Source organism: Gallinula chloropus, assembly GCF_964237585.1.
Source record: "Gallinula chloropus genome assembly, chromosome: 4".
In the NCBI taxonomy this organism is placed as follows: Eukaryota; Metazoa; Chordata; class Aves; order Gruiformes; family Rallidae; genus Gallinula; species Gallinula chloropus.
The window spans coordinates 13635417-13756688 of NC_140088.1; the positions used below are offsets into that span (position 1 = coordinate 13635417).

The 121272-nt window shown below is 39.1% G+C and overlaps 2 protein-coding genes across 2 annotated transcripts; one reads left to right on the forward strand and one right to left on the reverse strand.

Moving 5' to 3' along the window:
• Positions 1-27274: 27274 nt before the first annotated feature.
• FAM98B (family with sequence similarity 98 member B) lies at positions 27275-42685 on the forward strand. Its single transcript, XM_084263818.1, has 8 exons — positions 27275-27347; positions 28196-28344; positions 29227-29361; positions 30039-30217; positions 37471-37551; positions 37937-38053; positions 40340-40507; positions 41924-42685. The coding sequence occupies exons 1-8, from the start codon at positions 27283-27285 to the stop codon at positions 42272-42274; spliced, it is 1245 nt and encodes a 414-aa protein (XP_084119944.1). The 5' UTR covers positions 27275-27282; the 3' UTR covers positions 42275-42685.
• Positions 42686-49074: 6389 nt separating this feature from the next.
• Positions 49075-88518, reverse strand: RASGRP1 (RAS guanyl releasing protein 1; the record flags this gene model as incomplete). Its single annotated transcript, XM_084262762.1, has 17 exons — positions 49075-49209; positions 50620-50993; positions 52764-52910; positions 53501-53537; positions 54247-54391; positions 55023-55132; positions 56157-56261; positions 56830-56910; positions 58875-59150; positions 60801-60917; positions 61647-61820; positions 64961-65114; positions 66165-66296; positions 68083-68153; positions 69580-69677; positions 85901-86070; positions 88487-88518. 17 exons carry the CDS (start codon positions 88516-88518, stop codon positions 49075-49077), a joined length of 2358 nt encoding a protein of 785 aa, XP_084118888.1.
• Positions 88519-121272: the final 32754 nt, after the last annotated feature.

Sequence of the window (121272 nt, forward strand, 5' to 3'; positions counted from 1 at the left end):
ATCCATACATTCTGATAATCTAAAAACCTTTAAAATATTAATTATTCTAGTCTTGAGTGACCAATATTTTTTGTTAAGCACAGATGTAATTGTCTAAAATGTTCTTGTTAGAACATAACATTTATTTTTATATATAAATGACTGATTTCAACATAATAGCAAAAAGGAAGTTGTTTCTGTTGCTCAACCAGCAAGTTGTTTTCTTTTGGGGTATCCTCCAAAAATACTTTATTGCATATTCGAATGTTCATTAAGCAAAAGGTACATTAAGGCAGTTGTAACAAATTGTCATCAGTGTTCTTGTTTATCCTTCTGTTAAACTAGGATCCTGTTCAGCTGTTTATCAAGTACTATGATTAAAACAAAAGATTAATAACAAAAGTGAAATTGTTTTCATTATTTTGAACTGCAACTTTTCCTTATTTGAATGGGCAAGAACAAAAGTACTGTGTGTTTCCTTGGAAAACAACAACAAAAGACTTAGCTTGAGAAATAAATTGCAGCTCAGGCAAAAATGGAGTGAACTTCTTAATTGAGGAAATTTGGAGGGAGGATTGGAGGGACGGGGGGTGAGAGAGAGAGAGAGAGAGAGTGTCTCTGTGTGTGTGTGTGTGTGTGTGTGTGTGTGTGTGTGTGTGTATGCACGGCGGTATATTGGCTATGATATTTTTTATGCCTTTGTACTTAGTGTTTAACTTTCAGATAAGGATTAACCGATAGAGAATGAAGAAGTAAGAAACATTTACTGCTCATCAAAGATAAATAAAACACAAAACCCAGTCCTGATTCATTAGCAAAGGTGCCTGTTTGATACCCCAGCTGGAATGGGACAGACTGTCCTCAGCATATCCTTGCTTTTAAATGAACAAAAAAAAAAATTGATTTTAAAAGATGCACATGACTGACTTCTCTCACTTCCTATGCATTTCAGTATATTAGAGTAATTTTTCTGTCTGCATGTATTGGTGCCCTTAATTTTCCTTTTGAGGCCCAGAAGTAAAAACGAGCAAATGTATATAACATCTGTCTGTAAAATACTTTTTAAAAGAAAACATTTATATTTATATAACAGCTTGAATTGACCACCTTGTGTACATAGATCATCTCAAAGTATTATTTCACATTGAAAAGAAGATAAATATATTGATAACTGTAGAAGTTACGGAAGAGCTTCTAGTTTTGTATTAAGAGTTGATTGGATGAATTCAGTCCAAGAATATGACATGGGAGCAGCAGTCTTGATTTTTACTGTTTATATATTTGAAAGCTGCTACTCTGGTTGATTTTCATGCTTCATTCATTTTCACCTAAACTTGGTTGCCTAGAATAGACTGTTAACTTTAAAAACACAACTTTGGTAAAATACCTGGTCATGTTTTTCTAGTAGGCAAGAAGAATTGGATATTTGTAAGTACTAGGTTCCTAATTTGAGGTGAAGAGAGGTATAAACAACCGAAGAAAAGAACTTGCTGGCTGTATAGGAAAATGATGTAGAATCATATTGTGTATATAATCCAGAAAGAAATGAGTTTAACGATTTTCTCTGAGCACTATATGACATAGTGAAATCCTGTTCTGTACTGTATTTTATATGAGACATATATATGCTTTAACATTTTTACCGAATGTGCACATTAATATTTTCACCCTGCATTTAACCACTTTGCTGCTAAAATGTTTTCACCTTTTGCTCTCCTCCTTGAAGCCTCAATCTGTCAAAAAATGGTTACTGAACCGATACGGGTCCACTTTCTCTTCTTGGGCTGGAAGCATCAGCCTGTGTGCCCAGTTTGGGAGCGACTAAAAGAACTGCAAAGATCCGTGGTTACGTAAGGGCTGGGTTTAGTAGGATGCACACGTACATCGTCTTCTGGTGTGACCCACTGTCGCGGTTAGATGAGTCCAGGAAGGTTGGAGGTACAGCGAAACCCGTTCCACAACAGGCTCTTGTATCTTTGCAGCTTTTGGTTTTGACAGCATGTTAACATTTCTTCTGTCTCTTCTGAAATACTTTCTTAAGCATTTGGGAAAAGAGAAATTTCTTCCCTGACCCTTACTACTCCCCTCACCCCTCACATCAGAACCGTAGTTTGTCAGGCATATAGTAGCAGAGCTTTGTGTTGCTTGGAGGGGAGTCCTGAGCCTTGGGAAGCCGTCATTGAATATTAAGTCCCTCTCTTGTTGAAAGCCTCCGTTGCTGTGAAAATTAAGTACTTTTTCCCTTGAAAGTGGGGGAAGAAGTTAAATGACAGCAGAGCTCGCACACCATCTACTGGGGGAAGAACATGCAGCTGCTTTCAGGCGCAGTATGGGACTGTGCAGCAATTCAGCTGGCTATCAGGGCTCTGCTTAAGCTATGAAAATACATGAAGCTTTAGTTGTGAACTCACAAAATAGTGATTTGGACTCTTACTGTGATTTTTTTAATCTCATTTGGCTTCTTATTAATAATGATTGAAAGTAAAAATGCTTAAACCATGTATTTTGTTGGGTTTAAAACAGTTGTGATGGCCTATTACATGAGAGCGTAAGCATCAGGACTGAAAGGAAAACTCTTTTGATTTCTCTTCCTAAGAGTTCTCCATATCCCCCACCCAAAGTCCCTTCCTGCAGCGAAGTTACGGAGCTCTGATGTTGGTGCAGAGGGGATCTGGCCTTGTGGTTTGCGACAGCAAATGAAGTTTTGGGATGGCACAGGTGGGTCTGTGTGCTCACACATGCGATGCGGTAGCCGTGAAGGGGATGCCTACAGCTGCACGCAAGATTAAAGCGATGTTCTGATGACAATCTGCAATCACTATGGTAACTGTTTAGTAAACAGCAAACGATGGCATAAAACTCAGGATGCCTTCCCAGAGCTTATGTAAGGGATATTCCAGACAGTCTTAACAAATGCAGTGTCCTCTAGAGAGACAAGGGGATTTTGAAGAACGTCTTAGTTTTGCGTGTTGGAATATAACATTCCCATTTCAGATGTGTTCTCTCTGCTCATGTGTACCTGGAGGGTAATTCTGAGCTCCCATGTAAATAAATGCATGGGCTTAAGTTTATGGCACAATATGCAGCCAGTACATTGATACAATCATATTAATAAAATTAAGATCAAGAGTGGCAACTGACAACAAAACACTTAACTCTAAAAAGATGCCTTACGGGACTGCTAGTGCAGCAAAGGCTGGATAAAGCTTCTGTTCCCTTTGGTGTAACAGGAGGGGTTGGGGGATGTTTGGGGTTGGTTTTGGTTTGGTTTATTTTTTTTCCCTGAAAGCTTCTCTTTCTTAATTGCAAAAATTGAGGATTGTTTAAGAAATCAAAGCATTTGGTGAAGAAGAGGCCTCCATGTTCAAAGCTGCAGTATGAGCTGTACAGTTTTCCTTCTTTTGCTTGCTGACACTTGCTTTCTGCCCCAATGACCTCAAAGTGCCTCGTATATTGTTTCCATTAAACCCCAACTGCTATTTCTTTTTCTACTAAATGATGTATAATTTAGTTAACTCATCCCATAGGTGTTGCCTCTATGAATATGAATATAGCGTGTTACTTTGAGTATATAATGTAAATATGCCTTTAAGTTTGTAACTGGTTTGTTACATAACCTTGTAAGTTGACATAGCAGATAACATAATTAAAAAAAAATAAATGTTTAAATGGTTTTTTTCCTTGTAATTACCTGATTAAAACTCTCTTGAAATGAAACCACTGACATGTTTTTTTCCATTCTGTGTTGGGAATGTATTTGGAACAGCACATATGAAACTGAATGGTTTGGCTCAAGAACAGAATAAAAACCTGTAAATACAGTTAATTATTTTGCCATAGTATGTTAGGGCATAAATCAGATCTTTTTATGATTTTAAGACTGGTCAGACAAACATTGTACCTTCAAGCTCCAGCATCTTTCATTGTAAGAGGCATTTTTAAGAGCTGCTATAATGTTTTAAAGGAAAACATGCCTGTACCAGCTTGCTGTGTATCTACATCAGCATGTGTCTTTGACATTGTGCTATGGATGTCAGGATTCCTTCATATAAATCATGTTTATTTGTTCCCATTCAACCACAACAATGCATATCTCTGAATATTATTCCAGCTTTGTGCAAGTTAATAAGATGCACATGAGAAAAGGAAGCCGAACTTATCTGTCCATGAAGATGGACATGAAGGTCTCTAAGACTGAAATTTGTGGGTCAGGGCTTAGGGTAGGTTATTCTAAATTGAATTTTATTTGGCCCTAGTTTTTCAAATGTTTTGCTCTGGATTCCCACCAGCTTAAAATTGTTCTTGCTGTTCATCTGATGGGTTTCTAACTTGAAGAATTTAATTATTGTTGGGTGCAGTCATTACATGGACTATTAATTGTTGATGCTTGAGCTTTTACCTGGTGATTTGAAAATGCTGCTCTACCAGAGAAAGGAGGGAGGCAAGTGACTTAAAAGGTGAGGGGCTAATGAGGAATGTTACAGGACTATATGAAGACTACATATGAGAAAGTCACTCAGCATTAAGCGTAGTTTCATAAAAATTAAAAAGCTAGTGTTAGATCTCAGACCCTCCTTGCATCATGGATAACACAGAGTCTTCCGGTTTTGAACATGAAGAGATAGGTAAGAGCCTCCTGGGTTTTTTGGTGGGGTTATCCTTGGTTGGTTGGTTTGGGTTGGGTTTTTTTGGTTTGGCATGGGTTTTGGTTGGTTTGGGATTGATTTGAGTGTTGGGGTTTTTTTTGACAGGTGAGTCAAAACTCAATTGCTGAGGTTTGTCAACTAAATTGAAAACAAGTCAATCCACAGTCAGTAGTGGCAAGTTTCTAAATAGAATTTATACAAATATCCTGATTAGTCCTTGCCATATAGCAGTTAATAGTATTTTGTATCACCTGTTCTTGACCCTTTTGGCTTACTGTCACAGATCTCTGTAGCCTCCTGTACAAGAATGAAAAAACATTTGTTATCAGTTCTGTCATGAAGGAACACTGAGCTATGTAATGTCATGCCTAATAGCTTGGAAACAGGCATAAGAGTAAACAGATGAGAATAAAAAATAATCCTGTGTCCCATACAATTAACTTCAGGTTGGAGAGTGTGCACACACACACACACACACACACAATGGGATCTAAGCTGTGCTTTGAGTATGGCATGACCTGAATGACTGGCAACATTTGGTTTTACCTGGAAGGAAAAGAAATACATGCCACTGCTTGAAGCAGCTTGTAGCTCTACATACCCATGCCTTGGCTGGAGAAGTTTGGCAATATTTAAGACAATGACTTTACTGACAGACTAAGATGCTCGTATGAACTGTGATTTCAGCAGTAAGGTGTTTTGGCAGACTCCAGGCACATCTCAGTACCCACCACATCACATCCAATATGCTTTTAGCAAGGCATGGTTATTTATATCAGTTTGAAGTGAAGTACAGAACAATTATTTCATGTTTGGCATTTACTAACCTTTTATTTATTTTAAATGACCAGCAAAAAACATCATCTGCATTCTGAATGTGGAGTAATACATCATGGGGCAAAGCAAGATGACCGAAAGTCTCAGTGTTTGATGGCAGGATGGGTGGAAAGGAAAAACAAACCACCACCATGGCCAGGAAAGCTCTTTTTAGTTCCTACCCAAGCCTACGTGGTAGGTAATGAAACGTACCCTAAGTGAAAGCTGTTTGCAGTACAACCTGATCTCTAAACACAGAGACTTTATAGAAGGTGCTTGCCATAATAACAAGCAACCTTGCTAAGAGAGAATTCTGATCTAACAATGAAGGACAACATCCAGATATTAATGAACTTGCTAAAAATGAAAAATAGTACTTTTTGTGATGGTAGAACCATACTCAGTGCGACCAACAAGAAATTTTTGAAAGAGAAGCAATTGTCCTCTTAAACATAGATCCAGTATTGATCAATGAAGTCTGGGTCTGCAGTCAGTGCTACAATTAGCTGTACGAAAGCCAGTTAATGATGATTAAGATTCCTGTTGCATGCAAAACTGACCTTGAGATATGGGCTAATCTCCCTCGCTCCTACTTTGCAACCTGCCTAACCATTCCTGACCCACAATGTAGGTAATTTGCCGATTTAGAGCCCATGTAATCAGTGAGTAGTGCAGTCAGTCGTTTCTTTCAAACTGAGGGTATGAGATTCTTGTCATTATTTCTGAAGTAAAAGGGGGTTGTGGACCATATTGCTGCTGTTACTGTCCCTTTGCCAGGGCTGTCAGTGCCAAGGTGTTTTTTTGTTGTTGCTTTATATTGCCTATAAGGGAAGCATTACAGCAACTTGATCTTCGCTGTGTTTTTTCCATAATTGATTCCTTTTTCCTCTTATGTTGTCCGAAGATTTTTTTCAGCTTTCTCTGCCAGCATGTTGAGGTTTTACAGGCTCTGTGTGCCTCTGATGACTATAGCTGCTGATTACCAAGGGCCCATTAGAAATAGTATTTAAAAGTTCTATTGTAAGAGCCAAAAGATTGTGAAAAGTTGCATCTCTCTTGACTGTGGTAATGCCGAGAAGTTCTCTGTTATGCAGGCATCCAGCCACAGGCTGACCAATCAAAAGAACTGGATTCTGAGTCTGATACAGTTCTACCTAAATTTTCATCTGTCTCATGCCTATTTGCATATCACTGCCTGTTATATAGGTAATGGGATGAACTCTCCAGCACGTTATTGGGCACCTCTTTCCAAGGGGAGGGGGCAAACCAAACCCTGAAGTTCTAAACAACCCTCGATTTGCTCTCTTGCCCTAACAATCACATCAGTAACAGGTGTTGAAACTATGTGGAAACCAACATGGTGGAACAAATTAGTTAGGGAGGGTTGTCACTGTTGGCCATCAACAGTACAAGAACGGCTGCTGAGTCACCAGCTGTGCAGGATCCACTGTCCTTATTTTCTATGACGTTACAAGTATGTGTTAAAAATGCTGCTCCATTTTCTTTCAGGGGTGCCTCTGTCGGGGGAACGATGAAATGACTATTCCTTCTCCCTTGGGCTTGGTGGTCTTCAATGAGTTCTTAGAAGCCTGGTAATTGGTGGAGGCATGAGATGTGAGGATGGTGATCCCCAAGCTTGAAGAGGTACAATGTGGGATGGAGGTTAATTTTGTGTGTGTGGAATAATGGGAATGGAGGGGAGCAAGAACAGACGAAGAGGAGCATCGTCTGGGCCTTGCTCAAAAAATTATCTTCTTCAGAATGAGTTGACAAGTAATGCAGGTTTCACAAAAGATTTCAAGATTTCCAATTACAGCTATGCAGCTTCTGACCTCCCCGGCGCCTCTGAGCCACACTGTGCACATGAGTAGATGTATAAGTCTGTTACAGTCCAGGTCCTGGCTCATCCATAATAGTCACTGCCTCTGAAATCTACCAAGTCATAGTACGGAACACTCCTCTTTGTAAACAGTGCTTGTCTGGGATTTGCACAATGAATGATTGATATTGAAGGCCAGGGTCACTAAAATTAACACCAGACATTTCAACTAACACCCTGTTCTAAAGGGGTGGTGGTATTCAGACTTGTGAGTAATTTTATCTTGTGGCAGACTTGCGTAGACATCTCTGTGTTAGCTATGTCAGTAAAAGAAACTTGTATTTCTAAGTCATGGTTGTGAAAGAGTACCCAGAAGGCTTTACTGCATTTGGAGCTGGTTGCCCAGAGAGGTGGATTAGTCTCTTCCTTGGAGATATTCAAAACTCAACTAGGCATATCCTCAAGTAACCTGCTCAAACTGTTTCTGCTTTGAGCAGGTGTGTTTGGACCAGGCGATCTCCAGAAGTCAGCCAGTCACAGCACCAGCACTTCTGTGGCTTGTTTTTCAAGAAAATGCAGATTTTGGAGAAGCAAGAGAGCAATCTCAGAAAAATTACTTGATTTTGTGCCTGCAAAATTTGGTCTCTGATTTGGAAGAAAATCCTAGTGTTAATGCTTGAATATCTCAAGTACCGTAGAAGGACTGTCTTTTTAGTCATGCCATCGTTATACCTCAATATTTTTCATGGACAAACTTATTAAAAAGTGAATACATTTAATGAACAAACCTTCTGTATAAGTAATAGGTATTAGCATAGTATTGAGGTGATGGGGGAAGCTATTCCAACTGTTTGTAAGCTTAAAAATATGCACAGGTGTTTGCATAAGTGCTGAACAGCTGCTTCACATGCTCTTTTGGCACAGAAAATGTTTACCCAGAGTTGCTAACTAACTTTAAGGTAGTTTAATATAAAATAAAATAAAAAAAAATCAGGCCCTCCAAACGTTTTCCAGATTATCAATCTAGTTTAAAATCATCTCTAAAACCTGGCTGGACTTTGAGGCATGTTTCCTGAGAGAAGCCAGGCAAAAATGCCTGAGCAGAGTGTACTTGGAAGGCACACGTGCATCCTCAGACTGAAGCATTAGTGTCAGGGTGAGACTGTGTCCTGATGCATGCAGAGCTAGCAGCCAGTAATGGCTGTGGCTCTAGGACCCTCTGCCTACTACGGAATTTATACTGTGCTCAGTAGCCAGAACCAAGGATGGGTGGGGAGTCGAGAAGACTGAGTCATTCGCTTTCATGCCTCTCCTAAAAAAAAATCAAAGTGATTCTGCCGCACACAAACATCCATCCTGGTTTTAGACAGACATATGTCTCAAGTGGTTACTAGTACAGATTTTAACTATGTCATTGCCAGTTCGCACTTCATAGTCTTGTTTCTCTCTTACAAAGCTCAGAATAACAATATATTCTTACAAACCTTGGCCCTTTTTGTGTTTCTAGATAATCTGAAAGTACCTGAACTGCGTTGTTTGCTTGTCAGGTATCTTGTTGTCTACAGGCACCTGCTGGCTTACATCCAGCCAGTTCTGACATCACAGCTTTGGAACATCAGCTTACTCAGTAACATGCTGATCACTGCTAAAGTCCTTCCTGCACTATCCTTGATGACTTTATGCTCTCTGTAGCTTTTCTCTCCATTGATCTACCAGTCTAAAAAAAACCCGCTTAATTATTTCCTGAAGTCTCTCTTCCCTTCAGACCTGTCACCCCTTTGCTTTCCTCTCTGTCCTTGTTCGCTCAGCCTGATACCTCTAAACCAACTTAAAGGCTCCTGGGTGTGGTGGCAGTTCTGACCACTGACAGTATTGTCTTCCTATATTTATTAATTGCAGATCTCATTTTTTGGTAAATGCTTCCTTGAGGTTTAAGTAAAGTAGAAGGTTTTTTAGCCCCAAGATCAATCAAAAAAACCAAACCTGTAAAGCAACTCAGTCTCTCCTTCCAGCAAGGTAGGAAGTAGCTGGGGGGAAGTGGGAGGGGGTATATCAGTTGTACTTTTCCATGCTAACACTACCCAGTTTTGGAGCAATATACCTTTGGGCAGGAGAAACGGTCACACCGCCACCAGAGCCATGACTGTCAGGCCATGGAGCTGGAAGATTCCCTCTGACTTCAAACCCTGGATGCGTGGCCCATATGTATCTACCAAAACTCCTTCACTGCAACAGTTATTTCCCTTCTCCCTTCAGCTTCTCCCGTTCTGCTTTTCAGTTTCTTTAATATATACATTTAGAGGAAAAAGTAGGGTGAGAATACTAGCAGATTTGTGTTGTAAAAGTATGTTAGGACAGTTACTATTGTTTAGAAAAATTTAGGAAATGGGTTCAACCAGTTAGGCTTTAAATTTCTTGATGACATTGAGTAGTTTCAGATCTTCCAAAATAACCTGTACAATGGGATTTGTCCAGTACAGTTATTTCGAATTGGCTGTATATCTGGAAGTCACCTGTAACATAACCCTTTGGTTATGCCTCAAGGGCAAAGCTATCTGCACTTGGCAACTGCTTTTTTTTCAAGTCCCTGATCCCTTCATTTATATTTTTTCCACTTTCATAAGCACCTTTTATTCTCTTGAGGATGATAAAGAAGCCTTCCTCTTGATGGAGCAAGCAATCTTCAGATAATACAGTGGAGCCTTTTTGTAGACCTGGACAGAACACCATAGGGGCTTGGTCTTCAATTCACAAGTAGCATGTACTAAACCAGTGATGTCTTCTGTTGCCATCATTTATCTACAGGGGAACTTTTAATGAATATAGGCTTCCATATCGGTCTGTTGGTTAAAGAACTGCCCTGTGCAAGATACTGGAGTGATACCGACTTGTAAATGGTCAAACTAAGTTCTTCTGTGTGTGTGGACCTCTTCTGGGATTATGTGCCCTCTGAAAATTTTGCATGTGTGAGAAATCTCACTTTGCATAAATAATGATTATATTGTAGAAAAGAACATTAAGCATGCCCAGTTCAAAACTGTGTGTGGTAGCTGGACATAAGAACATTTAAATGAAACTGCTCCCATGTGTTGCAAAGGTCATTTAGGAAAGGTTGACATCATAAGTGATTCATGTCTGCAAAAACAGAGTGACTGACATACTATCACAACATCACTTGAGATGAAAGTCTTGGCTGTCAGAGCGTTTGGTGAACACGCTGCCAGGACTTGGTGGTACTTTGACATCTGTGATGCAGCCCAAGGGGAATTTCAGTTTGCATATTTAAATGGATGATCAGATGGCACCTCATCAGCCACAGTCTATCTTGCAATGAATTTTTTTTCCCACTATATGGTGTAGTTAGGGCTTACCCTATATCTCTGACTGGGAAGATTAGCTTTACTTGTAGTAATCTCACCAACTGCTGACATGTTTGGATAGTCACCACACTTTAAACAACTTCTGAAAAGTGGCTCATTGAACATACTAATAGAATTTCTCAGTGAGCTCTTTGCTTCCTTTTTTGGACAGTAAGTAGCTTGTCAATAACACAATTACAACAGCAGTTTGAAGATCATGAAAGATTGTCAGTTTGCTCTTGATTTGTTACAAAAGTGGAGAAAGCTAATCAGCAGGTAGTTCTTAGTGTCAGTGGACATAGCTGGAATGCAGAAGTATTCGAAAAGCACATGTCATCCTGTCTCATCACAATACCTGAAAAATTAGCATCTTGCCCTTCTCTGTTTATGACACTGTTTATGGTTGCTGACAGTCGGCAGTAATTTGTGATGTCAAATCAGCACTGAAGCAAAGATTCTCCCCAAATCCCCTTTTTTTGGTAGCATCCTCCAAGTGAATTACGTATTGGAGTATAGCAACTTATAGCGGTCACAGATATTAAGCCTTCAGTATGTAATATTGCCTAAAAAGTTATCTTGGCTCATATGCAATGCAGTGAACACACAGAACTACTGAGTACATAGTATTGGTTTCTTCCAAAAACTTAAATTTGCTGAAGCCATTCGCGTCCCGTAGCTCTGTCAGGGAGCAAGGAGCAGTTTATCGGGCAGCTAAATAACACTGTAGACATCACAGAATGAATGATTGGCAGTCTTCTTCAGGTGAAGCAGCTTCTGATGATTCATTGAGGGCTAATGCTAAGATTCAACTGTGTAAGGTTGCTTCCATTTTTTCAAGCTAGTAACGGACCAGAAGGAGAAAGTTCAGATGGGGTTTACCTTGGCAGCTTGGTATTCAACCTTGCTCAACCCTCGCACTAGTTCTGCTCTTGCGTTCAACTCAACCACAGCCATTCCAGCTCCTGTCCCGACACGTGTATCTCCCTCAGCACTCTACAGACATGGGACAGAGAGTTTCTTCTCACTGGGGCAGGCCTGCTGTGAATCATAGGGTGTCCCCAGGAACAGCACAAATATCCATTCTCATGTGGAAACAGAATGTGGTATCTCAAGCAAAACCTCCAGAGCCAGGTGACTCTGCTCCTCTGCCATCAAGTACATCCCCAAAAGAGTTGGGATTTTTCTCTTGTTCTCAGACACTTGTTTGCTCTCATACAGTGTTGCCTGAGCAGCAAACATATGTGATTAGGCTCTTATGCTATTTGTCCCCCATAGCATTAGCTTTGAGATCAACTTTGAGAACATTTGTGGACGTGCCTCCTCTGTATGCATGCTGCTTTGGAGTCCTTTGGCAGGGTCATCAGCCAGCTCTTTGGGAGATCTGTTATAAGCTTGAATCTTTGACAACAAACATCAGACAAGAACATGATCGATATCACTTGCAGTCTTGCAGGTTCCTGGGGTGTGATTTGACACTTCCTGATGTTTTTTTGTTAGTCTAGCATTGACAGCATTACATTTCATCAGGCTCCCCAATAATGAAACCACGATTTTGTGCTAAGATGTACAGACCGTGACGGAGTTTTCCACCAATCATCCCCCAAGAACAAAGAGAAAAAAACCTTGCAGAAAAAGCATCTCCTAAACAACATTTCAGAAAAGAGAAAGCGTACATCAAAATTTCCAAGAATAATATTACAAAATTCTTTACTTATCAGGTTAGAGGGCAGTGTACCTTCAGATTGACGTCCCGGCAGAGGAAACTGATCCATTCCTTTCGAAATTACAAGGTCTGATTAGATGAGCTCCCTGATCTCATATTCTTGTTTTACACCAGCTTTTCTTCTTGCCTCAGAACTTCCATTGTGACCCCACTCTATTGCCATTTAGCATTATCATTATTTAAATATGTTATTAAGCATTTCAAATACTGTGAGATTAATCTATCCTTCTAGTGCTCCCCTACAAGTCCTGATAGGCCAGATGGGAACACCTCATCTGCTTCCTTTGCCACCAAAACACCCAAATGCCTAGTTTAATCTTTATAGATTGGATGACTACAGCATAACCTGGAAAGCGATGCCATCAATGTGTAACCCTCCCGTGTGTTGCGTTCCAATGGCTTTATTGTGCTCTATTTTTAGCTGACTTTTAGATGGAGGATGTCCCAATTTTACTTTCCCTTTTTCTTTGGTCCAGTACACCCATTCCAGCTGGTAATGGGCCTCTGAGTTTGTCACTGCTCACTGAATGAACAGCATTGATAATGTTTTAGTAAGTTGCATGGAGAAACCTTGTTGTGCTTTTCCTTCTTTACTCCCTTTGCTGTGAGAAGCTTGCATAAATTTTAGTGTCACTTAGTCACACATGAATAAGACTCTTTCAGTGCCACGCAAAAAAAATGTTACTGAAAGGCCAGTTATGAAAACAACTTTAATTTCCCCTAAATCCAGTAGAAGCTGTATATATTAATTTTATCCGTGGATCAGCCCTTAGCTAGTAGAACTTCTTATTTAGGTGCTATCATGGTGCTATACATTTTTGAGTGAATACTTTCTTCAAGCAAAACTGCGTGGATTTCAGTGTACGGATCGAGGAACATCAACAGTGAAGAGCACTGAATATTTCCAAAAATTGTTTTAAGCCATAAGTGGTTAATGTTAACATTTGTTTAGTGCCAATAAAGTTAAATTTATGTGGCACATAATTTAGGAAATTGAGTAGGCAGAGAGCTGATGGATGCCTTCTTAGCTAAAAAAAAAAAAAAACGTTCACTTTCCGTTCAACACTCACACAGGTTTGTCATAGCAACCTTGAAGGTGGCCATAACGCTAAGCAAAATAAACAGTGCTAGCATAATGTTCACTGTAATAACATGTCTCATGAGCTAGTTCAGTACTCCTTTTTATTACCTTATTTTCATTGCTCATTCACTGTGTTGGAGTTCTGTTTTGTGGTTTAATCATTATTACATCATTTTCCTTTCTTAATTTAAAGCTGCTGCCCTTTTCCTGTCATTCCATGCCACCTCTTCACTATGTGCACGTATCCCTCTTAACTTGCTTTATTTCTTAATAGTGAGTTCTCTATTAGTTCCTAATAAAGACTAATAGTTGGATACACTTTGTATAAATCTAACTAGGCAATACCTTGGCATTAGCAGAATAAAAAGGGAGGACTAACAGGAAAAGAGCAACACAGTTAACAAAGTATGACAATACAATATGCACAGAAAGGCCAATCAAAGTCCATCAGTCACATGTGTCAAAATAAAATAAAATTCTAAATTTTCGAGCTAATGCTCCATTTCATAAATCACACCCAATGTTTTGCACAGATCCTGAGTTTAAATTAGAAAACCTGTTCTCCATTCCAGTATTCTCCTACCATCCTCTTCCTTTTGTAGACAAAGAAACCTAGATAAAATTGAGTGTTTACGAAACAACATGCCAGAGATTTCCAGCAGACGGAAACTGCTACTACATGTGCCTTCCCAGTCACTCTGAATACACACAGCAGAGTCCCTGCTGACTCTCCCTGGGAAAGGCCACCTGCCAGGTCAGGACAGAAGAGGGACAAGGATTCAGTGCTGGCACCCTATGTTACTCCTTCTACCTTCTCCTAATTGACCTAATAAAATAGCTGAACTTCTTATTCTTAAGCAGTATATATATATACACTACCGTATGAACCAAACCCCCACCCCCCCGACCGCCAAACTCTATTATCCTTTTCCCTAGGAAAAACATGCTAGTTTATCATACTGGTAGGTATTGGTAGCTCAGATGGTGAGGTGAACATGAGATGTAGAAGAACAGAAATATTCACTTTTCAAAAACCCTTCTGAGTCCCATTCAACTCAATTCTATGTCAATTTGGGATTTTAAAAAGGTCTTGCACTGTCCATCCTCTGCTATTCTGTCCAAGTCTCTCTGTATAAATGTACAAAGAAATGACCCTTGTCGCATCTGGAGTACATCTCGTAATGTTTATCCACAGTGCTATATTCACAGAAAGACCATCTACAAGTGACATGGAGTTCTCCAGGTTTTAAGGAACAGCAGAAGGGATGTACACGATGACAACAAATCAAATTTAATGATACGTTATGTATATTTACTTTACAAAAGGCCAAAGAAAATGTCACAAATCCTTCCCCCCAACCAAAAATGCAATCCACAGAAAATACACTAGTTTTCAGGAGCTTTTCCCAGGTGCTGATGCTTCACCTTCAATGATTGCTGATGCAAATGGTGAAATGCACCTAAAGCAGCAAAGTTGCTCTCATTTAACTCTCTGCACTGAAATGTGGTATCATCATTATTGCAGTGGCTGTTCAGTTTCTTCTCCTCCTCTCCCTGTGCAATACCAGAATATTGGGAAGGAAATGCCATTAGGGAAAACTCATTACCAAAAGTCCATCTGCATGAGTAAGGACTTGATTCCAAGTGGGCTCATTGCTAGTCTGGGTCAAATTTGGCTAAAGCATGATAGCCAAATTTCATTCATTTAAATGAAAAAAACAAACTTCATTTAAAACCAAAACAAATGAACCTCCCCCCCCCTTTCTTACTCCAAATAAAAAGGGAATCCCTACCAGCGCTGTTCTATAAATGGAACAAAAGGCTTTTACTGATATTTTTTCAGCAGTACAATGTGACAATTCATTTATGGAATTGGGTTTATTTGAGTATATGTGCCCTCACGATTTCATGCAATGGTATTCTGAAGAAAATAATAGATTAGCCAAGAGATGGTGGGCTAATGCTGTTTGTCTTTGTTTTATGATGTTAATTAGGTTTACTTGATTGTCTGTACCTCAGACCACAGGATTAACTGAATGCCCTTCATATTAACTCTCTCATCAGATAATTATCATTGCTTTTTCCACGCAGTATTATTACATGCAACATCTACTTTAATTATCCTCCAAATATTGAATAAAAAGTGTTTTCATTATATAACGTATTTACTCTTAGAGCCATGAAGTCATGAACTCGTTTTAAGGTCTGAGGAAGAGAAGCAAATACAAAATGATTATGGGCAAGACATGCTGTCTGCCTCAGCAGTCAGCTTAACGTCTATCATGGAGAAATGTATTTTCCAAGGCCAATTGTGGCACAAGTATTTTTAACTTGCCCTTGCTTACACTGGTTTAAATCTGGAGTAACTCACTAAAGTTAGAGAGTAGAAGCCTGGATGAATTCCACAGAGTGAGAAAAGAATTTGGCTGCTAGCATATAAAAGTAAAGCTGTTAATCTTCCTTTTGATTCTAGAGTTGGTCATTTCTTCATAAATGTTTACTACAGCTGTAATATCTAGGAAAAATGCTTATTTAACATTTTTGGCTGAAAATATGTTTTCTTCTGAATCTGTATCTCAAGAAAGTGTTTAATTGTATCAAATATATCAACCTCCCTCTCTTTTTGTACAGCTATACTGCTTCTACACTTAATCTCACCAAGCAGCTTCCTTCGCAGTACTCCAAGGAAGTAAGGATGTGACAGTATTCCTGCTTCATGGACAGCCAGCAGAGTATCACAGAGATGGTGGACTAAATTCAGAGAAAGGATTTTATCCTGAACTGTCTCTGTAGACACTTACAGGCACATTCAGTTGCCTTATCTACTCAACATGGAAAGGCACTTAAAGTCAACCAGTACCTAATATTTAATGTTTGAAGTTATATTACCTGTTGGACAGACATACAGGTGCATCAAGTTGGCTGCTAGCATGTAAAATAAAGCTGTTAATCAAACAGCCAGGATTCACAAACACAGAGGTTCCTCATACTTATTTATTCATGATAATTAATTTTCTACCTAAATCTGGAGTATAAATTCTCCAGGAGTACAAGGTGGTCCCAATAGTTCAGTCTGACTGAGTAACCCACTGGGCTGTGGGTCCCAGGCTTGGTCCCCATCGGTGCTGGGGCGATTGATCCTAGGTGACTGCTCCATCCAGCAAGTGCTCTAACAAATTTCCTTAGTAGAGTTTGCTTTCTGAAAAGCACATACTTGCTGTGCCAAAAAGGTGCATTTTCAAAGGTATGCAGCTGGGCAGGGAAGAACTGGATTCTAGAAATTTCTCTGTGAAACCAATTGATTCATAACTGATCCTTAAGAAGAGATCTTGCCTGAGAAAGCCTCATACCTTTATTTTATTTTTATTTTTAGAAAGACAGCAAGGAGCACCAACCCTGTGTGAGAATGGAGTGGTCCTTGGGTGCCCATATGATATACTCAATTTGCTTAAAGGTGTTTTTCCATCAACATTGTGGAGCTGGAGTGGGCCATTGACAACTTGCATACTTAGCACACTCCATGGTTTGTAACTGTTCCCAGACAAAGAGCTTCCTGTCTTGCAAGAAGCTAAACTCTTCATTGTAGTAAAGCCAGTAGGAAAGACAATACCTCAAGGTTCGGTCATGTCTCATCACTGTTTTTTTTTTTTATTTGTATTTGTGATTAGAAATTTTCCAGACAGTCTGGTGTCTGAATGGACACTGCAAGAAATAAAACAAGGGTGAGCAAAAGCTCCCACAAGAGAACTTGTAAATAAAACTTACGTTTGTATAGGTTTTACCTAATCACAGGAACAAGTAAGGGGTATATTGATTTGTGGATGTGAGCATTAAGGGCTAACATAAAATGTATTCAAAGTAAGTCTATTGCTAAAATAACCAGTTGGTTTGTATTTACTATCTTACATGGTGATGCAGGAGCCAGAAGATCTACTGAAGCAAAACCCCTCTAAGAACACAAAGAGGAGTCAAAAAGAAAATAAGGGCGGAAAAGTATATTTTAAAATTAACATTACTAAAATTATAAATAACTTTAATTTAATATACTTTTTTCCCCAGAAGTCCTTTACGTACCACTAAAGGAAGGCTGCATAATAATCATTGCCTATAAAACCACTCCCTGCACATATGTCGAGTATCTATACAGCATACAGAGCACCACCTACTGACATGCAAAGAGCAGGACATAGTCTTCCCTCCTAAATCAGCTTCTTACTGTTCAGTGATTTCAGTTTTGTTAAAACCCCTTCTGTCCTTCATGTGGCCATGTCTTCCAACTCTAATTCACACAATGAACTGTAAAAGGACTATGAGGCAAATAAAAATATCTTGGGAAGTGATCAAGTTAAGGACTTGCTGTTCCTGTGTTCCTGAATGTGATGACTTCTGAGAGCATTCACATTGTGTATATAGTAACAAAAATGTGAATTTAAACAACAACAAAAAAAACCAAATCACAACCCCCACCCCCCCAAAACAAAACAAAACAAAAATCATCTTGCACTGGCAGGGAGTAAATCATGCATTTTCAGAGGACATCATCTCTTATTTTCTCAGTCAGCATAATTTACATCAAATTCATCTTTCACAAGATTAGTCTTTGCTTGCTCTTGGACAGAAACAATAGGAAGTAATATATTACAAGGACTGCTGTATCTCCCTCTCCTCTTAAGCTGAGTTTAAATGCTTTAGTAGACTACATGAGAGTTTTTGATTAAGTACCGTTGTCCTTACTTCCCTAAACAGTTCCTATTCCTCTGGCTTCCACCAGACACGCTGAAGTTGAAATTTCAAGTTTTACTGCTGTCATCCTCCAGATATGAGTTTATATCCCATAACCCTAACACACGCACACCACACCACCACCCCCAATTTACACAGACATGAAATGCAGCTCCACACAAAGAAGGTATGAATGACAAGAGATGTCCTGGAAATAAAAAGGAAGTTGAATCTTCCTTACTTCTCTGTTCCATGGTATTTATTTTTTTTAACCAATAAAAAATGCAATAAAGGGAGCAAGAAATACAGATACTTTTCCGTATCTGTGTAGTTTAGCCACTAGTTATTTGACGTATGAATTAGCAATGCAAATAGTGAGAGGGAGAAGAGTATTTACAGAGTAGCTGGAGGATTTGTGGAAGCCGTCACGCACACATGATGACAGTGTCTTGGTTTCACCCACATTACTCCCTCTTCTCAGTTACAGAGCCCCCAACTCTTTGAGGAGCAGCCATATGGTTAGGGAGGGGGGAACTGATGCTGCACAGACAGGATCTGGGTTTTTTTTTTTCCTGTGCTCTCAGACAGAGAGCTCCTTAGGGACAAGCTGGGCTTAGGTGGTTGCATAATTTTGCTATATTTCTTAAGCAATTTTTTGCAAGATCCATTTCAAAGGCTTGCACAATTCTACTTTTCTTAGTTTGTGTTCTTATCTTTTGGTTTCTGCCTTAAAAACTCCTGTGAAGGTATGCCATTGGCATTTAACAAAGGCAGTCCTTCGCAGCACAGCCAGTATTTTAAAGGATTATACTGATACTAGGAAGATACACAAAAATCCTGCCAGAATCTTTCTGAAAGAACTGAAAAATTTCTGAGCTTCCTGAGTATTCCCCAAAGGCATTAAAAAAAAAAATTGTGGATGACCCTTCTGATTTCATCTCACCAAGAGTATGTTGATGTCATCTGAGATTTATGCAGCACAGACATTTGGGAAAAGGGAGAGTAGACTTTAATTCTTAAAGAGCATTAAGGGTGCTAACAGTTATTGTCATGTTACCAGTCAGCTCAGAAATATATTAGAAGCCTGGAAGAGCATCAGCCATTGTATTATCATTTGGAATTGGACCCCCAAAAAGAAAAGCATAAGCAATAAATACGCTGAAAGCTCAGAAAAAGAATTTGGCACTGTTAGAATGGACTGGATCTAAGCACTTTTCCTGATGGGGAAAAATAGCCATTAGAAAAATGATTGTTGCTATTTATGAACATTAGGTTGCTAAGTGACATCATGTGATGTTCACTGCTTCATCGGCCACCCACAGTTCTCAAGGAATAGCAACAGAGGGGGTGAAAGGGGTGAAAGAAAACCAAGAGGCTGAGTTACTATTTAAAAAAAAAAAAAAAGCCTACAGTTCAAGGCCAAGCAAATAAGCTTTCTAAAAATACCTTCTTTCTTTCTTTTTCTAGGAGAATCCGAGAGGTTACGAACTTTTTACAAATGCAATACACAGGTGAATCTTTTCAAATGAGAGCCTAAGGAGCCAAACCTGCCCCTAACCTCAAATATAAGTTGGTGACCTACTTTTATATAAACATACTCATACGGATGTGTGCACATACATGTGTTGGTATGAAACTTTCCATGACCAGAGGACTGTATGCATTAAAGGCCATGTCACACATTTTTTAATTGCTTCTAATGTTGTCAGACTTCAGTCATTTGGCCTCAAATTCTTCATGCTTCTTTAATTTACTCATTTTTTTATGACTTCTGCCATGTTGGCTCAGCTGCCTTACATAGATTAGATTACTTAAGCAACCATTTCACTGAACATTTAGCACTTCCCCTGCTTTGCAGTCTCTTGAAATTCATGAGGGGACCTGGGACAAAGACAACCTGGGACAAAGACAGCACTGAGTTGGAGAAGAGAAAAAGTCTGGATTAAACCCCTCAGGAAAGCATGCAAGAGAAACTGATGAGCTTGGATGTAAGAACAGAGAAGATGATAGACAACAGACTGGATAATTCATTTTTTTCTGTTGTCTTGTAAGAAAAGCTCTAACAGTATGAGTTGGAAGCCAGCATTCAAATCCTCAACCTATTTCGGACAGTCCTTGCACTCAGGACTGGGCATGGGGAGGCATAAGGCAAAAAGCTTGTGTGCTCAGCCTTTCTAAACTGTGTATCTTTTTAGCTGTTAATATTTAGTAATTTTTTACTCCTCTTTTTTTTTAATCACCTCTCCTGTTATGATTTCTCTTTGATGACTTTTTGAGTGGTTTTCTCTGGACCACGAGCACTTATCTTAACTTTATTGATACTTTGCTTTAATCTTTAATACAAATATATAAAATGATAAAAATTAGCTATTTACCCTAAATGTCCCTTCCCCCAGCCTCTCACAGCCTCCAGTTGTCACTCTCTTCAGATTCTTTCAGTCGCACTATCAACAAACTCTGGCAGTTTTCATTTTTAATTTTAATGTTGTACTTAGGCACAACAGGTTATTAATCTGATGTCTGTTTTCCAGAGAAAACCATTTAGGATATTGAATTCATTTTCTCTATTCTCACATTCAGTGATTAGAAAGGAAAGGCAAATTGGCAGTACTGAGTGCTGGGATAAATGTGTTAGACAGTAAGGCCTGGGGAATGCTTGTTGGGTTTTCTTTCACTACACGATTATCAATAAGCACCTGCAATTGATACATCATTATTAACTTTCCAAGTTGGCACGCACAGGGGTGAGTAGCGTGTCAGAGTCACAAGTTTATGCTGATTCGCATTCAGGTCACACTTTGATATGGAGCTTAATTCCTGACCTAGAAGGGAATTTCTGACAGAGAATGCAAAACATCGGGTTCTAATCTTGCTTATTGAAACCTTTCCACTACCAGGATCCTTGAAAACTGCTTGTGCAGCACTACGGAAGCCTTTACATTAGAAGTGTGTCTTCTTTTAGAGAGGGAAAAGCAAGAATCTCATTTCATGCACACTTCTTTGTTGACATTTTCATTTGTGCTGTGGGGGAAAAAAAAAACAACCAAAAAACCCACAAAGAAGACAAATACACCCTCAGTTCATTTTCCCGTGCTAACAGAGTAGCTTTTTTTTCTGTGGCAAACACACCTTCCAGACAGGGAGTTGCTTTTGGACTTCAGTGGTTCACTCCCTTCCTGTTTAAGACCAATTACGTCTCATTTGCAATACCATTAGTCAAGGAAGTGGCTATCCTGAGGTCACTTCTCAGCCCACCCTTCCTAAACGGCACTGGTCTGCCTTTCTTCCAAGCCACCAGGCCCTGAGGTTGGGCCCTCTTTGTGGTGAAGGCTCCTCCAAATGTACAAGCAACGTCAACCTTTCAGGACTGGCCACAACTAGTGCAAATTGAAATCCTCCACACTACTCTGAAAGCAGTGGTTTGAAAAATGACGCTGGCTATTTATTAAAACAGCAAGCATGATCAGACCAAGCCAATTTGCTGGTTTAACAGATGGAAGCTTGTTAAAAATCTTTATTCCAATATGTTAAGAATCCAGTTTTGCTACAAATTGTGAAGTATGACTTGTGAGTCAAGCCCCAGTGGAATGGATGTCTCATACTTTGAAAATCTCCGCTTCACATTCAAGACCCTACATTTGCCGCTTTATGATGTTTTGATTTGGGTGAGTTTTTTGAAGTAAACTATTCTCATCATTTAATAGTACCCCATGTTTCCTGTCTTTTAACTAGGACAGATACTCCGATACTTCACATTTTATCAGTTGAGGAGAGTATTATGAAGACAATGGTAATTTTCTAAATTTATTAAGTTCTGATCTACTATCTTCACTATGCAGATAACACTGTTTTATACACCTGAAGCACAAAGAGCATTAAGTGATTTCCCAGGGTCACACTGTGTACATGACTAGCATAGAAATCATTTTGTTTTACTGCATGCAAGAGATCTTGTCTCTGATTTCTGTTCTCAGAAAAAAAAAAAGTTAATAAGGAAAAAAACACAGAAAATTCACTAAATTGTGGGAAACCCACAAAATAAAGAAACACTGATTAAAAAAAAAAAAAGAAAGAGAGTTGTGAGCTGAAAGAGGGAGCTTTTGCAAATCTATATGCCTGGCTTCCCTGTGGATGCAGCATAGTGCCTGTGGTGCCCTTGCACACTTGCTTTCACGGAGAATTCTGCAGCCTTCCAGCATTACTGACATAGGCTGGAGAGACTCAGTAGCAGGTTTCCGAACTCAGAGAATCCCTCTCAGGCAACTCGACATAGCTGCTCTCATACCTTTTTCACTATTTAAATTTTAATTTTAATTTTAATTACGTTGGTATTTGCATAAGAACACCCATAAGACTTTCCTCCGTTGTACCTTTAAAAAATGGAAACAGACTTAAGTATCAAACAGGCACCTATGGCTACATCATACATGAGAATAAAAGCTTAAAATAAAAAGTTTGTGTACATGTATGAGGAAACTAATTTTCAACCAGAAAACCAAAATGTGAGAGCACTTTGTGCTTCATTTTTTCACTCCTGTAACTCTGGTTTTGAGGCAAGATGAATAAAGTTACCTTTCAGTGAAAGGGAAAGAGAACGGAGAGAGGCTGCGATACACGCAGCTCCTCGCAGCGAAGCCCCGCCACTTAACTTCTAAGAAATAATGTCAGTGTAAATCATGATGTGATGAATGCTTCACCGAAATGATTCATGCCATATGGTCTGAAGAGCAAAACGGGCACAGTTTATTTTTAAAAGAATGAGAAATACGAACTTGGAATATTCATCGCTTTGTCCTGCCAGGCTGAACATTTGCTGTAGCAGGGGACAGACTTACTGCAGGTCTGTCTTTTTTTGCTCACTTAATATGTTGCACCAGTTTGAGGCTTCAGTCTCATTCATAATGGAATAACGTCCACAAAATTATCACTAGCGCTCAGCAGCCACTTCCGAAAACAAATGTTCACTGGGCACCTGCAGACTAAAACATCTTCTCACTTTCCCTTAAAAAAAGCCACGAGGAACTTCAGGAGTAAGTAGTCCTCATGGTGTAATGACTGTCTTGGTAATGAGAAGACAATTACATTGAGTCCCTGGACAGAGGTGAAACGTGCTGGCGATTCCGAGTCACGCAGCTTTCCCTTTTGTAAAGCTGCTTATGGTCAACACCTTTCTGGCTATATTGTGTCTGAGCATATTCAACATGAGACTAAACTTAAGCAAAAAAAGAAATCTAGGTTCTTTCAACAGCCATAATGCTTCTCTTGTAATGCACCACTAGGAAAAATACAGAAGCAAATAAATGTAGACGCCTGGTCTTCAAGGGATCATTTATTTTTATCAGTGATGCTAAAACGCATGAGCACATCTCACTGAAACATTTAGGCCTCACACCTACTCCTTCTAAAGTAAATGACAAAAACCTCAGCAACTTACACTACGTGCAATTAAGCCTATACCATTACAGAGTTACACTGCGCCTTATCCTTTTTATTCCAACTCAAGGACGAGGAGCCACTGTCTCCTTAGGCAAGTACTGGAAAAAGGGGAGCAGTTGGTAAGCAGCAGTCATTGTGCAGGGTGCTGACTGCTGCCTGGTTCTGCCCTCTCCCCCACCAAAAAAAGCAGTTTGAGAGCAGTCTGCTTTCAAGAAATTGAAAATTTCACTCTGCAGAATTTATCGCTCTGTGCAATTTCTCAAAATAATTCATTTTGGGTTGAAAACTTCCATGTAACTGCTTCAGGTGGCTTGGTTTGGTCTGGGAGATGTTACAAGGGTGATCTCTTCAATTTCAATAGAGTAGCCCTTAAATTGACGGGCAGGATTCTTGTAGCTAGTATAAATCCATGCAGGATCAGTGAAGTTAATATATCCATCATTCACATCTACTTTGTTTGCAAGATTAATGTAACTAATATGGAGATCAATTTTAACTTGCAGTCTGGTTCCACAGTGACATAATTAAGGTAATACAACCTGGGGTGGGTGGTCCCTGATCATCCTTAAAGATAAGATAAGTGTTTATAGACGGATTGAAAGCAATTTAACATTAGATTTTAAACAAGCAATTTACACTTGTTTAAATGTCAGTAAGCCTAACGAGCAGTGCCTATTTTATAATATGTTAAAAGGATGGTGAGTACATTTTTTACAGATGGAAGTTGAACAGGTTTAACATGGATCATCTTAAACGGATGAAAAAAAATATCTGTGTGAAGAAGTTATTTCATTTTGACAATTAAACCCGTTATTGGTCTGTTTTAAACTCAATTAATATAAGCTTCTTATATCAAGTTAAGCATGCATAAAGTGCTGTCCTTTTTCAACCATTTTTAAACTGTGCACATACAGTACAACATCACAGGCAGGCAAACTTGTGTTAGAGGAAAGCATTTATTATGCAGCATATTGAATTGCTTCTCCATGCCTATGATCCCCTCTAGTGGTCAGTAACTGTCTCCTAAACGGTTCTTGATACTACAAATTGTTTATACCTCTTCTGCATTAAAACAGTCTGTCTCCTCATTTGCATTCAAGAGGTCGGGTTCTTTTTATTCCTGTGCTGCATATAAGCAGGGCAAAGCAACCGACTCCTTCCACACATGCAGCCAGCTTACCCCGTGGGCAGTTTTACTTTCCTGTCTAGGAGAAGACTGTATGCACAATGTACAACCCCAAGCCTGCTCTGTTGGCAGCACAGTCCGGGAGGTGACAGCGGGACCCCTCCACCCACCCTTGCTACTCATCTGTATGATAACTTTTCTACAGAAAAGTTAGGATTAAAAAAAAATAATAAAATCTTGTGGAATTAAAACAGTGTTTGATGGGTGTGCTTGGCTGTCATATATATGCAACGTGATCAGAAGACAGAAGGAGAAATTATTGTTTTATGTAATGTTCTGTAACACACACTAGCAAAATAAATTTACATCACGCAGCAAGATTTAGAGACCCTGAGAATACTGCTGCCACCTAGTTGTACCACACAGTACCTCTTCAATTCCCAGACGACTGTAGTTTTAGATTAGAATATGTTATGATGGTTTCACTTCCAGTTTCACTTACTGTTGTTCCCAGTTCTTTTTCTTAGCATACACTTTTGAGTGGTATGAAAACTACTCAGTTTCTCAGAACCACTGTGCAGTGGTGACTCGCTATGGGTAGCATAAAGCTACAACTTTAGAAAAGAAAGCGAAAGAAAACTGCCTATTTCTGAGTATCTTCTCTCTATCAATTGGACATTATTGTTGTTTAAACGGGAGTAAGAGTTCTTATTTTCAAAATATCCACCCTCAGATGTGTGCTCCTTCACTTACAGAAATTATAATAACACACTTGGAACACAAGTACTCATAAAGCTCAGTCATACAGACCAAGGCACAGGTGAGAGCTGTGAAAGAGACCACTGAGCTCCTAGCACTGATGTACCTCACATGGTCAACATAAGCCTATCAGACTTTAAAATGTTTTTCTTTCCACTGACTGCCATAAATAATGTTTTTAATTTCTAGATTTCTGTCTCTGTGTGTGGGAGGATGTCATGGCTGTCCCAATTCCCTCAATTCCCAAAGCTTAGTACTCAGTAAAGCCACGTCTTACTCTAAGTGGAAATAATTTAACATAGATACTTCCAAAAACTGTGGAGATTTCACTTATTAAGAAATCCATGTTGTAATTACTTCCACTCAATTGCACACCTTCCCATGTGTTCCTCACAGAACACAATGCTAGATTTTCTGAAGGTCCATTAAAGACAATGCTGATTTAAAAAAAAAATAAAAAAGCAGAATTTTCCTTTTAGTGAATAGGAAAGAGAAGAGTCTATGGCTGAGCTAGGTGAAATTAAAAAAAATCCCTCCAAGGAGCTAAAGTAGCAATATTGTTTTTGAGAGAATTGGGGGGATGCTTCACCAAAAGTAGCTGTGTGTGAGGGATAAAACAGGGATAGTTTGGGACAAAACATACATAAAAAGTTGGAACTAGCTTATGTCTCTCTCTCAACATTGCTGTTGCTATGAAAAGCTTGGAAATAAGAGGACCCAGACATCTCAAAATACAAGACAAAAGAAAACCAAAGATCAGACAAAGTCATGAGTTTTGGAAGACCTGACTTCTAGTTTTCCAATTAATAGGTCTAATAGTACTGAAACTGGAAAACCCTGCAGGTCACAGGTCTGAAAAGTGACATGCTCAGTGACACGCTCAGGAGGTCATCCCGCTCCATCACATGCGGCCGCAGTCCCACATGGGCTACAAAGCCATGTGCCGCTTCAGAGGTGTGCACCCCAATGGCCACATCCAGAGAGCAAGCCTGCATTCCTCGGGCAGGAGCAGTCAGCCCTGGTACCCTCATGCCTGTGAGTACAATACAGTCCACCTATCCCAGACTCCCTCCATAGTTTATTAAAAATGTCATAAACAAGCTGGACTTTAAGCTCAACCAAGCTCCCAGGCCAGGTCTGAGCACCCCACTGTGGAAAACCGAGGCTAAAGGAGGTCTGCAGTCATGGTCTGCACCACCTCAGGCAGTCTCACAGGTCAAAATCCAGAGACGTTCCAGAAATGCTGCGGAGGCCTGGGCCTGAAAGCTGGCTTTCATTCACTGCATCCCAGGCGAGGCATAGGGCATGGGCACGAGTCTGCGGGTGGCAAAGCCGGATTCCTTCAGCATGTCACATCTGGTGGCAGAAAGGGCTGCCCTGGCATCTCCATGTCTTGTATTTCTCCAGGTTGCTGGTACCTGATGGAGCACACGGTAGGCAATGGGTGAACCGACTGCAGTGGGCAGTGATTTGGGGCCAAATCCGGAGTGCAGCAGCGGGGACTGCTATAAAGCCAGGAGACGAAGCCCACCAGGGAAAGGGCCAGGCAGCTCCTGTGCTCCTCAGTAAATGAGGAAAGCGAGGGCCGGCCAATACAAAGGTCATCTGCATGCGTGACTCGGTGGTACAGTGCACTCTTGCAGTCCCTCCGAGCTGGGGAGGCAACCGCCGGGGGAGGGGCGCGGGCGGAGGCAGCCTGGGCCTCCCGGCGGGCCCGGGGCCTGCGGCGGCAGCGGAACGCAGTGGCGGGCGCGGGTTGCGGAGGGCCGGTTTGAGGAGGGCACAGCGCGGAGCGGCGGGGAGCCGCAGCGCCGGCATGAAGGAGCTGGCGCCAGACCTGAAGATGGAGTGCGACATCTTGGACGCGCTGGAGGCCTTGGGGTAATCGGGGAGCAGCAGCAGCTCCCCCTTCGCGGGGCAAGGGGCCGAGGGAAGCCCGCCGCCGCGCCGGCCGGCCGTGCGCGGAGGGGGTGCTCCATCGCTGCGCAGGGAGGTCGGGCCGGAGGCGGGGTGCGGAGGGGAGCGGGACGGAGCGTGGCGCCGGTCGCGGCGAAGAGGCGGGAGGCGGCGGAGGGACGGGCCCCACGTACCGGCGGGTACCCCGGGAGGCCCGGCGGCGGCCAGGGCTGGGCCTCCGGCCTCTCCCGATAGCGGGGTCGCCTTGGGCTTGCCCCGGTTGCGGTGTGGGGAAGACGAAGGGAGCGTGGCTGTGTGTGCGTTTCTCCGGGAGCGGGGGGGGGGGGGAAGGTTAAAAGCGCGGGGAGGCCGGGGACTGTCCGGGCAGCGCCTCTGCGGGGCGGCCCGCCCGGTTCGTGCCCGCAGACCTCCCGCCGAGGCGCTCCGGGTGCAACCGGGCGCTTAGCGTCGTTTTCAGTGCTCCTGCTGCCAGTGCTGTGGGGCAGCGGGCTGTTGGTGGGAGAAGGAAGTTTGTTTCACTAAACGCTTGAATTAATACTGGAATTCTTGCGTGTTTAATGTGTTTTGAGACACAAAACTCTCCACACGCGCATGGGAAATGCCTGCCTCCTGTTTTCTGGCAAGCCATTTTATTTATGAATTCCCAGTCATTTTTTTGAGTTTGGAAAGGAAAAATCTGGATTATTCCGTGATGAAAATAACTTTAAAGTTATTTCAGCATGTCTATTTCAGCGTAGTTACTGACCAACTTGTATTAAGAAGATTTTACGTTAAGCTTGCTTCTTATTGCTGATGCTTCTGTCCCTGCGCAGGTACACGGGTCCCCTGTTGGAGGAGGAAGCCCTGAAAAAAGCAGCAGAAAATGGATTGTCGTCACCAGAATTTTCTGAGCTTTGCATTTGGTTAGGCTCCCAAATTAAGTCACTTTGTAATATGGAAGAAAGCATCACTTCAACAGATGGTATATGAATGTTTAATTTATTGATGCAGTGTATTTGTTCGGTGGATTCAGACCCGTATTGTTCAGCTAACAGTGAAGTTAGCGTTGAAGTTTAGGAGATAGCTGAAAGGTAGCCAGACTGAGGCTGATCTGTTCATGTACTTGGCTCTTAGATTAGGCCTTGTCTTACGAAGAGTCTTTCACAAGGAAAAAAAAAGTGTTTTTTTTCTACATCTACGTAAATCTAAAAGGTACCTTCATACATCCTGTGAATGCAGTTGTTACATGTAATAATATTTTGATGGTTTAAATTCAGTACCTGGTGTTTTCAGCTGGATTGTCCAATGCAGTGTTCCATTTGACACTGTAGATAAGCAAGGTGCTTGTTAGCGTGATGTGAGTGTTTCTGTTGAGTGCTGGAACTTGGATGAGATTTTATACTGCTCGTTTTTTCACAAAAAATCAGTAAACCTAAACACAGCCATTGGAAGTAATGGGCTTATGACTTCTGTGACTTGTTAATCAGAAAATTAATTACTTTGGTGTGCTCTTTTGTGACATAAGCTGTTCACTTCATGTTCTTGTGGTCTGAAGAAGAAACAAGCACTGGCTGCTGTTCTGATAGGCATGAATTCCTTGTTCTTTCCAGTCATTTGTATTCATGTCTTCAAAGATTGCTGTAGCATCACCACTTTTTTTAAAGCATGAGTACAGTATTGCTGTAGTTACTAAAAGGCTTGTCCACTTGTATGCAAGGCTTCTTTAAGAACAAAGAAAATGTTACTATGGTAGTAGGGGGCAAATCTTTGTGTATTGAAACCTGAAATTTAAATGTATAAATTGAAATTAGATTACAGTTTGATGTTTCTGTAAAAAGCCACTGGCTTTTATTTATTCCAATAGGTGATAAAGATATAGAGAGCTTCCAGCTTGAGATTAGCGGCTTTCTGAGAGAAATGGCTTGTCCGTATTCATCACTTGTATCCGGAGACATCAAGGACAGACTAAGAGAGAAAGAAGATTGTCTTAAACTCCTCTGTAAGTTATAACCATTTTTCCCATTAATTGCAGTATTTTGCAGACATGCTTGGTCATTATTCTACAATTTACATTAAATAGTTCTTTATGTGTATTTAAGTATATGTGTACAACCATTATAACCTAACTGAGCATGCATCAGCTCACACATGCAAAAGTATTAAAAAACTACTTCAGTAGAAACTAAAATTTCTTTGTGAAGTGTGGCTCAACCTACTGAGGCCTCCTGATCTCTCTCTTGATCCACTTCCAGCTCAATCAAAACAGAGACTTTGCTTCCCATGCTTCTGAGAGGTTTCTGGGCAGCTTAAAAGAAACTACTCTGTGATTCAAAGGTGCTGAAAGCAGGGTTGAGAGAAGCGAAGTCTAGGTTTAAGCTGGACATGTACAAAGGAATAGCAGGAGGAACCAGTGTGGTAGTAGGAAACTAGTCAAGGAGCATAGGGTCTGGTGGCAGAAGTGGGTTAAGCAGTTAAATACAATGTGGAGTCTGAAGGTAGATAGTTGGGCAGCAGTTAGTTCGGACCTGTCCGAGAGAGAACTGAGGAAGTGTCTCCTTTTATCATAGGAGACTTATATTTCATTGTAAATGTATATATTGTATTGGTATATGAGAACATGAATGCAGAATTATTCAAGTGTCTCTAAATCTGCTGTTATGACCCTTTTCTCTCTAGTATTTCTAAGTACAGAGCTTCAGGCTTTAAAGATACTGCACAGCAAGAAAGTTAAAGGCTCTCATTTGGAAAAGCACAATGACGTTTATCAGGAAGTGCAAGCTATTTGTGATGCACTGGGCTTGCCAAACTCCCCGTCTTCTGATATTCCTCCCTTGTTAACCAGTGTGGAGCAAAAGGTATGGGCTTTTACTTGCTCTCTCTATCCTCACACTATTACCTCTGTAAATGTTCATCTTGGAGATAAGGGCTCAACAGTCTAACCTCGTGCTAGCTGATAAGCAATAAGGAATTTTTATTCTGGAAGCCAGCTTAGTGTTTTAGGTTAAACTTTTAGTTACGGGGCAAAGTATTTCAGCGTTTCCCTGGGAGGCCATGTACCTGATGAGGCACGCAAATTTAGGGTATGAATTGGAAGTAACGTGGTTTTCCTGTTACCCATTGAAATCTACTACAGCAGGCAGAAGACTTTGGGTAATAAGTGATTGTGCATTTGTGTACCTGTAGTTGTTTTGGGGATGTATTTCCTTTTTAACCTAGAAATTTCTTAATTGCAAGTATTGATTTGTTAGTGCTGTTTCCTTAGTTACAGGAGAGGATGAAAATGCCTGAATTGCCAAGTTAGCCAGGCAGTAAGTCAACTTAAACCTTCTTCAAAAGGACAGTTCTTTCAATTGCGTCCCACCAGTTTCTAATTTGTTTCACTGATGTGATCCTTAAATTCACTTCCTCACTGCAGAACACAGGGGTGGAATCTTCCACACTTGGTGGGGATTTTATCTTCTTTGTCAGGCAGCTAAAACTCTGCCTGACACTCTTTACTTCTCCCTTGTATTTGGGGATAGAGCAGGTGACAGTTGCCTTTGAGAATTATGAGAGATACGTGGAATGAATCTCCTGCTGCTCCTGAGTCTTTGAGATTTTAATAATTTTGCACAATTATGCTCCTCTTCTTTTTTTCTTTTTTTTTTCTTTTCTTCCTCCTCCTCCTCATTACCCAGTGGGCAGTTGAACATTCAGAGGTTTTGGGTAGAGGGCCTGCTAATTGCTTGGGTTTCTTATCTCTTTTAGCCTTTAATGTGATAAGACAAAACCTGTAAGAGATTTGTATATAAAAAGCAGCATCTGGGTGATGGTGAAAATGACTTTTCCTGCACTATTATTCTCCTTGATCTTTTTCATTCTAATGAAATCTTTATATCCAGTCTATTAAATATTTTTGAAAGAGTGAAGAAAAAAACGAATTTAGCACTGTTTCCTGATGATTAATAACTGATTGAAACTTGCCTAGTGCTTTTATCTCCCAATATGGGTGTTAGCCTTGCTGACGTCCGTGTGGATTTGTAGGCTGCAGCTATGGGCAGTGGCCTTCCTTGCTCGCTTCCTTGCTTCCCTTTCTGGGGAAGTTCCAAGGGGTACCTACAAGACTGTAGGTACGCAGTTGGAAGGACAGCAAGACCAGACCTGGTCTCACACAGAAAGTTTTCTTTGAATTATTGTGCTCCTGGTATCTGCCACGTTTTGCAAGGTCCAAGATTTCCTTTCATATAGGATCAGAGGCTTGAATTGGTGGGTTGGTGTTACTCTTAGAGTTTCACAAATACTAAAATGAGTAGAGTCTGTAAAGCATGTTATCTTTTATACTTTAATTTTTATTGTTACATTTTTTTAAATATTACTACCGCAGCTATTTTGCGATGGTTTCCAGGTCTGTCAGTTCCAGAGGGGTTATACCATTTGTATTCACTTCAGAGTGTAGAAAAGGGGGCAAAAGCAGCTCGTTCATCTTCTGTGACTCCAAATTAATAGTGTAATTTGTTCTCTGGATGTTTCATCCCTTAAAAGAAAGGTTTCTTTTTGTACATCTCAAGATGTTTTGTAAAATTTCCTTTACATGTTTCCTTGTCCTTCATTCCTAACTTTAATGTGGGGCAGGTTCAGAGCTACTTTGATACAGTACAGAGTTAGACACCCACATTTGTGGATTCAGCTGCGTTAGAACGGTGATACCACCAATTGGAATTCATTAGCTTTGTTACATTTTTTTCGGTGATGTTTGTTACTTTTATCTAGATTCTCATAAAAATTCACTTGGAATTAATCAATTTCATTTTCCAAATACTTTGTTTCCACTGATGTAATTAGCTTCTGTGTAACTTGCACCACTGTAGATTTTTAGTATCATTTGTAATAGAATCTTGCATACTAATTTAGCATTTCTTAATGATTTTGCAAATGTGTCTGCAGCATTTCAACGTGTCTACTCTTTGTTTCTGTTTAGCATCTTCAGCAATGTCAGTAGCTGTGGGAATAGTTCTGAGACTAGTTTGGCTGTGCAGCAGCAGTCTACCACAGGCACAGATCACACACTGTATTTTGGTATGGAATGTTAGAATGTTGATTTGTTTTTAATAATTTGTCAGTTTATTTAAAAAATAAGTGTAAAACCAGGATGGCTTACTTCATCCAAGCTGTGAGATTTACAGTAGCTCAGACTTTGAATGTGCAGTCACGGGAAGTACCTTTTACATTTGCATTTCATGTAACAAACTGGGGTAGTGATTATCAACATAGGTAAGAAAATGTGGGAGATGAATTGACAGAATTACAGCCTCCTACCACTATGTATATTTGCCTTTATTCAATATCACTGAAAAACTAATGGTAATTTTTAGTTCTTTATAAAGATGCTGTTCCCTTGCGAAGTGTATTTACAGAGGCTAAGTGGTGGTGGGGGGGGTGTATTCTGACATGTAGTACCAAAACTACAAATGAACCATTGATCAAAGATTCAGAATAGTTTATGCCAGTGTTGTGCTTTGTAACTCATGCTCACATTTGGCTTTTTTCCAGCCAAGGTAGTGTGAATTTCACATCTGATTACAAAGTGACATTCCAGCACTGTTAATTTGAAAAAAATCTTAAAATTATATTATTTAAAAGAGTTCTGAATTGATTTTGCCCACACTGTGGGTTTTCTAATATGGAAAAAGTAGTCCTCTAATAGTAGAGAATGAAAAGAAACTATAAAGAGTTACCAAAGAAATTTAAACTAAACTAAACTAAACTAAGATTGAACTCTAATATGAGAAGAATATCTTCAAAATATTTGGGAATTATTCTTAGAACTTAATTATTTTTAAGGTAAGCTCTTGCTTTTAATAGTCAGCGTTTAACAGCTTTACAGGCATAATGGTGCCTGTATATTAGGTAGCAATGTAGTTGCAGGGATCAAGATGAAAAAGTTGTCTGATTCACCAGACACAATGGTTAAACTAAAATGTCTTTCAGTGTTAGATATCTGCAGGTAAATGGAAGAGAAGCAGAGGATGGGTCAAAAGTATTTTGTGCTTAGGATTTTAGGTGGTCTTTATGCAGTTGTGCAGTACAGCTTATTGCTAATGAAGGCAATGTTCCTTCCTTGAAGCGCTGACAGTTTAACTTAAATCAATAAAATGACACCCCTCTCCATCTCACAATATTAGAAACACCAGAGGTACATGCATGTATGATATTTATCTGTGAAAATGATGCTCAGCATAAGTCTGGTGTATTTTGACAGAGGGTAAAGGTAATTAATAAGTGTACAGAGCATGGTAGTGAAATGTGAGCTAAACGTTTGTTTTAAAAAAAGTATAGTCTTGTAAAATAGATGAAAAATTTCATGTTCAATGCATGCAGATGTGCTTTATGTGGTAACAATAGAATAATTGCATATTTTTATGCAGCAAATTTTGAAGTTAGTATTTTTGTCTCAAAACCACATGCAATAACTGATGTGTTTTGAAACTATTTTTAGAGAGTGTATGGTCTTCCAAAACAATTCCATAAATATTTTATGTTATTGAGGTCATTGACTACTCAGTATGTGAAATAGTCAAGTATATTTGTCTAGCAAACCATTAATGGATTTGCTTTTTACAGCTAGGTGTGTGAGAACTTTAGGATGATTTGGCTGTCACAGTTTGTTTTGGGTTTCTGTAAGTATGTCTTCAGTTCTGTGCTGTCTCTGCACTGCTTCTGGTATTGTTCCTACTTACACATGCAAACTTCTTTCTGGGTTTGGGACTGGGGGTGGGAGTGTTAAACTTCTGCTTATCCTTATTAATGTAGGGCAGTTGTCATGTCTCAGAATGTGTGTTATAACATAGATTCTCACATCAGTTGTGCTCTTGCCCTCTGACAGGGTGTATGTTGAAGCTCTTGTGGTTACAGCCTTGTCATCACTCAAGGCCAGATGATGTATTCTGCGACTGAAAGGCAGCTCAGCTCGTTTCACCATTGTAGTTGTAGGATATGCCCTCAGAGCCCTGCTTATGGGAGTGAGGGAGTAAAGTGGAGATTCAGTAATCTGTGTGTGACGTGTCACAAACATGAAGGTACACCTGTTAGTCATTGGAAAGGTTCTTCCTTAAACATTACTTGATTAATAGACCTGCCACTGGATAAAATTATATGGGTATTCTCATTAACCCAGAAAGAAAAGGTTGCAGAAATTTTGGGGCAGTTTGCCAGCTAATCAAGGGTTATTTAATTTAGTTGCTTGAGTTTCTTCTAGATATGGTTTTCACTGGTTCTCTTCCTAAACTGTTGTCTCTAAACTTCGTTTCATTTTTCAGTTTAGGAAAATTAGGAGTACGCAGTGCTGACGGAATGTATGCTCTGTCTGTGGAGACCAGTGTTGTACTTAGCTCTTAACTGCCTTTGCAGCTGTAAACTTGCAATAATTCTAATCTCTAGATAGTATTCAGCATCACTGATTTCCAGATTTCCTTTCACTCTGTAGCTATACATTACATTGAGGATTTGGTTTGGTTTTGTTGTGCTGGTTTCTTCAAGCAGACAGTCTCATTTTGACAGACTTTCTTCCTTTGAACTCATTTGAGCTTTTGGGATTTATTTTTTACCTTAATAGTAGACAGCTCTTTCCTATTAGAATTTTCAGTTCTAAACAGTTAACTCGCTGTTTATTCCTCCTTCTTTACTAATTACCAATTTCTGTATTAATTACCGATTTCTTCATCTCTTGCTGTCACACTGATCTTACAATATTGTTGATTATTAACTTTAGGTTTTGATTCATCAGATATTTGTTTAAATACAAGTACAGTTTGCACTTAGATGCATTGGAATTTTGAAGTAGATCGAGAGGCATTATGTACATGTTTCATTGAAGTCAAAGCCAGCTGCTTTATTTAGAAGACAGGCAAATTGGATAACCCTGGATGGCTCTTTATGAAGACAATGGAGGTTGCAAAGAAGCAATTAGAGAACAAGGAGTGTAGGGATCAGCAGGGTACATGGAACTGAACTTCACTCCTTATTGTACTGTTTTGATATGTGTGGAGTACAATGGAGCAGGGAATGTTACAGTAGTAGGTGGCAACTCTTCAGACACCACTAAGCTGTCTTTTCTGCTGGAGTCAAAACTGTTTTTCATAACTGGCTTGCTGCACAGCACTTTTTACATCAGACTTTTTCTGGAGGTATTGTGTTTGTAACTTGCCACAGTACTGCCTAAAGATGATGTGAAGTGAACAAAATATGCAGCTCAGTTTACACACAAAACGAGATTAGATGCTTTCCTTTGTATATGCAGAAAAAAAGGAAAAGGAGATAATTACAAAAACCCTGAAAGAGAAGAATTGATTTATCACTTATTCCTTTTCAAGTAGCTTTCTTTACTCAATTAACAAGGTGCTCTAGAATTTGATTTTTGTCTCCTGGAGGGTTTTCTTTTCTTTCATAGTGATATTGGAGGTGATACCTCTGTAATATGTAGCGCTCAAAACTCTTGGTAAGATGAGCTAACGTAATACTGGAAGAATGAGCTTTGAACCATACCTTTATGATAAATTTAATGTTAGTGCACACGTGCCTTATGTGAAGCCTTATGGGCCTTGCAGGCGTATGTAATGGCTGTCCTCAGCCACAGGTTTTATTGTAAATTATGCAACTGCCTTAACCCTCCATGGTGACATGTAAAAATTAACTCTAGTTGTAGACTTGTTTGTCTTAGTGTAAACATGGGTTTACAAAAGGTAGATCCTGTCAAGCCAACCTGATCACCTTCTGTGACAAGGGGACTTGCTTAATGGACGAAAGGAAGGCTGTGGATATGGTCTACCTGGACTTCAGTAAAGCCTTTGACACCATTTCTAACAGCATTCTGATTGAGAAACTGGCTGCCACTGGCCTGGACAGGTGGACCCTCAGCTGGGTTAAAAACTGGCTGGATGGCCGGGCCCAAAGGGTGGTGGTGAATGGAACCAAACCCAGCTGGAGGCCGGTCACGAGTGGCATCCCCCAGGGCTCAGTCCTGGGTCCAGTTTTGTTCAACGTCTTTATCAATGACCTCGATGAAGGGATTGAATTCTCCCTCAGTAAGTTTGCAGATGACACTGAACTGGGAGGAAGTGCTGATCTGCCTGAGGGTTGGGAGGCTCTTCAGAGGGATCTGGACAGACTGGACCAATGGGCTGGGACCAATGGGATGAAGTTCAATAAGGCCAAGTGTAGAGTGCTGCACATGGGACATAACAACCCCATGTAGTGATACAGGCTTGGGGGAGACTTTCTGGAGAGCTGTCAGGCAGAGAAGGACCTGGGGGTGTTGGTTGACTGCAGGCTGAATATGATCCAGCGGTGTGCTCGGGCAGCCAGGAAAGCCAAAGGCATCCTGGCTTGTATCAAAAACAGTGTGGCCAGTAGGTCTGGGGAGGTGATTGTGCCTCTGTACTCGGCATTGGTGAGGCCACACCTTGAGTACTGTTTCCAGTTCTGGGCTTCTCACCACAAGGAGGACATTGAGGTCCTGGAATGAGTCCAGAGAAGGGCAACCAGGCTGGTGAAGGGGCTGGCGGGAAAATCATAATGAGGAGTTACTGATGGAGCTGGGGCTGTTTAGCCTGGAGAAGAGGAGGCTGAGGGGAGACCTTATCACCACCTACAACTACCTGAAAGGAGGTAGTAGAGAGGTGGGCGATGGTCTCTTCAGCTGAGTAACAGGAGATAGGACAAGGGGAAACGGCACAAAGATGTGCCAGGGCAGGTTCAGATTAGATGTTAGGAAAAAAATGTTTACTGAAAGAGTTGTTGGAGCCTGGAACAGGCTGCCCAGGGAGGTGGTTGAGTCACTTTCCCTGGATGCGTTTAAAAAAAGGGTAGATGAGGTACTTAGGGATATGGTTTAGCATAGGATGAGAACAGTTGGACTTGATCTTAAAGGTCTTTTCCAACCTTGTGATTCTGTATTCAGGAAATCTTTCTGTAATTGATGATAAGCCAGAAGATGCATATCTATTTATGACTCTGCTAATACAAATATGCTGTATTTCATCTTATAAGTAGCAAATTGTGATTGAAGTAAATTGTGCTGAAATAAATTATATTTAGATTTAAGTTCTGAGAAAAAGTATGTGTTTTGTTTCAGATAAAGGACATTCTCTCAAAAGTTCAAAATAACCATGTGGGGAAATCGCTGCTAACGAAACCTCTGAATTCTGACCAAGTGGTAAAAAAAAGTCTCTCTGTTTCTTTTCTGTATCTAAAAGGATGATCAGAGTTAATGCACATCTAGCTGTCCGTTTTACAGTCACTGTTCTATTGTTAAATATTAACATTAAATTCAGTCGCTAAATATTAACAGTGCTGACCAGACACTTAATATTATCAACCAGACTTCGTGTTCATTGATCCACTTCTTAACTTCCAGAATGTTTAATATATACGTACTACTGTAGCACCACACAGGCACACACCTGATTTCTGCAGTCTGTAGAGGTCACCCTGGGATAGACATCTTGGTTGCTGAATGGGGTTAACATCAAATTGGCCTCTGTAACTTCATGTATTTGAATGTTTAGATTTTTTTAAATTTATTTATTGTAACACTGCAGGAAAGATTAGAAAAAATCAACGAGGCCCTTCGCAGTGAGTACGAATGTCGCCGACGTATGTTAATGAAGAGGCTGGATGTGACAGTACAGTCTTTTGGCTGGTCTGATAGAGCAAAGGTAAGCCTGCTGTATTTTTTGCTTCCTGTAGGTGGGAGCCTGCTACAGTTTCCCGGGTCTGCCTACCAAATATACTTACCAAGTAAATACACTTCTATTACTGTTGTCTTCTTTCCAACCAGTTCTTCATCCAGGGTTGTAAAATCTAGGTCCTAGGTTTTGAGGAAGGGGATGGATGTGATGAGATGCTGCAGTCTGTCCTTGTGACTATTTATAGCTTCACAGTTACAAATTCTAGTGTCCTCTGTTGGGGCTTCTCACTTCAGTAAGTTCACATCTCCCCTTTTTCTTTCCTATATGAACTAGGAGGGAAGCTCAGCGTTTCTCACGCAGATGCAGAGAAGACAAACACTGGGCCTTAACATAGACTGGGTACCCATAAAGGCAGTGAGATTACTGTGACTGCCACCTATCTGGGATTCAGAGCGACTAAATAAACAGATTGTCAGTTGAACAGGTTATTTGAATAGCAACTTGCATAAGAAAAGAAAAGCACACAATTACATGTAATCCTTTGATGGCTAAAACTTCTAAACTACTCTGGGGATTTTCTCTGCTAGTGTAATTCTAATTGTTATTGTTAATTTGTACTAGTTCCAAGCATTCTGCATATTAAGAAATAGTCATGGTTTAATCAGCCTGGTATTTCTGAACTAGAAGTATCAGTTGTCTCTATCAAAGAGAGTAGGAGGATAAGATACAAAAAGGTTTTGGTTTGATGAATGTCATGTGGAAAGCTGGATGCAGATGTGTTTGCTCTTGAGCTCCAGGACCAACTTTCCTTCCAAATGAAAGCTTTACAGGAAAGCTTTTGTGTCAAAAGATTAAAATTGATAAGTCTTAAAACTTGGAAGGCTTGCTGGAAGTATCTGTTGTTACAAGTCTTTCTGGTGTCATGGTTTACCATTGACACATGCAGACAGAAACAGTTTTGTGAAGGTCAGTATCACTGGAAGATATGAGGCTAGGTGCAGCTGAGATGTGTTGGAACAGCTCACTGTTTAATTTCTGCAGGGGTTGTGAATGCTCTTTTTGGTGCAGGAAAGGAAAAGGAGGGCATTTAGCTGTCAGAAGCCAGGAAATGTCCCTACATGTACAACTTCCTTATAACTGTGCAAATACAACTATATATTTTCAAATTTAAAGTATGCTTCTGGAATGTGGTTGTTTATAACAGATAACTAATTTAATGAGACTAAAATTTTAAGTCACTTGACATTATTCCGTTCAAGCAACAAGAAAAGCAATGAAAACACTTTTACAATAGAACAGTATTTTAAAGAGATTTTTAATGATGATAAAGTAGTAAGATGATTCATTTTCCTGTCTTGCAAAGCCTGTTGGTGAAATCGTGTGCAGCTACAGAAATAACCAGATTATGTATTAAAGTATATAATATTATATGATTTTGGGTTTTTTCCTTATTTCTACTGTGAAAATACATGTTCATAATTTCTTCAAGAAGGTTTGGGGAATTAAAAATGGTTTTGCATTGATTATAATTTAGAATTTTTTTGTTTTGTTAAGCCAAGAGGCAAATTATTATCTTTTTTTTCCCTCCTCCATTCATTAGGTATCAACACCTTTCTCTGCTTTTGATGATGTGTCATTTTTTGTGTTTGGTTGTTTTGATTTGGTCTTTTTAACTTGTTCAGACCCCAAGAGGGGTAAATTCGCAGACCAAAATGGATCCATAAATGGTGACATGATTGTACATGTTGTCTGGTCCATCCAGGTTTTTTTACTGTGATGGTGATTCTTGAAGTTCCCAGAAAGTATATTTATTTTTCTTGTTTGTTGAACAAATGAAACTTCAAAGTGTGTTTGGAAAAAAAGCTTGGATAACTGTGTTGTTGCATTGATACATGATTTTTTTCCCCCCCATAAATGGAACTTTGAAGCTGCCCTCTTAAAAAAATTAGAAATACCCTGTTAAACATGAGTATGTAAAGCTCCTTGAGGGAGCAGATTGGGCTCTTAAATTTTAGTTCTTAGAGATACTGGAAAACATGAAGGAATCTGACTGATGCCAGTGGATAGGAGAGTTTATTCTGTAATAGTGTGAACTTTCAGCCTCATTTAAACATGCAGCTTTTGCACAATAGCTCCACCAGTACGAAGAGAATTGGCAACAACTGGCACTGTATTTCTCAAGATAACCTAGATTTTCAGACATTACCCACTGTGTTCAAATTGAAACTTCCTGAGACCAATACATGGTTTACGGGAAGAGTGTTTGTGTGCTTTATGCCTAGCAAGTGAGTGGTGTTTGATTTTATCATCTAGGTAAAAACAGATGACATAGCACGAATCTATCAGCCCAAGCGCTACGCGCTGTCTCCAAAGTCAACGGTCACACTAGCTCACCTCCTTGCTGCCCGGGAGGATTTATCCAAGATCATGAGAACAAGCAGTGGATCAACGCGGGAAAACACAGTCTGTGCAATCAACAAGGTAGACTTTTTTTCCTTTCTGGGATGTGATGGAAGGGGTGTACAGCCTGGAATTACGCTCTTTCCTTTAATATTTTCATTTCTTTTTGCAAGATACTTTGTGCTGTAAGAAAGGAAGCTTTGCAGCATTCCAGTGAACATTGCAGCAGCTGCTTTTTTCATCTTATTGCACAGTCAGGCAGGTAGCTGGATGAAACAGTAGTCTGGATGAGAAGGAATAGTGGTGGTAGGGCGTGTATGTGTGCACATGTACGCGTAAATGACCTCCTGAGTTCAGTGGAACTGCACACATCAAGTTAAAGGACCTGCGTAAGCCTTTCTAGTGGCAGTTCCTGGCCTGCCTGTTGCCAGGATTATGTTGTTCAGTTTGTAGACCAGCATCTTTAGTTTATCAGTCTGTTAAATATCACAGAAGTTTCTGTGGAAATGTCCCTTTGCTGAGAAGTTACTTGGTTTGTAGCGTTGTGCTTCTTTCTTTTGTCTGATAAAAGCTGAAGCTTGCAAGTAATGACCTCAGTTTCACCATTCAAATGGTGACTAAGCCTGTGTTTATGAATTCTTTACTTACAGATTTTTCTAATGTTTTGTGCCTCACTTAAATACCCTTCAATATGTTTTGAACCCAAAGATTTGGAAACTTAATTATTTTTGTATATCAGAGAAAGGTGGATATTTTTATCTTGAGAGGACTTTAGTTAGAGTGCTATCTCACAGAAAGTTTAGGAAATATGAGAACAACAGAGACCTACTTGGATACATCTTCAACTTAATCTTTTGTGTAACTTTGTCCAGTACAGTCTCCATTTTTGCACACGACTAATACCCATCAAAGAAAGCCCCCTTTTATTTTTCCCTTGAAAATATTGCTGCAGCATGTGATGTATTTTGGTGGTCCAGCTCTCCACCATGTGTCAATAGTTCCTAATCTAAGGTATGTTCCTTTTAGAGCTGTACATCAGCTTTGCCTGTTTATGGTCTTTTGCAAGTTGATTGGGTTTGAACTTCAGCTTTGAAGTATAAATAGACAATCAGCATCATAAGGAGTCTTATTCATATAGAAAAAACTATATATATATAATATATATAAACACATGTATATATTTGAGTTTTTTCTATGAATTACTGTAATAGTAATGTTTTGTACACGTGTAGTTTTCTCAATAAAGATTTCACAACAGTAATAGGAGCCAGCTGGCTGCAGGTAGTTCAGTTTTACGGCTGGCAAACGGGATCACTTTCAGAGTTTATGTTGTGGCAAGTTAGAAGGACAGGAAACGGGTCCTGTAGAGGACCATATTTCCTGTACAAAGCAGGCAGCATGTCCTTGTCCATAGGAGAAGACCCCTGTGTCCCTTCCAGTTATTATTACTCTTTTTCTTTTTTTTTTTAACTAAAAACGAGCTCTTTTTCCACATAGGTTCTGATGGGGAGAGTCCCTGACCGCGGAGGCAGACCAACAGAGATTGAACCACCTCCTCCTGAAATGCCTCCTTGGCAAAAAAGACAAGAAGGTGGTGGAAGAGGTGGCTGGGGAGGTGGGGGTGGGGGTGGAAGGGGCAACTGGGGGGGCGGAGGGGGTAGAGGAGGAGGAGGTGGATTTGGAGGTGGGGGTTTCAGAGGTGGTGGAAGAGGCGGAGGTGGCTTCCAGGGTGGCAGGGGAGATTATGGTGGCAGAGGAGATTATGGTGGCAGGGGAGGTTATGGAGGGAGGGGAGGCTATGGTGATCCGTATGGCGGAAGAGGAGGGGGAGGATACCGACGATACTGAAATACTGTAAATATTAAGAGTAACTGGCAAAATATGGTGGTGGTGTTTACTGGTACCAGGAACTTAGATTTGTTGACTTGGGTTTAGGTTAGAATTAAGTATGACCATATGAACCATTGCATTAGACCAACTGATGTTGTCACTGAATTCTTTTAGTTACTGAGAAGAATTTTTATATTGAAACGTGCTAAAGTCCTTGTTTTTTCGTACTGCTCATATAGTGTTTTTAAATATGTCTTTTTATTTAAAATAAGCCTCAGAAAACTGAATAAACCCCTTTCTAAACAAACAAAAATATATTATTTAATGTTTAGGCCTCTCAAATGATTGCATGGTGCATGTCCACTCCTCTGCTCCAAAATGGTCTGTAGAAAAAACAAAATAGGCTTAAGTACTGGATGGAAACACTTTGAGAAGACTCTAGAATGCTGCTTTCAGGCATTTTTGTCTTCAGCCTGTGGGACGTGTAAATGGATTTTAAGGTCAGGTGTTGAAATCCTTAAGGCATTGGTCAAAATTACTCAGTTAGGTTTCTTATTCTTCCAGAACTTCACATAAAAGTAAAATCTTGAATTAATACTCTACAAAAAGTAGTAAAATCAGTTTGGTTTTTGTGTTCATAAATACATCAAAGTCAATTTGAAGGTCAGAGCATGAACTGTAAGCTCAGAGTCATGGTGAGTTTTGATAATGTCTATTTTCATTTTACCTGGTTTACGTTTTATTGATGTTTCATAAAAATATTTTAAGATCAGATTGAGCAGGAAACTTCTGCAGCCATCATATCTGGTAAGAGTTCATTTTAGGTTTTCTGAATCAGCCTTGAGACATAAAGGTTTAGCAAGCTGAGAAAGGACACACCATTTCTTTTCCCCCCCCTCCCCTTGTTTTCTTCATTGCCTGCTTTGTTTGGGAATCACCATCTGCCCAGCTAAGATGACATCATACAGCAGTTGCCCTTCCTCTGTGACTCCTCTCTCTCTCTTACTCTGCAGCCAATTGGTCTGATACTCCAAAGAAACTCTGTCTTGATATGGTATGGGTGCCTTCTCCTTCACAGACACTGTCACTCTAGAAGGAGTTCACTTTCATACAGTTGTTGTGGTAAGCACATATAGGCAGGAATTAAATTTACATGTATCAGTTAAAGAAAGGAGTTTCTGTTGTCCAGCTTCTACTGTATCTCCTGCCCTGCTCTGAGGCCACTTCTCAGTACAGGGGCAGAACAGGGAGGTGATGCCCAACTACATACTCAAGACCAGACTTACCAGGGTCAGGTTACTTCAGCGAGGTTTGGGAAGGCGTCTGATAAACCTGGGCATGTCTGTAGATTGCATAGCACAGAAACCTTGAAGCCCTTTGAGTGTGTGGCTGTAGGTTTAACTGCAGGTTTTGATTCTGGTTTTGTGTTCCACAGGTTAGGAGATCTTTCTGCACTGATTTTCTCCTGGTGTCCCTATTTGATACAGGTGTTCTTTTACCTTCAGGAACATGTGCATCATGTCCCATTTCATAGGCAGCTTTGTGCATGAATGTGAAGCTGTGTTCAAAATCAAATTCTCTCTTTCAAAACCCTGTATCAAATTTTATTAATTAGCCATCACCACCATTTAATTTGAAATCTTAACCCAGATAAACTTCAGAAGTTTCTTTGGCTTCTGTCGCTTCCTTTCTGACCGTAGTGTGTTGAGAATGCTGCTTGTGATGCAATAGCTCCAGCCTTACCCTTACTTCAGGGTCCCAGCAGGTGCCTAACAAAAAAGGGGCTGGAGTTTTCCTTGACTGCACGTGTTAGCTGGGATGTGAACTCTGACATAGTGCTTAACTTCACCTCACTACTGGCAATACAGTCCCTTTGCCTGTTTCTTTCAGCGCTCCTTCCTGGCCTAAGTTGGTGTCGGTCTCTGCAGCCATTGCGGAGTGACCCTCATGGGAGTATCGTACTGCTTGACTTGCTCTCGAGCTTGGGTTTTGCCCAGTGTCCTAGATCAGGTCACAGATGGATGTCATAGCAAGTGAGGCCACTGGCCTTGAGGGAGCAGCTGGCCAGTAAGGAGAGAGTAGCTCTTACCAACCAAAGCCTTAATGGCAAATTCTCTTTGTTCATTCCATTGTTACTTTTTGTGACATGGGATTTCTGACCAGCAGTCAAGTGTTGGGCTGCACCAAGGAGCTATGCTGGGAAAATCAAACAGCTTGTCTATGCATAAAGATTTCATCAGTCTTAAGATGTGACTTGCACTGGCTCAGTGACACTGTTGCCCCCATGGATGTGACTGGGTGCTTTCGCAACCATGGGTTTATCCTGTCAGTAGCCGGGAGGACAGCTCCACAAGGACTGAACCACACAGTGGTCTTGGATGTGTGTCCACATGGAATAATTTAACTGTTAGAATTACAAAGTTACATTTCAGTTATATTTGTGTAGGCCTTATAAAAGACTGACATTTAAATAGGGTGGAGATTTTGTTTCTTAATCTGGCCAGATCAGTGTTCCTTAATTCCAAACCGTAGTTGAAAACTAAAGTAAGCACCACCACGTGTCATAGGGGTATCCTTTTCTGTCCTCTCCTGCCAGAACATAAGCTTTTAATTTATCAAAAGATGCAATAATACCATGAAATAAGTGATTTAAGCCTCTTCTCAATTTTTTTGTTTGTTTTGAAAAAAAAAAGGATATTTTCAAAAATTCTGTTGTAAGTTAAGGATTTTCCTACATATGTTTGTGAACATTTTTGTGTTTAGTCACACTCAGTGAATAACTACCTGAACATTGTTTTGTTAGATCAAGGACTGAAAAATAGATTGGGTGTGTTGAGTTCCTTTTCAGAATTTGAGACAGACTTTTGTTAATGGCTGTAAGCACTGAGGAATAAAGTACTGTATTTGAAGTTATTTGCATCACTTGTGTAGTGTCATTTGGAGCCACTATCATACAGTTCTCCTGCGTTTGGAGGGAAAACACCTGCTGGTGATAGAACTTCCTTTTTAAGGTAATGAAAAGGAATAGGTAAATTTAGACCAAAATGGTGAGTAGGCTGTAGATAACAATATAGGAAAATTCCAGCACAGGGCATGTCACAAATATATCCCTTCTATAGTGGCTGGGATTACAAAGGAATTTTAGTTAAATTTAATCTTGGTAGTAAAAAAATTGCATAGGTCTCTATGATCAGTACTTTGGTCTGCTTGTAAGCTGAGGAAATATCCTCTAGTTATTCCTGAAGTTTTTGGGGTTTTTTTTAATTTCTGTAATTATGAAGTAAAACACAACTTCATTCTATGTGCAAGACCATGGGGCACATTTGCCCATATAAATGGGAATTGTGTTTGCAGGAGGTAGTCCGCGCACCTCGTCTTCTCTCACCTCCCTTGGCTGATGGAAGATGACCACTGAGTGTTCATTGCCCCACACAAAACAAACATACTTGAGGGTAAAATACTTTACCTTATAGTAAACCTCTGCAGGGTGCTGTCTAAGAGCAGCAGCCCCTACCAAAGCCTTTGTTTAAACTTTGCTATCGTGCTGTGAAATCTTTTCAGAGTCAGCTTTCTCAACAAAGCTGAGAGGTCGCACTGATGGAGAACTGTGCTCTGTAATACTCAGCACATCAGTGTCTCCTGTGGCAACCGCTAAAACACCCAAAGAGTAATCCGCAAAGTTGGAGCTTCCCAGGTCTTCTCAGGTGGTAAAGCCAGGACTGGGACTCGGGGCCTGGTGTCTCTCTTAAGGAAACCAAGGAAGACCAATTCAGGCTGTTTATATTTGCTTGAGATACAAACTCAGAGGCATGAAGTGCAATTTTAATATTTTTTCTGTTATAAATATTAAACTGAAATCTTACAATTTATATAAAATCTTTACAGTCTGTACACTTTTTCAATTTTCTCAAACACCATTAAACCAACAAGTTTTCAAGTTGCCATGGAGAGCCATCACAACAAAGTAACAGAGCACTACTGTAACAAAAACGCATTTCCCAAAACACACTTGGCAGGCAGTGGTGGTTAATCTGAGTACAGCCAGTAGCCCTGCCTTGCTCATTGTGATATTACTCAGTCTATTTACTTTTATCTTTAAACAATCAGAATTCACACTTAAAAAATAAACAGTAGTTGGGGGTGGGGAGGGACGACGACACGTGTCTGTTCTTCCTTCCTGTATGTACATGAAACACGGCTGAGCCCGGAGAAGTGAAAAAAGGTGAGTGCTTTTCACTTGTATTAGCTATGACAAGACAAACTTCACTACCAGTGTTTGGTAACGTGGCTTTTCAACAGCACTTTGTACGTTAATTGTATCTTTGCCTGGCATAAAGCAGCTTGAAGATTAATACGGATGCGAATGATTTCTGTTCAGTCGCTTTGTCAGTTTATCACTATCCCTGTAGTCAGTTTCTGCTATTAATCTCTCATGCAGCAGAAAGGAAGTCCCAAAAGAAATGAGAAGGGACCACTGCTGTTAAAAAAAGAACCAAAAAAACCCAAAAGAAACCCCAACAAAAAAACCAAAAAAAAACCCCCAAGAAACAAAACAACAGCACGGGGCCTTGGGCAAACAGAGAACCTGGAGGTACTCAGAGCTCTCAGCTTCTCCAGGTCTCAACTGACTTCAGCATACATGAAGCACCACATACTTGTTCTGTAAGATATTCCTGCAAACAAATCCTTTTGAAGTCATTCATGGTGTTTTTGGGAACAAGCTGACAACACAGAGAAACATTAAGTTAGCATTTAATCTAGTACAAATCCATGGTCATAACTCAGTTATGTGTATTAAGTACTCAACCTAGCCACACGGTGCCTTTGGGCCGGCTGCTGCTGATGTTAAGTAAGAGTTTGTTCACAATCTCCAGCCCCCAGTGCAGGCAAAGGATGTGCCTACAACCCTGTTCAATTAGAAACCAGAGTTCAGACCACAAGTGAGCAGTTACCTGAGCTGCACAATGAGACTTACAAGTCTTGGCCCCTCTACTGGGGTATTGATATCCCTGAAAATACATTCAACTTCTATCCTGTTTAACTGCTGCAAAACCAGGCTTTGCTAAATGCCTATTAAAATACACCTTGCTGTAGTTTCATGAACAGAGGACAAAAAAATCAAGAAGCTTCCAGAAAAAGGGCAAAGTAAGTTTGCAGCCATAACCTGAAAGCCATTCTGATTGCTTCACTGATCAAAGTGCAATGCCATGGTAATTGGTAATAACTGAGGTTTAGTGTATAAGGAAAAGAAGCTGCACAACCTTCACAGGGGCTGGTTTTTGTCCTGTGCATTTCAGTTATTTACAGTAAGGTTACAGAAAATCTACTGCTATTTCCCTCCACTTGTTTTTACTTACACACGGAGATGCAAGCACAACTCAAGTTCAGAATAAGAATTTAGAATCACTAAACTAGCAAGTAGTTTCAAATGGACTTCTTACATAAATAAAGCATTCATATACTCAATAATGACTGCAAACTGTGGATGGAATGTACACTTACACCACTGAACACAAAGCACGTGCTGTTGTAACAGGTTAACTAAATTTCAACTTGTAACTTACAAGTTTTGAGAATGATTAAGTGGATTTAGTAGATAATTATGTCGAAGTTGGAATCTTCTGATGTTTAAATGTGTGATGACCAATCCCTGTTTGGTAAAAGCAAGCAAGTTTTATACAACTGTAAGCGTTCAGATTGCCTAGGAGTGCAAATGTAATTTTAAAACTGGCTATTCTGATGAGTAGATTTATCAGTAACTTGAAAGACTGTTTTGTTTTAACAATATATACATTTTGTAGCTTTAAGAAAACTAAGTTACTTCCCTAACACCTTATATTATACAAAATTTACATACATAAGAGCACACTCATCTTGACTCTTTACCTAAAGTGCATGTGAAAACTGGGAGAGAGAAAATGGAGAAGCTTGGTTAGAACCAGAAGACGTCAGGAGCTCTGGGCTACAGTAACTTGCGCTGGGACCACTGTGCAGTTTCCCTCAGAGTATCGCCCTTGAGTTCTACTCAGCGGTGGCTCTGACATGACAGAAAAGTACTCGACCTCGTATCTACTGTAGGTGGACAACAGGTTATCCCTTAAGCCAAGGAATTTGGGCTGTCTTCCAAGCTGTGGCATGGATCACAAAAATGGAAGCAACTGCTGTAGACTTATCTATCTATGTTACATCAACAAAGGTAAGTGCTTGAGCAGCAGCTCTGAAAGAGGCTGAAAAACACTGTCAGTTTATCTTATCAAATAATCAAGTATCATTAGCTCCTTATTTTAATACTCATGTTAAACTTTGGAAGCGAAGATGACAGTTCACTTCATGATTCTGATTGGTTTCAGCCACGACAAGAAGCAACTGTTTCTCTTAATGGAACTTAAATACTGAGCTTTATCCAACGTTTGTTTCTACAAACTGAATTTGGGCCAAACCTGAGTTGACAAGAGCCTTACGAGTAGCTACTTGGTCAGAACACATATAGAGTGAGGGAGTGGTGCTGGCAGCCAGGTCACTGGGGAATCCACAAGGACTTTATCATGAACAGAAACTTCAGCAACAATGTCACTCCTTTTAAAAGCAAACCCAGAAGATACTATTTTCATTCCACAGAAAACTAAATTACCCTAAAAAGGCAAATGGATGGATTTATACATTTGGGAGTGTACGTATAATATGGAAACGTGTTGAATAAAGAGGATATTTCTGTCCAACAGCCTTCAGACTCTCTCCAGTTTACTTGATACAGCAGCTTTATCACAACCCCTCCTTCAGTCTTACGTTCTTCTGTAGGAGATTTCCTCTTTTGTCTGCTAGGAGCAGTCTCTGTGTTGTAGGTTGTCAACTACATGGTTTTTTCTCTGGATCGTGAGAGATTCAATTTTTCTATGTGCCTGTTCCAGCTGGATCTTTAAACCTTCATTGTGTGCCTTTAGGAAAGAAATATTCTAAACAAAACCAAAAAAAAATAAGGAATGTTATTTTTCATTTGTTTCAGGACTGTCTGGGTGTATGTTTAGGCTGACTGACATAAACAAAAGTTGATGTAGCTCTTAGCAGGGGAACAGAACCAGTAACTTATGTGAACATTTCCACAGTCACTGGTCTGTCCTTTGCGGATACTCTTAAAACTTCCCAGCACCCGCTATGTGACAGTCACATTCACAACCTGCATTTATTCACCCTCGACTGCTCCTTGTAGCAGCAGCAACCTGGGGAAACAGGCACACAGCTCACACTGTACTGCTTCACTAATGTAGAAATCGACGTACACTAATCTGAGATGTTTATAACATTGGCTCCTGGATGGTAATTGAGGTCAGGATGTGCTGAGGGAGCAAGGACAAGTGTCAATTGTGGGACTGGCACGAATGGGACATGTTAAAGAACCAGTTCTCACAAGTCCATCCACACTTCACATCCTTGTTAGGCTGAACGTATTGCTGACTGAGAAGTGCTCTGCACTGAAACATTCTTGCTAATTGTCTTAATCTCTGTTGTAATAAACAATCTTTCATGAAAGATGAGCTCATTTTCTCAACAGTAAAGGATACTCTGAAAGGTACACTGATCATTCAGTAATCAGGCTGTGGTCCTGTTGTTGGACTGTTGGTCCATCTCAGAATAGTGATGGTAGTGAGTAAAGTATGAAGGTAAGTCTGGCTTTGTTATTTGTAATCATGTCTGGATCCATCTGTCAGCTGTTGATATTGCAATAGTCTCTTTATTCTGTCTGGAAAAGTATTGTTTCTACAAACCTGAATTTAGGCTACTCTGTCAGAACATGTGTAAAGTAAGGTGACACACAACAGGGCTGATGCAGGTGAAATCTAGCAAGAGGCATCATGTCTGTTCACACTGCAAGATTTCTTGGTGACTTAAATTTATCAAGAAAAAAAGAAAAAGAAGGGATCCATGGCGAGTTGAAAAAAAGCAGAGCTCCTTGCCCTCCTTGCCCTGTGTAACTTAGGAGAACAGAGGCCACCAAAACCAGGAAGAAATTCGGGGCTGTGTTACTCATTTTATGGAGCAACATCCTGTCCTGAGCAATGGGATTATGATCACATGCTTGACTGTCACCTTTAAGACCAGCATAATCATAACAAAGGCTTAAAAGTTTATTCCCTAAGCCTTGTACTAAAATTATGCTCTTGTTTACTTGTACTAAAATTTATGCTCTAAGTGAAGCATTGCTGGGGTTACAGTGGCTAAGAATTTGTGATGCCACTCGTGGATTGTTCTGGCAATTACTGACACTGGAATAAGGTGACACCTTCCCACCCAGCCACTCCCCCTCACCCTCCAACCACTTTACTGTACTGTTGTGTAAAACAAAACTTCTTTCAGCATGTATGTACCTGCTCAAGTTCCTGGTATGAAGGTTTACAGCTGTAACGCTCCTCCTTCATTTTCTGGCTGGACTCCTTGTTTTCCCATTTAACATACGCCTTTTTGCGGCCTAGAATTGGGCTTGGACGTGGGGATGGTGGAGCTGCCTGGAGATAAAGATTTTCTGGCATCCTGTGTTCTTTCTTCTCTGTCTGCCTACGAGACGCATCTCCAGCCAGCAGGAGGGAATCAGTCTGCGTGCCTTTATGAACCACAGCTGGTTTCAGTCTCACCGAGATTTTCTGAGCTGAGGATCCCATGAGCATAATGGTTCTGTCCTTGCTGTCTTCATTGTGTTCCACCACTTCTCCATTAGGGAATGCAAAGGATCCTTCTTCTTGTCCTGTAGAATATGCACGGGGAATCGAGTGAAGATTTTATCCCAGGAAAGGAGAAACAGGAGGCACAGTAAGGAAACATTATTTTAATAATTAAAACATCATCTATTTTTTACACTCATTGCTCTCCAAAAACTAGGTGTCACTGCAAGTTTCTCAATGCTATGTCTCTTGCAACAACTCTTTGCTCTGTCTCAGTAACGTAAGTGTGGGTCAGTAAGAGGAGAACAGGTGCACCACTGAGGGCAGCGGGAGAAAAACCTCTGGGTGGCCAAGAGGTTTTATATAGACCATCAATCTTAATGACCTGACTGGGCTGGAAGATCAAACCTTGTGCATTATCACAGCTTGCAGTAGTAGGATACAGCTTACCTACTTTATAAAGCTTAAATATTGACATTTTAAATTTTACACTGTTCTGGTATAGATATTCCTAAAATACCTCAACTTAGGCCCCCTTACAAATAAAAAGGGGTGGAAGGAGAGATCTGCAGTGTTAGCAGCAGTGGGCAAAAGATGTGATTAAAGGATTTAAAGACAATCTGTTTCAGATAAAGTAATTTCTGTTGTTGAGAAGAAAACAAAATGAGACTACACGTTTCAGCACATGAGGGGAAAGAACAAAGTCAGTCCAGTAGCTGCTGCAGGCTCTGGAGAATTAAATGAGAATGGAGGAAAAGATGAGGTTTATATCTTCAACCTGATTCTTTGGCATGATGTAGCACTGAGAGCTACCACATTCTGGTGCCCTGGCTGATGATGGGGCAACACGCTACAGAGTTCAATCTCTCTGTAAGTGTGACTTCCCCCGAGGTGGTTATTACATAGTGCTGCAGCCCTTGCAGGTGCAAGCAGAGAGATGCACATGGTCAGTTACCAGGAGAAACTGCTCTGCTGTGCTCCACATAAGTGCTCGTAGGAAGCCTAAGGTGCAATCCAGCAGCCTGAATCTTAAATCCAACACAAAAGACTGATATCCAAGTGACCAAAAGTAAATTTTAAAAACTTCATAGAGGAAAAGAGCAGGAGAGAAATTGAAGAAAGTGAGTATGGAGAGACTTGGAACATCAAAATCAAAACCAAAAGTAGCCTGAGATCTTACTCAAGGCCTCCTTTGGAGGCCCATGTGGCAACACAAAAAAATGTGAAAGATTTATACAGCTTGTTTGTACAAGGAGAAAAGAACAGAGAGGTGTAGGTTTTTCATTTCTTATTGAATGAAAGATTGACAAAGAGGAGTTGTATATTCAGCTACAGAAGTGGAAAAAATACATACAATTAGCTCTCAGGTCTCCTAGCACACAGATCCATATGTAAACTGACTTTATAAACTCCAAGTTGAAATCTGAGTCAGAATTGTAACAGTGTGGTAGTTCTTAATGTGGCAACAGTAGTAAAAACTGGAGTGTACCATGTACCAAGACCTGCTCACTAGAAGGTGAGTTAAAGGTACCTGTCAGCTGTTCAGGTCATGGCATCTAGTTCTTATGACAGTCCAGCAGAAGATTTACTCATTTTTAGTGGAATTTGTGCACCACACATTGTGCAGTGTGATGAGAGGTCTCCCAGAAATCATGTCCTTATTCAGACTTGAGCTGGAACAGCGTTACTTGGCACAGGATCATTTGTACCTTGTTCTAGTTTATATGTTGAAGAAACACTGCAGTTAACTAATGAAACCTAAACTGATGCTGTACATCTCAGCTTTAAAAGAAAAAGGAGCAAAGGAAAGACAATCCAGATATTTTGATTTTTTTAACGTGATCTTTTCTCACCATGGAATTGCTCTTTGACTCCTACTGGGCAGAGGCTTGAAGCAAGAGCAGATGTCGGGCTGCTGTCTGCAACTGAAGTCTTGGGTCTTCTCTTGCACTCTATCACAACCAGGTCTTTGCATTGCTTGTGACAGTTCATTCCACAGTCTGTAAACAAAACAAAGGTTCTACAATTCAGTGGCTCTGCTGTAGCATGTAAGATCAGTTCTCACACTCTGCTCCTGCCCCGGGAAGAAAACAAGCTTCTCTGGTGTTCTCTACCTATAACAACATACATCTGGTAAACAGACCAACAACATCCCTTTGCTATGTATGCTTAAAACTCCTTTTCATTGTGAAAACACAGAATAACAGCATTCACTCCCAACAGTGTTCTAGCTGTAGGAGTCACAGAGAAAGCAGATACCTGTATGAGGAAGAAAACACTGCAATACATGTTATGAATGTGCTGCCCAGTTTTCACAGAGTGTCAACATTTGCACCCATTGGAATAGATGGGTCTGTTCCCAATTCAGTTCTGAATTCATGTTTTGCAAAGGGTTAGAGCTATCAGTTCTGAGTTCCTTCATCTTTGCATTTCTTCTGGACCATCCGTCTGTCATACTATTCTTGAATCAGGTTTCTACCTGAGAGGTCAGGCTAAATAGGTCCATAGCAACAGATCTCAGGATGACCAGGTTTTTTTGTCTTTCACCATCAATTATGGATTAAATTCAAGAAGGTATAAAGTCCTTTACCTTTGCATCTGTATCCTTGCTTAATGACTCCCCATAGCTGAAATTCAAACAAATAGAAATACTATGTATAAATATATTTCTCTGCACATTTCATACCTCCAGATACAAAAATCCCTTAGATGCTCCCCTCATTTCTAAGATCTGAGCACCTGCAGATTAACTTGTTTTTCTACCCTTTTAATGATAAGGACAAAATATGAACAATTTACCTCTTCAGCATAAGGTAAATAGAATATTTTAGGAGTGTTCCTCAATCTCAAACAAAATAGTCTCCAATGAATAGATCAGCGGATCTGATGGCCACCAGAGAAGTTGTGGAGCCAGAGTAGATGAAGAATTCTTTCTCAGCACCCTTGTTTGATCCCAGCTACACTAGGGATTGGTAGGACAGTCAGTTTTACTGCATCTTTTCATGCCATGGGCAGGAAGCATGTCATGTCTGTGCCAGGACATGAGTTCTAACAGCCCTATGGAGTGGAAGGCTCCAGATTTGGAAGTCTTGCCTGAGACTATTTGGTGACACAACCAAACACCACAAGGTAGAAGCCATGCTTAAACCTAACAGTACTGCCAAGAGTTGTAAAGGTTACCTTAAACAGCTACACAGGCAGCAGCCTAGTGTTTGATATAGCTTCACTGGTGTTTAATATAGATCCATTTCTGAATATGACACACAGTGAGGATGAGATGAAAAAATCTCATTACTCCAAACAATGCTAACAGAATTTACTGAAAAGCAAGCTTACAAATCCAGCACAGTTGTCGCAGAAAGTAGGCCTCAAGTAAGTGGTCTCTTGGAAGTTGTGAGCAAAGCCAAGTCCTAATTTGGAATAGATTGAGCTAGCCCTCATAAAATAAGCTGTTATCTCATCCCTGCTGATCAGACCTTCCCTGCAAATAAACAAGAAAAGTTGTTTGACACACACAGGTTTTCTTAAAAGCACAAAGAGAGTTAAACATATATTTCTTCACCATTTATAATGGCAATATTTTTGTGGGCCAAAAACATCAGTAACCTTGTCAACTGCTCCCAGAGTTTACAGTAGCTTATCTATGCATTTAAAATGCAGCCTGCAAGGATAAACAAAATACCTCTAACTGTGACACAACCTCAAAATTACTTCACAGAAAACCTCTGACTGATCAATATTGTATTTTTCCATGTTTTGATATGTTAAGAAATGTTCTTAATTTGACCAAAATATACATTTGCCAATTCTTTATTTTTGAGGGGCAGGTTCACTTTAGCAAAGTTCTTTAGTGGTATATACTAAATATAATTTAATTTCTTATTTCTACTATCTGTTCTCCCTCCTGTATCAGCTTGATTACCACTGCTATAAGCTCATGAAAGTGTAATTTACAACACATTTAGAAGATGCTTTTGTCCATTATGTTTTCACTTCTTTTCCCAGGTAAGAGGAGGATTTTACCACCTTAATGAAAGAAATGAAATTTAAAAACATAAAATCACCTCCCCAAACAGATGCTACAAAGTTGATAGGCAAAACTAGGTACTCACCAATCCTTAGCCATAACACAAAATGAGAACGGGAAACTGGCGGCTATCTTTTCAAATTCTTCCTGGGAAATGTATCCATCCTGATCATGGTCATAATTTTTGAAGACAGACTGTCCAAGATAATAGTAGAGTAGTTAATAATGAGGATGGGCTGAATTACCACTTCAGAAAGTCTCCACAGTATTTATGGATTTCCCATCCACATTCTCCCAATATTTATTAGACAGTGCAATAGTCTAACTGCTTTTTTTCACACAAGACTATAGAAGCATTGTGATTTCTTGAATTGTAGAAAATATAGATTAGTCAACACAGGGTGCACTAAATGCTTCACACAATGAGATCTCTTGTTTTGTTTTGTTTTACTTTAAGATCAGTTTGTCCAGGCCTACAGACAACTTGTACTGATTCTCTGGTGCTCTGAGTGACGATCTCCATAGCCAAATCATCAGATCTGATTTCATCAGATCAATGTTATGTGAAAAGTGGTTATATTGTCATGTAGACACCTATTCCAATTGTGGAATGACGTTACTGTTTGTCTCTGGCCCTAAGGCAAGGAGCACACCTAGGACAAATTTAGGAATATATTCCAAAACAGCGTGTATCAGAGGGTATCTAGCAATGTTAGAAGTGCTTAGGAGGAAAAGAGATGAAGCAGGGATGCAAAGACAAACTCTTTCCCTCTTTCTGCCAGTTTTGGAGTCAATCACCTGAGCTTTCTTGATGGTTTCCAGTAAAGCAGGTGACCTAAAAGAGAGAGAAAAAGCAGTGGCTGCTAGTAACAAAGCTGTTGAGAGGACCGCTTTCAGACTCCACCAATAACATGATGTTGGAGTCCCTGGCAGAAACAGACTCCCTGGCTCCTTGGAAGAATGACTCTGGAAGGATACAAACCAGAGTTCACACTCTCCACTGGCTTCTTAGCCATTTAAGGAATTTCCTTCCAAGCCTCACTGGCCACTACTGCTATTTACAGCTAGGCAGAAATATCTGTTCATGAGGACTGAAGTGCTTACAAACTCAGCACAGCTTCAGATATGTCCAGTACTTTTTTCCCTTCTTTGCATCTTCTCATACTTAGAGATTCAAGCTACGACTGACAGCAACAGTAAGAGGGCCAACCATACTCACATCTACCATCCTCTGAACATGTTTGCTGATGGTTTTTGGATCAGGTTTTGGGGCTACCCCTGAGGCCCAGTCTGCAACTACTGGTGGTCTGGAAGGTGTCAAAGGCTAGAATAAATTAAATGAAACTTCATTAGTACCACATGAAAGGAGAGGTTTTCAGTATTACTCTTTCTTTGATCTGTGACAATGAACTACAGAAATGGCCTTTTGGACCCATTTTGATAATTATGTGGCACTTCAGAGAAAGTTCTTCCCTGAACTGTCCAAATCAGCACTTGTTCTTAAAGTTGTCACAGTTCACCAACAGCGCTGTAATTTCCAAGTTTATAAAACAGGAACAGAACTACAACACTCGTGAGTTTCACAATTTCAATCACATAAGAATTCTTCATTTAAAAGAAGCGATATCAATTGCCAAGATTGAGACTGATGTCATGTCTCTACACGAGTAACTTCATTTGTGATTGTGTCCATAATATAAAATCTGAGATGGTATTAACTTTCTCATATAGTCTAGCTTAGACCTCATCGTCAACCAAACAGTTTATGCTTTAACAGATTTTGTTCAGTCTATAAAGCTCAAACGTTCAGTAAATTGAATGCAAGGGATAAAGGTCACACTCTCTAAAAAAGTTATTTATTTATTTTCTTATGAATCCAGAAAAGCCCTCACAGCAGCTCGGTGACTTCGTGGCTCTCGTGCATATGAAAGCTCATAAATTTCATCTTCTGTGTAGTAAAGATCAAGGGATAGCTGAAAACAAACACAAAACATTAGTTTAATCCCAAAAGAGTCACTACTACTAGATAAACTTGTTTCTGGCATACATTAGTATTTTGGTGGATTAATTTTTAATTTGGGTTACACCTAGAAAAAACACACTTGAGCTGCACAGAGGTTCACAGTGATCTGAAATGGGTATTCTCATAAATTCCAGACTGTTATTGCCATTATCTGGAAATCTGTAACATTACACAGCTGGTAATTAGCACAGCAAGTGTCTGTAGGCATAATTAGCAGTCAGTTAATAAGTAAACTGAATATTATAGGACTAGCAGGTTTTTCTTCCAAGAGGTCTACCGTGCAACTAAGCAGAAAAGGGCCATTCCAATGAAACAGTCCATCAACTCAAATCCTCAGAAAAGTCATGTTTAAACATGTCATACTTATTCAATCCAGCTGTGACCATGTTGAATTAAGAAGCATATGACGAGGATGAAAGATGGACTTGCATATATTTAGTGAGAACCTTTAGCTGTCACCAGCAGTTATGTAAAGCAATAAATATCACACCTGGATGAATAAATAAATTAGAAAAGATTTATCAAAATTATACCTTTGTTTTTGTCTGTGTCCTAGAAAATAGTATAGCAAATATTTTATTGACTGAAACTGAATTCAACTTAAGATTTACTGCAACAACTGGTAACATGGCATTTTTTGAACAGTTACAGTAAAATGTTCACACTAGACGTGTTGAATAGAAAAACCAGACATAAATGTGTTACGAGACTCAATCTATGGCAAGTCCAAAGAAAATATAAACTTGTTCTAGAGAGTCAAGATCGTGGAAGTCATATGTATTAAATAAGAAACCAAAATATGCTATTTTATCCAATAACCTTACTCAAATTGCAGATATGAAAGAACTTTCTTGTGAACAGCTTCAAGAACTACTGTCGTAGTCACAACTGAATAATTTTAGGTTCTTGGGGAAATCTTAAAGTAGTTTCTGACACTCAAAAAACCAAAGTCCAAATGTTATTTCTATGAATTATTGAGTTATGTATGTAATTACTAATACCTCTTCAAACTGACTTGCCTGCTAATGGGAAAGCATCTGATTAAAGGAAACAGAAAAGAGAGAAAGACTGTTGGAAAAAATCAGGGAACAAACAGGAAAATTATGTGCCCTGGAATGTTAGCAGTTTAGAAGCTCCTGCTTTGAAATGAAGTATTTTAATTGATGTCATCTGATATAACTGCATGAAATTGTGGCCAAAGTTCTACATATTTGTAACAGCACATTAAAAAAAAGAAAAGTGGGGAATGCAATACTTAACATTAATTTGAGACGAAACATCTAAAACATTTATCAGGAAGAAATTAACCACTTTTTGTAGCTCTGTTTCAGGCCCAGGGCGTATGTGCTTAATTTCACACACGAGTGCTCCCAGCCAGACCAAATAGCCTCAAGCACATCGGCATTTTCATCTATTAGCTTTTTGCTGAAACAGGGCTTGTAATCACAAAGTGGAAGCAGCCTATCCTAGTTTTTCGAGGCTGAGGTACTTGTTACGGCCAAACAAAACTGAGAAACAAGAAAGGCAGATCTACTGTTTTAATAAAAGCTACTGTTTTAACTTACTAGAAGTTGTAACTACTGCTGTGACATATGTCCTAAGTAGTATCAATTTTAGTAGCAACAAGGCACTGACCAAATATGACAGGAAGAGTAATACTATAATTATATCTGAGTAATAGTTATGTCAGGGTTTTTTAGTAACAGAAGCAGTGTGGTGAGAAATGTTCAACCCTACACATCTTGAGGGACTGAACTTCTACATGAAACTTCTACATGAAGCTTTGTATGGAATTCTTCTGTCTCAGGAGCACCTATGGAAGCTTTCTACCTTTCTCCCTATCTCCTTAATCAGCAGAGGATTCAGAAGGTTTCCTTTTAAAGTGGTGGTATTTCTCTCAGCTCGCAGACTTACTGTAAGCAAATGAACGAGGTCCATATTAGCCTCCAGGGGAAGTGGCATTTCCTGGAGTTGTATCAGCTCGTTTATGTGGTTATACAGCGAATACAGTTTATATATGTTAATTTTTTTGTCCTCTAAGTAGTCAGGCATTCCCTCATGAAGAGATATCAAGTCTTTCAGGTGGACCCCAAGGATTGGGATCTTAAAGTTACTGCACTCGTTATAGGCACGCCGATAACTATCATAATTTCTGTAGGATGAAAGCAGTTCCGTCATTTCATTAAACACCTAAAAAATAATAATAAAAAATAATTAAGTTGGTTACTGTTCTTGTTGTGGTCATACAGCACAAGAATTTCCCATGTTACTGTTCAGGTGTTTACTCACAATGACTCTTGAAACGGATTTTAGAATTGAAGCTTCAAATGAAATCTAGGTATTCGCCTCACCTAATTTAAGTAACCATAATTACATATTCTAAATAGTCAATCTATAGCCTATTCTATAATTCCGGTCCGCCTACATTCCCTGCTTAGTCAATGAAAAGAAATGAGAGCCTCTCAAATCAAGATGTGATTGCAATTAATGCACAAGTACAGCATGAGCTCTCTGACCTTCATAAAAACAACCATTTTTAACTTAAAATGTAGAATGGACTTCTCTGGCTTCCAGGTCACCAGCTGGAATTGCAAGAATTTGAAAGTCCTGGCAGGGAAACCCTACTTTGTGCTGTGGTCCTATCACAGCACGGTCGCAAATACTACTAAAGGAGAAGGTGTCACATCTGTGCTTTTAGAAAACTTTTTTCCCATGGAAATGGGGAAAAAAACCAAGATACTGGACTTGTTTTAAAGGCTAAATGAATCTTCAGTCTAGCAGGATAATTACCTTGTATAAAACTATACAAGTACAATGGTGATTCTTAACATGACAAAATAAATGGACCAATGTTTTCCTATGGAAGTTTCTGTCTGAGCTCTTAATTTTTAACGTTGAAAACCTGTTTGTCATAGTTAAACTTTAAAGTGTGGTTCCCAAGTCACTAATTACCAGCTTTTATTTACCTGCTTTCTATTAGCACTCCTGTACCATTTCTTCATGCAAAAAGTTATTCAAATTACGGACATGTATGCAGTCCTCATAATGACAACAAAGTGTTTCTGAAAAAAGCTTGCTAACTGGTTTTATAGATATTGAGAGCTGCAATGTGGGAGGTCATACTTAGGGTCTATGCTCCGGACATGCACTGTTCATTCAAGCTGACCATACTATGATCAAAACAGGTTCATTAGATATTTACATGAAATCTTTCAGGCCCCCAACAAGATAAAATAATGAAGCATATTAGTCTCTTAGAGAGCCATTTCATTGCTAAAATATACTTTCCTTCACAGTTTTAGTAGCCAGAATCTCAGCAGTATTTCACAAGAATTTAATTGGAAATTACAACTGATTCCTAACATTCCACATTCAAGTCTGAACGAGATAAAGTCTGTCAAACAGAAAGATCAGATGAACAAAACCAGTCTTTTCAGTTTTAAACTCAAAGTGCAGAGCTCTGTGCTTGCATTTCATAGACAGCATTACTATGGATGACAAGAGTTTTGTTGTCAAATGTTCTAGGATCCAATTCTTTTTCATATTTGAATGTTATGCTGCACTACTGCATACAAATGAAAACGCAGATTGTCACATCTGAGTATTGAAAGGCAGACTTTAGAGAACTATACAAATCTTCAAGAAAGTTTGGGTTGGAGGTGTACGAGTAACTGGTGTTGTAGAGATGAAATGACACAGAAAAACCCTCCAAAACCAAAGGAAGTCTTCCTTTATCTTTCTCTCCATCTTGTCCAAAGAAGTAAGGTCGAGTTTTGTATGTGCAATGACAAGAAAGTTAAAGGTTATCTTACATGTAAAACCCAGAGGAGCAATACCAACCTTAATGACATCATGAGGAACACACGAGCTTGTTTCCTTGAGTCTGGAAATGGAACTGTGACAGAGACCTCCTATCACTGCCATTAATGTATTGAAATTCTGCAGCTGATGGAGTTTCTGTGTTGACATCCAAAAAAAAAAAAATCAGTATTTATTATTTAAAGGTTCAAGTTGTTCAATATGCACATCCAAATTCTACATTTCCTCTGTTGTCTTCCTCTAAATTACATATTTTCTGCCATTATCCATTTGGCTTCATTCATTTTGGTAATGAGTTGTGATTTTACTGGGTGTAACATGTACTTATTCCACGGTTAGTAAATCAGACATTAATTCTGCAAATACAGTAATTCTTCAAAGTACTTCCTCAGTACTTCTCCCTCTTCCCACAGTCTACCACAAGTAGGAAAGATTATCTTGGTTATGACTGCAGTTGAATTAGTATGCAGAGAATACTAACAGGACCACAGCTCTGCTTCCATCCAGTAAGGTGTGTCTGGTAGAAATGCTTCTAAATTTCAGCCAAAGTCATGACAGTGGTTGGTGCTTTGGAAAGGTCCATTGTCACAGCTTGGAATCTCACCAGACGATTGAAAAGCAAGTCTAATTTGTCAGTGAACACTATGTCTTCAGAATGGATATGACAATGTCAGTGTCATGACACTGTAATACCTGAATACTTGGTGTGAAACCACTACGTACACAAATGTACATACTGTACATATGAACCACAGGACCAGTACCAAGACCCCCAGCAGATCCTACCTTAGTAGAGTAAGGAAGAGGAACTAAAGGGCTATATGGGAGAAAGAACAAACTAACACCACACATTGAAATTTAACTCACTTGTGCAACATGAATGAACTTGATGAACACTTCAGCCCGAAGCTGTGGTGTTGGTCTGCTGAGAACCATTAGCTGCACCCACTGAGAGATACCATTGCAAAGAGCAATAGACCTTTCCATTGTTGGATTCTCCTTCACACAACTATTCACAATGTAGTTCTGATAATCTGAGAACTTAAAAAAAAAAAAAAGTGAAAATGAAAACTGTGTGCAGATACAGGTCTGCTTTTCAAATGAAAAATACAATGTATGTTTTACACCTTAAATACCCATAAGACTGAAATCTCTCCTTATCAAAGCTTTCTTCAGTTCAAAGCTTAACTGAAGGTTTCAACTAATTCAATTAGATGAAAGCATCTTTTTGCCATAATTTGTATCACGTCATTTGCATCCTGTTTATTTCAAGAACCTTGGGTTTTATAAACCAGTAGATGAGTAGAATTGGGGCTTTCCTCACAGCCTCAGTGGCTCCCACAGATTCACTGAATCTAGGCTCCTACAGAGAAGGATAAACTGAATTTAAAGAAAAATCTAGTAACTCAGTGACAGTTTAAGGAAGTTACATACTCGGTTTTTGTAGCTAAAGCACACTTCTGGATTAAGATAAACTAATGGTAACAGGAAATTAAATGAGATTAGTGTAAAATTGAGATAAGACCATTAAGAATGAGGGCCACAGATTCCTTATTACTGTTAATACAGCTTGTGAGATTCTCTTATTTCAAAGTGATCTAAAATTGTTCAGTAAACATCTGTATGTAACAAATCAATTTTTTTCTTCACATTAAGATCAAAGAGAAGATATAATTTGGTCTTGCTGATGCAATCTTTATCCATTTTCTCAATTTCTCTATTAACAAGAATACACAAGAATAATCAGAAAACATGACACAGGATTAATCCTTTACTACAACCACCAATACTAACATCTTACAAAAAAATTTCACAGCTGCACTAGACGTATGTTCCTTTCTTAAGGCCACAGGAATATGCTGAATGGCACTGATCCTTCAGGAAAGGTCATAAATTGTCAGACTGCTCTTTGTTTCTTGCTCTCCCCGTTTCATTTTCTCTCCACTTTTTTCCCTCCGTTTAATAAGAACTATTAACACTTTAAAAAGCAGGTATGACAGCAGACATTTCTGGATTTGTCCTCTTATTAAATTAAAAATGGAAGCAACATTAACAGTTACAAGTAGAGCTGTCTCTGAGATTACATAGTACTTACAATTACTGTTTGAGTTTTGAATCCCAGCCAGATTTGGCTGGATCTTGAAATTTAAGCAACTACTGTATACAGATAGATAATTTTTCAATATCTGACTACATAATTATGGACTTCATAGTAGTTTCAGTACAATTATGAATCAGTTTGATTGGTTTATATTTTGTTCTCAGCACTTTCTCCTTCAGATTTTTTAATACTGAACAATTTTATATCATACTAAAAGTTTTTAAATAAGTTTGGTGCAAGAGTTTAACAAGGTCAGCTATAACAAGACTGTTAGTGGTAGATATAGTAAAGCAGTCCAGGTTCTTAAATAATGCAAGAGTCTGGTGTTGCAGTGACTAACTTATGAGCCTCAACAGGAAAGCAGAATCCAGATTCTTACAGAAGAGTATAGCCTTCTTATATTTTAGAACTATAAATTAAAATGGTTTCCAAGCATCAGCATACCTGCAGTCATTACTCTGTGAACACCACTGCCTGCCTTTTTTTTCTTTGCTGCAAGATACGTGGTGTCCTGTGGAAGACTTTGATGTATGCTGTATATGTTCAGGGGATCAAGTATTCCTTTCTGACTTTCAAATGACTGAACCTATGAATAGTTATTCCAGTGGCTGTTAACACAGGAGCACATTTGCAGCCTCTCCTCCAGCATACACTGCCATGTTAGAATAACAACAGGATTCTGTGGCTTAGCATATCATGAACACATTCTGCAAAGCATTAATGAATGTAGGCTATTTATTAATTATATATTATTTTCTGCTCCAAGGTCTTAGTAAAGACAGTTCATACCAAAACTTACGCATACAAAATGTATACAAGTATGTAACTGTTAGACCCCTATGACACGTCTGACACACTGACTGCAATCATACCTGTTATGCTCATTTATCATTAACTACTTTATGTCTGCACAGAGCTGGAAAATGTTGAGTTATATAAGCTTTGCATATCATTATTGCCTACAGGCAGCAATCTGTGCATGACTTTGGTTTTACGGCTCTTTGAATTTAACACAAAACATGAAGTCATGCACCGTCAGCTCAAAATAAAATGCAGGAACACATGACTGAAATCTTCCAACACAAATTGAGACCCCCTTTCCTTGCAAGACTTCATCTTCAAATTGCAGCATTCAAAAAACCCAAAAACAAGCAACCCAAACCCACACAAAACAAAGCCATCAAGAACTCCGAATAAGCAAACCAAACAAAAACAAATTCTAAAAACTTTGCTTTCACTGTTATCATCACACTGACTTTGCAGCCATCTCAGATTTTGGTCTCTAATGTTCATTTTTCAATGTGTAAACTGTATCAGCTTGGAACAGAAGTAATACTGTAGCATGCAAGGATGAAAGTGAAGCCAAGGTGCATAGGGAATTTGGCATCTTATCAGCTACCAACATGGCTGAGAAAAGGAAAGAAAACAAATGAGATAAATTCTTAAGAATTGTTTATGTACCTAAAAGTTTGTCCAATAAAATATTTTAATTTACCCTTACATTAAAAACTGGTATTTTCTCAAGTGCTTTCTTATCCCTGGTCTTCATTTTGTTATACACAAAAATGGCAAGCAGAGGCCAATGAGCATCTTCTATACAGGCAGTCCATTAGTCACTGCACAAGAATCCTGCACTGTTTCCTACAGCCACAGGAGGTTAGCATTCTAGGAGAATATTCCAAGTTTCCTTCATCTCATTTCAGCCCGACTACTGATTTGAGTCAAAGTAGGCTGCTTGATCCTCTGCCCAATGACACCACTTGTTCTAACAAAAAGATTATTTGGAATAAGATCAACTGGTTTACTCATCTTCCTTCCAACTGACCTTGGCCCTGATTCTGTTCCACGGTAGCTTAAAAGATTCACTCTCCCCCTCTCAAATGACTGCAGCAAAAGGGTCTGTACTCAGAGTAAATACCACTGACCAATTTCAACAGTAGTAAAACAAGAGTCTGGGTACAAACTCAGTTTGTCCAACTGTTTGCACTGCAGGGTTAATCTTGCAATACTACCCATATCACCTCTTTTCTAAGTTTGTTCCCATCTTCGTTTCAAACAAACAAACAAAAAAATCACTTACTGATATTCTTCTGAAAGACTTAAATTCAAGATAGGTAAGGTGGTCTGACAGCTCCTCTGGCTCAAGGTGATCAAAAAGAAGCGAGACTTTCCGTTTCTTACTGGTGTTGGCCTTTACACGCTGTGTCAACTTTCTGGACCAATCCCTAGAATTTCTTTCACACAAAAGTAAAAACAGAATTACTCTTGACCCATTTTTTGAAGAGAAACTTTTTCCTCTCTTCTTAATACAAAAGTAACATTGTTTTCACGCTATATTGCAATACAAAGTGAATTATTTGAATTTCTAGAGAGCAAGCTCTTTTCATTTATTAAATATTATATGAAAAAACATTGTTAGTCTTTGTTATATTGATGTAGCACATAAGTACAATACAACTGTATTACTAAACAGTACTTCCAGAATCGCTGCCCATAACTTATTCTTCATTGAACACATCCAGTGCTCCTCCATTTAATAATTCTTACAGATTTCCTTGACAGCCTCTGTCCCTTTATGCTATTTGCCCATAGTGAAATTTAGTTGGCTTAAAAAACTAAATATCCTCTTTCATAACCAGATATAAAATGTATGCCAAATTCTGCTCTGCTTTTGCCTGTGCTTTGCCAACCAAAGTATTAATTGACACTGTTACACAGTCCCACATTACTATCTTACTCTCCTATAACAAGGAAGCTTCTCTTCCCAAGAAAGAAATATGTGCTGTATAGCTGCAGGATTTATTTTTGATGTGACAAGTAATTTTATAACTAAAAATCACATAAAGCAGTATCAACAGTTTGAAAACATAATAAACTATATTTTCTCATTTACCTTTGGTCTTAAAAATATAAACACTTTTTTTTACATCACCTGTTAACCAATCAAAATCTCTTCTCCTTTCTCATTGATTTCAAGGGATCTTTCAAAATCATTAGTTATTTGGAAAGAGTAGAATTTATCCAACACAGAGAATCAACAGAAACTCTAAGCAGCAGTTAAATTCCATCTAAGCCATTCTTGAAAGGCATTCTGTTCCTCTACATAATATATTTTTCATCTACAATGATGCATAAACTCTTTTGAGGATAGATAACATATGAATTATTAAAATTAACCCACTATATGACCATTACTCTGCTATATTAGAGAGATATTATATTTGAGTACACAAAATTCAGGGCAAAAGTTTGGGTCTTGAGCATATTGAAACTTTGGCACTCACATTTGTGTTGTGTCAATTAGACGACAGTGTAACTCCTCACCATTAGCTTTTACCAGTTCTTGAAATTCCTCCATAGTTGTGGATAGTTGAGAGTCCATTTTAAACATAACCCAGAACTCTGTAATCCAGTACCTATTGCACATTGAAAATGCACAAGCACAAAAATAAGTGTTTTGCTCTAACATCAGGAAGGCTGAAATCTGTTCCTGTTTATGAGCTGTATTTCGTCTTGATCAACTTCAGGGGATAGACCTTGATTTTAAATTATTTTGCTGGGCTACCCTAACTTTATCAAAAATCTAAATTTCATGATTAAAAATTGATTACAAAACTACCTGGGCTTAATGCTGTATAGAGCAATACTAAATATACATTTGCAATAAATTTAAGACTAAAATTTCTAGTTTCATATTAAAGCCAGGTAATATGCATGCTGTTTTTTTTCTTCATGGACTTCTACATATTCCTTTAAAACTTGAAATTTTTTGGTCTGTACATAAAAATGATGCACTATGCCCATCAGAATTAAAAATTACTAATTAAATATATTTAATAGTTACAGGTGATTTAGTTTTACATGCACAAAATATTTTCAGAAAACTACACTTTTCTTATGTCTGGCATTCAAATTGTTTCAGTCATACATTTTATATTTCAATTCCTGCACGTGACTTGTCATCTATTGCAGTGGGTTGACCCTGGCCAGCAACTAAGTATTGACCCAGGTGCTTGCTCTCTTCCCTGGGGCAGCAGAACAGGGAAACACTAGGAAGGGCAAAAATGAGAAAAACAGCTTAATAGCTGAAAGAAAAAGCCAATCAAACAACCAAGTGATGCAGAGGCAATCACTCACCATCTCTCACATGATGCCCAGCCAGTATCCAAGCAACAGCTGCTTTGGAATTACTACCCCCTGAGTTTTACTGCTGAGCATGCTGGTGTATGGCATGGAACAGGCCACTGGCCAATTCAGGTCTCCTCTCTGTCTGTCTCCTCTCACAACCTCAAACTCACCTGCCAGCTCCACCTCAGAGCAGGGCAGAGTGAGAAACAGAAAGCCTTGACGCTGTGCAATTGCTGTTCAGCAACAGCTAAATTGTTGGTGTTTTATTCAAAGATGCAAAACACAGCATCTTAGAGTCTGCTATGAAGAAAGTTAACTCTATCCTAGCACACCCAGTACACCCATGGATGTAAAAATCTGTGCCTGTTGGAAAAATGGAAGTGAACATTCTTATGGATGCATGTATGTACATGTTTACCTTGAAGCAAAAATGTTCCCATATAACATACAATACTAAAGCATTCTGTCTTGACCAATAATCTGCTTTGAGATAATAAAATCATCATATTTAAAACAAATTTTATTTTTCTAACTGTTATTACTTCTCATTTTGTGGAAAAAAAAAATTCCTATGCTAATCTGTGACTAGAGTTACATCTTTTTTCCTCTCTTGTTTTCTCTAAACTGAGATATCAAACTATATTTATCATAAAAAAAAGTGATCTGGGATCACTGCAACTGACTAAGTAGAACCACTAAGGAGTATGACCTACCCAATACAATAGAGTTTTGCTTAATATAAAAATAGCTGCAATATCCCACTTCATTTGTTTTTTTAAAAGACCTATACTATAATAGTAGACACAATGTTACCAAGTCCTGAGCACTGTCACTTTCCACAGTTGCTTGAGATACTCAGTTCAAAACTGGCCCAGCATTTCATGCACAGACCTCAATGGATCTGCACAAGGCCACTTCGGCCTTTTTGCGTAAAGCTGCTAAAGTGAACTTTGAGAAGCTGAAGCAGTACAGCTGTTTCTCTTTTTAATGCCAGCTGAAGAGAGGCAAAAGCATTTGTATATATGGTACATGGATAGCTGCAGACAAATAGCTAGCAGGCAAGAACACTCTTACCTCACAAAATAACATATCTTTATACACAGCATGGAGGATTTATTTTCTAAAGCATTAAGATAGGTAGAAAACTGTTAAGGAAAACCATATCCACTCACAAATTATATGAGACGTGACATGCTTAATACTTCCATACCTATAACCAATAGGAGTCTTTCTACCAATGGCATATAATATCAAATTAGAGTTTTGCAGAAGTGTGTATAGATTATATCCCAAAATCGTTAGCAAAAGTTTACTGTAAATATGACTACTATGAGTAATACTGATGTATCTGCCTCAGTACTGAGTAATGTTAAGTAGTGAAATGATTCTGCTTTCTACACGTGTTTCACTGCACCATGCCTAACAATTTCTAATAAAACTCATGAACTTGCACACCTCACTAAAATTTGAAACAGTAATACCAGATTTATCAGTTATCCCTTTCAGTTAATTGTAATTCACTGTGGCTTCTACAAAAACAAAGGTATTTTCTTTTAAACATAACCAGATGTATACAATGGTAGAGAAAAATGAGAACTTTTTCTCTCCTTGATAACCTCAACCAAATAACCAACAGTAATCATTTGACTTGCAGTGATAACTGGAAAGAAACACTCCTTTTTTTCAGTCTATTAGCTCTCCAAACCACGTTTTGATATTGTAGCCAACGTCTTCTGAAACTAAATGATACTGCTTTGCAAAGTCAGTAAAATACAGACTTTGGAGGATTACCTAAACTACATTGTACCAAAACTGGCTGGACAGTCTTAGCACATCGGGTCTGCTCCCTTTCCTGTGTTCATTTAATTAGTAGTAAATATTCTGTAAGGCTAAGAAGTCAGGTAATGTATTTCCACAATTAAAAATTTCCAAAAAAGGCTAATATTGCCAAAACAATCTAGTAGCTTCATTGTGAAAAATCTAATGAGGCAGAAACACACGTGTATGAGCCCAGGCACTCAGAAAGGGAACAGATAGAAAGGAAAAGTTTATGATTTATTTCAGTGCATTGCAATTTTGAATGTGTGAGTGACAAATAACATTTGTTGCAAATTTTCATCTCCAGGTGATAAAATTTGAATATTTTCAAAAAATACACTTTTATTCTTTGCTCTTCTAGTGGTATGGAGGACAGAAACAGAGAAAGAGATCTGAAACTTATGCCCAAGCTCTCAGTACAAAACTGAGGTGCCTGCATTCATCAAACACCTGCTAGATTCTCCCCCCATAGCCAGCGGAGGGTGATTTATCCCACTTAAAATCTGGACTGAAGTTTCATCTTTTTCTCTGTGGATGATAAGCTAACCAAACGGATAAACAAAAAACCTCAACCCTAAACCAAACAAAAACACACTATACAACCAAAAACTGTAAAGTACAGGTATATTGTTTAATTAGTGGAACAGTAATACACCCATAGATTAAATATCCTCTACTTACCCATTTCAAAGTTGTCAGGTTATCTAATACTACCTTAATAGCAGGTGAATATTATAAAGGATATAGATCAATGAGTTTCTGGAGCATGTCTGCAGAAGAGATGATAAACTGATGCATGGCCAAAATTATCTTTAGTAGCTGGTTGTTTTGATAAGCATTTCCTTCTAAATCTGAAAAAAAGGAGTATTCATATTGAAATCTTGGTATACCGTGGTAAACAACTTGTTCTTTCAGAATACTAATTCTAATCAGGCCTGTTCACCTACACTATTTCAAAGACAGCAGTAACTTACTAACTTCAGAAGTGCATAATTTTTCTGATGAGAGCTATGTAACAACCACCATATTTCACTATCAGGACCTGGAAGACTTCTACCAAAACAAACAAGCAAACAAACAAAGACAAGCAAAAAAGCAGTTGTGTCTGAAAAGCACTCAAATATCGTATTTGTATCTATTGTATATAATGAAGATATATAATGTAGATAATTGTATGTAATTATTTCAGAGCAGCAATGCACCTAAATGCTTATGATTAAGAAGTCTAGTATCACAGAATCACAAAATTGAAAAAGACCGTTCCCGTCCTATGATAAAACATGTCCCAAATAACCTGGTCTACCTGTCTTTTAAACACATACAGGGATGGTGACTCTGCCACCTCCCTGGGCATCCTGTTCCAGGCTCCAACAACTCTTTCAGTAAAAAATTTTTTCCTAACATCTAATCTGAACCTGCCCTGGTGCAGCTTTGTGCCATTTCCCCTTGTCCTATCTCCTGTTACTTAGCTGAAGAGACCATCGCCCACCTCTCTACAACCTCCCTTCAGGTAGTTGTAGGTGGTGATAAGGTCTCCCCTCAGCCTCCTCTTCTCCAGGCTAAACATCCCCAGCTCCCTCAGCAACTTCTCATTATGATTTTCCCTCCAGCCCCTTCACCAGCCTGGTTGCCCTTCTCTGGACTTGTTCCAGGACCTCAATGTCCTCCTTCTGGTGAGGAGCCCAGAACTGGACACAGTACTCAAGGTGTGGCCTCACCAATGCCGAGTACAGGGGCACAATCACCTCCCCAGACCTACTGGCCACACTGTTTTTGATACAAGCCAGGATGCCATTGGCTTTTCTGGCCACCTGGGCACACTGCTGGCTCATATTCAGCCTGCAGTCAACCAACACCCCCAGGTCCTTCTCTGCCTGACAGCTCTCCAGAAAGTCTCCCCCAAGCCTGTATCACTGCATGGGGTTGCTAAACACAACCTTTGAAAAAAATTAATGAGTTGCAGAATTGAGTTACTGATCCATACCAGTCAGTCAGTAGCATGACTGAACTTATCAAACAGAATAGCAATAATAAGTGTTTGTGAGGGTTTTGGTACAGCTGGCATATGTAACACTAAGGCACGTGCACGTGTTAGGATCTATACCTAGAAGCACATGGAATGAGATATGACTATGGGCAGAAGCCAAGAAGTTAACTCATGGTGGTGGACCTAAATGTCCTAACATATTTCCTTGAACGTTACAAGGATTTCACTTGAAGATGTTTTTTAGGCTACATATATCTTCTGTATCTTGTGGGGTTGGGGTTTTTTTCCATATTCAGAAAAGATCAAGGACATCAAATGTAACAGAACATTTAAAAAAGTTTCCATTTCTGTAACAAATACAGTAGAAAAAGTGTTTGTAAATATTAACAGATGATATTTTTCCTACAGCCTGCCATGAGAGAACCTAAGTAACTTGAATCGGAGTTAGACACTCTTTTAAACACAAGAGAAAATTTACTTTTTGGAATAATTTTAAATATTGTCCTCTATAAAGACAAATTTAGTTATCACTTAGAACAGCGATAACAGGAACAATATAAAGAAGCAATGGACAATAAGGCAAAAGCAAGAGAAAGCTGAAACAGCAGATTTGCAGCATACGAAATGGCATCTATTACTAGAGAAAAAAAAAATATTAAATTGCACAACACCAAAAAGGAACATTACACTTTGCCCACTTGAAAACTGTATAATCCATGGTTGTGATTGTTGAAGAATTTTCATGTCCTTCTGCAGGAAGGACAAGAGCCCCAGGAGAACCCCAGAACCCAGGTCTTTCCTTTTGAACAATACATCAGATTTTTGGGAGAACTAATAAAACCTGATTTCTTCTAGATCTAGCTCCTCTCTTCTTCATTTCACAATAGTCGTATTCATGCCTTCTATCACTATAGTCTCCTGTGAAAGTCTTTTCCTACTCTACAACAAAGCCACAATCCAGGCTGGCTGTCCAGACAGCAAATAAAATCAAACCAATCCTGGGCTCACACAGAGGCCCCTACAACAATGTGGGCACCCATCTAAGTATCTTTCTTCTACACAAGCAATTCTTTGAGACTCCTATCTTTCCATCAAAATTAGTTTAAGCTGGCAGACAGGCTGACTATTTCACACAGAATAGTTCAGTAGGAAAGTGACTCAGAATGGCCTAGATCTGAGAGTGAAGTTACTGTTTTAGCGGACTCTTTGAAGCCCTGAAAGCAGAGAACATGCTGGGTATCATATACCTGGTGTGGGTAACATCATTCTGATAGCAAAAGCATAGTCAGTCTGGAGGAAACTCAATACAGTAAACAGTCTTGACCTGCCTTACTACAGCCAGTCTCTCAGGCAGGATGAGCAGAAAAATCCTGATCAGTAAAATCTGACAGCGCCTAGGCGAACATGCAGCAACCCACTCAGCACCATCAAGCCCAGAATGAGAACTTGATGCGCCAGGTGATCTTCAACACTAAACATGAGAGACCATTTTCTGAATCTGTCTTTTTAGTTACACTTAAATTGTAAGGAGCAATTCTACCTACAGTGACATGAGCAAGGGGAAAGTCCTTTAAACGAGCTCCTTAAATGAGAGCAGTATACACCACAAGTAACCAAAAGGTCTTGAGCTGCCTTTTGACCTATATTACAGATTCTCAGTTTTATAGCCTCAACAAAAGCGTATGCATTCCAATCATTACCTAAATATTCTGGGATATAAGCTGTCTAGGTATTACAGCAGGTGTACTGAGGACAGAAGAGCAAAGTATTTAGCCAGAGAAGTGGGAAATTGGCAGAAGGCTTGGACGTCAGGAATCACTACTTATTCAGCCCTTTAGTATTTGGCATTCTTTACTCTTCCAGAGTCTTCAAGAACAGTAAAATTATTTTAGGCCTTGTACACAGAGGCTTGTATCGATTTTCATCCATTTTATAAAACCTGATGTTCTGCCAGATTCTCTGTCCAATGGCTTTTGTTTAATCACAAAAGCAATTCGATATATGCTTAACTCAGAAGGCAAATGGTTATATGCACACATACTATCAAGAATATGCAGCTGTAATTAAATCACCAGCTTTTCAGAAGCACTCAATATACTCATTATCGTCTCCAGCTGACAAAGACAGCAAGTAATTCACTCTCCTAGAATTTTCACCTCTGCACTCCCAAACCCTTCACCATAAGGTAATACAGGTACCCCTTGGCACCAGATTCCAGATGGAATTTCTCTCCTCTAGAACATCTCTTTTCCATTTTACAAAGATGCAGAGAAAAACTATTATTAGCGATTAGGTCAATAAATTTGTGGTATTTTCTTGTATAATAAAAGTGCATTTATGCTCCACAACATCTAGAGATAATTACCTGACAATAGAGACAGACTTCATTACAATGACATGCAATTATTTTGCAAAGATTAAAACAGTACTAAGTTTTGTGCTATCCATTCTCTCGCCCAACTAAAAAAGGCTTATCTCCACAAAGGAAAATACTGTATTAGTCCTGGCTTAAAACCCAAAATAATTACTTTGCAGTAGAAAAAGCTTAAGATTTCCAGAACAGTTCATCACTGAACAGCAAGCCTGCATGGAAATGTAGCAGCTCTTGTTTTTACAAATACATGTGCTATCAAATATTTAATTATATCTTCCTGCCCAGTTTTAAAAGGAAGCACTTCTCAAGTGCATACACATAATACAGCAAATGTTAATTAAAAAAAATATACACCCATAAAATTGAAGTTGTAAAAATGGGCATTAGATGAGACTAAGTTTTGCTTCCAGACCTGTCTTTGGGTCTTTCACATCTCCAACCACTAGGTCACTTTTTGAAAATCTAACCTGCTAAATGTAACTGCGGGTTAGGAAGTAACAAAAGTTATGGTAAACTATCTTTGTGAAAATCGTAGCACCAATAAGAGGTCTCTCTTAGTTGGGTTGCAACAGTGTCTCTGAGTCTCTGCAGTGTTCTCAAAACCTCCAGCAGTTTGTTTTAAAACTTTTAAGTCTCATTTTCATTTCCGTTTGTATACCTGTTTCTAACCACAGGCCCTGCTGAGCAAAAACCACTAAGTGAATACTAAGTGAATACTAAATAAAGTGGGATGGGTGTGTTTCAATTAGTCAATTTACCCCAAAGTAAGCTGCAAAATATTTCATGAGCCTTATTTTTGTTTCACCACAGCAAAATACAAATAATGCACTGGTTACATGCTTTTCTTCCTATAAAAGCCCTTATTGTACTAAGATGTGTTAATAAATACTCTCTGAAACAAACAAGGATGCAGAAGATGAATGTACTTTTCCAGTATTTAACTACAAGAGTGAAAGCAGAGAGACATTTAGGGTTAAATATTTTATTTTATTGTGTAGCAACACAAAGCCACTAAAAACTACAATTACAAAAGCTCAGTTGCATACTTGAGACTCAGACTACACAAGGGTAAGAATATCCTCATCTGGGCCCATCAGTCACTTCATTTCATGACAAGTTGGTGGCTCCCTGTAATCCATGATTTAGAAATAGCTGAAGTACCACTTGTTCTCAGAACAGTTTAAAGAATCAAAGTACTCAAAAGCCAATACACAAGGTTTTAAGAGTAAACTGACTGCTTTTCACCAGGTCCTGATGGCCACCAAGCCTCTTGTAAATATACTTTAAAGAAAGAATATGTTCAATAGACAATTTTACTGTACTGAGACCTTCCTACTCATGAGTGCAACAATAAGGCAACAGGAAGAATACAAAGGATGTCTTAACTGAACTGAATTTTGCAAGAACAAAATGTTAGTTTTTCTAGGTCTAAGAAGCCTTTATTTCATAAGCATTGTCTTTATTTCATAAGCAGGTTCCAACTCTATCACCTAGTGCACAATTTGAAATGAATCAGAAGTGAATCACAGAGCACTCACATCACGTGATCAGTGACTAAACTATTAAGGACATGAATAACTTCTTGTAAACTCCCTTAAGTCTTCCAAAAGTAGCACCAAAACCAATGCAATGCAAGAAAGCCTCAAGCAATTGCTCGGCAGTCTTACTAAGTGCAAAGCTGAAAGCCAGGACCTGCTATACTGATGTGCTACATAGAATTCTTCAAGATTTCTACAAAAAAACCTGTGCACTAGGTTTTTTTCTGGTAGCTTAAAGAAGATGGTATGGGGATGGTGTTATGAATGTCTACTAAGATTAATAAAGCAGCATGTGATTTGAAAATTGAGTGAACTGATGTTCTTAGGGTGTTAAAGACCGTGATGAAACACACAGAGGTCCCTGTGGGACTACAGTCTAGGGTTTAGTGACTGAACTGAAACAGCTTTAAGTCAATGTCTCTGCCCCATATGAGAGGTGCAGTACTACAAGATAACCTCAGAATGGTTACAAGCAACCAAAATTTCATGAGTATTTCATGGATACTTCCTGGAACTTCCCTTCACAGATAGGAAGCAGTCAGTTCCTCTCATCTTAAAACTTATGCAATACATAAGTCTTATTATTACAGGCTTGTTATTGCCATGTTGGAATACGGTAACCTGTGACTGAGGAAGGTCTAGAGGTAGCTATTTAACTCTCTTCATTCAATTGATGACATTTGGTCAGAATCAGATTCAGAATCTTATTCTGAATTATTCAGAATAAGAAATCACCATTCTGCTCATCAGTTATGACACCATCACTGAGGGTCAGCACGCAGATTCAACTTAAACTAGGGTGGTTCTGAGTTGCAAATAGCCTTTATTTTTTAATGACAGCTGAAAGCTCAATTCACAGCTAAAATCAGAGCTACGAGCTAATATAATCTATTCCTCCACTCCACCAGAGAATCAGCTTTCTTGAAGCCAGTATACTTCAGATTTAAATTAATTTGTTGTTAAAAATTTTACAGTGATGAGGATTTCACAGCCTCCATAGGTGCACTTGAGCATCTCCATCTTTAGAGAGTTCTTACTATCTATTCAAAGGCTTCAGGCAACTTGGGCAACTTAAGCCCATTATGCCTTACCCCCTCAGAGAGAGAAAACATTCCCTTTCTCTTAACAATAATTTTTCTCTATTTGAGAATTGCTTCCCTTGTGTCTTTTCTGAGGTAAAAACCAAGAAATTTGTCATCTTTATTCCTCAGAAGCCAAGTCTTCTAAATCTCTGGTCAATTTTGATATCCTATACTGAAAATTTTGCAGCTTGCACCTTGATGAAGCAAAACTGAATACAGAACTCCAAAGGTCTTAGCATCAGAATTAGAATGATATTGCTAGTATCCTGTAAAAAATACCTTTTAGAAATATACCTTTTAATATGTAAGTGTACATGTATCATGTACATATATATTAAAAAATATAAATAAGCACACACACACCCCTCCGCGCATGCACTTATCTCCTTAAGAGTTTCTGCAGTGCTATAGTATCATTAAACCGTTTTCAGTTTTAAAACCATCTTCATACTGAGATTGTTTTCTGCAGAAATGTTGTTCTGCAGAAACATCAAGGACTTTGCCATACTGGTTTTACAACTGATTACCCTAAGTATAGAACTTCACACATGTCCTTCGTGAGTTTTATTTCAAACCATTACCTTGAAGTGCTAAATATGTTTCAGAAACAACATAAATTAATTACAACATCCTTGCAAAGATAATGCACTAATTAGCTAAAGCATTATTGTTTTAATTTTAGCTGCAGACAAAAGCTGCTGGTGTCTTCAGTGCTCCAGCTTACATTTAATGCTCTACAGAATGGTGGTGGTCCCTCTCATGCAACAAGATTGCTAGAATGTTTAGCAGACAGCACCAAAATACTCAGAGAATTGCACTAAAACTTCTTTTAATTGGCTTATTGTCCATACATGCCTGTAGCTATTAACACATACAAAAATTTATTTATACAAGTAATTGGTCTTAAGAGGAAAATCTCCAAAATTAAAATAAGAAATCTGTATTTCCAAAAGAGGAAAGAATCATACTGCTTTGTGATCAATCCTGCACCAACAGAACCCCAAACAAACCAAGTAAACACAGATGTTGGAAGAAACTCTATAAACTTGACCGTTTCTCCAAGTCTACTTCCCCCTTCAAACTCCCTACAAAATGGGGTGGGGAAAGAACCTAATGCTGTTCTTCCAAATACTCATTAACAATGCAGATCTATCCAAGACAAAAGTGAGACTAATATGCATCCAAAAAGGATAATAAGATTGTTCGGTGTGAGGGTAGGGAACATTAGGGGAGAAAATTCTCAAGGGAAAGCCATTACCCTTTCTCAGAAACAGCTTTTGGAAAGCTACATCTTGCAGAAAGAGCTCTGGGTGGGTAATTCTTTGAAACGAAAACAAGAAGATAAAAGCTCTTGTCAAGAGGAAATGGGATGATTTTGAGAAATTAAACTGTACTTCGAGAGAAACCAAATGAAATGTGGGTGGAAAGCATTCCATTAGCCTTGAAAATTCAGATCAAGTACACAGAACAAGATAAAAAAGTTAACACCCCCCCCCATACATTGTTCTACCACGTTTAAAATATTGATTTTAGCAAATTTAGATGAGAACTTTTTAATCAACTAGTCTTTTTTCTCCAAAGTCTACAAAACATCATTTGAGCGTTCAAGATTTTTTTCAAGGCCTTAAATCATGATATTGGAGCCACGTGCGCTTTTGAGCCACAGGCAACTCTTGAATAATTCAAGTGTAATGCCTGGCAACACAGCTGTGCTGGCAGAAGCACTGATGGACAAGATAAAGGAGACTCACAGAACAGAATCAGAAACTTCTGAGGCGGGTATCACTATATGACCACTGAACCCAGCTGCATGCTTAGCACTCACTCATCCCACACAACCACGGTGTTTTATAATATGTTTCTCTTTAACTGCATAATTGATCCCAGGGCAGCCAGTCATCAGATCCAAGCAGGTGCAAAGTCAGTCAGCCCCATCCAAAGGTTCAAACTGTTATGGACTAGCAAACACCAAGCTGTTTTTCTCTCAGGGACCTTAAGATGTTGCAGAACACTTAGATCCCCGTTCCCAGCCTTTATTTCCATTACTGATTCGTGCTCCAGCTTTACTGCTCTATCATTCCTGACTTACTGCTTCAGATTTCCCTCCCTTACATACCTCAGCTTCCTAGTCTTTGCTCTAACTTCTTGATGTATCTGTGGAATTGGTGTTTACAGACTCTCTGGCAAACTAGCTTCTAACCCAGAAGCTGGGCTGCCCACCAGTGAGGAGACTGGGGTGGGCTAGAAGTGTAAGCGTTATTGGCCTCACTGTTATCAGTTAGTCTATCACAGAGCAAGAACCTTATACCTCCTAAGTACAGTTGCAGGGCATTTCTTAATGTTACTAATAAAGGTTTCTCATAATTTTCTGTTATTAAACCTCAACAAGTACTTTTTTTTAAATGTGTATTTAATGTATATACCACATATGGGAGATCGACATGAAACATTACTGGTTCTCCTGGAGGGAGACACACCCATACCCAAATACAGTTATTCTGAAGGTGAATCTTTTTCCAAGAAACATACAAAAGTTAAAATAGAAAAGAGACTCTTGATATCTCACAGTGCTGATCTCTGCCAGAAGAGTTCCATATTTCAACAGACGCTATGGCATACCTCTAAATGATCTTTAATTACAATTGAGGTGGCATGAGGCACTGAATTTTTCTCGACATGACCTTGTATACATTGGAGCATTAAAACTGCAATGTTTGGGGATTCCTAAAGTCACTTCCAATGCAAGTGTAAGCTTAAAAGCTAACACTATTTGCCAGCTGTTGGACTTTTACTTCAGTAAGGCAGGAAAAATAGTGGTATCGTGTTTAGAAAGTTATCTTAGCTTTTAATCTCTAGTCTGTCCTGTATAACAGAAAGATCTACTAACTATGTAACACTGTAAGGGAAGCTGCTTCTTTTTCAGACTTTTAAAAAAGCAATATAAAAATATGTCTTCACACTTGGTGATACACAGTGGAACACTGAAAAACTTCACACTAAAGCACACACAAAACAGAACAGGTAACACAAGGTAAAACGCATGGGGAAACCCAAGGGAAAAGTGATATTTCATGCTTCAACTTCATACGTAGATTGAAGAGATTTAAAGAATTAAATTCACACAGCATTCTCAGGAGAATTTACTATTTTCTACTGCTAAGCTTTTTGCATTGCTAAATAATTTTTTTTTTCTGAAGTTATATTTAGAGGTATGTAGACTGAATGTTCTGGCATATCCCAGTGGTAAATGTAAATAAATGGGAGACTGCTTTATAAAGCAAGAAGCCCAAGTTTTCTTCATTTTCCTTTATTACTTATTTCTTGACTTTGGAAAATTATATTGAAAAGACTGAAGTCAAGTTTCTTGTCTTTGGGATTTTTTTTTTCCACAGGCATCAGGTTAAAAAAGAAATCTATTTTCATTTTGGTATAATCATAATTAACTTTAATAGTTAGCTAAACAGCACTTAGTATTCTCCAGAGCAGTAACTACTCTTCTGTTCCCACAATGTCATGCATTCTACAGAGCAGTAATGACTCTTCTGTTCCCACAATGTCATTAATTGATCATTAACGTAGTTGCAGTTGCCAAGCAATACTAAAGTTTCTCCATTGTATTTGACCAAATCACATCTAGATTACTTAACACACAATGGTCAATGATATTTTAATACAGAAAAATACCCTGAGCAATTTTTAACTACTGTTGAGGAGCAGGCTGGAGACTCCAACCTTCAGCCTAGGCTTCAGGGGCGAGGGGTGGAACCCTGCAAGCCTGTGAAGCATGGGATAAAAACAGTTGACTGTTGCAAATCAAACAGAAAGTAAGCAACCAAAGTTGCCTTCTGTGGGTGCACATATGCCTTGAAAGACTTGTCAGAATTCTATGTTAGAATTAATATATGGTAAACTTGGTAAAAGGATAAACTCATTACTTGAACTGTGATTGTCTTACTAGCTATTGTATGCTTTAACTAGACTGGCAGAATGTACTTATATTAAGAGTACTGTGGCTTTTTTCCAGATAAGGGGAAAAAAAGGTGAAAACTTTCAAATTTTCAGTATTTTAGAGGAAATGGCTAATGAGTGAACTCCAACTTGCCTGTTTCATTGTTTGTAAAACTGATGCAGTATTTCCCTGGCTCTCAAAGCATTCCTGAGACTCAATATATTTTTGCATTCTACTGATACAAAAGTGAGCTCTAAAAATGTTACCAGTTTACAGAACTAGACAGCTCTGCTAACTCAGTTATTTTTCATTCTAGAAAAATGTTAACTGTGATTAACTTGTACAGTTTTAGGCAGCTAGTCCTTATTAGGTAACCAGCACCTTTGACTGATTTCTATCAACACAATTCCATGGCATCTTTTATCCAAATCAGTCTGGGAATGGTTTCCTGAATTTCTAAGGCTTGTTTACAAGCATCTCAATCACACACTGAGGCAACAAGGTAGCTTAGCACTGATCAGATACTGCAGAACAATTTATAACACAACTTACTCTTTACACCTAGCTGTCTAAGAGTACTATCACATTGAGAAGTTGCAAATTGCACTAGGTTCACATAAATTCAGTTAAGAACTTTGATAATCTTTGAGGTTATGATTTTTACCTTCTTTAAGAAGTAGTGGCTATGGGTTTAAATCTTATTTTAAAGGTTTTCTTCATACTGAAAACTGACACTGTGGTATGAACAATTCCAGGGCAAACAATTTATTGTGACTGAGCTTCCACACAGAAGTATGCTCTGGGAAATACTTTTGTTGCTTTCTTAAAGCACTTACATCCCTCTCAAGAAACCAGACACAAGGACACCACATGGTAACATGCATTTAAAGATGATATTTCATAATTTATTTTTTTTTCTTTGGGCACATTCGTCTTGTCTAGCAGCAGCTGAAGTGGCTGGATTGTAGAATAAGGATAGGTCCTTGTGTGCTACACTAAACACCTTTCCAGTACTCAAATGTAAGAGGCAAATGAGTAAGATCTTGCACTCAAAGGCTAAGGACAGAAATACCTTCATAACATTAAAATTCTGAGATCTTAGGGATTTTTCAGCTCTTAAATGACCCTCAGGTGTTTTTAAGACATGAGTGTTTGTATAAATTATGACTTTCAAGCACACTCTTGGAATTGTTTGCCAGGTAGTTCTAAATAACATTTCATGACTTCATGACAAAGCAGGGAGATAGCAAGCTGATACTACACTGAAGATATGCTTTGTCCTAATGGCAAAAGAGTTTTCAAACACTTATAAACACAATATAAAGAAATGTTTTTTTGATGTGGGCAAGGAAAAGGCTCTCTGACCCTATGTGGCCTATAAGCTTGAACGTGAATTCACTGAGTCTTTGAAAGGTGTACTAGTTTAAAAAAAAAAAAAAAGTGTATTTAAATCTTCCTGAAGAGTTTTTTTAAAAAGGTACATTTTTAAGACAGATGCTCACAGTCAGGGGAAAGGAATGGGGACCTTTTACCATGCACAAATACATGCAGAGGACAAACAGGAAAAAAAAATATCTGCTGGAATAGAAACTGACTTGCAAACACATAGAAAACATCAAGCTCACTGTAGCATGAGGATAGCCTAAAGTGAAAAACATTACAAGCAGTTATTTCATTTCTGTAGTTAGCAGATGTACAGTTAACTAATTAAGATATCCAGTGAAGCAAACACTGCTGATATATTTTTCCTTTCTGACCTGTAACACTTTCTGGACTAAATATACGTTAATATGCATTTATGCAGTCTCACAAAGATTACTATAAGAGCTAGCAAAAACTAGAGCATGTGCTTCCTGTGTTCTACTGAACTGTCAGCATTAAATAGTTAATATGGATGTGGACCAGCAAACCAGACCCTACTCTGCTGGTTTCAGCAACAAAGCTGATAGAATAAATGTCTTTAGTAAAAAAGGAGGAGACAAACCCATACTTACTTTCAGAGAACTGTCTTCAAGTCAAAAGTACATTCTTTTCCTGGCATTTTACAGACTACAAAATGGATAAACATAGATGCAGGGGGTTAAACTCACTGTTCTACTTGCAGTTCCACTCCAGAACCACAACCACTAATGAAGACTTCCTCCAGAATGAATTATCTCCTCCTGAAGCTGTCATATTCTAAGCCTAGATCTTTTAATTAGAACTGCTTGCCTGAACTCACAACTTCAGCCACCGTGTTGCCAATTGAACATCTACCTTAATTTTTTTTTTCCTTTATGACCTTTCTGTTCAGAACTAACCTCTCTGATGGAGAGGTTTTCTGAATGTAAGCCACTGTTTTCTAGTCTTTACAATCATTTTACACTACCTCCTGCTTTTCCTCTCTACGCACTCCCTCCCTTCTTTGTATTTTCCTTCACTTCCCTGTTATGACTTCTCTTTCTATCCACATGATCAGTTTTTCTTCTTTAAAAGTCATTGTAAGATCCACTTGTATGCTACACTTTCCCTACTCTTCTAAGGCAATCGTGTGATGCTTACAGTCTGCAGCTCTTGTAAAACCAAACTGTAGTAACAGCAGTATTTTCTAGCTACTTACAATGTTGAGAGATCTTCCAAGTCACATAGAACATGCTTTGAATGACTATCCTATATAACTAAGTCTCTTCAAACCAATGAGAGCAGTTTCAAGCCTCTAGAATTGCCTCCTACATTCAGGACCAATATTCCTTTCTAAGACACTTCCTGACTTCAATCCTTCATCACGCTATTTTTCCTGAACTCTCGCCCTAGCTTACATCCTAGCTTTTCTTTTGCTTTTATTTTTAGCAATTCATTTGCAAGATGATTCACCTTACTCACCCTGATGCAACTTTTCATGGGACTTGAAGGAACCTCTGCTTTCAGCATCTCCTCCTTGTCATGTTATTGAATAAACATTGAAGTAATGCTCGTGTCTTGCATGTAGTGATCTATCTACATGACTTCACACTACCTCATGACACTCACTATTTCTGTCTCTAAAGTACATGCCTATCATTCATCATTTCAAGCTAAAGACCACCAAATTTGAGAAGTGAGAGAGCAGACACTAATCATCCTAAAGCAGATATTTAAGTTAGTTACGCTGAATAAATTTTTGGTATTTTCTAAAAAAACCCACAACAAAACAACACCCCCCTCAAACTCAAAACCCTCCCCAAAACCAACCAAAATACCCAAACAAGCAAACAAACAAAAGTCCTAACTCTCTACCTTTGGAATTATGAGGTTCAATGCCACCGTTATAACTCACACTATTGTGTCCACATTCTAGTATCATCTTCTACCCAGCACTGTTGTAGACCCACAGACAGTATCACTAACTCCAATCTTTGTTCCTCACCTCATCATCAGGTTTAGATTAACTTGGGTCTCTGGACAAGATTTGTCTCTCTCATGGAATCCATTTACAACACTGCTTGGCATATTCCCCTTTTTCATTTTTCCCCCCCCTTATCCATAAAAACTCATACTTATGTTCGTCACCGCTGTATGTATTGATTCTTAATGCCTTCTTCATTACATCTTCTTGTGATAGTCTCTGCATATTTGGCAGAAGGCTACCAACTTCCCCTTATACACCACTGTTGACATCAGCCTCTCTTAACATGAATTGCTTTTTCCAAACTTATATAATTACTTATTCTATACTTTAGATCGGAACTGTATTTGTAATTTTACATGTAATATTAGCAAGTGCAATATAATATTATCATGATGCAGTATATAATCTGAAACATGACACATCATCATCTCTGTCTACTGCCTGCTGTTCTACTTAACCCTAGAAAGCAAATGAATCAAGGACATTTTATAGAAAGTAAGCTTAAAATATAAAAGGGAAATCTGTGCTTGTGTCTTGAGGATTTCTGTATTTTTAATATTGAAATAAGTCTTACTCAGATCACAATAATTAATTTCTAGACCAACATACTAAATATTATAGCTCAGCATACCTGAGATTGAAGGTATAACCTTAGTCTGCATAGAACTGAGTACCGGGTCTTTAGTAGTATGCCTGGGAAGAAACTTGCTTTATCACTTGGTTTACTTTTAATCATTCAGCAGCTATGCCTTTTCCCCGACCACCACCTTTCTTCCTACCCTTACCTCTCTTCAAATTCCCAGATTAAAGTTTTTTCTATCTCTTCCTTTACTGGCATGATGCTGTGAACAAATTCTGCAGTGGTTTTGTTGGTAGCTACAAGAACCTTCTTCAAGGAACTTTGTTATGGAGGCTATCTATAGTTGTAACAGTTGCACTTCACAATTTATCTAAATACCCTAGTGGGAAATTCCAGCTAAGAACATTCATCATGTCATAGAAGATGTACCAATACAGACACTACCATGAATTGCCCAATGATGTGTCTAAACTTCTGCAGCACACACTGTAATTCTATCAGTCCTTGGTGACTTTAACATTATGTTTACAGATGCCTTGCAATTCACTTTGCTAGGCCTAGGTACCACTTGCCAACATTCAAGAAAACCCTATTTATCGTCTATGGCAAATTTTCTAACAGAAGCATGAAACCCTTTGGAAAGATACACATGTATATATAGCTTAACTGGACAGATACAACTACTTTTCTTTGTCAGTTTAGTCCTTACAATATATGGATGCCCAGGAATCTGAGAACACATAAGCATGTGCACGCCGATATCAAGCGTTTAAAACGTATTAAAATAGTTAAACCAATAATAGCCTCCCATTGAAAAGTTTCAGCTACATTACTTGAAATCAATCATTGCAATAATTTTACCAGATATTTTATAACGTTACATTTATAATTCCTTTTTTATCCATAAAAACGTAGACACACTAATGTTGGTCAAATAGTCGCAATATTAAAACTGTATGCAGGCCTTCCACGTGTTTCAGAAGTTTATCTCACTCCAGTCAACCAAAACATATAAAAATATGAATTGACAATTGTTTAGAAATTAGGGCTTTAGAGCAGCTGAGTGGGTATGTTCTTTAAAGTAATTAAATAGAGAAAAATAAGCCAGAATGAAACAAAGCATTACTGAAAATTACATGTCTCATTCACTTTTCTCAGACATGCATTTCTCTGCATATGTTGATTAGAAGGCTTTAAAGTTAAAAAAAGACATTTCTAATGAGTGTGAAAATTAGTTATTGATTATACTGTATTTATGTGCCATATCACTAGATCAGCACTATGTGTTACTATTTAACTGTATAGATTATTTTAGAGCTTAGTGTTCTCAAAGATACCGCAACAGACACGGCAAAAATACGCATGGAGTTTCTTCAAGTGCATTCACTTCTTAAGGACTACTCTGCAACATCTGCTTTGAGAATAGCTCATAGCACCAAAAGACACAGCAACAACAAACAGATGCACCACTTACAAGGAAATTATTCAGAATCATTCTGAGTGCCTTCAATACTAACATATTTTAATACTATCAAAAATAAACACATCTATTAAAGAAAAACTTAGAAAGGGAAACTAGGGGTATAGGGCGCAGGCAATAATTCTTGTCCATATATTACAATTCTTATACAAAAACAAATGGATAACTGATATGCTCAAAAGGGTATACAGTTGCAATTTTTGTTTGAATTCTTTTTCTTCAGTAGAGAAGCAACTTTAAATCTATACTTATAATGCAAAAATGCATTTATAACTTTATTTTTACATATAAATTATAATTATATTTATAATGTGAGAAGCTGATGTTATTTCACCTAGTTTAAAAATAGCCCTACTCATTTCAAAATACTTAATATAAACATGTTATTTACACACGTTATTAGAATATTACTGCAATATGCAAAAGTTTACCAAACTGGTACTTGAAGGAACAACAAAAAATCCCCACATAGATAAACATGCGATTGACATTTGTCTTATCCTCTCAAGAAAAAACAGCTGTCAGGCTAATCTCTTAGTGCATGTTACACACATCTACATAAACAGTTCCACAAACCTATATAAATAACCAGTCACCTACAGCATAGAAAAATCCCAGTTACACCTTTCATCTCCTCTGACAAAACAATGTAAGTGACCATAATGCAGCCGGGACAGAAACAAATTAATACGATCCTAAATTTGCCTCCAGACTCACCAAAAGACTGAATGCAGGTTTCAAGAAGATCTTCCAAAGTGGCCCCTTTGCCTAAGTGCCCCAACGGCACCATCGTGACCTGGTTAAGATTTGAGAGGCTTGGACAATGACTGATGTGCTTCAGCTCAACTGCTGATTCAGGCGCAGTGCTGCATGCTTGGGCAGGTTGCCTAAAAGAAAGCACAATAGTAGAGTAAATACAAGAAGATCCAGTGGGAAATTTTACAGTGCATGGGAAAGGAGCGGGGATTTAAAGGACAATTAACTCCCTGTAGCTAGGGTACTGAAAGGCATAACCCTCCCACTTAATACATGCTCCAAAGAGACTGCTCAGTAACTGCCTTTTTTTTTTTTCCTCTCCTGATAAATGTGGATTGTAGAACACAGGATTATAGAGCTCCTTGAATGATCTGTCAAGATTACCACAAATCTTGTTTCTTTGTTGAGAAGCTGTTTACATTACACTTTCAACACAAGCATAAAAACCCCTCAAACTATGTAACAGGAATATTGTTATGCAGTAATCTACCATCACATATTTGTCTTGTCATCAAAAGTAAAGGAGAAAAAAATTGTAACTATAACCAAGTATTACACACATTGGAAAATGACTGATTAGCTTTATTAATTTCATTTGGAAGATCATTATTAAGTAAACAAAATATCAGTGCAGTTTCAGTGAAGCATTTCACAATTCAAGAAAAACAGAGCAGATTAAAACAAGTCAGTTAGAAAGAATAGTATAGAATGGATGCAAATTAAAATTGCATGAGACCAAAATAAAGCACGTATCAAGTTTTAGGCTTCTATTTTGATCACATGATAGATCTCAATCTTAGATTTCAAGAATGTGTACATTTACAGATTATATTAAAGGTTGTTCATGGTTTGCACACAAGTTTATAATTCTGTAGGAAACAGTAAATAGGCACATTATTATATCCGTGATTACATGCTGGAATATTTATTTGCGTGCAAATAACAGAAATGACCTCAAAATCTATCAGGAGAGTGTAACCATACAGTTTACAAAAGGGCAACAACCACTGCTGGCTTTATTTCAGGGACAATTTATACTCCACAGTCTTCCTAACCGAGTGGCTCCAGCACCTTTAAGATGCTTATCACCTTTAAGATGCTTCATACAACTTTTCATGGAACACTATGCAAGACTCTATTAATAAACTGACAGTCCTGGAAAGAAAAGGAACAGAAATTCATCCAGTGTGCATATTCATACCAACACAGAAGGTAAAGACATAAACATCCACTATAGGAGCTCCTGGATAAATATGCATGCCTTAAAAAGACAGGGTGGACCCTATTTCATTCCAATGAATTTCAAGCCTTATCTTGAATTTCTGTTTCATTTAAATGCTGTGAAAGCTATTAAACTTGCACGGTGTCACTTACAACACAACACTGACCCCAGGGCTCCATAGTTTCAAAGTCAGGAAAACAGAGGCCTGACCCTGCAGAGGTAGTGACCATCACTCAGCTGCTCGGTAGTTAAGCTGACAGTGTCAATGCAAAGACTGTTCTCTTCCCTTCCCCCTTTCTCTAAATTTCCCTCTAAGCTTTGTGATCTGACTTCCTGTTCTCAAATTAAAAAAAAAGCAGGGGCCTGATCATCTTTCAGGGTTTTCTTTACAGAAGCTTAAACCCCTCTCCTAACTTTATTCCAGCGCCTCTTCAGCACAAGACAGAGGATTCTAGCTGCACAGTCGGAGTTAGAGAATATACTTTAGCTCTTGGCAACAGGGTGCAGAAAAACTAAAGCGTCCAGACGCTCACCACCACCCCTACCCACCCCCAAAAAGAAAGTTTACGTTAACACTGTGGCCGACTTGGCACACCAGTCAGGCAAAACTCAGCCGTGACATGTCTGAAATTAGCCATTCATTAGAACAAATCCCCTTGCAACAGTTACTCGACATGAAAAATAGACTAAAGATGCGCTGAGGGGCGGCGGGCGGGTGAGGGATGGCGTGTGGACGGGGCACGGACGGACGAGCACCCTGCAGCACCACTGCACGCTAGCTGGCAGCGGGGAAGAAGCCACAAGCAGATGACAGCCGGGGCAGGTGGCGCTTCCCCGGCGAGAAGAGGACAGCCTTGCTCCCCAGCCCCGGCCACAGCTCCTCGCTCGGCGCCCCCCGGCAGCCCGCCGGCGGTGCTGCAGGTAACCGGAGCCCGGGCGAGGGCCGAGCGGCCCCTCCCGCTGGGACCGTAAAGTGAGGCTCTTCCCAGTCCGCGCTGACCGGCAGCTCGGCGCACGCTTGCACCCAAAAGGACGGAACAAAGTCCTCCCCCCGACACCCCAACTCTCGCGCCCCTTTCTTCCCCCCCCCCCCCCCCGCCCCCCTTTCCAGCGCCCGCGGAGCCCCAGCCCCCCGGCCCCGCGCCCCATGGGACTCCACGCCAGCCCCGCCGCGGGGGCAGCGCGGCGGCAACACACCGCACCCGCCCCACCGCGCCGGGCGGACACCTCACACTTGAGGTGCGGCGACGTGTGACCCCGAGACCCGCCAACAACGACCGACGCCGGACCGCAGCCTGGCCCGCAGCGAACGACGGCGAACTCACTGGTTTTCTCTCCTTTTCCCTAAGGTTCCCATGTCGGTGCCAGCCGCGGCTCGGCCGCCGGGCCGGCTCTGCCAGCAGCGCAGGGAGCGGGGCTTCGCGGGGCGGAGGAGGCCGGGGGGAGCTGCGCGGCCTCACGCATCGCCGCCTCCCGACTCGCCGCTCTCCCGCGCCCCGTCTCGCCTCGGGAGGAGTCTGAAACCAATTCAAGTGGGGCAGCGGCCGCCAGCCGTGACGAGCGCAGGCGAAGATCTTATCGGCAGAAGGAAGTACCGAGCTACTGGGCTGCTCTTCTCTGAAGCCACCGGGTTTACCAGGTACAGAAACGCGCTCTCCTGCGCTCACCGCCTGGCTCTATAGCGGCAGCAACTTTTTCCACGGCACAACTTCGTCCCGGAAGGACAGGCCCTCCCCTCTGGGCAAGCCCCCTCCCCACGGCGGGCAGAACCGGCGCCGGGGCTCCTGCGTGCCTCGCAGCAGCTGGCACAGCGCCGGTGTATGCCCGCCCGGCCGCGGCCCCCGAGCGCCGAGGACAGCCGCTGCCGGGGCACCTGTCACGAAGGACAAAGCACAGCCAAACCCCAGCCACTCTCCGGGCGCGGCGACACCCCGCCTACGGCAACACCGGCCGGTGCCGGGTCCCCGTACCCCCCCCCCGCCGGGTTACGTGACTGCGAGTGGGGTGGACCCACGCGCTCCCTGATTGGCTGGCCCGCCAACGGCCGGCAAGGGGTGGGGTGTCGTGCCAGCTGGGGGCCCCTGCGCGCCGCTACCTGCCGCCGGCTGCGCCAGGCGCTCGCGTTGGTGGATGGCTTCAAAGGCCCTGGGCCCCGCGGCCCCCTCCGCACGCAGGGCCGGGGTGAGGCGCAGCGGGGGGCTGGCGAGAAGCCTGACTGACGGGGGCTGTGCGCGGGTCGTTCAGCTCCGCGGCGGCAGGACCACACAGCTCTCCCGCCGCGGTACGTGCCGCTGGAAGGTAGTGCCTGCATGAAGCTGGGGCGCGATGTCAAGATACCCGCGTTGACGATTATTTTAAAGCCTCTGTGCTTATTTGGCACCTTACGCCGTACCTCCAGTTTCATCACAGAACAAGGAAAGGGGCCTTTGTATCATAATTACGAGTTTCTGAGAGCTCTTCCCACTCAGTGTTGACACCTTCACTGCTGAGGAGAGGTGACCAGGCTGAAAATCTGAAAAGGCCCGAGATCCTGTCGCTTACAGCTTGGCCAAATGGTCTTTCGTTGCACAGTGCCCTCAGCAGAGCAGCAGGAAAGTACTGGGTCACAGGGCGCTTCAGCTACTGCTTTGTCAACAGCTTATGTTTTGAGCTCAGCTTATGTTCTTAAAAATTACTTGGCCATTGTAATGCCATTGTGCCTCACGCCAAGATACAAACAGTTTTCATAAACTTTCTTTCATTTTAAGACTAACTGGTAAGGTTCAGGTATTCAGAGCAATTCTCTGCCAACAACCAGGGCACATTTCTCTTTAGGTCTCCAAACTGATTGAGTTTGCAAAGGTTCACTGGTATTTTCTCAGAGGCAGTGGTAACTATCATTGTCACAACCCAGAGCTGCACAAACCTGACTTTTGCTTTGCTGGAGACCTCCAGGTAAAAGGAAAAACCCTGCATAATCCTGGAAATTACATCAGTGATTCAGTAGGTGACATTCTTCTGAGTAAGTTTTAGAGCTCATTCCTAGCAGAAAGCTTGAAGGTAACTGTGGTTTAAGAAGAACAAATACATTAACACACATCCAAGACCACAGGTTATGTGGTCTGCAATACTACCTGTACCACTTAAGCCAATCTCCTGGCTGAATCCTACTTCAGAGAAGGACATCACAGCTATCTTTGCTTCTTTAACACATTTTCCTTGAGAAATTCATGCACGCGCATGCACATACAGATAACTGGAGGTCTGACAGAAAGAAAACTCTAGCTTTGTGGTCAGAGGGCAATCCAGATGTAAATTTTACTGTACACAGTTCAGTTGTAATTTACATGCTCACGCAGCAGTCTGGCATACTGATCCTTAAATGTGACATTCTTCACATGAAATGGTCTACTGTAAAGTAGACTCATGCCTGTTTTGTGTCCTCAGAGGATCAGAGATTTGCTCTGTGGGAAAGCAAGATATTTCTTCTGTTCTCAGGACTCCAATAAGTAGATGATTACTTTAAAATATAACTTATAATCCACAGGAGCTGTGTTAACAGAGTTGCGAGGTGGTGATGGCAACCGTGGGCTGTATTTTTCCCAGGGAACACAACCAGCCAGGCATTTTTATACCATTGTGCTCAGATTCCTGGAAGATCTTGCAACAATAGGAAATTATAAACTGGATTTTACCATTGGAAACAAGTGAGGACACCAATTTACTACCTCAGAGGAAGCCAGATCTTTGAAGTTCTGTTGTACTTCAAGTTATGCCTTTCTCCCTCCGAGTTAGTGAGAGTCCACAAACCTAGCATGACCTTGAATCAAAATGAAAATCATTTTCTTGAGCTGTTCTTTCACATCTACTTTAAGCTCATTTAATTTTCTGTCTTTCCTGGTTTCCTAGTCCTGATCTTCACAATGGGCCAACTAGTGGAGCTTGTACAACCACACAGTGAGGTGCACACAAAAATGAATCAAGGCAAAAAAATCCCAACCCAAATAAAAATGATACATATTTTGCCATTTTCAATAATTTAGTTCATTTCACCACCCACTCATATTAGCACAACTGCTGCCACAAACAATGGCAAGAGAGCAAGACCACACATTTTTCCAGTAGCTTTCACATAGATCTGTTTTACATACAGTATTGTAAAATCACAGCTTGATTCCAAAAGCTTTTCAGTGTCCTCTTGGGATCATGAATGAGAAGATTCCTTATCACTGATAGAGCATCTGTAAGGTGGCAGGGTCAGTAGACCACATTAGAAAGGCAAGCAATGTAGTGCAAGAAGCAATTCCAGAAAAGGAGAAAAGCTTGCTAATATAGTTGGAAAGGAGGGCAGCAAATGGAAAGCTATGAAGAGTTCCTGCATAAAAAGTAAACATATTATGCATACCAGGTAGTAATTAGAATCATTTGGCTTAATGAGTTGTCGGTGAGGGTCTGCTAGCTTCTAACTTGTTTCATCTGAGCTGTTATATGCCAAAGATGTGGTTATCCTGTATGATCAGCTGATAGGAATAGCAGCCTTATTTAAGGCACCATCCAAATGTACTTCCCTGTTACAAGGAAAGTTTGTAGCTCTTAGCACAAGTTTTGTTGTTGTGAGTGTTGATTTCTGTTACAGCTAGTAGAGCATTTCTAGGGTGTTCTTCCAAGCCTGGGCTATAACTTTTGAGCAGGATGATCTATGCTTTGGGTGCTTTCACTAATTTATCAAGCATTTATATTTGTAGAAAGTTGCAATGTTAGTGAAGGTTTTGAGGTTATCATACCATGGTAATTCTCTTGCTATTTTTCTTTTAAGGTGTCTTTGCTGTGGTGGTCAGGAATGGAATGTTCCACTTTCTGAAACAATGTGACCTACCAGAGTGTTTGTTTTTGTGAATTTGCTTGCAGTGGTGTATGTTCTAGGGTGTCTTTTTGGACAACTGCAGCTTTCACTCATAATTGAGAGACAATAAAGCTTATGATTGCAGAATAGGTTGTGAGAGTGAAAGACTGTAGGATTGAGAGAGTTGGTAAGTAAATGAAGGAGAATAAGAATCCTCTTTTTACACATGGTCTTTAAGTCAGGTTGAAGAAGACTGGACTAACCTTATTTGAGTGATTTGGGTTGTCAGTAAAGTACCTCTGAGGTTCCAGCTTTTCTTTGAGACCACTCAATAGCCCCTGCCTCCTTACATTTAAGGACCATAAGTTTGTGTACATTACATGCAAAACTTCTTACAAAGTCAGTAGCTATGCTACTAACAGATCTACTTCTCCAATCTACCTCTCTACTGACACTCCTTCTGTGAAGGCTGCTTCTGTTAAATCTTGCAATGTCCAACAGTAAGACCTGAGCTGAAGATGGTGGAAAAGAGAAAAGACTAGATAGAACTCATGAAAGAGGAAAAAAAAATCCTTAGGAAAATTATCAGAACCTAGAGTGTGGAGTACCTGGGTTTCACTGAGTTTGGATTTTACCAGACCTTTACTTTAGGCTATTTGCCAGCCATGGATTTCCCACCGCTCTCGGTGAACGCTCGAGCTGATCATTGCAACTACTCTGAGTCACTTTCTCAGTTCAAATGCCAAAGGTCTGTGGGCTGGATTGAATGAGTCCAGGCCTACTAATGGTCCATGTAGGTGTAAACATGCTGCCACTTGATGGAACATCTGTGGGTTTTAGTCTTGGAAATTATAGGCAAGACATAGCTCATAGGTAAAGGCAATATCTTTTCATCAGACCAGCTGGCACAGTTAGAAAAGACAAGGTTTTGAGTAGACTTGAAGAGAGTTTCTACAGAGAATCACAAAATTGTTTGGAACGGACCTCAGGTCTACCCTCCTGCTCAAAGCCAGCTGTGGGACTAGATCTGGTTGCTCAGGACTTCATCCAGTTGGATCATGAAAACCTCCAAGTCTGAAGACTGCACAGTTTCTCTGAGCAACCTGTTGCAACGTAGGACTGCACTCATGGTTAAAAAAAATAAAATCATTCTCCTTCAATCAATGTCTGTGGTTGTTTCAGTTTGTTGTCTCAGACTCCTGCCATGCACTGCAGTAAAGAACCTGGCTCCTTCTCAATATCCTTCTCAGAAGTACAGTCAGCCTGCTATTACATCACCGCTGAGGACATCTCTTCAGGATGAAAAGGGCCAGTTCCCTTAGCATCTCTCACAGGGCAAGCACTCCAGCCTCAGTTTCCTTCTGGTGAACTTGCTCCAGTTTGTCAATGTCCTCCTTCTACTGGGAACCCAAGAACTGGACTCAGTCTAGAGTGCTGGGTATAGGTGGTATAATCACATCCCTCAATCTGCTGGCTCTACCTGTGAATCCAGCCCAGTGTGCTGTGTGCCTTCTCTGCTGTCAGGGCGCACTGCTGGCTTGTGTGCTGAATGCTGTGTGGCAGGACCTCCACCTCCTTTTCAGCAAAGCTCTTCCCCAGCCAACCACTTCCCAGCCCACACTGGTGAAAGGAACTATTCCTTCCTAGGTGCAGGACTATGTGTTTGTCCCTGCTGAATTTTGTAGAAGTTCCTGCAAGTCCATTCCTCCAGCCTGACTAGGTCTCTATGGATGACAGGTCTGCCTGCAAGTGTACTGAATTGTCACCCCAGTTTGATGCTGCCCACAAACCTGAGTGCACTGTGTTGCCTCCCCCAGAGTGCTGCTAACAGCATTAAAATGGACAGGTCCCAGGATAGACCCCTGTGCTAGTCTGCCAGCTTCCAGGTAGATACATCCCATATGCTCTGAGCCTAAACATTCAAACTACTTTTACTAGGTGAACAACTTTTTACGAGGTTGTCCACCCATCCACACCTCAGTGTCCCAGACTGAATGCAAGAATATTGTAAGAAATTATGTTGAAAGCTTTACTAAACTTAAAAAATAGAAACATCTGGAAATCTGTCTACTTTTCCCTATATTATACTAGTTGCTCTAATCAAAGGCATTATCTCTGCCTGTAGAGTTTGTCTTGACTGTGTCTTTAAGCCACTGCAGTTACGACAGTGTTACCATGTAGGATGCCCCTTGAAAAACTGTGTACTCCAAAATTAGGAGATTCATGTCTTCTTGTGTGTACAGATATCAGTATTACCTTCAACTACAAAACAAGATTCAATTTCTTTCACAGCACCCTCCTTCCATTCAGATTCACAGTATGAATACCTCATGGGGCAAATAAGGAGGCATACTGACAGGAGTTGTCATTTTCAACTGCTTTGGTTACAGAAGGTAGATGGCTTGTAGTGACTAGAGAAAGAGGATTGTAGAAGTAAAATTGTGATATGATGGCTGAAATAATGAAAAACTTCTTTTGCATCTTCTATGGACTCTCCTGGAGTCCCTTGCCTTTCAGAAAATGATGCTGAGAAGAGCTTTTTACGTATCTATTTGCTGTATTCGTTCAGGTTTTTGATCCTGAGGCATACTTTTACCAGCAGCAATTGCAGAAATCTGAGCTCTCATTAATGAAAATTAAGTAAAAACATGTACTTTGACCATGTGAAGTACTAAGTAATGCTAATTAGGTTTTTGGAAAAAAAGGGCCTCATTTTTTCATTTCAAGTACTACAACTACTGTAGCCTTTCCCTTGTGACTCTGCCCTCCCTTTTAAAACAGGAAAAACAATCTCACTGTACTTGGCAAAGATGATTGATAAAGTCTTTTCTTGACTTAGAGCTGTGTTGGTGTGAATTTATCCAACTGCTTAGTAATACTCTGAAAATAATTGCATTTATGCTTGTGAAAGTGCTCATCTATTCCAGCAATGCTCAGTACACGAGTGCATGATTCTGCAACCCAATTTAGAGGTTTCGCAGTCAGTCCAGGAACTTAGATGCTGATAGATGGATACATGCATCAGACAGTGCATACAGTACACCAGTTCCTAAGTTTCATCAGTACCCTGACTGGGATTTTGAGCAGAGACAAATCCCCCCAAAACGGGAAAAATCCTTTTCCTTTTTTCTTTTTTTCTTCTTTTCAGACAAATCTTACAAGATTAAGTGAGCCAGTCCAGAAAAATTTAGGCATTTCATAAATTTAATAACTTCATTTCTCCTTCTGTTTTCACCCTGAACTCTCTAAAGGACATAAAAGTCATCAAAAAGTCTAAAATTTACTTTGAGAACTATGTCCAAGTTCATCATTACTTGCTTTTACAGATACTATTGCAAGCTGCTGATTGGCAACGGTCTTCCACTGTCAGCTACGTGTAACTGAAACTGGTGGTGGTGGTTTTAATCTGGAAGACTTTAAGTAACAGTGGACTGAACTTAATTGTTCCACATTCCAAGAAAAACAATGAACATGTATCTTGATAATATATAGAAATATCAAGTCTGTTAAGTCAAAAAGTGTTACTAGCTGGTGGCATCCTTCTGGGTACATGCACACTTTGATTTGAGGGCCTTTGAGGCTCAGTCCTACAAGTAATGCCTCAGCTTTTCTATTGGTTAAAGATTTTTATATTTTCCTCTGAAATACAGCAAACACTGATCACCTGCCTACCTTGCATTAATGTCCAACTGTTTCAGAAGTAGCACACAGTGGGGCTGTTATGATACCGCAATATGCAGTGAAAGGTATTGCTAACTGAAATCTGTGTTCTGTATCACTAAAACTAAAACCACATTTAATTCTGGCACCAGGGGAAGATAAAAGCTTTTACTTACTCTAAATGAGCCTAAAAGCACTGCCATCGTAATTTTAATTTCCTTCCAGGAGTCTGTAGCAAAATAGTTTTATTTCCTTTATGGTCTTTCAGAATTAAGATACTTGATCTGTTTTGATTCACCTCATTGGATGCTTATGTGTACATACAGATTACAAATTGATTTTGATAGGTATTGTATGAAAATTAATCTTCTCTTCTTCCTCCCACTGTCCCCCTCCCCCCCCAAAAAAAAATCCCAACCCTGCTGCAACACCTTCTTTCTGAAAGAAAAGTACAGAGAGATAAACTGAAAACCAGCTGGTACCCTTGAAATAACTACTGTCCAGAAACTGTGAGCCTCAAGGTACATAAAGGAAAAGCATAACAATACTACTAAGAATGCTTCTTTTTGTTTCACCATCTGATTTAAAAGAACAAAACAGCTATTTCAACAGGATGTAGATAACATCATCCCAAACGTCCCTTTGTAAACATTTTCCAAGGAGACAGTGATTAGCTACTTCCTTTACAGGATATCTCTTGGTCAGCAGCAAGAGGCGAGACACCACTCACCAGAAATATATTAAGTGTATTGTTTTAACCTTGTAAAAGTGGTTTCATAGTTAAAGTGTTGTGGATATAACAGTCCCTTTGACAGCATCACAGGATGAAGGTTTGGCTTACACAAGTGGGGTGGGTTTGACTGTTTGTTTGTCTATTGTCTTATTTACTTAAAATGTTTTGGTTTAGCAGATAACAGGTAAAATGACAGTGCTTTTTGGAGCTGGAAAGAAACTAGACATGATTTCCATGTGGTTTGTTTCTTACAGAGCTGCTTCAAAATTTCCAAACAGAGGCAGCAAAATTTAATTTTGCTGCTGCAGCATTCAAGGCCCATATTAATGGTTTTGCCCTTGGTATTTGCAGTGGCAAAGTCAGTGGTAGAGATTGTATGAAGAAGCAGGAGTGACAGTTGAGGTAGGGAGAAATGAGGAGTAATCACAGGGGTTTCACAGGATGTGGGCGTGTAGGAAGTGGTGTTTTCTGCCCTTTCTGATCTCATCTGCAGGGCAGGAACCTTTTCCAAGGGGATTTCACCCTGAAATACAAGGTTGTACTGATTCAAACTCGACACTGGACTGAGTGCTGAAAATGTAAGTGGATATGGACAAGGCCCATAATCTGATGAGGGACTCTTTTATATACATATATATATATGTATCTTTTACATCACTTTAAGGGAAATGCTCTTTTCCTTTCTTACCAGGTTTTGTTTGCCTCCTCTCAGTTTCTCTTAGTATGCTTATTATGTGAGTCAGCTGAGGAAGAGAGGAAGTGAGAGGAGAGGGAAGGAAGACCATCTTCCCTCAAACCCATCCCAGCAACTCACCAGAGCCCTTGGTGCTGGGGGATCAGAAGGAAGTGGAACAGGGCTAAGAACAAAGGCAGTGTGGCTGCAGATAGTAACAGTTGCTGTCACGGGCCTTCTGTCTTCTGTTGTTACATATACAAGAAGTAACATTAAGTTGGCTGGTATTTAAAAGCAAAAAAATAGTCCTAGTTTCTGACATGAAGGGAAAGATTAATCTTTCTAGGACTCTATTTGTCTCTTGTGCTCTCCTCAGTTAGGCTATATACTTACGGACTGACCTGGAGGGTATCTGCTCTACATGCACTGCAGAAGGATGGGTGTTTGACTGAAGAACCACTTTCTTTTCATAGCTGTTTGCAAAAATTGTTACACAACAGTATTTAGTTGAGTTTCTACTTTGTCCCCAAAAAATATCATCAGGTTAGGTCAATACACTGTTCAGTCTCTGTAGTTCTTAGAGTAATTAAGAATTGATTGAGAAAATACCCTGGAGAGGTGGGTCACCAAAATACCAGGGAAACTGTGCTCAGGCTCTTTACAAGAGAATACTTAACACGCCTATGTTGATACCATCAGACTTCTACTTACATGAAGGGAATGTGAAACCTGTTCCTCAGTTTGCTGGATTTAACAGACATTTTGCGATAAATTATGTTGGGAACAGGATCAGGAAGATGAATGCAAAAAAGAAAATTTTTGAGTAAACAGAGAGATAATAACCTGAATTCATGGTCCATTGTGGCTAGCTGTAAAATGAATACAGGCAAACATCAATTACTTTGACCTAAAATGATGTGAGTTTTCTTGAACTCCTAAGATCTTTTCCTTCTCCAGTTTTATACCTCCTTACCTTCCCAGCAATGTGTTTTGTGTCCTATTTTAAAGGACAGCTCAGAATGGCAATATTGCAAGCATTGCTGTCAATATTCTGTGTTAGAGGCATTATTTATTGCTGGCCTCGGTTTTAATCAGGGAGAGTAGCTGTAGCAGTATTGAACAGAATATGATTGCAAATATATACCAAAACCGATGTTAAGTATCAATGATTACATTGTTTTAAGGTATTTAGGCACCAGTTCAGCAAACACATTTAAATGCCCTCTTACTTTAAAATGCCAAATAGAGACAGGCAGAAAAATTCATACACTGGAAATTAATCTGATTTAAAAGAAATCATTATTTGTTAGGAGTTCCTTGTGGGGCAATATTAAGGGGTCCTTGTAAAGCCCTAACCAAAGTGCATTGTAAGGTTCAGGAACTCAGTCTCTAATTATAGGTGTCTCTGTGAACATCTAACTTGGAAAACAATGCACAATTATCAAGATATGCTGAGCACCTTTAGTACTAAGATTTCTGGTAGCCAGCCTACAAAGACGTTAGGTAAAGTATCTAAAACTTTTAGTAGCCTCAACTAGATTTTTTTATCAAAATCATTAGTTTGCAGCTTTTTATTTTGTCCCTTCAATCATCCATAAAAAAGAGTTAGCAGTACCTTCCTTTAATACTTTTGAAAGCATATGAAATCCTGTGGTATAAATATGAACAGTGAAGTCTTGTAACAACCTGAAAATAATACAGTAATGAAAGCTAGAGATTCTATTTCTGTCTGAAAAGTAGTTGTTTGGGTGTGTTTTCTCTCCTCCTATCTACCTGTCCTATTTTATCACTTCTTTGGAATCTTGAAAGGAAGGGTTGTTAATGTTCGGGATGACTCACAGGTTTAAAAAAACATTGTTTTGTGCTATTTCTTGGTCAAATACAGGCATGTTTTAAAATTTGAGTTTGAGCTTAGTGGTATCTATCTGTAAAAGGTCAGAAAACTAAAAGGAGGAGGGAAAAACATTGTTAATGAATTGTGTGACTGATGAGTCAGAGTAACTGAACTAGTATTCCTAATGCAGATTGGTTTATATTGCTTGTAAGAACATGCCAAACACTATTATTCTCAGCATCAGTTACAGAACATTATTTAAGAACATGGACAAAAACATTTACTGCGTGTTTCCATTGTAGAGAGAAAAGATAATAATGGAATTTGTGCTTAAATGGACATGTCAGATTCAACCAATATTCAAATCACTATTTTACAAGGTGCGAACTATTTGTATTCAGACAGGAAGGTTGTTTAAGTGCTTTTGTCTCAGTCTGGGGTTGTGACAATGAAAAAAATAGCTCAAACAAAACAGGATCTGCAGATCCCTTGGCTTTTTTGAAGGATAAGTGACAAAAAAATAGATGGTAGCACCCTGCAGGAGTAATTGCTGATTGAGATTCAGAACCTTCTACGTCTTTTAAGGGAGCTGTGGAAGAGCAAATTACTGAATTTATATGTGAAAAATCTGGTGCTAACATCTTATCCAAGAGCCAACCTTCCTCTCTCAAAAATAATATAGTAAACACATCATAAGCACGCTGTTGACTTATGGTTCCATCTTTCCTTAATACCACTCTCTCTCGTTGCAGTTGTATTGCTACTGTTTGAAAGTACCACCCTCTTTAAATGTCTAATTGCAGTGATTGCGCAATAAGCATAGCTGTATTCGTTACTATAGCAACCAGAATAAAAACATGTAAAAAGGTCTTCAGCTTCTCTCCTTCCATTTTACTCTTATGCTGAATGAATGTGTGTGACACACTGGAAGTTGTGCGCTTTGGTTTGGTTGAAGGCTGCTTACATTAGTGAGGGTAGAAAACTGAATGATACTGGAACCCTTATTCTAAAAAGGGAAAGAAAATTTCTGACCTACTCAGCAGAACTCAAATGAAACATATGTACCCTCTTTCCAGCTTCATTCACATGCTCTTGGCAAGGTATCTCACCAGCTAGGAAGAGGAACAATGCTTGTAAAGGAGCAAGTTAAGTTCCAACATGAGATAGATGCTCAAACTGAATATTCTAATTTTAGAGCTTGAATCATTACCTTCCCTGAGCCTCAATGAGGCCTTGTCTACACTGGTGCTTTTGAGTAGAGCTTGCCCAATTATAATACCTGAGATCAGTAACATAAATAGTCTCAGTCATGAACATAGTTCCACCCCAGTTTTCATCTGTTTTCTCCTCCTTCCTTGAAATACATCAGTGGGGATTTCTGCTACCACCAGTTTTACACTCTGAAACACAGAGGAACTCTGAATGGGCTTATGGCTGTTCATAAAGATGTACAGGAAAGGCTGAAAGGAGAGATCTACATGCCAGCCATGCACAAGCAGTTATTCTACTTTGTTATTTGATTATGAATAATAATGCACTTGGTTTTCTTCATTTAAGCTCCAGTTCCTACTGCTGAACTGATTCATGAGATTCTGTTTTGTTGTTGGGCTTTTAATGAACAAATTTCTTAATACAGAGGAAAACTCTAAAACCAAACTGAAGATGTCAGTGGTTAGTTAACATCAAAACTAAAGCAATATGATGTCTATCAGATGAATTTTCTTGCTCTCAGGCTACAGTTGTCCCCCTATTTTCACAACATTTGTATTACATTACCTTTGAGACCAATACTGTGTGTCCAATTTTGCTAGTTTGCCAACAAGTTCAAAAGTTACTATATGAACACACGCGCAGGCACCCATACACGCTCTCCCCCTCACCCCCCCTCCCCACCTTCCCCCCCCCGTCATTGCACAAGTTTCATTTCCTTAGGAAACCAGACTGAAAACAAGAGGCAAAAACAGAACTTCAAATTGCGTGTCCTAATCCACTATGCTATCCCCATTCTAACAAGTAAAAAAATGGACTATTTAGTTTCCCCTGTAAGTTCTACATGTAAAACCAGCCTGATCAACTGCTTACCATGCTCAAATGCAGGAAATCTTGATTCCTCTGTTTGGTATTGGTTATGCAATATTGGTCAAATTGCCATCTCCCATTTCCCCTTTTGCCTGTTTAGACACAGTTCAGTCAGGCAGGAGCAAGCACTTTGTTCATGTTTTTACAGTGCTTAGCATGCTGATGCCCATGAAAGACTCTCAAAATCAATTCAAATACATAATGTAGCGTTTCTCTAGTTGATTATTGCATAATTATCCATAACAGAAACAACATCTGAGGACTGCAGTCACCAATACACCAGCAAATAGAGCTGTTCACAGCTAACGTTTTGAACTCTTCCTGCAGATTAGAGGGTATTTGCTTGTCAACTCTGTGGACAATTTTAAACTGGTACATCTTTTTGTGGATCATTTTAAAGCAGAAAAACGGAATCAAATAAATTATTCCTTATGAAGAACTAATCCAATTTACTAGTTTCTTCTCTTCTTAAGCACTTAAAGATTCATCTCTTAAGCACACATTTCTTTGGCTGTTCAGAAAATTCAAGGATCCTAAGAGTTGAATTTCAGTCTTGTTTGCTGTTTCTCCTTTTTCTAAATTGAGAATGAAAACTGCATTGAGAAATTCCGTCTAGTTTTGATGTTGCTGGTGGTGCAAATGTTGATAACTGGAGCAGAATTTTTTAAAGTGAGTTCGTAAGAGCTATAAAAGCCTGGTTTGCTCAGTACCTTACTGTAAACATACCAAGGGAGGGTTTTACGATAAGTTAGCAAGCACCACACCCTAGATTCAGTTACATCAGAAAAAGTGACAGGCTTTCATTCACACTGCCTCTCTGAGATGCTGTTTACCTCTGCTTTTCTTTCAGACCAGACTAAAATAATAGATTTGTGCCTCAAGTTTAGTGTCTGTAAACATAAGCTCTGAACTGTTAAAAAGCCGTCCCTGGTTTAACCATAGCTGGCATAGTCTCAGTTTTCATGAAAGATGCGTGTTGTGCTCTGGACTAATATAACAGTGATCCTGCAAAGCCTGTGCAAATTATGAGGAAGAGTCAGTGAAACTTGTGATTAGTTTGGTTTAGATGTCCGTCGTTCTCAGTTTATGCTAAATCAGTCACAAGTCTTATATTGACAAAACCACCTCCTTCCTCCAGTTACTATTAGGTCTTTTTCTTACGTACAGTTTGTTTACATGGGCCTATTTCTCTTTCATGCACTACTCTAGTGATTTCTAGTGTTCAGAAAGTTCTGATTAGTTTTCCTACCTCATTGATTACTAACCAGAATTTGTTCCTGAGTCATAAAAGGAATTTTAAGGAAATAAATATTTGACAAGATGATTTGTCTACACAGTATTGATTAACAGCCAAATACTAAAAAAACCCTTTAAGGTGGCATTAACTGATGCTTTATGCAAATTAGCTTGAAAGCAGTAGCGATGAGAACATTTAGGCAGATGAATAGGAGTTGGAATAGTAAGGAGACGCAAATATATTGTCTGCGCTAGGATTGTGAGAACTGTCATCCTAGAATGAATCAATACTCTTTCTTTTCAATCCTGTACCTTGCATTTATATAAATGCATTGAGTACTTCAAGCAAGACTCAAAAAAGAAGTGCGCTTTTACATTTTATTTAAGCAAACCTTTCCACCATGTATTGTTGTAGACTTTATAAAAAGCTATTTTGTACTCAGACCTCTGCTCAGGAAAGAATCCCAGAAAGTTGGGGTTCAACCTTGTAGTGAGTGCAGCAGTACTGTCATGAAACACGACCTTTTCAGTTCCCCTAGGTGGAAAGAAATCTTACTTTCAGGCTTAATTCTGTTTCCACTTATCTTTCAAAATGCCTCGTAGCAGTCTTTGAAGCAGCACCTTGTGCAGATCCTGTGCGGTAACTACAGAGCATGGTTAAAAACACGGGTTATGACTCTGCATCGAAGACTGGACCTGAAGCATCAGGAAACTCGTGTCAAGGAGGGTTTGTAAAATACAGCACATGAATGTTTTCTGTAGCTCAGAGATATGACACTTGTCCACACACAGCTGTATGTAGGGCAGAGAAGACTCTTTTTCAGGTTTGGGCCAGGATAAGAGGGATATGATGTATGGTTTTAGAACAAATCCATACAACTGATATAAGTGAAGTTGCTGTGTAAAAAGCTTCAGATGACAAATAAGGGAAATAACTTGACAACAGAGAAAATGTCACTTAACATTCTTTGAAAATGAATAGCACAGATATTTATCCTTTCTTATCAGCACATTTTTGAACAGATTTAATTTACCAAGTGTTGCACATTTATAAAATCTAGTTTATAATTTACTAATTCTGCCATTCATTAAACATTCATTAGACTTACTACATCTCTTAAAATGACTCATGCACTTGTAAGTAGAATTTCAATAACGTCCTGGTTGCTAGGGTACCTGAGATCACACTGACATGTAAAGTATCACTTGGAAACAGATTTTTTAAAACTATATAATGAACAAATTTGTAGGGTTTTTTATTCAACAAATGTTTCTGCTTATAGTTAATTATGCAAAGCAGCACGACATTTTATGATTTTATGCCTTCAAATAAATATTGAGTTGCATTGTACACAATCCCTAACTGATACATATGACTTTTTTTTTTTTCCATTTCAGTAAACAACTTTTTATTTCTGCCATATGCATGTGAAACAATAGTTTCCTGGGTGATTTTCCTTGACTTATTTTTTTCCTTGCTGGCCCCCTCTGTCAACTTTGTTGCTTGCTCATGTTCAATTTTTATCATCATTTCAAGGTTCTCCTAGCTTTTCCTGAGGACTAGTAGAAAAATACTACCACAAGTGTGCACATGGCTTTTGATATGCACTTTCATGCCTTCATCCTACAACTAGGGGCTTATTTATGCATATGGCACTGTGTTTGTCCCTGCATGAAATGTTTTCTTGCAGAGACTGGGGAGATTTGCAGGTGCAATCATTCCTCCATGAACCTTCTCCAAAATTTATGCTCATGGACAGTGTGACACAGTCCAAGCTTTACGACCAGAACTGTCTCTGCCACACTGGTATTTCACTTTAACTTGTGTCCTGAGAAACCTATGGTGAAAGAACACTAACCCTGCAAAGTGATGGTGTTGGCATATGAGGAGATGAGAATTTATGCTGCCTATAAAACTAAAGGTGAGTTAAATCAGAGTTGTTTTTTGTTATATTGCAAAATAAACCCCATCAGAAAATACATTCATTTTACATCAATACAAAAGACTTTTTTATTTTTTAACTCAAAATAGTTTTTTCTTAGTTTGGTTTCACAAAAAGTACTTCATTGTGAGTCATTAAGTATTTTATTCATTTATTCCATGTAACATTTGTGTCTTTTCAATTACTTTAGCTCAGAAAGGAAATAAGGCATATGGTTTTCAAAATGAAACATCAAAAATATTTCTTCATTTATGAAATGGAAACTTTTGCCTTAATAATAGCAAAAAAAAATCAATGCTCCATACCTCTTAGTATTATGTATCACATTCAATGAGTGTTTGCCATTATTTGCAAAATAGTACAGTAGAAAAAGACATTCTTATTATTAAAATAATCTGTAGATTTATATAAATCCTTACTTTAGTCTCTAGGTAAACTTGCATCATTAGACAGTCTCTACCTAAACAAGAGCATACCATTTCTGTAGGACTCCTGCCTAATGACTTTGTATTCAGTGCACGTGATAATCAATGCTCACTGATTATTGAGAGCACTGTATTGTGAGAGAGGAAACTCACTAAAAGGAAGATAAGAAGTGGCACTGAAAGGAAAAGTGCTGTTATGAGATTATGGGAGCTCCTCAAGGGTCAGTCTTTAAATAGTTATTGTTTAATAGTGTCATTAATAAGCTTAATATGGAGAAACAAGTGTGGCACTTGAGTTAAGCAACAGAAAAAATTTCGTCTATCACTAACACAAAAGGCAGCTGCAATATCCAGGAAGACCTGGGTGATGGTAGGGACTGGAAAAAGATACAGGGAATGAAATTTAGCAGTGTGAACTACAAGTACTTTTTGGGACTAATTCTGAGAGTTTCTGTTAATTTGTGAGCTTACTGACTGAAAGCAGCTGTGGTGGGGACACCTGTAGTGAGTGCTTGATCACAGAGTGGTTTATGAGTCACTAGTGCGATACGGCTGTGGAAGAGGCAAGTGTACGATGACATTGGTTACAGGAGTGTTGGAAAGCAGTTGTCTTCTTTAATGTGCAGGAACTCTCTCACCTATGATAGTTCTTGGTCTCCAAGCTCAAGAAAGATGAGTTCAGAGTGAAACAAATGTTACAGAAAGACGACCTTCATTTCTCTGCTGTACTCCAATCTGTCATGAAATCTTTGTTCATTTAGTTGAATATAATGCAATTTTATTCTAAAGGAAAACAGAAGCACAAGAACAGATGGAATTTTCCCATGAAAAAATTCAGGTTGAGCATTACACATTTCTGGCAAAATGGTCAGTATAATCCAGAGGTGGCTGGGTTATGGCTTCTCCTATTATGGGCAAGCAATTCAATAATCCTTAAAACCAGTTTGAAGAATTTAGGAAAAGGATTAGATTATGTGGTTGGCTGCAATTGCAGGAAATTAGATTTAGTGACCCATAGCATAATTTAGTTCTGATGGTTCTATAGTCCTATGAACAGTTCGCTATTTTCTGCAGTATACTGCTCCATTAATTATTGGCAGTTTCTTGCAGTCTGCACTGAATATAGAATAATTAGCTTCCAGTTCACAATTTTTGTGGTTATTACTTAATTCATTTTAGTAAAGATTCTAAGTAAAACTGATTATGTAGCATATATGGAATACCAAAGTACAGAGAGTAAAACCCAAACAGTTAAATCATGGAATATTGAGTGTCCCATTTAAGATACCTGTAATCTGGTTCTCCAAGTATTTAGAAATTTATATTCAAATCATACTTACCACTAACTTCTGCTGAGGAAACTCAGCTCTGCTGCAAGTCAGAACATTGGTGTGTCTTCTTTTTCCTGTGTCTTGTGTGATATCTAGATTGATAAACTGTATGGAAGAGGCAATTTAATATAACATCCCCCAACATGTTCTGTAACACTAGTTTACACGGTAGCAAAAGACCGTATTTATTTTCCCCTGATTTGTCCCTAAGAAGTAGAGATGTTTTTCCAAGAAATATTTTTTCTCAAGGTGACTGTTAAGGGTTGAAACTGAAATGGTGCTGGTATGCAGCTCATGCAAAGGAAAGATATCATTTGGTGATATCTTAATGTGATTGAATTACATAATTTGTTAGCTGTTCTACCAGTCACTGTTCTTATCCCTGAGTTTCAGTTTAGCAGATAGACCTGAACCCCTAGGCTCTAATTCCACTATACAGGGCTTCAGTGGTAATACCAGTTTAGGGAATCATTGTCTTGCCCACGCCTGGACAGTCATTACTGCAACTCATGTCCCCTGCCTTGTACCTGTACAGCTGTCTGTGGGACGATGCTGCGAACTAAGTCAGCCAATCCGCATCGTGTGTGCACGTTTTCGTTCTTTCTAATGTAAACTGGTGAAGTCTGACAAGAGACAAGCAACAAGCTGTTGCTCTGGCTTAACCTAGGAGGGGATCATGCACTACCGCATGGGTGGAGGAACGATCAGCCTGAACAGCTCCTCAAGCCATGGTATCACAGAACAATGATTTCTGGGGACATCTGCCTTGGACACCAGATGTGTGACTGTTGCTTGGGTAGAAAAAGTTCAACTGTGCCTTGCTGTTTGGTAAAAGTGACTGCAGTCATTACAAAATTATCAGAAGAATAACCAGGGCAGGCAAATCCAGACAATCACCTTGGTGAATTTAAGAAAGCATGAAAAAACTGGTATATCCACTAGTACTGTGCATAGGGTGATCCTATTATTTAATCTTCTCGGTCTACAGAAGTATAGAATGTAATTTAACATGGACAATGCAATGTATTTTCTCTTGATTTTACTCTCAGAGATGATTCCACTACAGTAGCTGAAACCTACAGAAATACCCAACCCATGGCAAATAGAATTTGCCCAAAGAGTTGCAGTGTGCTAGTTAGAAACAAGAAAAGGTAAGTTCTTATTATGGAAAAATGTAAGTGATCTAAAACTTACAAAAATACTGCCCTACTTTAGAAAAAGAAAAAAAAAGAAGAAAAAGAAAAAAAAAGAAAAAGAAAAAAAAAGAAAAAAAAAGGCGGGAATATTGTTTTGAAGCTGTGGTTTTACTTTGTCCTCACATGCTCTGCTTTGATTTTGACACAGCTTGTACGAGTGCTTCTAAAAGCGATAGGTGTTTTTAAAGTATTCTTCTGGGAAATCTTTGTGCCTGTCAGGTAGTGATTTTGTAAAATCTAACAAAAGAGAGCACATTAATCTCATCACCAGATAACAGTTTCTTCTTTAACTTTCTTTCTCAGTCATGTGCAAGTAGTTTCTATTTAGTCAGAATTCCTGAACAGTCAGACCTGAACTTTTCTCACACTATAAGGTGCTGCAGGTTGTGCAGGTTCATTTGAGAAGTGCTTTCTCTCAGATGTTTATTGAAGTCTTGGATTTAAGCCAGACTTTGTATGTTCGTGAAGTTCATGTTACAGTATGATATCAAGCTTACCTGCTGTATTCTTTAACTAAGGGGGTCATTCTGCTTTTGATGTTATTTCTTTCAAACAGAAGGTAAAACCTAGAAATTTTATTAGGTGAGTTAATTATAGTAAAATGATTATTTATAGTAAAATGATTCTCTTCCTTTGTGCATATGCTTCTCATAGATGCTATGCGAAGTTGAAGAATAGCTCTTAAAATTACTTTTATTATGGAATCTGGGAATGACTGCTTAAAGATAAATCTGTGTTGCAATCTTTTTGTATTTTTGCTCACCAACTTACTTGCTGTGCTGCAGACTTTTTGTATTTTTGCTCTCCAATTTACTCGCTAACTCAATGTGGTCTTATTTTGACTCTGAAAAAGGCACATTTGACGGATTTCAAACAAGCTAATTAACTGAACTCACCTAACTGGAATGTTAATACTACATGCTACAACACTGTGACATCTAGAAGTCTTTAGCTTATTTATAGCGGAGGTTTGTACTTTAGAAAGCACTTGTTTCTGGTTTTAGAAATGGGGGAAAGCTATAAATAAACAAAATAAAAAACAAATAAATATCAAAGCATTGATTATAAATGAGCAATAACTCGATTCCCACTGTCAATCCAAGTTTTGTGTAATAGAACACCACATAAATTTCAAATAGAAAATTCATGGGATGAAAACTTAACTCCTTCTCCTCTCATTGTAGTAAAAAATGCAGACAAGACTCCCTGTGAAGTAAAGGAAGTGTCATGGAAAATTGAAATGTCTTTAACAGATAAACTCCATCTTTCTGTTTGTATAACATACAACACCTGACAAATAGAACTAGATGTTTTTTTACAGAAATTCTACAATTGAGAACTGTATTTAGCTTGTTAATCAAATTAGTTGAGGGAGAGGAGGGAGCAAAGTTCAGTGCTACATGCACCACTAGGTAGAGAAAACAAAATCAAGTTTCTTATTAAAAAGGTCCCCAGGCATTGGTTCACCTAATGCAGAATTTATCCTACCAGAAATATCATTTTGGTTTCACTTTTTTCTCTTCTATGCTCTCTCTCTCCTCTCATAGTAGTGATTTATTTGCTGTCTTTTAAGATATCACAAATGTGTCCCTTGTTACATAAACAACTATATTATACACTCTTTAAAGAATAGATGGAAGCAACATTACAGTGGAGGAGGAGGAACGGACTATATGGCCATTCTGCTGATGTGGAATGCCACGGGTTCTTAATGGGAGACTAAAGGCTTCTTACCTGAAGTGTATGCCTAAACACTTCTGTACCTTACAATCTCCATTATGCACTGATTACTTTAAACTTAGCCACTTAAGCATGTAAGTAGCACTTACAATTTAAAAATTCAATTAAAAAAATCAGCTTTAAACTCTAGTCTACTGTCTAGAGTAATCCTCTCCATTCTGATCTCCACATCAGTATATACACAAGCATTCAGAGGAAAAACCAGGGATGTGGACCTCTGACTTGCTCTTGAATGAATACCATAACCAATTAGTTGCATCTCTCACCAAGTGAATGAGATAATGAGCAGGCCTGAATATTGTTTTCCTACAGGGTGTCAAAAACTAAGACAAGAATAGACTAGATGATATATCCTCCTATTTTAAAAGATCTACTTTCACTCTCACAAGAAAAACTGAATGTATATATTTGTCATGGAAAAAAGCCCTAAGAGCCTAAGTTGCCTTGCATTCAGTATTTAATTACATATTCAGGAGACAATCTCCGTTATATACCTTTTAGCAGCAGTGCAAAGGAGTAATGATCTGGAAGAAGCAATTTTCAGAGATTACTGTAGGTAAGAATGTCGAGTTTCAGATGTTATCAGCAGTGCTTCTGATCTTTGTAATGGTTGATTAAAGGAGAAGCTATGTCACTCTGCACTGACCCAAAGAAGAATACATATCTTTAGGCTCTGAAGAGATCTTAAATAGATGTTCCCTTTATAGCCTGAGTATGTGTTGGAACTAAAATGGAGAGAGGAAAAGAACAGAAAGTTCTATAAGGAAGCATCAAAGGCCATTAGAGAAAGAGCTTTTAAAAAGGAGATGGTTGCATTTGGCAAAATAATCAGGCACTGTGATATAGAGAAGGATAGTATTAATCTATTAAATGGAACTGCCTGACTACATTGTGAAAGCAGTAGAACATACAAAATGTATAAAACTTGCCTGTAAGGTGTTTTCTCTTTAGCTAAAAGCTGTTTTATAAGAAGGTTTAACAAAGGATAAGCATTTATAACTTATCGGAATTAATTTATTATTTTTAGATTTATTGTTCATACATTGCATATAGCTTGTGTCTGGTTGCTCTAGGCTGAAAAAAAATATAGATAAAAAGAGTTCAGCAGGTCTGTCATATTAATGCATTTGAACAAAAACACCAGAAACTCTGTGTGGCTTAGGAAACAAGAAAACATTTTAATTAAATGGAAACATTGGTTGACAAAATAATGACCCCCCTTAATGAAGTAATTTGATATATAACAACTCAGATCGCTTAACACCGAGGTTAACTAATAATTTTTTTATAAAAAATATTGCCAAAACTGTATTGTCCATGGAATCTAGTAAAATCTTTATTTGTCTCTACTTTAGGCTAAAAATGGCCTGAGAATATACTGCCTACATGGCAGGTATTGAAAACTTCAAAATGGCCTAAAATGCAAAGTTCATTCTGAACCTAGATCCAAGCTCCTTCAAATTGCAACGTTGGTTGGTATCTGGACTCTTTTTGAGGTGCACATCCTTCATTTTAGAAGTGCTTTCTCTAGCAAGCAAGTAAGAGCACAACTTTATCCAGTCATCCAGTATAACAACGTAGTAAGAGAATTCACCATGGCAATTCCTCTTAACTGAAATAATCTCAGCGTGATGTGAAGGGTAAACAGCCGAGGACATTTCGAATGGATGTAAAGGGCCCATTATGCCCTTCATTACTACAGGCTCCTCAGAGAACTCAGTTACAAAGAACATCTAATCAGGCATGTAATGTATTAAATATAGCATACCATAATTTGTTGGGGTTTGATTAGTTCTTAATCTCCTACACTGCAAGCTTGATGTGTTAAAAATAGGCTAACGTGTAGCTACAATTAATTGCATTAGTAATCGAGGAATAAGTCCGGTTGTAAATCAGGACACTAATAAATCAAATGTTATTAGATACATTATCAGTTAACTGCTAGAAAAAAAAAAGGAGTCTGTTTTTTTAAAAAATCATTCCTAGATATGGACACATTTTGTTTATATATTTTTTTATTATTATCGGTATTTCAGAAAAAAATGAGTGTAGAAAAAAATGCACAATGTCAAAGAGTGTGGAAAAGCAAGTGAACAGAAGTGAGTTCCTAATTCATTTTTTCAGCTCTGATTTTTGTTTTGAATTGCAGTTTAATGCTGCTCAGTGTATTTGCCAGGGGACCAACATTTCATATTTTGCTGAAAGACATAAGTTAGTAATTTGAATGAAGTTAGGAATGAGTTCAACACCACCCAGAAGCCAGAGAGACTTGGTGCTTTTTGTTGGCTTTTTTTTTTTTTTTTTTCTGAAAACAGGTTTTTCTGGGAAACTACCTGACTGACTCCTGGGAAACTACCTGACTGGCAATTTTTTTATTTATATTTCAGGAGAAATTTCTGTTTATATTGCCTTATGCTAAATTTATGGGACATCTCCCTGGAGTGATATCTCTCACACTAATGTACCTTTTCAGAACTTTGCTGATTCACGATATGTAAAATTATTTGCTTTAGACTTTTTGTTTAAGACAAAACCAGCTAGAGTGTTGTTGTCATAACCTGTATTAGTTATTAAAATGTTAAAAGAGTAAGAAGACCTTGCTAGCCACCCTAGGACCTAACATATGTGTATGCTTCTTTACTGAGAGCATGCTCTGTAGCATATCCGTGTATGCTCTGTCACACAGTAATCTGATATCATCCCATGATGATACCATCCCATGATGCCCATTTTATGAGACACTACTGAAGAGAAATGGGGAGAATGTGCAGAGGTTATCTTCCCATTTTAAGTCCAGTTTTGAAAGTGAAGATTTGTGCAGGAAAACTTTACTGACATTCTTAGGTTCCCTGCTGAATTATCCAGAAATCCAGTGGTATGGATTGCTTAGGAAGTGGATGTGCAACTTTGCATCCATAAAGAACATGCCAAGTAAAGGATGTGTAGTGCATTTCCAGTGATACAGGAGTCTGTCGGACAGTCAAGGCAATCAGAATGCCCGCCCATCGTTCACTTCATGGTTCTCTTCCACAGACACAGATGAAACCAGAGTGCATAAATATCTAAGAAATACTTTTGGGGAAATGACAAGGAAAAACAATTGGGGAAAAAATGAGGAAAAGATATCTTCACTAACAAAAATAACTAAAAAGTCCAAATAAAGTTACAACAGTTAGAAAAGTACAGTAACATCAAAACTGAAGCTCTGTAGAAGCAACCCAGCCTTTACGTTTGGTGCAATGCATGAGGGGTGAAGAAACACTTAAAAACTTTCCAAGCTCTTGCACAGCAAGAATGATCCCTTGGCTAACACTGGGGTTGCACTGTGTTGACACAGAATCATTGACTTTCAGCTCAAAAAGAAGGTGACCTTTCTTCTCGGTTAAGAGTTTGCAGAACAAGAACTCTCAAACTGTAAATTACTCAGGTGTGACCCAAAATTAACGCATTTCTGAAGGTAGTTTCCTACACTCTGACAACACTGGGTGGCATTGTGCAATATGTAACATTATAAAGTAATAGAAAATTTATTCAGATTTTTAAAAGTTTAGCATCTTCTGCCCTTCCAGCCTTCAGATTGTAAAAATACTTGCGTAGCAGTTTTAGCTCCTGAGCATAGAGAGAGACATGATGTCTTTATTGTTACCTCTCAAAGAAAGTGTTCACATCTTTGTGTATAATTAGCTCCACTGTGAAGAAGTCCTGAGAAGGAAAACGCTTGGTTATCTTGTTAAACTTGTGGTTCATCAGGGTGGGGGGGGTAGAGAGGTAGAAGAGAGGGTTTTGCACTTAGTCATAAGTGGTACTGGAGGCAACTAAAATCATTAGTATAGACAGACTTGTGTGTGGGATTCCATTACCAGCAGAGAAGGAGACTCACAACCTGAAAGTGGTTTCAGGGAAATGTGGCAGGGTGGAAATTCCATTTTCTCCTGAGCTCTGGACCAAGGCTGTTGTTTCCCATTAGGGAAAAAGAAAGAAGAAAAATTCATTTCTGTGCATCAGAAATAACACCCATGCATCAGATGACACAACTTTGCCACAGATGCGAATGGCATTCCTGATGATAGGAGTGAAATTCTGTTTTCCTTTCAATAATTTGGTATTTTATAGTAGCAAGCAAACTTTGGCATGAAATTCTACTGAAGAGGCACATAAGCAAGTTCTGTATAAACACTTACCTGTATTTAAGGAAATCAGCTGATTTAGTATTTAGATAATTTGAAAAAAAGATTAGAAATAAAAGTAGATGATTTAACTCTCTTTTACTGTTACCTCTGTGGTTTTACCTCATGTAATTTCAATATTTGTTTCTCCTCTGTTCTTGTATAAAGTACAATGTAATTGGTAGGACCCACAACAAAGGCAAACAACAACTTCAGTAGTAAGCCGTTTTTAACAGGATGCTATTTCTTAGGAAATGGGGTTTAAAAATCTTTTGATTAAAGGAGGAGGAAGGAATATGAACAAACTAGAGCTCTGGTCCCATAACAGTAACAAACATTAGTTGCTTTGTTTGCATTATTTGCCAATCTACAAAATTAGTAATTCTAAGAACATATAAAACTACATTTCCATCACTCCATAGAAACCTACATCTTCACTTCATCACAAGTACACATGTCATGATGTTGGTGCAGATACTTGCACAAAAATATATTTTTTATTATGGTACTATACAGGTTTAATTGATTTGATAAAGCATAATGGCTAACTTCCCGTAAAACAGCAAAATGTTTTAAATGCTCTGCCTTCTCATCATAAGATCCTCAGGGCAAGGGCTTCCAGATTTTATTTAGGAAAATGAAGCAGGATTATTGCCACTTAAGTTTAGGCCCCCAGTTTGACAGAATGAAAGCACCTCTATGGGGCTGTTCAGGCCATCTGTGTCAGAACTCAAATTCCTGACCCATTTTAGCTGGTCTAAATCACTTTACAGAAGATTCCCATTTTTCCCCATTAATACAGATAATTTAGGAAGCCTGCTCACCTGCATAGAAACTTAATGTAGCTGCATATAAATTGGACGTTATAATTAACATTTCTTTCTACAAGAACAAGGAAGTACAGTTATGTACTTCATAGGCATGGTATAATAAAAGCCACTGCATCATCTTTACTGTACTGTATTTATTTGCAATTGAACCTACTCTTGCACATTCTTACTGCTGTCTTTCATAATGAAATTTAGATGGCTGAGACTATAAACATATTAATTTATTTGTCCTTTTAAAGTCTGACATGATATTAATGATTCACTTTTCTACATAAACTCTTCCCTGCCCAACCCCCTCCACCCAAAGAAAGAAGTGGAATTTGGAAACATAGGATTAGAAATTACTTTTTGAGTCAGTCTAGTTCCCTTTTATAGGCAAACATGAAATCTCTTTTCTAAAGAGATAAGGTGACATCCTAAAGCCAGTGAGGATATTTACCTGATTAGTCCTCTTGGGAGGCTATTTTGGAAACTTAGTTTCCAGCTGGTTGGACATTTTCTTCTCATTTACAATATACACGGTTCCATTCCACACATCTGGTTGTGCCTTGACCATCATTTGCCTTAATCTAAATAATATCTTACTTTATCTCTGAAGAGTTTCTCTAAATAATGCCTTTCTGGGCAATTGAATTTGTTCTTTTTTTCCACTCAAGACAGTTATTTTAGTCTCCCCTTGCAATACATACTCTTTATTCCTTTCATCGTCCTAGGAGCTCTTTGGATTGTTGTCTCAGAAAAGTATAACTAATTGCCAAAGGATAAGAAGGGAAGCCAAGCTTTTTTAGTCTGTCTAAAAAAACACCACAAACAACAAAATATTCACAGGTCTTGCTGCCAACCCTTAGTTTAGTAGAAGGATGGACTTTCACAAGTGACACGTCATTTGTGTCATGTTTTGAACTTCTAGGAGGAAAGCTGCTATGTAAGCATATCAGGAATGTACTTGCTGTAATGAAACCTCCATGACGAGAAAACATTTGCAACAGAACTGAATGAAGATCCTATTTATCCCTGCTTATTGTACAATGTGCAGATTTTACATCACTTAGAGACAGAGAACTCCACCTAAGAGTTACATTTTTCTTGGCGAAAATGAATAAGCTCTGCTCCTACCTGGTTAATATAAACCAACTTACTTTGTAGCAGGTGTCTAACGTTGATGCATGTGAACAACAGTATTAGTTCAACAGCAAGAGTTATGTAGGTATCTAAAGGTGTGGTATACCTTGTACAAAATCGTGGTCAATACTAAAGTCTACAGTTATTTTGGTGTTATGAGTTCTGTTTAGCTTAAATTGAAATACTTATGTATGTGTATATATAAAAATATATGTTTTTATTTTGTCTTAGACCACTGAGAACTGGAGTTGCCATTCATTTACAAGTTCATTAGGTTCATAATCAGTGAAAACCAGGAAAAACAAAAGAATGCTGATAATAACGGATAAGAAGAGTTTACATATCCATATTCACATCCACAAGTTTTGAAAATCTGATGAAAGCAGAGCATTTAAATCCTTAAATCTGCATATGAACTTTGTTTTCAAAAGTGCCAGTCACTCAGTATTTCAGTTTTCTCTGCACTTGACTGACAAAGCCAGGTATCTGGGGTGCCCGTTAGTGACCAGTTACTCTTCATGACTATTCAGGTCATAGATATTTTGAGATAATCTGTCCAAATAGCATTTAAATTCAAACAGCTTGTTGCGACCATTCTTTAAATTATTAAGCACTATTCCAGACAACTTTATGAAATCCATTTAATTTAGGGGCCCAGGTCTTAGTCGTAGAATCTAAACTGTAATCCTCTGTCTGTGCTCATTGTCGGTGAGATCACTGCCAGCACCCCCTTTTTTATTTCTCCTGTGCATCCCTTGCCTTTATACCCTGTCCCTTGGCTGGCCATGTCATGCTAATAGAGCCACCCCTGCCCCAGGAAGCAGTTGTGTCCTTCCATCATGGACTGTATTTCAGAGGCACAGAGAGTGGAGTGCAAAATTCCTGGAGATTAGACGAAGAGACCTTTAATGTGGACAAGTAGAAAGTCTGGGTTTAAGGGCATCCCAATGGGTTTCAGAAACAAAATGCTCATCAACGTCACACAGGCCCAGCAGCGCTGAACACAGCATTTCCAAAATACTTTTAGAAGGTGAATACCTAAGATAACAAAGCTGACTTTGGAAAATGTATTTCTAAGACATTAAATACACTGAACATTTGGCTTTGAAAAATGACTAGAAAGCTAGGAGTTACCGTCACCAGAAAACAAATAAATAATAAATACCAATTAGTATTTAAAAAAAAAAAACAAAACAAACAACAAAAAACCACAAACACAGTCTGCTAAGTACCACAAGTTACCTGATGCTCTTTTCACGTTGTTCTTTTCATGTCATGCATGTAACAGACATTATCCTGGCAACCTGCGTTTGGCTCTTGGTAACTGACTTGAAGAGAGTGGGAAGGATTTTAATTTTTTCAAAAAAGCAGCAGGTGGAAAGTGACTTGGTAAAGATGACAGTTGACTGAGGGGAAAAAAAAAAAAAGCAGCTGCCTACTCTTCACCCAAATACGTGCTCTTCAGAGCAGCTGAAACTGAACATTTTGACACTGAAGGATGCAGCTTGCTCTTCTTCAAGCTGTATCATCGCACCCAGCAGTATTAACAGCATGCATCAACCAGAATATCGTCTTCACAGAACATGCAAAACATTTACAAGCTGCTCTGCAGCAGATAGGCTTGAACGCAGTAACTGCTGAAAGTGGCAGACCTCTCAAAACATACCTTTTGTTCTGCAATTAGCTTATGGTTTCTCAAGCAGGAAATCAGCTTCAGGGCTGGCGGTTTTTCTGCAGCTAACATAACCAATGCAGGAATTGTTTGATCTCTGCAGGTTTTTAAACGGATAGTTTTGTACAGAGTCAATGGAGAGAGTTCGGTATCTCTGTAGCTACCTGAAAATATCTCAGAAAGCTATAAATAAATGGGTGCTGAAATTACTGAAATGATCATTTCTTCCCATTCCAGTTTTTTATTCTACATTTAGCTGTCCTGAAAGTTTATATATTTATGAAATATAGAAACCAAATGGAAGAAATAACATGCTTATGCAATAGTATGCTAATATTTTTGTTTCCTCTAAAACATGAACATGGGGAGTTCTGCTTGTCCGAGGATTACACGATGTAGGTTATTTAAAGAAGTATCTGACTGGCAAAGGAAAAACTATTTGAAAAGGGGAAGAGCAGTCCTACAACTGTGACACTGGAACTGGTGGACGGCGGCCTTCCATTCCCAGCAAAATTTCCTCCAAAATCAGGTGAAATTCATAGTCTGTCTGGAAATGTCTCATTTCACTTTTCCTTTCTGCTGAAAAAAAAAGGACAAATACCACAGTCTGAAAAGTGCGGTGTTTCTTTATTTTTCTGTATTTTTTATATTTTACTTTTTAAGGAAACATGGATTGATTATAAAAATATGCTCAATAGACTACAGTACTCACAAGATACTGTGGCAATTTAAGAGTAAATTAAAATTGGATGTAGCGTGGGAAGCTAGGATGACATGTAGAGTTTTCACCTTGACAGCCTTTCACTGGAGGTGGTACAGCAAAAGATCTTGACACATCTTGACACCAGCGTGAATGCCTTCAAGTGGAAGGCAGGTAATTTTTTTCAGATGCCGTAAGAATCTAAACTTATCAGTAGTCACGAGACAGAAAAAAAAAGCAGAACTTCTGCATTTTCTACATGGGCGCTGATCTTATGTGTATTTTTAGGAGCAAAATTGAGTAACTAAAAATTTTTAAGATATTAAAATTATATATAAATAATGTATGGGTAAAGATAGGGATATTTACATAGAACTGTTTTGCTTAGTAAAGCTGTGGAAAAGGTCTTATATGGCAATTTGGAAAATTGAGATATTTGGAAATGTCACGTTAGAAACAGTGCAAAATTCCAGAGATCACAAAGAACAGAGGAAATGTTAAGCATACAGCAATAGGTTCTTAGCTGCCTCTTTCATTAACTGTCTCAAGAAATTTTTGTTTCCATCTGAGTTGCTGCCGTCCCTTAAGTTCTCATTCTCGATGTACTTAGTTTTGTACAGTCATCTTTTATGTTTTCTTCTGAAATAACTGAAAATAATAGATGAGCAGACAATTCTAATCCTGCAAAATAAACACTTTTACCAAATTAAATTCCAAGTTTATTTTAATAGGATCACCGACTACGTTAACATTAAATACCGTCAGCTTTCATTTATCTAAGGGGAAGAGGAATAAAAAACCACAGTTAAAACATACACATTACACCACTTAGATAATAAAGCTAGAAGAATATATGACGAGATGTGATAAAGAACAGATTTAATGCTTGGCTGCGAAGAGCCGTTTGAAAAGCTTGCAAGCTCACACAGTGAGGCATGCCACGTACATGCGTGTCACCAAGGGAAGCTGCAGAGCCACAGTCGTGCGGTGCTGCTCCCAAGTGACCAAACCTGTCCCCAAGCTTGGGTCACATCTGGCCACACCAGACATACCTAGACTGCAGAGATCCAGTTCCTGTAGTCATACATGGAAAGCTGACTCGAGCTGCTCTGCGCTCTCAGCACGCTGAGTCTGTGGAATGGAGTCAGATGCGCTCACAAATAGTAGAAAGGTATCCAGATGTGTAAGAGGTTTCAGGATTGTGGCTTTGTAGTAGCAAGACTGCATCTAATTACATTCATGGATAGCCCTTATAGCAGTGAGATGTCAGCGCTGTCTGTAAAAGTAACTAATGAAAGTTGGAGTAATAAATGTGACCTTACTACTGCCACCTACAATAACACTGCATGTTTGTGTCTGGCTTTCTCTCGTGTTTGTCAGTAGACTGTTCCAGATCCAAGAATGGGTGATGAAGAAATCATACTGTGCTCGGTTAAAACAGTCACCACGGTCTAAATTTGGGTCTGTTTGGTTTTTTTCTCCACCCTATTTACTAATGAGGCCTGACTTATGAAAATGCTCTTGGTGCAATGGCTGAACTGTTTGCATAAGCATGCTCTTTACTGATTTGCTCTTCAGTGCAGGCTGATCTGAATCATTAGAAGCCATTAGAAGTCTTTGTATTTATTACAAAGGTAACGGGGTCAGGTCATACAGGAGAACCCTCCATCTAAGTCACACGGTGCCACTGTTTCTGCTCAGTTAGAATTACTGATGCTTTATGAAATAAGAGGGGCTGCATAGGTCAGTGAGACTGAATTTCAAGGGACTTGGATTCTTTATCCAGATTAGCCACTGACCTTCCCAGACAGCCATATCATCACTCCATACCTCTTCGACCTAATATTAGGTGCTGCCTTGTCTATTTATACTCCAAGCTTCTCCTAATGGGTCCTGTTTCTTATTGGATTTATGTAGCATCAAACACAGGGAGGCTAAATTGCTAGCTGAGCCCAGCCAGCGCACCTGTAATATATATGTATAAAAAGAAGGGGAAAAAAAGAAGTAACAAAAATAACAGTGAATATTCTTGTTCATATGCAATTACTTTTTCTACTGGAGGAAAATAAAGGGGGGGGAGGGATTTACATAACCAAAATAGATTAAGACAACTCCAAGGATTAAAAGAAATTAGAAAGAATTGGGGAAATATATTAAATAACCCCACAAAATAATTATCTACTATCCTTTAAATGTTCAGTAGACAGCACTTTACAGATGGAGGTTTGATGGGAACCCAGGACTGATCAGCAGGAGCAAGACAGAGTTAGAAACAGGGGCCAGAATTCCCATCCCAAGCACCAGGGTATGATAACCACCCCACAATGAACAACTATGTAACTGATGAGATAGGATGACTAAGGGCAATACTGAGGAAGGAAAGCCCACATGTGATCTTCAACAGGAGCTTGCTTAAACCCCACATCAGGTTATTGTTCTGAGGCCAGAGGGCACTTTGATTACAGATCCACACGGCAGAGCTCTCCAGAGACATGTACATCACTATGCAGTTTATGAAATTAAACATCAACTCCATCATGAATATTATCTACAGATTCTATTTCTTCAAACACTCTCACTATTTGTGCAATTAAAAGACCTTATTTCTGCCTCACTGCACACAGGAAAACCCCATTCTATAACAGAAATGGAGAATGGTGTTAAAAAGGGGAATCTGTGGCTTCTGTTCTCTGCTATATTCCAGAAAAGTTTTCTTTTAAATTGAGAGGTAAAATTTAGTTATTGCTTCATTTTGTCCAACCCTAACTCTAGCCCTGGACACAGCAGCACGATCCTCAAGCCTGCACTGAGTTCCTAAAGCTACATACATTCTGCTGCAAAATGATCTAGTCATCATTGCATCTAGCCATACATAACATTGGTAAGTTTTTTTAATTATATGGCTATTGCAAAAGTAGTTAGCGGCAACCCATCTGCAGTGACGGAAAAAACTTCTGTAACATTCAAATCTTTTAGCACCCTTCAAACATTCCAAAAACCAAAGGACATTAATTGTGTAGGCATAGTTTTGAGCTTAAAAACCTCTTCATGCAAGAAATTAACTCTTCATCAAGAAAATAACCGTTGAAATCTTAATATCTTTCAATGACAGCCACATTTGAAGAGCAATTTTATAGCATAATGATCCTTGTTGCATAATTTGTACAGGCTTTTGTTCTCATTGTAATTTCCCAAACACAGCTTGCTTTACCATTTCTCCTTTCCACACCAATCGAAAGGGAAAGATCAAAATCAGAAGAAAAAAACATCAAGATCTGGGTTTGGAGTTAAACTTCTAAAGATTTCAGCACAGTTCCTACTTCAAACACACTCCGGTGTATCTGACTAAAGCCTTTGGGTGCCTTCTTTCTTCCCAAGGAAGTTTTATTAACCATTAGAAACTAAAACACAGGTCTTCAGAAAGAATGTGCTGTCTTTGTAATGGATTCTCAGCATGATTACTGCAGTGGATCAAAACCGCATGTCTTCAGAGAGGAAACCTGTACTGGGTTTGTGTGGCAAGGTTTTGGTAGTGGGAAGGCTACAGGGGTGGCTTCTGCGAGAAGCTGACAGAAGCTCCCCCCATTTCCAATAGAGACAATGCCAGTTGGCTCCAAGATGGACTTGCTGCTGGCCCAGACCGAGCCCATCAGGGATGCTGGTAGCTCCTCTGGGATAGCATATTTAAGAAATGGAAAAACTGCTGTGGAGCAGCAGCCAGAAAAGAGGAGCGAGAATATATGAGAGGACCAACTCTGCCGACACCAAGGTCAGGGAAGAAAGAGGGAGAGGAAGTGCTCCAGGCACCAGAGCAGGGAAGCCCCTGAAACCCATGGAGAAGACCCTGGTAAGGCAGGCTGTCCAACTGCAGCCCATGGAGGATGATGGTGGAGCAAATACCCACCTGCAGCTCTGACTCCATGGCAGACTCACACTGGAGCAGTCTGTT

Bases quoted from the DNA above. Each gene is read 5' to 3' on its own strand.
- FAM98B (XM_084263818.1), top strand. From the start codon at position 27,283: ATGAAGGAGCTGGCGCCAGACCTGAAGATGGAGTGCGACATCTTGGAC. The intron at 28,345-29,226 runs GTATATGAATGT...TTATTCCAATAG, and splicing joins AAGCATCACTTCAACAGATG to GTGATAAAGATATAGAGAGC. The intron at 38,054-40,339 runs GTAAGCCTGCTG...TTTATCATCTAG, and splicing joins GCTGGTCTGATAGAGCAAAG to GTAAAAACAGATGACATAGC.